The sequence below is a fragment of the Myotis nattereri genome (assembly GCF_964212035.1).
Source record: "Myotis nattereri genome assembly, chromosome: 1".
NCBI classification, from domain to species: Eukaryota; Metazoa; Chordata; class Mammalia; order Chiroptera; family Vespertilionidae; genus Myotis; species Myotis nattereri.
Window position 1 is genome coordinate 156328168 of NC_138075.1, and position 118164 is coordinate 156446331.

General features: G+C 40.7%; 3 protein-coding genes and 1 pseudogene across 10 annotated transcripts; 3 read left to right on the forward strand and 1 right to left on the reverse strand.

Moving 5' to 3' along the window:
- Nucleotides 1-16375: 16375 nt before the first annotated feature.
- Nucleotides 16376-55348, forward strand: ITIH2 (inter-alpha-trypsin inhibitor heavy chain 2; the record flags this gene model as incomplete). Its single annotated transcript, XM_081109125.1, has 22 exons — nt 16376-16459; nt 17749-17823; nt 19509-19541; nt 20900-21069; nt 25154-25180; nt 25295-25399; nt 28725-28887; nt 30672-30779; nt 31763-31891; nt 33754-33870; nt 35345-35513; nt 36126-36251; nt 38284-38465; nt 39333-39518; nt 39901-40040; nt 41874-42043; nt 44863-45000; nt 51688-51801; nt 52215-52413; nt 52969-53141; nt 54357-54468; nt 55157-55348. The coding sequence occupies 22 exons, from the start codon at nt 16376-16378 to the stop codon at nt 55302-55304; spliced, it is 2868 nt and encodes a 955-aa protein (XP_080965251.1). The 3' UTR covers nt 55305-55348.
- On the forward strand, nt 47631-48919 carry LOC308529723 (large ribosomal subunit protein uL4-like; annotated as a pseudogene). Its single transcript has one exon. The product of its transcript is annotated as a large ribosomal subunit protein uL4-like (transcript).
- Nucleotides 55349-59479: 4131 nt separating the features above from the next.
- On the reverse strand, nt 59480-95308 carry KIN (Kin17 DNA and RNA binding protein). The gene is made up of 13 exons (XM_081110290.1): nt 95141-95308; nt 91483-91577; nt 88446-88489; nt 88241-88363; nt 86537-86718; nt 85716-85764; nt 84721-84778; nt 81103-81232; nt 74223-74273; nt 70866-70934; nt 69970-70069; nt 65423-65523; nt 59480-61619 (listed from the first exon to the last, which is right to left on the reverse strand). Exons 1-13 carry the CDS (start codon nt 95252-95254, stop codon nt 61557-61559), a joined length of 1179 nt encoding a protein of 392 aa, XP_080966416.1. The 5' UTR covers nt 95255-95308; the 3' UTR covers nt 59480-61556.
- Nucleotides 95309-95438: 130 nt separating this feature from the next.
- On the forward strand, nt 95439-117436 carry ATP5F1C (ATP synthase F1 subunit gamma; the record flags this gene model as incomplete). 7 transcript variants are annotated; one of them, XM_081110305.1, is made up of 10 exons in its annotated part: nt 95439-95583; nt 104061-104095; nt 104835-104966; nt 108489-108693; nt 109679-109822; nt 111438-111502; nt 112690-112845; nt 113317-113413; nt 116185-116221; nt 117280-117436. In XM_081110305.1, exons 1-9 carry the CDS (start codon nt 95528-95530, stop codon nt 116189-116191), a joined length of 897 nt encoding a protein of 298 aa, XP_080966431.1. In that variant the 5' UTR covers nt 95439-95527. The 7 variants fall into 7 exon arrangements, with proteins under 7 accessions (XP_080966431.1, XP_080966433.1, XP_080966432.1 ...); XM_081110302.1 differs by having other exon boundaries at nt 95509-95598; XM_081110308.1 differs by lacking the exon at nt 95439-95583 and adding an exon at nt 95828-95967.
- Nucleotides 117437-118164: the final 728 nt, after the last annotated feature.

The window sequence follows — 118164 nt, forward strand, 5'->3', positions numbered from 1 at the left end:
ATGGAAACGTGAGAAATGTTTGTAATATAAAATAAAGGACAGGGGGTGAGGGCATGAGTGGGGGAGATGGGGGCTAATGTGGGGATAAGGGTACATATGTAATAACTTAATCAATAAAAAAATAAAATAAAATAAATAAAATGAAGGATAAAATCAAATTATATAATAGTATCAACAGATGGTTGTAATTAGGCAAAAATACATATGCATGGACATACAAACTAGGGGAAAACTAGAAAAATGAAAATAGTGGGTGTGCTAGTTTGTGGTGATACCTCTTGTTAAAATATTGTATTTACTCTTGTTGTAATGCTTTCTGTTCAACAGAGACATTAGGAGAGGGAAAAACAAATATGTTGCTACTGTTAAATAAGTGAAAGGAAAATCCCTGTAATTAGCAGTTAATCATTTAAAGCTTAACCACAAACTAATTTAAAAAACATGCAGCCAACAAGAAGTGACAGTAGCTGTTCCCACAAGATTTCTACAACAAAACCACAGATAAAGGAGAGCTTTGAACTAAGTCAAAGGATTTTTATTTTTAGAATCTGACCATGAGTTTTGAATGTGTCTCATGCCCCAGGCAGACTGAGGATAGACTCAAATCTTCTGAACTCAGTTTGCCTATTCCCTCCCTTCTCAAAAGAAAAATACCTACTTGTGAACCAAAAGTTGAATTTGGGGAAAGCCAGGTTATTTGAAAGGGAACAACAACAGCTGTCTTATGTCAGTCCTCCAACACAACTGGGAGCACATCTTTGTCCTCCCTTCCTACCACCCCTCTCCCACTCATCTCTATTTTTGGCCTTATATCTGCTCCATGTCCAATTTGTCCCAACTGGTTTCTGCAGAGGTCCAACATTAAGAAAAGTGAATTTTATTTTCATCATCTTGCAGGACTCTCCAATTCTACTCTAGGCTATGGTGTTCCTGCCTTGTTAATGTTTGTTTTAAGGTCAGTTTCTCCCATTGGAACAGAAGTCCCCTGAGGACAAGGAATTCCCACAACTTGTAGCACTGCGCTAAATATAAGGTTATCACTCAATGAAAATTTGATGAACAGCATTAAGCCTTAGAGTGGGAGGATGGAGAAGAGACTGTTCTGTGACTGCTGTATCCCGCATGTTGGACCATGGCCAGAATGGAGGATGCTTTGTGCAAGCCCTCCTTAGAGACCGTCGGATTGTACTTGGTATTCCTTCTGACATAAACCAATACCACTCCCCTGTTTCCTGCTATGTGCTGCTTCTTGAAACAGGTTGTTGACCTGGTCAAGCATTAAAGCAATTTCCTGTAACTGGGAGCATTCATGTATTAGTACTTGTGACTATCCCTTTTGCCCTATATCATTCTTTGGCACCTGCCAAGTGGCACAGGGATTCATTTTATCTTGCAGCTGCCTCATATGTAAGTTCCCTTTAATAAACTTCATTAATTACCAGGTTGGAGTGGCCAGCCTCTTTTTTGGGTCTTTCCCTGCCCTCTGCTTAGGGAGGCGATTTTCAATCTTGGGCTTTTCCCTGAGTATGCATGTATGAACAAGGGGGCCTGGGCTCACTGTGCTGGGGAAGAGGAGGACCAGGCTATTGTATGAACTGGACCACTATCTAGCTACGTAATTTGAGAGGATTTCTGAGCTTTCTAGGACTTGCAAATTGTAAAAGCCTAGTCTTCTATGTGACATCTGAGCATCTGTATGACCAAACAGAAATGATCTTTAGAAACTGGGTAGATGTAATAAAAATAAGACCCAGTAAGAATTTTCCAAGACTGTTGACTAACTTGGGCAATAATTTATATGGCCTTGTAAATAAGGATGAAAAAGTTAACTGTCCCTCGGGAAAGGGGGCTGGAGGTGTCTCCACACACACTGGTCCTTTGATACCATGTTTTTCTCATTTCACCTCCAGGGGGAGCTGATTTTCCAATTTGAAACTTCTGAACTATAACTTAAGGATGGGAAAGACCCTGAAGGACATCTCACCCAATCCTAATTTTTCCAACAAAATACCTCAAAGGGTTTGCCCAGGACCACACATCAGTCGGAGACAAATCACCAGCAAGGGCCCAGGGGTTCATTGACAGAATCTAAGCCCAGGGCTCAGCAGCAAGTGCAAGAATGAAGAGAAACTGCTCTGCCTGGGTCAGAGAGGCCATCTGTGCCAGCTCTTTTAAGGAAACATCTCCTCAAGTAACTGAAAGAGGGCCAACATCCCCAAATTTTAGAACCAGACTCATTAGAGTTACCAGCTGTATCCTGGTCTCTCACTTGAGACTGCCAACTGATGGGCCCGAAGCCATGGCTACTCTAGCCAAGGCAGAGATTGATGAGGAAAAGGTAGCTGTCCAGCTGTTTTCTTTTTCTCCCCCTTAAATTTAAACCCTGACACCCCCTGGTTTCTATATCCAGATGCTCTGAAATTGAAGCCCTCCCCAAGTCCTCTGGGCCCCCTTCAGTCCCACCCTCACCCCAACTCTACCTCCTTTCTGAGTGTCTGTCAGGTCATTGTTCTATTTTGGGCCAGCTCTTTTTCACCTTCTTGGGTCTCATCTTTTTATCTACTTATATGACCTGTGCTTCTCTTGGACTCCTGACAACTTTACATAATTGCTCTAGTTTCTTACAACCATGGGGGGGGGGGATTCTTCCTTCTAAATCAAAGATATTAGGGAGCAAAGGGAATGCATTTGGCTTTGACTCTATGATTTCTCAGGAGCCTACAATATCTTGAGAGTCTAGTTATACCCACTTTTAATCTACTTTATCAACCATTGAGTTTTATCCAGAGACTAGAGGCCCGGTGTACAAATTCGTACACAGATGGGATCCCTCGACCTGGCTGGCGATCAGGGCCAATTGGGGGGTCGGGGGGGGTGGCCTGGGGGAAGGGACCACAGGAGGTTGGTAAGCACAGGAGGTTGGCCACCTGCGAGAGGTTGGCTATGGAAGCACACCGACCACCAGGGGACAGCTCCTGCATTGAGCATCTGCCCCTGGTTGTCAGTGTGCGTCAAAGCAACCTGTTGACCAGTCGTTTGGTCATTTGGTCATTCGGTCTTTTGGTCATTCAGTCACTTAGGCTTTTAAATATATAGACAAGATCTGTGGAAGAGGAAATCCTATATAATAAAAGGCCAATACGCAAATTGACAGAATAGCAGAACAACCAGTCGCTATGACGTGCACTGACCACCAGGAGCAGATGCTCAATGCAGGAGTTGCCCCCTGGTGATCAGTGTGCTCCCACAGGGGGAGCACCACTCAGCCAGAAGCCGGGCTCACAGCTGGCGAGTGCAGCGGTGGTGGCAGGAGCCTCTCCTGCCTCTGCGGCAGCGCTAAGGATGTCCTACTGACAGCTTAGGCCTGCTCCCCTAAGGAGAGTGGGACTAAGCCATCAGTCAGGCATCCTCCAAGGGCTCCCGGACTGCGAGAAGGCTCAGGCCAGGCTGAGGGACCCCCCTCCCATGTTCATGAATGTCATGCACCGGGCCTCTAGTAGAGAATAAAGTTTTCTAAAATCTTCTGACTGGTGATCTGCTGAGTTTATCAGCTCTTCACAAATGGTAGTGCATCATATTTTACTTTAATTATCTGCTGACAGATTTGAAACCCAAATTAGATTTTGATTTCCTTATGGGCAAGGATTATCTCAATTTTTATATCTCATTTTTATATCTCCAGTCTCTGGCACATGACCTGGAATATAGTTGGCATGCAGTATGTTTGATGGATGAATAAGAGAATGTGTGTCTGCCATTATTCTGTCCCATAATTGTATATGATCTAACGCAAGTTGTAGACATGATCTATGACCTAGAAGAATTTACTATTTATATCTGAAGGTGGAACTAACAAACTTGTGAGAGAAGAGGGTGAGATTGTAACTGTGGACTAGAATAGTTAGGGAAATCTTTCTGAAGGAAGCGGACATTATTCTTTGCATGAATCAGATTTTGAAAGCTTGATGGAGAAGAAAGAACATTAAGGAGACAAGGGAAGGACAGGGCACAATATCAGAAAAGGCTTTGACATTGGCAAAATGACAACACAAAATACTGGGGAAAGGTTCAAATTTGGGGAGTTACCTGTAGAATTATCTTGAGCTAAAAGGTGGGAAAGGAGCGTGTAGAGGCCCCCAATTGCCAAGCTGCCATCCAGTATTGCTTCATGACAGTGTTTTCCCCAACTTCTTGCAAAAGGAGAAAAATGAAGTCATTGCGGTATATTTTTTCATAAAGCTTTTTTATTTTTTTATTTTTTTATTTTTTTATTTTTTTACTTTGAAGAACTCTTCTTTGCTCTAAAGTTTTTATCACTCCCATTAATGACAGTGTCTCACTGTGAGCCTTTGGGTGGAAGAGTGAAAGGGGGTTTTGTCCCCAGGGGAAAGTGTATGTTGGGGGTGAAGGGAGGAAGTCACTGGGAGTGACACATATCATTTGAAAAACCTCGCAGATGATTTAGAAATCCTGCCCACACACCCTACAAACATTGTGCCATACATCTGGAAATGATAGAAAGTATTACTATTTCTGTTACCCATGCTTGTTCCCCTTATCAATACTGTAAAGTGAATAGATGAATGCAAGTGCTTTTTAAAATATATATTTTGTATTGATTTCAGAGATGAAGGGAGAGAAACATCAATTATGAGAGATAATCATTGATTGGCTGCCTCCTGCACACCCCACAATGAGGATAGAGCCTGCCATCCGGTCATGTGCCCCCACCAGGAATTGAACCATGACCTCCTGGTTCATGGGTCTACGCTCAACCACTGAGCCATGCCAGTTGGGCACAAGTACTTTTTAATGACATCAGTGCCATGGACTATGCACCCAGGATTCATCTGGGCTGAGTGACTGTCTATAATTGTATATGTAGGAAACTCTACAGATTAATGTGATGTTCCTAATAAGCAACGTAAACCTCTGGTGGCAATCTTTATCAAATCTGCACATACATCTGCCCTTTGGCCCATCAAATCCATTTGGGGAAATTTATCATACAAATAAACCTGCTCACATACAAAATGATGTAGGTAACACTTATTCATTACAGCATTGTTTCTAGTGCCCAGAGATTAAAAACAATCCAAAAGTTCATTAACAAGAGTCTGATCAAATATAATGTGACATCATGATACTGGAAGAAATAATGAGGAAACTGTCTATGGATTGGTAGAAAGCATCCAAAATACTACATTATTAAGAAAAAAAAGAGCAAGTGTAGAACATAATTCAGGCTGTCTTTAATGTAAGAAAGGAAGAATATTTTTTAAAGTATATTCATAATTATATGTATTTGCATGAAGAAATCCCAGGAAACATAAACAATGAAGGAAATAGGGAAGGTGGAGTGATGAGAGGATGAGTACAGGCACCACCCAGCAGAGGAAGGGAGGGATAGCTGGATTTTGAGTACTGTGAATGTGCTACTTGCTCAGGATTAATCTCTTTGCTTACCTGTCTGTCTTCCTCACCAAACCAAGACCCAGTGGAGGACAGGTGCCATGTCTTATTTATCTTTGCACATTTTGTCAGCATCCGGCCCATCAGCCGAGCTTGAGAAATGTTTCTTGAATAAGTAAGGAAGACTCAGATGGTTAGCTTTCCATGTTGTGCTTTTCATTGGGAATTCCTAGAACACCAGTTGGCATGGCCACTGAGTGATGCGAGACCTTAGACATAAAAAGGTTTTACCTCTCTGGAGGTTTTGCCTCTTTTTAATCTCTGGGCACTAGAAACAATGCTGTAATGAATAAGTGTTACCTACATCATTTTGTATGTGAGCAGGTTTATTTGTATGATAAATTTCCCAAAATGGATTTGATGGGCCAAAGGGCATATTTTCAAAGAAAAACAAAATATTGACTCCGCAACTGCCAAAGCATTTTAACCCACAATTATCCCTCTTTATTATTTATTCATCTTTGTAAAAGTTATAAAAACTGGGGAAAGACCACTGAATTTTAGACCCTCAATACAGGGTGTCCCAAAAATATGTATACACACTTTAACAGCTGATAGCTCAATTGATATTTCTTTCTTTCTTTTTTAAATTAAATCTTTATTGTTGAAAATATTACATATGTCCCCCTTTTCCCCTCATTGACCTCTTTTATCCCACCCCCATCCCCTGCCCCAGGCCTTCATGATGTTTCTTTCTTTTCAACAAGACTAAGTTTTGAACAAAGGAAATTCATCCTAAAATGCTACTGGAAGTTGGAAAACGCAGTTGAAATACAAACACTGCCTTTATAATTATTCAAAGTGTGTGTATTAACAGCTTAAATTTCACTCCTTTTCAGATTTAACTGATATGAAATAATGGGTGAAGTCAGACTAAGCTTTGAACAAAGAACATTTATCTACCAGACTTTTTTATGGGGATTCATAAAAGGTAAAGTTTACCATACAAAACCGGCAACAGTTGAAAAATTGAGGACGCACAAATACTGAATGAAATGACTCTTGATGCTTGTGATTCCATTGCTCTGTATTATCAGCAGTGCCTGGACCAGGATGATCATCAGTTTGAAAACAGACATTGACAAAACATATATATGTATATAAATTTCTGTAGATTCTATTAAATTTTGAAAATGAACTGTATGTTAATAAACTCTGACTTTAATACCATTCAAAGTGTGCATACATTTTTTGGATACCCTAAATAATACTCCATCTGGCTCTTAATCTTCTCTTAGAGTATTAAATTTTGATAGACTTGAATTCTACATGGTGAGAGATGCAAGTTCTAATCCACCAATTTTCCCACTCCTGCCTCTGTTTATCTATTGCCTCTTTAAGGTACTCCACTCCTACTCCCCCCCCCCCAAATATCTGCACACAGAAACTGCTACGATCATTCTCCAAACACACACCAAGAGCATTTCTCACTCTGAAACATGTTTAAAGTTTATAATATGCAATACTATAATGTTCATATTTCTGTGGTCATCAGACGGTATAATGAGCTTTAATTTCGCCTGATTTCCTAAAGGTGCACACACACAAAATCACAGCCAGTCCTTCACTCTCTCTCAGCATAAGCTGTGGACAGCTGTCTTTCTCATCTGCATCTGCATTGGTGTGTAATGCAAAGCCAGGTAAATAGTGCTGGAGACATATTTGCCAGTGAATGGTGGTTTGTCCCTACAGAAATGCTCATTAAACACCAAACCGTCTCAGTGCAAAGTTAAGAATCAGTTTTCTTTTCTCCTTTTTTTAACTTTTGTAAATTAACTTTTTTTATTTTTAGTCATCTTTATTTTCTTTTGGAAGGATGCCTGGACCAACAAGTGGTGTCCTGGTTTTCTGGGTGTTAACCTGGGACCACAGGAAACCTGGCATAGCACAGAGACTTCGCTGATGCTCTGATAGCGAGGGAGGTTCCGTGCAACCTGCTTCATGCCCACATCACTGCCCCACCCTGCTACCTTCTTTGACTCCCAGGCATGAAGGCAGAAGCCAGAAAAGCCTGGAGTTGATCCACAGGGTGTGTTTTGTCCCTGAAGACTTGCCAAATCTTTTCCAGATGTTGAGAGATGGCCAGAGAGCCTTTGCAAAAAGCCACAGGTGTGTCTTTGGAAGGGTTTGACTGAGGCAAAGGTGTTGGTTTTATGGTTGATGCCAAGAGCTATATTGCAGTCCATGAAATCAAGACCTAGCAACAGAGCTGTCATCAGGTTGTTTTTATGGTGCTCAGGGGCTTGTTGCCTGGCTGGCAGGGAGAGAGCCTCTTGCCTGTGTAACAAATAGCAGGCTTGGATCGCACAGGTGCAGACTTGCTGAACAAAAATATGTAATCCTTTTTTTCAGCATCTCAAGGTTATCTCCATACTGAATTCCCGTGTAGAATGAACTTTACTCTTGCCAATTCATGATAAACCACTCATATACTTTTTAACCCAAAGATATGTTCTTATTGATTTTTAGAGAGGGAGGCAGAGGAAGAGAGAGAGAGAGAGAGAGAGAGAGAGAGAGAGAGAGAGAGAGAGAGAGAGAAAGAAAGAGAGAGAGAGAGAGAGAGAGAGAAGAAACATTGATCAGTTGCTTTCCTTCCACACCCTAACCATGGTTTGAGCCCAAAACCTTACAGGATGATGCTCCAACCAACTGAGCCACATGGCCAGGACAACCACCCATATATTTTTTTTAATGAAATAATTGTTTTCAATTTAAGTTCTTTGTCTTTCCATGTATTTGTCAGTTGGTTCTAAGTTCCATAAGCCATGAGGGAATGAGCAAGGAGCCACTGGTCCTTGGACATCACCTGCATTATGGACTAAATGTTTGTGTGACCCCAAAGTTTGTATATTGAAGTTCCTAACTCCCAATGTGATAGTATTTAGGGTCTTTGATATAAAAAAAAAAACCTCTCCTAACCCATCTGGAAATAAACAATCTGATTAGAAAACGAGCAAAAGCCACAGAAAGACATTTCATCAACAGGTTATATGGATGGCAAACAAATGTGAAAAGACAGTCGACATTGTTAGTTATCAGTGAAATGTAAATTAAACTGCAATGAAATATCACTACACACCTATTAGAACCACTAAAATTTTTAAAATGCTGGCAAAAATACAAAAAAAAATAGTTCTCTCAGAATTGAGAGTGGACATGTAAAAATGGTACAGCCACTTTGGGAAACAGTTTGGCAATTGAAAAAAAAACCACTAAACATACACTTACCATATGATCCAGGAATCCCCCTCCTGGGCATTGATCCCAGAGAAATAAAAACTTATGTCTACAAAAAAGTCTGCATGAATATTCATTGCTGCTTTATTTATAAAAACCCAAATTGGAAACACCTCAGCTATTCTTTAAGGGGTAAATTATGAAACATACTATGGTACATTCTGCCTATGGAATATTACTTGGCAATAAACAGGAAGAAAGTGGTGATACATGAAGCAACTTGGATGGATGCCAGGGCTTTATGCTGAGTGAAAGAAAAAAGCCAGTCCCCAAAGGTCACAAACTGTTCATTCACAAAAGAAAAAAATTATAAAAATAGAGAAGAGACTAGTGTTTGCCAGCGTTTGGGGACACGGTGAGAGGCTGAAGGAGGCAGGGACTGGATGTAAAGTACAAAGGATGCAGAGCTGGAGGGACGTCTTTATGGTGGTGGAACAACGACAATTTCCCCGGTTTTGATATTGTGCGGTATTTACATCAGATGTGACCAGTAGGGAAACTGAATGAAGAGTACATGGAACCTGATGTATTATTGTTACAATTTTTGTGAATCTATAATCATTTCAAAGTCAAAAATAAAGTTTATTATATCTTACATCCTTGTGGGAAATAGGACTCCAGGTGGAGGAGGGGGCAAGGAGAGGAAGGAAGGGTATTTTCCTGAAGTTTTCCAGACGTTGTATGTGTCACCTTCTACCTTCTCTATTCCATAGTCATCACCTTTACTTATTATATGCCAAAAAAAAGTAGGGAATAAAGAAAGTCATTCTACCTTGGCTCTTTTTATCAATTAGGCATGACAAAACCCCTAGCCAACTGTTGGCCAATGAAAATCTGCTATATGGGGTCATGTCTCAGTTCTGCCACTGATTACATAACTTGACTTTCTAATGACGTATCTTTTTAAAAAAAATATTGGTTTCACTACCATTTAAAGAGAAATGCCAGTATATGCCTCCTTCTATCGAGAGTCTTGCTAAGACAATTTTATAAATATAAGAGAGTCAGATGACTTGTTTCGCTAAGTGTTTTACATGCCATATCTTATTTTCTCCACAGGTAATCTCCATCACACAGATAAAAATACAACTTCAGAATGATGAAGTAACTACTCCAGGTTTTGAAATGGTGCAGCTGGGATTTATAAATCCATTTCTGAACCTCAAAACAGTGAAAAAGCTTATATTTTCTCATAAGGCTGCTGTGCTTTTATTGAATATTTGGTCTGTGTTATTCTTCATTCTAATTTTTTTAAGTCATTAAATGTGTCGCTGATACCTGGCCAGCATGGCCCAGTGGTTGAATGTCGACTTATGAATCAGGAGGTCACGGTTCAATTCCTGTTCAGGACTTAGGCCCTGGTTGCAAGCTTGGTCCCTAGTAGGGGGTGTGCAGGAGGCAGCCGATCAATGATTCCCTCTCATCATTGATGATTCCATCTCTTTCTCCCTCTCCCTTCCTCTCTCAAATCAATAAAAATATTTTTTAAAAAAAGAAAAAGAAAATGTCAACAAAACAAAACAAAAAACAAAAAAAAGAAATGAAAATGTCACTGACTATGTAATTGAACCTTGTAATGGAGTATCTTTTTTATTCTTTTTTTAAAATTTATTTTATTTTATTTTTTTTAATATATTTTATTGATTTTTTACAGAGAGGAAGGGAGAGAGATAGAGACTTAGAAACATCGATGAGAGAGAAACATCGATCAGCTGCCTCCTGCACATCTCCTACTGGGGATGTGCCCGCAACCCAGGTACATGCCCTTGACCGGAATCGAACCTGGGACCTCTCAGTCCGCAGGCCGACGCTCTATCCACTGAGCCAAACCGGTTTCAGCATCTTTTTTATTTTTACATTGCTATGGTTAAATAGGAATACCAAGAACATCCTCTCTCATATCAAGATAATTTTATGCTCACAACAGGGAAATATTCTCTTCTACACTTATGTCATGCATGCATGATATATTTTTAGTGGCAGATGTCCTAAGAGAACATCTGTATTAGTCTCCTGTGGCTGCTGTAACAAATGACCACAAATGTAGTGGTTTATAACAACCCACCTGTATTCGCTTACAGCTCTTTCCTCCTGAAGGCTAAAGATGGGTTCACAGGGCCCTGTTGCTTCTGGAGGCTCTAGGAAGGAATCATTTACTTGTCTTTTCCAGTTTCTGGAGGCCAACTATGTTGGCTCATGACCCGCATCATTCCAACCTCTGCCTCCATCATCACATCTCCTCTCTGTCTCTGACCTTCCTGTCACCCTCTTTCTTTTACAGGGATCCTCGTGATTACATTGGGCCCACCCACATAATCCAGAATAGTTTCTTCACCTTAAAAATCCTTAATCGCATGTGCAAAATCCCCTTTGCCTTGTAAAGTAGCATATTCACAGGTTATGGGGACCAGGACGTAGAAATCTTGGGGGGCTGTTATTCAGCCTACCACACCCTCTGAATATTTACTTGGTGCCCTTCCCTAAAGCCTGCACCTTGCACATCTGAGGAGAGAGGAAAGAGAAATATATTATACAGGGACTCTTTCAACGATTATGCCACATTGCAAAATGAGTGCTACCCTCACTCTCCATGCAGGTCTTGAACAGATGTGTCCCCAAGCCAGTTTTGTGCCCCTTCACCCATCACCTTCCTCAAAAGCTGATGCTGGAAGGACTGAGGTAAGGGACCCCTTTGGAAAAGGTTGTCTGGCGCACTCTGGTGTCTCCCCTCCCTACGAGGCTGGCTGAGCCATCTGTGAGGGGGAAAGGCAATCTGAGGAGTGAACTGCACATTGCCCGCAGTGTGTGAGGGAGATGCAATTGGGTCACCTGGTTTCCGCGCATGAGGACTGCAAGGAGACACTCAACATGACACCAGCAGAGGGGAGTAGATAACAAGAAGCCAGCGGCTGAGGGAGACACTCTGAGCAACTGCAGAACAGACATGGCCACTGCTGAGGGATTTGCCGTTGGAGATTCCTCCACCGGAGAATGTGTCCCAGCAGTCTGTTCAGGAGAGAGAAAAAATCAGCCCCACTCACAGGACACCTGTCTTAGTCAGGGTTCTCCAGAGAAAGAGGAGTTGTGCACATAAGAGAGAGACTTATTTTAAGGAATTGGCTCACGTGCTTGTGGAGGCTTCGTGAGTCCAAAATCTGCAAGGTGAGACTCCGGGAACAGTTGCAGTTTGAGTCCAGAACTCTCTCTTGGTTGGAGGGAGGGTGAGTCTTTTGTTTTATTTAGGCCTCAATTGATTGGATGAGGCCCACCCACATTAGGGAGGGCAATTTGCTTTACTCAAAGTCCGCCAATTTACCGGTACATGTTAATCTCATCCAAAACAGCCTCACAGAATAATGATTTTACTGGATAGAATGTGTCCGTCTGCATACAACAAAATACCCAATGAACAGTGGCCAACTTCTGTATTTATTTTTCAATTAGTGAGAATTCCAAACAGGTTGAGTAGCTTTTCAAGGTCATAGCTAATAAGTGGTAGAAACTAAAGTACAAACTCAGAGTCCCAGAGATCTGCTCTTCACCACTCCCCTAGATGGCTGCCAGGAAGAGTCTCAAGGCAGGCTTTGCATATAGTATTCAGGTATATTGGTAGCTTGAGTGAAAGATTAGTTTACTATAAATAAATAGCCACATCTCCTGTTTTATAAGTACAGGTAACCCATGATACTTATACATGATTCGCTCATGTATTCATTATGTGTTATGTGTCAGAATCAATCAATATTTTTAATATGTGATTATTTAAATGTGTTTTTAGAGAGAAAACCCACATAATCAAGCTCTAGAAATACTAGGTTATGCTCATTTAATGCACTATAATAAGGCTTCTTATTATAGAAGTTCATACCCCCAATTGTGTGATTAATATTTTGCTTTGAAGTTCTTCACCCCTACTTTGCACGGGTCCTTGAGATCAGTTCAAAATTGGTGAGCACCTTTCGCCATCTAGTGGGGACACGTTTTGAAAAACATCTCAAGTGAATTTTATATTCATCTCATGCAAATGCCACTTCGAATAGACTTATACAAAATAAAAGCAGAAACGTGGAATGAAACTGGGCTCTTTCTCCCCCATAAACTGTGGCTCTAAAAACCTTCTTTCAGCTTCTCCCAGATGGTTTTGTTCACACAGCTTCTCCCAGATTGTTGTCCCCTTTTCCTGATTCCACATAGCAGCTTCCTACTGAAAACACTCCCAGTGTTTCCGCGAAGAGATCAGTCTCCTAATCAGTTGATCCCAAAGGTCTATTTCTTTCACAATATGTTGAAGGGGCTCCTGGCTAAGTCAGTATTGCTCAGGAAGAGGGAGTGCGAGGTCTTATGGAAAGTGAAAATTTGTGATTGCAGCAACCCTTTGTCAGTTATTCACCGTTGCTGTTTAGGTAAAGGTTGTTTGAATGTGCTATTCTCTGCTTGGTGGGAAGTTCAAGGGCCTCCCTGATATTTTCAAAAATTCTAGCCCAGTTGGTGTTGGTCAGTGGTTGAGCATCCACCCATGAACCAGGAGGTCATGGTTCAATTCCAGGTAAGGGCACATGCCTGGGTTATGACCTCAATTCCCAGTAGGGGGTGTGCAGGAGGCAGCCGATCAATGATTTTCTCTCATTGATGTTTTCATCTCTCTCTCCCTTTCCCTTCCTCTCTGAAATCAATAAATATATATATTCTGAAATAAATAAATATATATAATTCTGGAGCTAATTCTTGTTAACATTCATTTCTCAGTTCCAGCTTTCCATCAGTGGTAGACATTACTCTATACCAAAATCCAAATTCCCTATCCTATCCAGCATAGGAAAAGATTGCAATTTCTTTTCCCCCACCTCCTGCCCTTGAAATTAAGCATAGCCATGTGCCTTAGTCTGACCGTAGACCTATGAATGGAAATGACACGTGTCACTTCCAGGTAGAAGCAATGTATTCCTCTCCATTTTTTCTCTTGCTTCTCTGAGCCTGGACCTCTGAGTGAGGACAATAGGTCGTATGTCCAAGAATCAGGCAAAATGTCTGTTGTTTTAAACCCACACTTTCTAATTTTGTATTTTTGGCTTGTAGTACATCTATCCAATTTTTAACATTTTTCTTTTGAAATTTCTTTATGTCTGGCCCCAAATTACATTAACCCCCACCTGTGCCTAAGAGGGAAGAAAAAGGATTTAGCAGAATAATAGAATATCCTCTTGAAAAATTAAAACAAATAATCCTTTAAAAATATAAAGCAAAATGTCTTAACTTCACTATGAGAGGAAGCCATCAGAATTCAAATGTGTTGAAAACTGACATTCTCCAGATTATGTCTCATCTGAACTAATGAACAAGAAGTAGAGGATCAGATACAGTTATTTGTAAATTAGTTCACCTTTGACATTGGACTTTTAAAACTATACTTGCACAATGATTGAACTAGAACTGAATTTTATAAGTCTCTGATGGCTATTGCCACACTGTTAGTTAGGCCACAGTGACATACTCAGAGTCATGAACCTCAAGTTTATTGATATTCCTTAGAATTCTCATTGAGTGTGAGTTACTGTTTTGCTTAAACATTATGAAATATAGTAAAAAAAAAAATTATCTTAAATTTCTTACCGATTTTCTAACACATGAAAGTGGATATTATTATGACATTTGCAGTAATGATTGCCATCCTATAAATAAGGAGAGTTTAAGTAACAGTGAATACTTTTAATTCATTGGATTACAGTTGCCCAGGCTGAGGTGGGGTGGAAGATTCCCACATTCTGGACCCAGTGACCTGAATACACACCTACACTGGTAGGGAGCCAGAAGTTTCTAAACCAGTGGGCCGCAACCCCTTTGGGGGTCAAAAGACCCTTTCACAGGGGTCGCCTAAGACCATCAGAAAACACATATATAATTACATATTGTTTCTGTGATTAATCACTATGCTTTAATTATGTTCAATTTATAACAATGAAAATCTATCCTGCATATCAGATATTTACATTATGATTCATAACAGTAGCAAAATTACAGTTATGAAGTAGCAACGAAAATAATTTTATGGTTGGGGGTCACCACAACATGAGGAACTGTGTTAAAGGGTCGCGGCATTAGGAAGGTTGAGAACCACTGTTCTAAACATTAAGAGATCAAACATGGTATTCTGTCCAAGACCTTGGAATTTGGAGATAGGCTATCGGCATGAAAAGAGAAGACTGATCCAGGCTGCCCTCAGTTTGGTTGTTCTGAGGTCATTCAAAATATCCTATCTAATTAAAGGCTAATATGCAAATAGACCAAACGGCAGAAAGACTGGTCACTATGACACACACTGACCACCAGGGGGCAGACGCTCAATGCAGGAGCCGCCCCCTGGTGGTCAGTGCTCTCCAACAGGGGGAGTGCTGCTCAGCCAGAAGCTGGGCTCACAGCTGGTGAATACAGCAGCAGTGGCAGGAGCCTCTCCCAACTCTGGGGTGCACAGCACGGGCCTTGTTGAAGCAGATGTCTGCAGGAGAGGCTCAAGAAACGGGCTCGTCAAGGAGACTATGCTGGGGACTACAGGTAAATTCTAGTCTAAATTCATACCTGGGACATTGGATCCCAATGATGGGTGGCAGGTTGCTTCCCTTGGACTCAGTCCTGAAGAGCAAAGGCTTTGGGGTCAGGCCGACCTTGATCCTTGTCTCTACTTACCAACTGTGAGATGTGGAATAAATTATTTAACCTTATTTTCCTCAATTGTAAATGAGGATAAATACAGCACACACATCACATGACTCTTTTATAGATTTAAAAAAAAAAAATCTAAAGATCATGAAAGTAAAAGTGCCTGGCACCAGACAGGGCTCAATAGATCCTACTTGACTTTATTATTCTATCCAGACTATGAATGGGAAGGAATAATACACGCTGCTTCAAGGCTGGGCTTCCCCGGATTCTGGGACTGGGGAGGACTGACTTGCCTCGGACTTGAGCAAAGGCTGATCAGCGGGAAGGACCCCGCTCTCTTCATCACACTCCCATGAAGCGTCCTCACTGAAGAGCGGCCTTTGTATCCGGCACCGCTGCCCGCCCAGTTCTCCGCGTGTGATAGGTACTCAGTTACCAAAGAGAGGGAAAACACTGGCCAGGAATGCGTTGCTCAGAAAAGCATTCAGTTTTGTCTCCCATTTTTGCTAAATTCCTCCTTCTTTCACTTAAATCAAAGGATTTTGTTTCCAGAAACTTCACTTAGCTTTTTTTCTCTCTCTCTCTCTGCCTCTGTTTCTCACTACAGTTCCTCTCTTGGTCCTTCAAGGAGGATGGCACTTATCTTTAGGCCTCTCTGATTTTAAGAGGAACAAACATCCGCAGAGGCGAAAAAAGAAGAAGCAGAAGAAGCAGAAATGGAGGCAGCATGTCATCGAGCCTGAAGGGTTCTCACAGCCCAGGGACTGCCTCTGGCCTTGCTGTTTGAATAACCTCTGGGTGTCCAACCCACCCCCTCAGCTCGAGTTTGAACTCCATAACAAATATTTGTCCCGTGTTTGAACAAAGTTTGAGAGCTTTCTTCCTCTTTTTTCTACTTTTTAAAATCGAACTGCACTCACTCCTCTGCTGTTCCTTTGAACTCCGTTGGGTGAGAGGGGAATTCTCCCCAGACCCTGCACTGGAGCCCTTGGCCAAGCTGCCCAGCAAGATGCAATGGCTCACGAGCTTTCTCATCTGGTTCTTTCTTTCCCGGGCACAAGCCTTCGAAATCCCCACCAATGGACTCCCAGAAGTAAGTACTTGCAGAAGCCTCCTTGCTCTTGCCTATACAGATGCTCAGGAACTAGTCTGTTGCTGTTGCTCTTCAAGGACTGTCTTCGGGGTGGAAAGGAAATTTATGATAAACTCATCTGAGTAGAAGTATTCACTGTTATAATTACTGGACTGTGTATTTACTTTTTAAGCCATTAACAATTTCAAATGAGATGAATGAAGTCAAGCTCAATGTGCTGGCCCCATCATGTAACATTTATGGAGTACAGCTGCCGGCTTCTTATCTAAAAAAATGGGAATAATAATTGACCCACCTCAAAGGATGTTTGAGAATTAAATGACATATGTAAATTATCTAGCCCAGGGCAAACACCAGAAAGCACCTAATAATTATTAGCTATGATGATGATGTTGATGATGACATGTCGTTATCACTCATACAGAGAATAAAAGTCATTATCAAAGCACTATTGTTTTTCATACCTAAGTGGACAATGATTTCTGTGATAAGAGCATGTTAAATATTCCTGTTAAAGGGGAAGGTGGCAAGTGGGCTGGTGGAGTGCAGGAATTATTCCCAGAGCTCAAGGTCTTCACTTTGGTCCTTTGGCCATCCCTACATAAGAAAAACCTTGGACTGAATCATTTTGAAAGTCATACAAAAGCTATTTTGATTCCAGAAAGCAGCATGTACTATGGGAATATCCTGGGAGATGCCGCAGATTGTAATACTTGCAGAGTGGATTGTCTACAAAAAATGCCAAAAAACAGGATAGCCTATTTGCGGGGAGAGGAAGGATCACTCTGTCTGCTTAGAAACTTCCATATTTCCCAACACTTTAAAAAACACTGGAGTGTACTGAAAACCACCGGAATTAAAGCCAACACATCCACATTTGTTTGTGTTTTTTCTATCACATCTTACTGGTATTACTTTTATATCAGCATTCTTAATCCAGTGGATAATGGTTCACATTTATCCAGGCAGACACTGTTGATGCCAAGATCTACCCACTACTTCCCCCAGACACACACTTGAACCGTGGGTTACTTTTACTCCTACCTTATGTCACATCATCTTTAGGCAAACTCATAAATGAATTTCTTCCACTTAATAACTAGCAAACATAAATATATTAAAGAAATATTCTTGCAAAAATGTGAGACTGCCCAGAGGTATAGGAAATAAGATAAAATAATATAATGAATACTTTCATGTCTGTCACCACCTGCTTATTTTGCTCTATTAATAAAAAATTAATAATTGTTTTCATTAATATAAATAAACATCTTAAACTTTTTTTTAAGTTTGCAGAATACGAAGATCTTGTGGAACTGGCTCCAGGCAGATTTCAATTTGTGCCTGAGAACCGGAGGCATCAGGTACAGTAAGCCTTAAGTTCCAAAAGGGGAAAATAAGTAAAAGAGACCATGATTGAAGAAGTAGGAGAAGGATTAAGATACTTTTTGCTAGATGTTCTTGAGAGCTCATGGGTTTTTTAAGCAGAAAGGAGCCCGGTGGTTTTACAGGCAAGTGGAAGCATTTTCAAGGTAAAAATCAACAGAGACTTCTATGCAGCTGTCCCTGAGCCCCCAAGGGACTAATGGCCACCTTAGTCCCTTGAAGGATATACAGCTATGTGTTTTCTTTAAACTTGAAGATTATGGGATGATTTTACTGCCTGATAAGGAAGAACTTCTTCATAGGGGGGTATTTCCCATCCCAGTAGTGGCAGGTATGTCCCACTTGCAGCCACACATTCTCTTTCCTCTGGTCACTGCTCTCTTGGGTGTAGCTCAGGGAGCATGGGAGTGGCTCAGAGAACTGGCCACACTGCGGGCTGCACTCTAGAGGCAGCTTAGACAAGATGTTCTCATTCGTGGGGGTGAGTTCTCCAGGAGCCAGGAAGGGTTTGGCTTCTTCCCCAAAGAGCCTACATGCTGAGAAAGGTATTTATGGAAACAACGCTAAGCTGACTGGTGACTTATTTTGTTTGGGTATGAATTTTTGACTTTCCAGAAGTCCAGGTTTTTTGTAGACCAATAACATTAAAACCCAATAGGCAAGCCCTCATGTCAGGGTCTTCATCTACCCACAAGAGAGAAAACGTAGTCATTGAAAATTTCACTTGAAAAGTCTAAAAGGAGGCAACTGTTGACTCATTATGTCATGTAATAGCACTTAAAACCTCAGTTCACCCCAAATCAGGCAACAAGCTAAGCTTATATCCAACACCTGGATTATTATTTTAAACTTCACCAGACATGAAATATTCATCCATCACTCTAAAGGCACTCAGCTTTCCATGCCCACAGGACATTTCCTGTGGATAATTCCCTAGCAGAACAGTTAGGGTACAGAGATTCCACACGCCAGTCACCAGGCTTAGCTCCACCAAGGAGAAAACACATCAAAATCCCAACTCCCATGGAGCTTAGTCTAATGGAGGAGACAGACACATATTCCCACTATCTTCCTTTGAAGAAGGGCTATGCTGCTATGAAATGCTTAGTAAAGGAAGCTTACCTGGTCTGGGGATGAGAGAGGGTCAGAGAGAACTTCACTGAGAAACTTCTGCCTGAGCTGAGATCTGAAGGAGGAATAGGAGTTGTGACATGGAGGGAGGGGACAGAGGTGACCAGGAAGGGGGAGTATTGCAGACAATGGGATGGCATGTCCAGAGCCCCATGGTAGAAAAAAAAGCACCCAACAACCATCCAATTGAATAAAAACTCAATCATGCAAAAGGTTGAAGGTGAAATATGCTACTCAGCATGAGTTTGGTTGGATATTTTCATTTAGAAACATTCGTTTTAGCATTATATAAACAGTGATGGGCATGCAACCCAAAGGGGGCTGAGAAATTTGTTCAGAGAAACACGCCAGTGTGAAATAGTATCCCAGAATGTTTGATATTTATGTCTTGGCTCCAATGAATAGATTATAGCTCAGGACTGCAGGGGCGAGGGGGGAACACTTTTTTTTTTAACTGAGAGAAAGCAGTTTTTGCCCTCAAGGTAATAAGTAACACACTTTTGAAGAATGATTATCTAACTTCCTTTCACAGAGAAGTGTTTCTGGAGAATCTGGAGAAGCCATGGTAAGTTTACTTTGATTTTGTTAAATATTGATACCTGAATGATTTTTCTGTTACCTATTATCTAGAAATCAGCACGGTTACCTCCTTTGTCTCCATCACCGAGAGCATTTACCTGACTTTCGAAATACCCTCTTGCCCAATTCTGTTTGGAAGTGTGTCTAAAACTCAGCATGAAAGAGAACCGTGTACAAGCAACCAGAGGAGGTGTTACCAAGAGTTGAAAATGCCCTTTCTCTTTATTTTCTTAAGTTTTGCCAACATAGATTTCATCCAAGCATATATATTTATTCCAGCTTAACAGTTTTGATTTCAAATATGACATCTCACAGCTCTGGAGGTAAAAGAGTGTGGGAAAGGAACTCTTAAAAATTAAATGACTCGATTCCCTGAGATGTTCAAGGTCGTGTTTCCCGTGGCAAGAAAGTATCAAAAGAAAGTGGTTTGTGTTGGCTTCCTGCTCTGAACTGACAGAAATTGTGAAAAGCACAGGTTTAAGGAGTAGCAAGGACAAATAACAGCCTGGGTTTTATCTTAGCTGGATGTTGAGTTGAAAGGTTTCATCTTGAATGAGAAAGCTTGAGGGATGACACCTAGTATTGAAATAAGCAAATCCTTTTGAAGAAAAAAAGCAAAATCTAATGGGGCTACATTGCCATAGTCCTGAAGCAGCTTGCAATTCTTAGGCACCTCCAAAAAACGATGTGTTTGTAATCCCTTGCCTTGAGCATGCTCATAAACTATAGCCTTTTACACTGGGGCTGCCTTAATTGAGGAGAGAAGGACTGGCAAAGGGGGTCCAGAGTGCTTATCAGTGTTCTCACCTATCAGTGTCTTTCTTTGGGGACGGAGAAGAAGACTGGGAGAAGATTAAATTGTAATACATAAAATCAAAGACGATAGACAGCAGTATGGAGACCGTGTGTGTCTTCCACTTCACCATAACCCTGGCTGCACCCCACTCTGGAGGTGCAGCCAAGGTCCCCTTCCAACCCTGCAATGCTGTATCCTTTCTCTCACTATGGCCCTGCATTTGAAGTTATTTCTAGGGCTTTTCCAATCCAATCTTGCTTCCCACAACCATTTTCTACTTGTGTTCTACTTTTAAAAAATCATTATTAATAGACATATAAACCTGAAAGGCATGTCAAGATATCTCAAAATAAAGGCAAACTTCTGCCTGGGGTGGGGGTGGGGTGGGTATTTCAAGTTAGGAGAATGCTTGATAATACCCACCTGAGATATACACTTAATAATGCCTTAGACTTGTTCATAATAAGATGTACTACTCTTAGCATCAAATACGTAGTGAGGTTCTGTGTAATCATTTTCTGAGTATAGCTATGCTTTCTTGTCAACAGGAAGATGTTGATCAAGTAACTCTTTATAGCTACAAAGTCCAATCCACTATTACTTCTCGTATGGCCAACACCATGATTCAGACCAAAGTGGTGAACAACTCCCCACAGCCTCAGGATGTTGTGTTTGATGTTCAGATTCCCAAAGGAGCCTTCATTTCCAACTTCTCCATGTGAGTAACTCCTATGTGAGCAGAAACTGGATATGCTCTACTCACAGAATCGTAGTTACAATGGGCCTTAACGGTCAGCTGCTCCAGTGGTTCTCACTCTCAGAGCTTTGGACCCACTGGATGTCAAGGGTCATTGTGGAGTGGGTCCCAATAATTTGTTTCTGTTAAAAATATCAGAATTTGTGAAGGATTTGATTTTCATTTCTAACAAATTAAAACAAATTTAAGCTATCTCTATAGTAACAACCTCTCACTTTACTTGCATTTTAATGTACTCTCTTGGTGGCAGGGTGGGGGAGATAAATATAAGCAATTGCTCTGGCTTCCAGGAAACCATATATGAGTGTGTGCAGAGCAGTTCAGTGTCATCTGTCTTATGTTTCTCTATGGAAAAAAAATATGAGAACCATCAAGTCCAATCATCAGTCCAGTGATTAAATTCCACTATTATACCCCTGAAAAGTAGATTATCCAGGCTTGACTTAAATATCTATATTATAAAAGGCCAGTGGCTGTAACGCCGTAACACAGTAATGATCAAACGACCGGTCACCAGGAGGTCCATGGAACACCTCTCCGTCCTTCCCCTGAGCCCACTTGCTGCTCGTGGAAGTGGGGTGGGGCTCACAGCTAAAGCAGCACAGCAGGGTGGGGCTCATGGCTCATGCAGTGAGGTGGGGCTCACAGTGTGTGGGGTGCGGAGGGGTTCACAGCTCGCACAGCAAGGCAGAGCTTGCGGTGATGAGCTACTCACACATGGTGGGTCTGGGGTCCCATGACCTGTCAGTGCAGTGGATCTGGGACTCGTGCAATTTCATGCTCTGGGCCTCGAGTCTCTTTAATAATAAACTTGCCAGCAACACCAATCAGAAAGGATATATGCATCCCTATGTTTGTAGCAGCACAATTTACCATAGCAAAGATCTGGAAAGAGCCTAAGAGCCCATCAGCAGATGAATGGATTAGAAAACTGTGGTACATCTACACAATGGAATACTACGCTGCTGTAAAAAATAAGGAATTCTTACCATTTGCAACAGCATGGGTGGAACTAGAGAGCATTATGCTAAGTGAAATAAGCCAGTCAATGAAGGAAAAATACCACATGATCTCACTCATTTATGGATAATAAAGACCATTATAAACTGATGAACAAAAATAGATACAGAGGCAGAGCAGCATGGAACAGACTATCAAACTACAGCGGGAAGGCCGGGGAGGATTGGGGGGCGGGAGGGGGGGTAAAAGATCAACCAAAGGATTTGTATGCATGCATATAAACATAACCAATGGACATAAGACACTGGGGGATAGGGGAAGCCGGGGGAATGTCAAGAAGGGGGGAAAAAGGAGACATATATAATACTCTTTGTAATATTTTAAGCAATAAAACAAAATTTTAAAAAAACTTGCTACTTCCCAGGGCAATCCACTCTATAGTTGATATGTCTGTTAGAATTATTTCTTATACTTAATTGAAATCTGTTCTATTTTCTACCCAGTAATTAGAGTTCTACTACAATTTTTTATAAATTCTCTACAAAATACATAATGAAGAGTTCTAGAAGGAAATGACATACTGTCTGAGATTGGCTTCAGAATAATCAAGATGAAGAGAGTGGGGGTTCAGAAAATTGAAATTAGCTGAAATATTGCTAATAGTGTACTTCAGTGATGGATCCGTGGAGTTGCTTATATTATTCTTTTTATTCTTTGTATGTTTGAAGATTTCTACAACAACAAAAATGTTCAACCACTGCAATACCTTTCAAACAGTGAAGGCCAGTTACTTTGTCCCACTTGGCAGCTTCATTTATCAAGGCTAAATGTTTCCTGTTCCTTCAAGTGACTGGGTGGCTTTCTATCCCTTGACCATTTGGGTGGCCATCCCCAGTGTGTGCTCCACTTGGCCAATGTCCTTTTCCAGTTGCCTAGAAGAGAGACAATGCTCCGCATACATTCTGGCTGGTTTTTTATTAAGACATTAGATTGAGTTACTTCTCGTCTGCTTTTGTCTTCTTTATACCAATATAATCAATATAACTGTGAATAATAAATGATTAAAATACCATGCATGTTAACTTCTAAAAACTGTAGAGCCAATTACTATATTTTCTAAACAAAACAAAGTATGTAGAAAAATGCGTTATATGACTTTGAATAGGTATCCTTTGAATTGGCTTAGAAAATTATTTTTAAAACATTTTTAGTAAGCTTTTTCTAGAAAGCAAATGTAGAATGAAAAGCTTTTATGTAGGGATGTTATGTAATATTGTGTCTGAAAATTTATATTTAAAACTATTTTAATATATTTTTATTTTTAAACCACAAAACCAGAACTCATTCTAAGTATATCTTCTTTCTATTTTTCTCTCCACTTTTCATATCTCATTTCATAGAAGATTTGAGGTGATGAAAGCCAGAGTTATGTATATACATTTATTTGGTCTCCTTCTACACAGGGCTGAATTTATAAGACCAGAAGAAATAGTTGCTTATATCACTACAATTTAATAGGAGTTGTGCAGACCGCCATATGCAAAATACTTCTTCTGCCTTTTCTATCAAGGTTCCAAATATTCTACCAATAGAGATGATTTACTTTTGTCCTTAAAACTTTTTGGTCTTTGAACCTTAGAATAATTGGTAGAAATAGTGCTAACCTGGCACGTGGGGTGCAGTTCTAGTTCAGTCTCTGACCAACTGTGTGACCTTGAACAAGTCACTTGTCTTCTTGGTTCTGATTTCTCTCATCTAAAGAGGCAAACACAGAGGTGTGCCTCAACAAGTATGCTATTGGTGCTTGGGGCAGGACAATTTTTAGCAAAACTACCCTTCACATTACAGAATATCTAGCATTCTTGGTGCCCTCTTATCATGCCCTCTTTCAGTGATCAGAACAACCAAAAACATTTTCACACATTTCGAAGTTCCTTCTTGAGGAGAGATACTACCCATTTGAGTTCCATAAGCTCCCTTTCATTTCTAAAATTCTATAATTCAACTGCTGTAACCTATCATTTCTTGGTATGGATTATATAACAGCCAGCTAAAATTCAGGTAGATAGAGATGGAGATGTAAAGAGAGGATAGAGGTCCCCAAGGGAGATGTTAGAGGGGTAAACACAAACTTTGCAAAAGGGTTCATTCACCAGCACCCTTCTCCAGCTTTCTTTATTCTCTGTCACCCTTGCAGGAGAGCAAAATGCCTGCAAGCTATGGCAGACCCTTAACTCAGAGAAGATTGATCTTATGAACCAAATATAAGCCAGATTAACTCGTGACTTATCAGTTACCTCTTCTAAGCACGTTTGTGATTCAGAAGGGACACCCAAAGCAACCTAAGTGCGAATCAATAGATGAGTGGATAAAGAAAATGTAGTACATGTAAATGATGGAATATTACTCAGCCATAAAAAAGAATGAAATCTTACATTTTGCAACAACATAGATGAACCTAGAGAGTATTATGCTAAGTGAAATAAGACAGAGAAAAACAAATATGATTTTACTTACATGTGGAATCTAAAGAGCAAAATAAATGAACAAACAAAATTGTAACAGACTTATAGATGTAGAGAGCAGACTGATGATTGCTAGAGGGAAGGGAACTTAGGAGGCTGGGCGAAAAGGTGAAGGAATTGAGAAGTACAAACTGGTAGTTATAAAAGAGTCATGGAATGTAAAGTACAGCATAGGGAATATAGTCAATGATATAGTAATATCTATATATGGCGCCAGGTGGGTACTAGACTTATAGGAGGATCACTTCATAAATTATATAAATGTTTCATCACTAAAAATTATATAAATGATATAAATGTATACCTGAAACTATTATAAAATAATATTGAATGTCAACTATTAAAAAAAGTTTTAATTTTTTTTAAAAGGTTACCCAATAAGAACAATACCTTATCTGCAGGGTAAATTTTGAAAATAAGGAACATTTTTAACACAAGCAACAGTAGTGAGGAAAAGCTTTTAGGACAAGGGGAGACTACATGGCCCTCTTAAATCACACTGTCAGATGAAGAGACTCCTGTGTTTGAAATATGTAAATGTCTCTCTTCTTTTTTTCCAGGTACAAAATGATCATTGCCCCCATTCAGTAAATCCACCTTGTTGGCATGTTTGCTTGTTGTTTTTTTTTTGTTGTTGTTAGTTTTGCTATTTTTGTTTGTTTTATATTCAGACCAACTGGTGGCTTTCTGTCATTTTCTAGGAGTGTAGACGGCACTACATTCACTAGTTCCATTAAGGAGAAAACCGTGGGTAGAGCACTCTACTCACAGGCAAGAGCAAAAGATAAAAGCACCGGATTGGTGAGGTAAGGCCCGCGCCCCCATCCCACTGCTGTCCCCCCAGTCCCTTCTTCAAGAGCACACAGCCTTGTGGTCAGATGGTAGAGTTAGGTGCTCCAGTTTCTATTCCCTAAGGCCTCTCTGCAGCAAATGAGCTATCCTTACATAACTTGCAGTTGGATGTTCTGTAGCTAATGTTGATTTGCTAAAAGAGTATGTAGAGGAAACGTCAAACTCAAAGGCTAACATGGGCCAAATAAATAAGTTTAAGTTTATGTGGGCCACAAAAAAACAAAAGTTTCAGTTTTCATAGAAATGTATGTTTATTTCGATAGAGACATGCTGAATACAAAGAGCTGAAATAAATGAGTAATCATTAACACAAAATAGACCATTTTATTAAAAATTAATATATTTTTGAACATTAACTTACCAGACAATGAATAACTGCACAAATTATAAGTGTAACACAAGTAAACCTAATTTTCTTGTTCTCAAAAAGCAAAATATTTCCTGTTGCACACACCAAACAAGTCAGTCCAAGACTAATGACGTGGCAATTGCCTGCTAACATATTTGCTGCTAGTATTAGTGGAGAGAAATGGTGCGCCTGTGCGTAAGGCATGTAAGGCACTTAAGGAAAATGAATGCAACAAGATTATAATAATCAGTCATTAGCAAGCATTGTAGTTTGTTATTAATAATTATGTATAACAGGATATTGTAAAAATTAAGATACGAAATTTCAGGAAACCATAAAAATTCTAGAAGAATCCAAAGGCAACAAAATCTCAGACATATGCCGAAACAATTTCTTCACTGATACAGCTCCTAGGGCACTTGAAACTAAAGAGAAAATGAACAAATGGGACTACATCAAAACGTTTCTTACATACCGTTATATTGGTTGGGCCGCAAAAATATTTGTTGTGGACCTCATGCGGCCCAAAGGCCGAGTTTGACATGCTTGGTGTAGAGAAACTACAGAAGTACTGGTGATCTGGTGACAACACTTACCATGTAGAATCGACCCTTGAACAACACAATTTAAACTGCTTGGGTGCAATTACACCAGGATTTAAAAAAAAAAAAAATAGATATAGCCTGCCCTTTGCATTCACGGATTCAACCAACCTAGAGTAGAAACAATATTTTTGCATTCCCAACTGAGGATTCCCAAAAATACTGTTTTCCATGCACAGTTGGTTGAATCTGTGCTTGCAAAACCCATGAATAGGAAGGGTTGACTATAGAGTCAAAAGTCACATGCTGATTTTCTACTTCTAAACCCCTGCATTGTTCAAGGGTCAATTGTATTCAGAAATAAAGGTTTGGAATGTGTTTTAATTATTTATTCTGCCTTATTTTTATGGAGTAAGGCTTTCACCCTCAAAAGGGGAGCCTCTCAAGCCAGAAACTTCAAAGGACTTTTCAACCAGTCACTTCTCACACTGCCTATCTAATCTGCCAGATCCTGCCACCCACTTTTCCTTCATCTCCTCCACCTCTTCTACATCCCCAAATTTACCTTTATTTAAAATTATTTTCATTTAATTCATTCCTTTATTCATTCAATGAAAGTTCATTGAGCTCTGTACCCTGTTCTGTCAAAGGCGACAACTCCACAGCAAACACTGCAGCTAGCTGAGGAGACAGCCAAGGAACCTATAGTATAGAGGTGGCTTTCATATACATAATATATATCATGTTAAGGGGCTATTACATATCCTACATAATAAAAGGCTAATATGCAAATTGTCACCTTAACTGGGAGTTCTACCAGGAGTTTGACCAGGGGGTGGGGCCAGCTGGCAAACCACCATGGCCCCTACCTGCAGCCAGCCTGGTCCAATTGGCCCCAATCAGGATGGGCCAGCCGGACCCCACCTGTACACAAATTTGTGCACTGGGCTTCTAGTAATATATGATGGAGTAAGTGCTCATGTAGAGAGGGTACAAAACCTTATGGGAGCTCAAGTGTACAATTCTGTCTGGGAGTCCAGAAAAATCATCACAGAGGACCTGATGTTTGAACTGAGCACAGTTAGATTGTAAAAATTTATCCAAATAGAGAAAGGAGAGAAGAAATCCCAAACAGAGGAAACATCTCCAGTGCTGATCCAGGTTGATAGGGTTCTTTTATCTTTAGGATATCATTTTGTCATCTTTACCATCACTTTGACCACATCGTTCACTCATTTGTTATTATTCGCTCTACAAATATTTATTAGCAACAGAAATTCTCCTAGGTACTGCAGGTATAACAGACCATAGTGCTCACGTTCTAGTTCACTCCCCAGATAATAAGGCTTATGGTCACATGCTGATAGGCGTGCACCAGGCCATGCTCATCTTTTTCTTCAGCCACCTGGTATACCATGCTGACTTCCCACAGTACTTCCCTGATCCCCAATGGGCTCATTATCACAATCTCACCTTGCTTAGTTAGTTAAGTTAACTTTTTAAAAATCTTAATTTTGTATCTTAATGCTCATATTACCCTCATTTGATAATTTCTCTTTAAAACCATAAACATTTCAAGATCAATGATGGCACTGGGCTTGATATGTACATGACTAAGTAAGGCCTTATGCTAGAAATACATATTCAATTTGAAGAAATAATAGATGTCTTCTTTTTGAAGACTTTCAGAATTAAAGAATTTCTGAAATGAGACTACAGTGCAGCAGAGGAAATGGGTGCTCTCTTTGGAGTTATCTAAACTTTAGTGTGAGGCTCGGCCCTACAACTGACTACCTGTGTGGTCTTCAGCAGGTTACCAGTTCTCTATTAGTCTCATGTGTTATTGTCTGATAAATAAGGGTACTGATACCCATCTTGCAGAGCTGCTTTGCAAGCTATGATGACATGTGTCAAGTTTCTGGCACACAATAGGAATCAGTAACTGGGAGCTTTTTGCAAATGACCCTCAAATCTGTAAGAAGCTCTAGAACAGTGGTTCTCAACCTGTGGGTCGCGACCCCTTTGGCAGTCAAACGACCCTTTCACAGGGGTCGCCTAAGACCATCCTGCATATCACATATTTGCATTATGATTCATAACAGTAGTAACATTACAGTTATGAAGTAGCATCGAAAATAATTTTATGGTTGGGCCGCAACATGAGGAACTGTATTTAAAGGGCCAGAAGGTTGAGAACCACTGCTCTAGAAGAAATGATCAGGTAAGAGAGGAGACTGAAAGTGTTAATGGAAATGAATTTGTGCGGAGGTTTTAATATACTATTAGTTTTCATGAACAATTGAGCCATTCAACTACCCTCTGCCTAGATTCTGGGTCTTGCGCTCGGTCATGCATGTGATAACTTACATCAGGGGCTCACATCTTCAGGAGCAGGGTTCTTGATATGGAGAACTTTAAAACCGAAGTGAACATCCGACCTGGAGCAAAGGTGCAGTTTGAACTTCATTACCAGGAAGTGAAGTGGAGGAAGCTGGGGTCCTATGAACACAGACTTCATCTGAATCCAGGACGACTGGCCAAACACTTGGAGGTAAGTGTGGATTTGCAGGGTGTGCAGTGACGTCATCCTCCTATGGTTCTATTGTTCGCCACCCTTTATGGTGTTTGATGCCACTCAACTCTTCAAGACAGTTTGGTGTACTGAAAAGGTTATGAGTTTGGAGTTCACCAGGCCACTTCCTTACTGATTTCAATGTCAGCTTGATTTCTTATTTGCTATGTCAGTTTCCTAGCACTGCTGTAACAAATTACCACAACCTGGGGGCTTAAAACCACAGAAATTTATTCTCTCACAGTTCTGGAGAACAGAAGTCTGAAATCAAGCTGTTGGCAGGGCAGCATTCCCACAGACTCTAGGAGAGAGTCTATTCTTTGCTTTTTCCCCCATGTCTGGCAGCTGCTGGCATTGTTTGACATCTGGCCTTGTGGCCACATCACTCCAATCATCACCTCCTCTGCATGTCCCCAATCTCACTCTGCCTTTTCTCTTATAAGAAGAGTTGTCATTGGATTTAAGAACCACTGCATAGTACAGGATGATTTCATCTCAAGATTCTAGCTCCAGCTGGGTGCTCAGTGGTTAGAGTATCAGCCTGTGACTGAAGGGTGACAGGTTCGCTTCCAGTCAAGAACACATACCTCGGTTTCAGGCTCAATCCTTGGCCCCAGAGACAACCAGTTGATGGATCTTTTTTTTTTTTCTTTTTTTTTTTTTCAGTTGATGGACCTTTGATGTTTCCCTCTCTGTGTCTCTCCCCCTTCCTTCCATCCTCTCAAAAAAAAAATCAACGGAAAAAATATCCTTGGGAAGGATTAACAACAACAATAACAACAAAAGATTTTTAGCTGCATCTATTACCTTTTTCCAAATGAAATAACATCCACAAGTTCCAGGGACTTGATATAAACATATCTTTTGGGGGACTGTCATTCAACCCACTATACTGGCCTTCTGACATGGGACAAGTTATCCTGAGTGCCCATGTTTTCACATGTGAAAAGGGTACTATCACATATTTTGTCATCAGGCTAAAGGACAGTATGACAATGTCGACTGAAAAGCGGGAGCTGACAGAAACTATTCAAAGTCAAGAAGCAGTGAACAAAGCCTGAGGAACTCGGCCCTGGGTTTGAAGTGTGGCTCAGCCACTTACTAGCTAGGTCACTCTGCATCTCTTTTTCTTCATTTGTAAAATGAGAAATAAAAAGTAAGAACAATAACAGGTAATAATAACATTGGTGAGAGTTAAATGAGCTTATACGTGTGAATTGCTTAGCAAAGCACTTACAGTATACATAGAAAAATGGCAGCTATGACTATGGTTTTGCCAAGGATCACCAAGAGGGATTCTTCCCTACTATTATCTCTGCTCAAAACAAGAAGATAGAAAAGGAATAAAAAATTCCAGGATGTGGGGGAAATTATCTATTACTGACAGATCTACAGAGTAAATGCAGAATCATTTAACAATGGCTTCCCCTTCATTTTTTTCTTGTCTTAACAACATGAATTCTCTTATAAATAGAATAGAATAGAATAGAATAGAATAGAATAGAATGAATTAATCCCAAAGAAATGAAGCAATAGAAGGTGAGCACTCAGTTGCCTGAAGGGGTTTCAGCCTCTATGGTAAAATGCATTACATCCCAGAGAATTTAAAGAACATGCAGAAGTGATCATGGGACTACGTCGGGTCATCTTTGGGAAAACTTGAAGAAGAGAAAACCAGCAGAGGACTTAGCAATTGCACTTCTAGCACAAAAAACCTTGAAAGATGTTTTCATGCATTGAGTAATTTTCTTTGCCACCTCTAGGTAGATGTGTGGATTATTGAACCTCAGGGGTTGAAATTTCTTCATGTTCCTGACACATCCGATGGCCATTTCGATGGTGTGCCAGTCATATCTAAAAGAGACCAGAAGGTAATCACAAGCACTGCATGTTTTAGAGAGTCCAAGTGGCCTCCAGACATGAGTTCTGCCCTCCTCATGTGCCCTGGGGAATAGAAAAGTAGTCAGGTATTGAGCTGAGGTGTGGAGCAGTAATCCAGAGCAAAGTCTAGGGTCTTCCACAGGATGTTAAAAAAACAACTTCCAATGGTTTCATTGCATTTTGACCAGTAACTTTCTTTTTGGAGTCTCATTTCCCCCAAGTCATCTTGACTGGAAACTAAAAGACAGCTTTCACATAACATATGGTGTATTTACATTAATCCCAGCAAGAGATATTCAGCTTAATGGCCAATAATAACCAACTATGGAGGAGTTAAATTCCTCTAAGAACCTTTCAGAACTAGAGCTGGTAGCTATTTCTTTCATGGGGGAATGGATGGATTCTTCGAATCTCTTCAAGAAGGCCAGAGGGGAAGGGGTCTGGGGTGGGGTGGAGCAGAAAGAGATTAACCAAAGAACATATATGCATAGCCCATAAATGAAGACAATAGTGTGGTGAAGGCCTGGGGTGAAGTAGGGGCTGAGTGGAGGATGGGGAGAGGAGGAGAATGGGGGACATCTTCAATACTGTCAACAATTTTAAAAATTAATTACATTTTTAAAAAAACCCTGAAAATTAAGGATTACCATTGCATTACAGGTGTGCTGACCCCTGCCATTTTCCCAAATGTGGGAAACCTGACTGCATAATTTGTGCTAATGGGGGACTGCGTTTGCACTCTCCCTAACCTAAAAAAAAAAAAAAAAAGGCCTGAAAACCTGGTCAACAGGCTGCCAGACTCCCCTCACATGCCTTGGCACTGTCCCTTCCATCAGTAGCAGTACTACTGATGCTGCTGGGGTACAGAACGTCCATTGGGCCTCTTGTGGGCACAAGAAGATGCAGCTGTCAACCTCTGGCCTGCAGAGGGATGGGGATTGAGACCTGGCTCTGACATTACTGTTCTTTCTAGGCCCATGTGTCCTTCAAGCCCACAGTAGCACAACAAAGAAAATGCTCTAACTGCTCTGAGACTGCGGTGGACGGAGAGCTGGTGGTGGTGTATGATGTGAAGAGAGAGGAGAGTGCCGGGGAACTTGAGGTGAGTGAACACAGGCTCTAGGAGAGGCACCTCACCGAGGCCAAAAAGGAATCTCTTGCTGAGCAAACCCCCTGGCCTCTGGGTAGTGCTAGCTGCCAAGGCAATGCCAGAGCTGCAGAGAAGGGACTAAAATCGTATCTAAGCATTATCTCTTCACATCAAGAACCTGAATAAAGGGTCACTGGGTCTCATGTCCTTGTCCCAGAAAGGTGCTTTTAGGCCTCATATGAAGAATAATAGAAAATAACGAAATGGGAATTTTGCATAAACTTTCAAGGCTCTTTGCAACTAGACTATCAAAGAAAGCACGAAGTTCATGGGCTGGGAGGAAGGCACAACCAAAGCCTAGAGAAAGATCAGGGCCAGTGGTGAAGTCCGGGATCAATGAAAATTTTCCTTTTCCTTTTGTCATGTCTTAGATGTGTGTTTGTACTTCCCTTGTGCTAAAGTATAGCCCTTGGAGAGTATCCAAAACTTGTGCTTCTCCAGGAACAGGGAAGTAGGAAGTATCCACAGCTACACACCCTGCAGGGGAACCTGTAAGATTCTGGTAGAAGCAACCAGAGGGCAGTAGAAAGAGAATGAGGGGAACCAATCTTTACGACCTGCAGCCGAAGACTAAGAGGTAATCAGGCATCCAGCCAGAGTGGCCTCCCATTCACCTCAAGAACAATCCAAACTCCCTAGAGTGCCCATAAAGGTCCTTTCAGATCTGCCCTGCTGACTATCCACCCTAACTCCTTAGATCAGTGGTTGGCAAACCGAGGCTCGCGAGCCACATGCGGCTCTTTGGCCTCTTGAGTGTGGCTCTTCCACAAAATACCACGTGCGGGTGCACACGTACAGTGCGAAGTTGACTTAAAACTTTAAGTAAAGTTTATTAAGTTAATTTTAGGGAACGTTGTGGAGTGAAAGAAGATGTAGTGTCGAGTATTGAGAAAGGTATGTTGAGATGGTTTGGACATATAGAGAGGATGAATGAAAGGAGATAGATGAAACAAGTATACAAGACGAGTGTGGATGGGAGAGTTGGAAGCAGTCGACCTCAGCGAACGTACCTCAATCAGATTGAGGACGTTTTTAGCAAAGGCCAGCTTAGGAGTACCCTAATTCAGTTAATAACAATGTGCCTACCTATACAGTTTGTTTAAAAAATTTGGCTCTCAAAAGAAATTTCAATCGTTGTACTGTTGATATTTGGCTCTGTTGACTAATGAGTTTTCCGACCACTGCCCTAGATGCTTGAATTCTGTGGTCTCATTTTGCTGAACCGTTTACAGAGCCCAAAGGTGCCTATTCACTCAGTCACTGAACTGTCTGGAACTCTCCACTACACCCCTACCCACCCCTATGCTGGCAGGCTAACTCCAAACTCACACTCAAGTCCAGTGTAGATGCCATGTCCTTGGGAAAGACCCCCCTTTCTGAATTAGATGCTTCTGCACTGGGCATTCTTGGAACCTTCATTTTCCTGATGGTAGCACTTAACACCCTGAGCTGCCTCTTCACTTGTCTGGTTCCTCCACTGGCCTGTGAGCTCAGGAGGAGGGTGGCTCTGTCATTCGCTGTTGGCTAGCAGGGTGCCTGGAGCAGAGGCTATCAACAAAGACTGGGTGGAGTAGAGAGAGAAGTGAAACACCCTGGGGAGGTAACCTGCTAAGAGGGCTTGGGCCTTCACAGGAAAGGAAGGAGGGAACAAGAAGAAGGGAGAGACGGATGGACACCAAGCTGCCAACTCTGTTCTCTTCTTTACAACTGTCATGCGCCCTGCTCACCATGACTCACCTCTCCTTTCGTCCCCAGATCCCCATCCTCCTATATTCCAAACATTGGTAATGGTTTAGTAATGTTCTGTTTTTCAGGTATTTAATGGATATTTTGTCCACTTTTTTGCTCCTGAAAACATGGACCCAATTCCCAAAAACATCCTCTTTGTCATTGATGTCAGCGGTTCAATGTGGGGAGTAAAAATGAAACAAGTAAGTACCCCTTGTTGGCTTGGTACCTAGATTCTCTACCTTCTTTGAACCCCCCACCCCCACCCCTCAACAACACAATCATTCAATGCACCTTACCCCCAGGGTTTGTCTTAGATGGCTTGGGCTGCCCTAACAAAGTGCCACAGACTGGATGCCTTGTGAATAACAGAAATTTATCTCGGAACTCACCTTTTTGAAATATTTTATCTCAGTATAACCTCTTCTCCCTGATAACACTTCTGCTTCATAGTCTTCTGGTTCTCTGCATAACATTTTACTTTAATATCTTGCCATTGTTCATGAATTACTTTGAAATCATTCTGTACTTATCTTCTCTAATTACACTGCCATGCTTTGAGGGAAGCCACCTGTCTCATATCTTCCTGTTTGGAGCTCAACATAGTCTTATTTAGCATTAAATGGGGTAGATGTAATTCTAAAGAACAAACAAGGAAGTTTCTTATTTTACTCATCAATCCATTCATCTAACCAAGTTGAACAACTTACCGTCTATTCATTAATTAATTAATTCATTCAATAACCATTTCTGACCATCTTCTGGCACCCAAAAGAAGGGAAATTCATGCCCCGCCCCACTTCCCTTGCTCATACTCCAACACCAGGTTTCTCATCAATGGCATTATTGACACTTTGGATTGGATAATTCTTTGCTGGTATGGCCACCCTGTACATTGCAGGATGTTTAGCATCCAGGGCCTCTGCCCACTAATTGCCAGTAGCACCAACCCCTCAGCTATGACAATCAGCATGTCTTCAGACATTGCCAAGTGTCCCCTGGTGGGGAAATTCCCCTCAGTTGAGAACTACTGCCCTAACATAGCAGTTTATTCATTGCTTCCTTCCTTCCTCCATTCATTTAACAAATATTAATTAAGCATCCAATACATGACAGGCACTTAGTTCACCAGTAACAGAATCAACCAAAAACATTTTTAAGAAATCACCCCTACTGTCCTGGAGCTTACAGAACTTACGTTCTGGAGGAAGGGGGATAGAGAATAAGCAATAAACATAATAAGTACATTTAAAAGTATTTTCAATGGTGTTGTTGTGGGGGGAAAAAGTTTCTTTTTTTAAAAAAAGAGTGTATTAGGAATCAGAAGTGTCATTTTCAGGGAGGTTTGGTGGTTTGAAGAGAAAGATGAGAAGCAGTAGTTTAAGAGAGTGGGTGAGTCGGTGGACTTGTGAAATACATTTGATTTTCAGGCACCATTAAGGCGGAACCTGAAGTTTGTGATCCTTCGAAACAAAATAAGTCAGTAAAAGTTTAAGGGTCAAAATGCAGATGACCCATGCTCAGCATAAGTGTTGAGGTGGATGTAAGAGGCTTCCTATAAGAATTATAGCTTGCGTCAGTACTTGAAAGATGACTAGGAGGGATTCTTGGTCTTCCCTCTCTTCTCAGGCTCAGAGCTTATTTAATGTGACCCTTCTCCTCTCTCTCTTGAAATAGACAGTGGAAGCAATGAAAACCATATTGGATGACCTGAGAACTGATGACCAGTTCTCTGTGGTTGATTTCAACCACAATGTGCGAACCTGGAGAAATGATTTAGTCTCAGCTACTACGACACAAGTTGCAGATGCCAAGAAGTATATTGAGAAAATCCAGCCTAATGGAGGTAAGTGGGTTTAGCCTGAAGCCCAGTGAGAAACATCTATAGGATTTGAATCTTGACTCACTGAAGAAATATTATTTCCTACCAGTGTTCTTTGCCCCATCTGCAATGGTCTGTCTTAAATAATGCATTTATTATTAAATGATGAATACTAAGTTCATTGCAAAAGTACAACACATAACCCATCCCACACAAGTTTTTAATTATTCTAACCTTCCTCAGAAAAGAGTGTCAGTAAATGACATTTGCCTTCTCTTTACTTGCAAAGCATAAAATGTAACTGCCTTCGGAGAAGTGTTCAAGTCTACCAACAAGGCTGAGTTAGGTACCTTCAATTTTATGTTTAACAAAATGACAGAATGCTTTGAAAGGGCCAACTCATCTCTAAGGAAGTAGTTTACACTACAAAGGGAATAATTTACTCCACAGGGGGGCCTTTACCGGCCTGGGCAAAATTGGTGTCACTTGGAAAGCAATCAAATGATTTGGGTACTGAATAAATTATTCTTGAGTAGTTACCAGACAAATGAACCTGAACCCAAGATGTGATTGTTTCTGTGCAAAGAAAGAGTATATAACAGAACATTGTTATATTACTTTATATTACTTTACCAGGCACAAATATCAATGAGGCGCTCCTGCGGGCCATCTTTATTTTGAATGAAGCCAATAACATGGGACTGCTGGACCCTAACTCAGTCTCTCTGATCATTTTGGTTTCTGACGGCGATCCAACAGTAGGCAAGTAGCACTTCCATTTTCTAGTACAAATATTTCTGCTGCCATTTCTTGGGAATGTGACTCATTTACAGTGGGAAATCTAATTGCATTTAGATATTAAACTGACTTTTTAAATGATTTTAAACCCGTGCTCCTATGAAAAAAGACTTCTTTTGACCCTGAAACATTCATCCTGTTTAGACCAGTGCCCGGACATTTTTCAGTGATGTCCTTGAATGCCTCGGTGTCACCTCTGTAATGTGGGGAAACTTTAATTTTTATTGTAAATGTGTGCTATGACGATTGCTAATACAGAACATACTAGTGAAATGCATTTATTTCCTCAACTTAAGGTATGGGAGATGGTGAATGGGCATATGTGTGGTGAGGATTGATCCAGGTCTCCAATTGTACCTCTGGAGTCCTCAGTGATGTATTTTTTATTGTTCTCCACACTTCCCTCAGCCCCTCACTGCAACCAGAGAAATTACTTCTGTCCAATACATTCTGTATGTTGACCATTTTTCTTATTCACAAAATAGCTCAACATCTCCCTGCTTCTATCATGTATTATTATTTGTTTTGTCTCTTTACACTGACAAATATAAGGAAGAGTGACTGCTTAATTGTGTTTCTGTCTGTTATATGGACAAGGACTGTATCTAACCTGTTCCTGACAGCTCAGTGGGAGGAAAACTGGTGACATGATCATGATGATGGTATCCTGAGCTTTAGAAAGACAAAGAGCAGCCGTTTTATTAATGGTGAAACTAGAATGGCAGTTGTTATATATTTGTTGCAGATTCATTGTTTTTTTCCCCACCTTGGATCAGGTTACTTGAAAATTGAACTTTAGAATAAAATCATAAGGAAGAAAAAGCAATAAAGTAAAAAATTAAGTTGGTTTCTTACTCCTGTCCCTCATCCTTCCAGTTCCTGTCCCCAGAGGCAGCCACTCATTACCAATTTCTTGTGTATCTTTCCAGAGCTATCCTATGCATGCCTGCATTCTACATATACATACATATAGATATATATTTGAATACATGCACACATATACATACACACATGCATGCATCTATACAAATACATCCTACATATATCAATTATTTTTGTTTTTCCCTTTAAAATGTGTCTTTAAGATTATTCCAAGTAAATATATAGTTGCCTGGTTCTTTTTAATAACTATACAGTATTTCACAATTTGAATATACCATCATTTTTAAAAAGTATATTTGTATTGATTTTGAAAGAGAGAGGAAGAGAGAGGGACAGGGAGATAGAAACATTGATCGGCTGCCTCCTGCATGCCTCCTACTGGAGATCAAGCCCACAACCTGGGTATGTGCCCTGACCTGGATTCAAACCAGTGACCTCTTGTTTCATGGGTTGATACTCAACCACTGAGCCACACAGACCAGGCGAATATACTATAATTTAACTAATCTCCCTTTTGGTGTACATTTGTTTCTAATGTGTGGCTATTCCCAATTACATTACTACTAGATGCCTGGTGCATGAAATTAGTGCACTGGGGGTAGGGGGGTCCCTCAGGCAGGCCTGCACCCTCTCTCAGTCTGGGAGCCCTCAGGGGATGTCCGAGTGGGCCTAAGCTGGCAGTCGGGCATCCTTAGCGCTGCCCTGAGGTGGGAGAGGCTCCTGCCACCACCACTGTTCTCACCAGCCATGAGCCTGGCTCAGGGCTTCTGGCTGAGCAGTGCTCCCCTTGTGGGAGTGCACTGACTACCAGGGGGAAGCTCCTGCATTGAGTGTCTGCTCCCTGGTGGTCAGTGCACATCATAGCAACTGGTCATTCTGCCATTCAGTCAATTTGCATATTAGCCTTTTATTATAGAGGATGTACCATTGCCCATAACTTCATTTCAACATGTATGAACACATCTGTTAGAAAAATTCCTAGTAATTGAGTCACTAGATCAAAGAGTGAGTTTTTAATTTTGACAAATTTTGTTAAACTGTTCTCCATGGATTTTTCAAAAACTGTATAACATTGCCTCCTCATTTCTTTTCTTTCTTTTATCATCAACTTTAGGTGAACTAAAGTTGTCAAAAATTCAGAAAAATGTAAAGCAGAACATACGAGACAACATATCCTTGTTCAGTTTGGGGATAGGGTTTGATGTTGATTATGATTTTCTGAAGAGACTATCCATTGACAACCGAGGAATTGCTCAAAGGATTTATGGAAACCAGGACACATCTTTACAGCTCAAGGTAACATTTTTTTTCTGTTCCTTTCTTTTCTCTTCACTCAAAAATCATTCAGTTAGTAATATCTGATACCTAAAAGAAATGGCCAAACTTAAGTTAAAATTGTCATTTCAGCTATACTTGGTTGCAAGAATAAAGTGTTCATGCCTTTCTCAGGCACTCCATTCTACTGTACACCTGCATTAACAGCAAGATGAGAGGCAGTAATGCGATGGTCACTTCCCTACCTTCTGAACAAGTTTTCCGAGGCACCAGCAGAGCTTCTTATGGCTTTACAGTCCCACCAAGCAGTTTGTCCTTTTTATCAGCTTGACCATGCCTTTCCTTTAAAGTACCTTGGCATCTTAGATATCAACTTTTTATAATGCAACGCAGATCAAGCTGTAGCCTATAAATTTCCTTAAATATAAAGAATATGAATTACTTGTTTACTTTGACTAAATGGAAAAGAAAAAGATGTACGAGAACATATTTTACCCCCCTCTCTGTCAATACCAGTTATCACCTATCAATGGTGGGCACCGTATTTAAACTTGGGAACAGATAGGGATAACTTCTAATTTGGGGAATATCAACCTAGCTGGCTTTTCTGATTCTGAGTGTTCATTAGCTATTCATGCTGGTCATGATGAAAAAAAATTCTGGGCTCTTATTAAGTCAATTAAAATATTCTTAACAGTCTTTATCTTCTCTATGTCTCAGTTCGTCTGATAATTATGAGAATTTTTCTTGTCCCATAGCTTTCCACAGAGATCCTATGAAAATAAGAGATATCTGTTAAGCATTTGAAGAATCTCAGAGGAAAATGCTTTAGACCTATAAAGTGGCATGAAAAGAATAATTTCTCTCTCTTTTTTTTATGAATTATAGAAATTCTACAACCAGGTCTCTACTCCAATGCTCCGGAATGTTCAGTTCAACTATCCCCATACGTCAGTCACGGACGTCACTCAAAACAGTTTCCATAACTATTTCGGAGGCTCAGAGATTGTGGTGGCAGGAAAATTTGACCCTGCAAAATCAGAGCAATTACAGAGTATTATCACGGCAACTTCGGTACTTCGGCTTATCTGCTTATTCTAAAAATACTAACTGGTCCCTTGGATACAATCCATCTAGTGGATTAATAGGCTAACACTGCATCCCAAGAACCATGTATGTAGACTGAAAGCAATAGTAAAAGGAAAGACATGAGATTATCTATGCCATCTTCCCAACTATTGTGTGAATTCTTACCTTTTTCACCCCAGACCAATTGGAAACTCCGGAAGTACGTACTTAACTTCCTCCTTTTGTATCCTTTTTAATTATTTTACATTTCCCATAGAGTTGTAGAGTACCCTGGTTCACTCACAGTAGGTAGGTATGAAACACTGTGAATTGATTAACTATAATTCTGCTCCCCTGGTGTCTTTGAACTGAACCTTGCATTGTCCAGGCCAGCACAGAGTTAGTCTTGGAGACCCTGGCCCAAATGGATGAGTTGGAGGATTTTCTATCAAAAGACAAGCATGCAGATCCTGATTTCACCAGGAAATTGTGGGCCTATCTGACCATCAACCAACTCCTAGCTGAGCGGTAAGAAGTACATACACCACAGGGATTTGCAAAACTGGATGATTTGCCTTGAGATTCGGAGGTAATACACAAAAAGATTAGAACCAAAAAATGCAGCAAATTAGTGCAGGGTTTAGATGATTAATTTCCTCAGGTTACAAGCACTTCAACTAAAGCTGAATCACCCTTATTTTCTTTTGTTTTGAGGTTTAGCACGAGTAGAGTAAAGTGTGTAAAGTGCATTGACCTTAAGAGAACAGTTTAATGAATTTTTATATTCATTATCCATGTAATCAGCACCCAGTTCTAGGAATAGAAGACTTTTTTCATCTCTGAAGTTTCCCTTATTCTTTTTCCAACTCAACCCCCACCACCACCTCCAGCAGAAATCACTGTTCAACCCTGGCCAGGTGATTCAGTTAGTTGGAGTGTCATCCTGTACACCAAAAAGTTGCAGCTTCATTTCCCAGTCAGGGAACATACCAAGGTTGTGGGTTCAATCCCCAGTTGGGGCATATAGGAGGCCACTAATCAATGTTTCTCTCTCACATTTCTATCTACCTATCATCTATCTATCATCTATCATCTCTTCTCTCTCTCTAAAATCAATAAGCATATCCTTGGGTGAGGATTTAAAGACAAAAAAAATAAATTACAGTCCAGATTGTGTCACCATCAATTACTTTTGTCTGTGACTGAATGGGTTATTGTCCAAAGAGAAATCAACTATTATGTGATTACTAGAGGCCCAGTGTATGAATTCGTGCACAGATGGAGTCCCTCAGCCTGGCCAGCAATGGGGGATCGGCAGGAGCTCACTAACCACCATGGGGCAGCTCCTGCATTCAGCGTCTGCCCCCTGGTGATTGGTGCATTCATAGCGACCAGTTGGTTGACCAGTCATACAGTCACTTAGGCTTTTATATATATAGATGATCTCATATAAGGAAGGGCTCCATAATAGTCATCTGTTTCATCCCTGGCTTCTTTGCTGACCTGCACTGAAACTCTCCAATATAGAAACTATATTTCTATGGGTGGTTCTTTGACCACCTGCTTCAGAGTTACATACAGGTGTTGGCTAAAATTATCATTCCTGAGACCACTCCGCCTGCTCTATCAGATTCTCAGGGAAATGGAACAGATCATCTGAACTGGGTTGGAGAAAATGAATATAACTAACTACTCACAGAGAAAATCCATGATGTCAATAAGATTATAAAACAGACACATGGCTGTAAGCTGTGGCTTTGAAGTGAGCAAGAAATATTTCTGTCCCTTTACAGAAGCACACTGAATGCATTTAAAGGTAGCTAGTAAATTGCTGCAAAAGTTAAATATTGATTTTCAAAAAACAATCCCTGTAAAACAGACCAGTGCTTGCTGGAGGGTGGGTGGGAATGAATAGGTAAAGCACAGAGATTTTTAGGCCAGTGAAGCTACTCTGTATGATCCTATCCTGTTGGATACATGTCATGCATTGTCCAAATCCATAGAAGGTGCAACTCAAGGATACACCCTAATGTCAACTGTGGACCTGCGTGATAATGATGTGTCAATGTAGGTTTATTGATTATAACACATGTGCTTACGTTGGGGATGTTAATAATGGTGGTAAATCTCTGTAATTTCCACTCAGTTTTGCTGTGAACCTAAAATTGCTCGTTAAAAAATCATGTCTATTAAAAAAAAAAATCCTTAGGACTGCATGACTAGATAAAACACTAAGTTAGTTCTCTTTTTCCTTGTGGTCCCCAGGGTCCTGGTTGGACACTGGACGTGATGGAGCTGTGGGAGTTTACCTCGGCCTTAAATAAAGTGACGCTGTGTAACATCTCTATTTCTTGAATACAGAAGCCTGGCTCCTACCGCTGCTGTCAAAAGGAAAATTACAAAAACAATCCTGCAGATGTCACTGGAACATCACGTAGTGACGCCACTCACTGCCATGGTGATTGAGAATGAAGATGGGGACGAGCGCATGCTGGCCGACGCCCCTCCACAAGACCATTCTTGCTGCTCAGGTCAGTGTTTCAGCCTGGTGGGGAAACACGAAGGGTCAGCTTAATAAAGGTCCTCGGGCCTCTGCCCCTCTCCCACTCCCAGTCCACCTCTAGCTCCCAGGCCTATGTGTGTATCTCCTCCCTCCTCCCCCTGCTGAGCTCCTCCTGCCAATTTACTTCAAGGATAATTTATTGCCTTGATTTTCAAACATTTTTGCTCACATGTTTTCCAAAGGAATTTTAAAAACTTATGTACCCCTTCATAAGTTTTAAAAAATCAACATTAAAATTTATTTCACCTTATTTAAGTGCCTGCAATGAATTCAATGCCTGGCATATTGTAAAGGTTGAACTTTTAAAATGAAACTGTGGTATAACTCTTTTAAGTGTGGCCAATGAAATTGAATACCTGGTTTGAGACTTACCATCATCCACAAAAAAATACGTGAACAAATTCTATTCTCATTATTATAAATGTTATAGTGTTCTTTTTTTCTAGTCAAACTTATATTTCCATTCCACTTCTCTGGCAGAATCATATCCTAACATATTTTTATGCTTGAAAGTCTTTTGTTGATAATCCTTTTCTTCTGCAAGGGAAATATGTATACGAATTTAAATCTTTTCAATTTCTTGTGATCATAAGATTCTGAGTGTTCAAATTTTTCTTCTGGGTTGAATTTTATGAAAATTACTATGAGTAGACAATTTGTCAAAATAATATACTTTAAATTTTTATATACATAGAATGTCCTATTTTCTTGAAAATCATCTTTTAATGTGGCTGACTGTATTTTTCATGTATATATGGTAAATGTTATTCATTAGTAGATTGAAAAGAGACAAAATTCAGCATCAACTCTACTTTTTAAAAAATTTATTGGGGTGACATTGGTCAACATGATCATGTAGATTTCAGGTGTGGGTTTCTATGTTACAAGATCTGTATATTGCATGTGTGTACCTCTACTTTTTTTAAAAAGTGTTCTATGGGTGTAAGTCCTAATAAACATTAGAGATTTTGATAAGTAGATAGGAATAGAAAGCACTGGCTATGGCAATGTCATTCATTTACCTGAACTTCTTTGAAGTTACATGACAAACTCACATATGGATCTATATTGAAATATTATTTTTTAACTTATTTTTATTGTTCACAGTATTACAGATGTCCCTCATTTTGTCCCCTCCCCCCAGCCCCTATCCCACCTCAGGCCTTCACTATTCATTACCTGTGTCCATGGGCTATTCATATAAATTCTTTGGTTAATCTCTTCCCATCTGTTCCATGCATCTATGCCTCTGGACCCATTTTGTTTATCAATTTATTTTGTTCATTAGATTCCACATATAAGTGAGATCATGTGATATTTGTCTTTCTCTGGCTTATTTCGCTTAGCATAATAATCTTTAGGTCTATCCATGCTGTTGAAATGGTCAGAGATCCTTCTTTTTTACGGCCTAATAGTATTCCATTATGTAAATATACCACAGCTTTTATTTTTAATGATATATCAGATGACAGCTTGGGCCCTACTCCAATTCTGTTGAAAGTAAGAATTGGAACTATCTGACTTTCGAATGAATTTGTTTCCCAGTCATTGGAGTAATTGTTTTTTTGGCACTACACCAATTTTCAATTGGACACTTTGGTTTCCAGAAGGCTTTTGGTGAGGGAAAGCAGGAGAGAGTATGCCTTCTGCTTGTAAACTAGGAGAAAAGGGTGTTCTTAGGAAAAAGTGTATGTGAAAGCTGAGAACCTAGAAATTGCCTGAAAAATTATCCCTGATCTCTGTGCCTTGGGGAAAGTCCCAAGGCATATCTAAGGGGGCTGTCCCCAAGTTTAAAAGACTTTGGTTTTTCTTCTGCTTCCTTCCTCTCTTACTTGAGGACTCCTAAAACATAGTCTTGAAAATGACCTACATATACTACCGGGGACATTTTCTGAATTTTTAATTTTGTCCAATTTAGATGCCAACTACACCAGGGTGGCCTGGGATTCAAAGAACTCTGACTTCTGGGCTCCTGTTACATTAGTCTGGGGCCTCACAGCTAAATTTCTCTAGATCAGTGGTTCTCACCTTCCTAATGCCGCGACCCTTTAATACAGTTCCTCATGTTGTGGTGACCCCCAATTTCATTGTTACAAATTGAACATAATTAAAGCATAGTGATTAATCACAAAAACAATATGTAATTATATATGTGTTTTCCGATGGTCTTAGGCGACCCCTGTGAAAGGGTCGTTCAACCCCCAAAGGGGTCGCGACCCAGAGGTTGAGAACCGCTGCTCTAGATAAACTGGCATATCTAGGTGACATTGTATCACCTAAATAAAATGCCTTGGTGAACTGGTATTTGTTTCTCAAAGACGGGAGACTGACTGGATATCAGAAAGCAAAATGAAATTTTGTAACCAGTAGGATAACCTCTTTGGGAAACTACGTTGCTCAGATTGTTTTTTGGTAGGTGAATAGGAATGTATCAGGATGATGTTGACCATAATCCGGGACTTCTCCAGCAGCTAGACTGGACATTATCCCTGCAGCCTGTGCTGAAGACATGAGGTCCTTCCCCAGCTCCAAGGGGCAGTTCCTCTGCTGCAACCCAAGCCCAGGTTCCAGACTCTGGGGAAAAACCCCACAGTAGGCCCACAGCATAATGACAGAGGAAGCCCTACAAGAGAGAACTCAGGAATGAAAAGGATGGGAGGAGACCTTAACTGAGAAAGACCTTAGCTGAGAACCTCTGGGGTCTGAATGAATAATTGTTGAAATTATAAGAGACTTACATGGAAAAGTAAGCCTGGAAACTAATGGATACAGGTTTTTTCTACCCAGGTGCCCTCTATTATGGCAGCAAAGTTGCTCCAAGTCCACTCCCATCTTGGGTCCACCCGTCACCAACGCCAAGGATCCCAATGCCTGTGAAAGGAGCTTCTGTACTTGAGAGCACTCCTCCTCCACATGTGATGAGAGGTGAGAGAACTTCAACATGGCTTTCACATCCTTGGTCTCAATCAGATCATAATCTGTGGGGCACATATATTTATCTATATATATAAAAGGCTAATATGCTAAGTGTCCAACCGTTCCGCCGTTCCACTGTTCAACCAGTAGCTATGACATGCACTGACCACCAGGGGACAGATGCTCAATGCACAGGCATGGAAACATGGAACAGACTGATGAATCTCAGAGGGAAGAGGGGAGGAGGAAGGATGGGAAGAGATTAACCAAAAATCTTACATGCACACTAGAGGCCCAGTGCATGGATTTGTGCACTGGTGGGGTCCCTTGGCCTGGCCTGCAGGGATTGGGCTGAAACCGTCAGTCCAACATCACCCGAAGGGTCCCAGATTGTGAGAGGGTGCAGGCCAGGCCGAGGGACCCACCGATGCATGAATCTCTGTACCAGGCCACTAGTCCTATCTAATAAAAGAGAAACATGGTAATTAGTGTATGACCGCTACCCTTCTCATTGGCTAATCAGGGCAATATGCAAATTAACTGCCAGCCAAGATGGCAGTCGGCAGTCAGGCAGCTGGAAGCGAACATGAGGCTTGCTTGCTTCAGTGATGGAGAACTCCAACGTTCCCCGCCTGCCGCTGCTGGCCTCTGAGCTGCAACTCTAAGCAACTATGTTACAAATATAGAAGCTAAACAAAACCCCAGAAACCTGCTTTAGTCGCGGGGCTTCAGCCAGCAGGATTGCAACATTGTTTCAAATACAGAAGGTAAACAAAGACCAGAAACCTGCTCTCAGCAGCGGAGGCCTAAGAGCTGGAGCCAAGCCTCAAAGCTAAAGCTGGCCCAGAATAAAAAAAAAAAAGAAAAAAAGGAGCGGTTGGGAGCTTCAGTCACCCACCAGCCTGAAAACAGTCCTCAGTCCCTCACCCAGACTGGCCAGGCACCCCAGTGGGGATCTCCACCCTGAAGGGTGTGTGACCAGCTGCAAACAGCCATCATCCCCTCATCCAGGCTGGCCAGGCACCCAAGCGGGATCCCCACCCTGATCCAGGACACCCTTCAGGGCAAACCGGCCAGCCTCCACCCATGCACCAGGCTTCTATCCTATATAGTAAAAGAGTAATATGCCTCCCAGCACCAGGATCAGCGGAGCCGCGAGGCCTCCCGGCACTAGGATCAGCGTGACAGGGGGCAGCGCCCAAACCCCCTGATCTCCCTGTGGCTCTGTGTGTGACAGGGGCCGGGGCCACAACCTCCCTATCCACCCTGCCCTGTTTGTGACAGGGGAAGGCGCCCCAACCCCCTGATCGGCCCTGCTCTGTGCCTGATGAGGGGAGCTCCCCAACCCCCTGATCGCCCTGCAGCTCTGTGTGTGACAGGGCGCAGCGCCCCATCCGCCCCCCCCCCCCCCACACACACACACACACACAGGCCCTGCTCTGTGTGTGACTGGGTAGAGCCATAACCTCCCCATCGGCCCTCCCCTGAGTGTGACAGTGGCGGCGCCCCAACCCCCGATCGGCCCTGCTCTGTGTGTGACAGGGGGCGGTGCCCCAACTCCCCTACCGGCCCTACTCTGTGAGTGACAGGGGGGAGCTCCTCAATCCCCTGATGGGCCCTGCTCTGTGCGTGACAGGGGGGAGCTCCCCAACCCCCTTATGGGCCCTGCTCTGTATGTGACAGGGGGGAGCTTCCCAACCCCCCTGATGGGCCCTGCCTTGAGTGTGACAGGGGGTGGCGCCCCAACTCCCCAATCAGCCCTGCTCTGAGCCCGACCAGGGGCTGCACCTAGGGATTGGTGCCCTCTGCCACCCGGGAGCAGGCCTAAGCCAACAGGGTGTTATCTCCTGAGGGGTCCCAGACTGCGAGAGGGCACAGGCCGTACTGAGGGACCTCCCCTTCCCCCCCACCCCCTGAGTGCACAAATTTTTGTGCACCGGGCCTCTAATATATTATAAAAGCCTAAGCAACTGTTACAACTGGACAACCAGATGACCGGCCAGTAGCTATGATGCACACTGACCACCAGGGGCAGACGCTCAATGAAGGAGCTGCCCCCTGGTGGTCAGTGAGTTCCCACAGCCAACCTCCCACAGTCCCTCCCCCCGAATCCCCCAGCCAGCCAGACCCAGTCAGGACTAGGCAAGATGGCCCCAGTCGGCCCCGATCGCCAGCCAGGCCGAGGGACCCTATCTATGCACGAAAGTGTTTACTGGGCCTCTAGTATGTTAATAAAACCACTGTGCCTTGGTAAACTAGGTGACTTTTATAGGTATCACTGCCTTCCATTGAAAGAGGAAAACTCCATGTTAGTCAGCTTGGCCACCATAATTAAATACCATAGACTGGGTGGTTAAAACAACAGAAATTTATTTTTCACAGTTCTAAAGGCTGAAGTCCAAGACTACACTGCCGGCAAGGTTGATTTCATTTGTTTTGGCTTGTAGGTGGCCACCATCTTCCTGTGAGTTTACATGATCTCTGGAGAGAGAGATGGCAGGCAAGCTCACTGGTGTCTCTTCTAATAAGGACACTGACCCCATCATGGAGCCCCACTCTCATGATGTCACCTAAATTGCCTCCCAAAGCTTTTCCTGTGCCGCCGGGCAGAGAGGAGTGTGGCCTTCTCCTCTCCCCGCCATGGTGTGTGTTTCTACACTGACACCTGTGTGCTCTGAAAAGGGAGAAACATCTGGCAAAAATGTCATTTTGCCTGCTGTGTTCAAGACTCCCATTCAACCAGATATTGTGAACTTTGTTCACATCAACTTGCGCAAAAACAATAAATAGCCTTATGCTGTCAGTGAATTGTCAGGTCATCAAACCAGTGCAGAATCCTGGGGTATGGCAGAGCTGTGGCTCGAATTCCCAGAGCCTGAGGTGGTGGAACTCATTGTTCTGGCCAGGGTGCTTTTGGAAATACGTGTCATGGGAGCCGCATGTTTGCACCAACCAAAACCTGGTGCTGTTGGCACCTCAGAGTAAACACAACACAGAAATGATATGCCCTCGCTGCCTCAGCCTTACCAGCACTGGTCATGTCTAAAGGTCACCGTATTGAGGAAATTCCTGAGGTTCCTTTGGTGGTTGAAGATAAAGTTGAAGGCTACAAGAAAACCAAGGAGGCTGTTTTGCTTCTTAAGAAACTTAAGGCCTGGAATGATATAAAAAAGGTCTATGCCTCTCAGCAAATGAGAGCTGGAAAGGGCAAAATGAGAAACCGTCCTCCTATCCAGTGCAGAGGACCTTGCATCATCTATAATGAGGACAATGGTATCATCAAAGCCTTCAGAAACATCCCTGGAATTACTCTGCTTAATGTGAGCAAACTGAGCATTTTGAAACTTGCACCTGGAGGGCATGAGGGCCATTTCTGAATTGGGACTAAAAGTGCTTTCCGCAAGTTAGATAAGCTGTATGGCACTTGGCGTAGAGCTGCCTCCCTCAAGAGTAACTACAACCTTCCCATGCACACGATGCTCAATGCACACCGAAGCAGAATCTTGAAAAGCCCAGAGATCCAAAGAGCCCTCCAAGCACCACTCAAGAAGATTCACTGCAGAGTCCCGAAGAAGAATCCACTGAAAAACCTGAGAATCATGTTGAAGCTAAACCCATGTGCAAAGACCATTCTTCGCCAGGCCAAGAACCACAAGCTTCAGGTGGATAAAGCAGCAGCAGCACTAGAAGCCAAATCAGGTGAGAAGGGGGTTCCAGGCAAGAAGTCTGTGGTTGGGAAGAAAGGAAAGAAGGCTGTGGGCCTTAAGAAGCAGAATCCGCCTTTGGTAGGATAAAGGCTGTAGCTACCAAGAAACCAGCCGCTGAGAAGAAGCCCGCAGAAAAGAAACCCACCGCAGAAGGAAAGAAGCCTGTGGCAGAAACTTACATTTGTTTATTCCACAACGGTCAAATCACGTTGGACAGCTAATTTTGAATAGAAATATGATCAAAGGCAATGAGAAGAGAAAAAAAGTTACCTCCCAAAGGTATCCCACCTATAAAATGGGGATGATAATACCTCCCCTACAAGGTGGTTATAAGGTAAGTTCCCGGTTCCCAGTAGAAGCTCAATAGACACTGGTTACTCTTTGGTCCATAGACCCCAGGCCCTAGGAATCTATAAAATCAGTCATGGGAGCCCTCAATCTACTTTCACTCTAATTAAGATTTAGGATGCATAGACCAATTTACAGATGATGTTTCATTCCTGTTGCCTAGAAGCCTAGAACTATGTCAACTCCATGTGACAGCACTGAAACATTTGCTTAAGAGAAGGTTTGATTGGTGGGCTCTGGGTTAATTAAAATGACAAAAACAAGCATTACCTTTAACAAAAACAGTTTCCTTCAAACAAAATGTTTCAAAAGTCCATATTTGTGTAGAAGAAGGAAGAAGAAAGCATAACTACGTGATTTCTATTTTTTATTTTTAAGGCGTTAAGAACCTTTTGTTCTCTTTTTAAATGATGCCCTCTAGTGCCCAGCTCCAACACAAAATCAATTACGCCAAGTACTTACTGAAAACATAGCATGAGCTTGGTGGTGTCAGGGACACAAAGAAATACAAGGTTTTGTGTCTGCTCGGATAAGATTATTCTCGATTCTGAGTTTCAAAACGCACACTTGAAAATGAAGGAGCATATCAGAGTGGCTGGGAGAATAGGCTTGTCGTCAGACAGCTTGGCTGTGAGTCATAGCTCTGGCACTTACTAACTCCATGGTGTGCCCTTGGGCAGGTCACCTGTCCTCTGCAAGGAGAACGAGGTGAATTAATGTTTGTAAGGAGCTTTGCGATGGTATCTGGGAAACAGCAGCCTGTAAATGGAATGCAGCCAACTCTTCCAATTTTATTCTGGAAAACACAGCCACTGCAGTGTTCAACTCAAACCTTCCTCTTCAATCCCTTCAATTACCGACGCTAGAAGCCTGGCAGAGCTAAATTGCTCTTCCCACTGGTTACCAGATATGATGGATTTTACCAGATGTCTCCAGAATTTTTGCTCCTTTGCCAATCCCATTCACCATCCTAGTTTCTTGATTTTAACATTTCTTGCCTGGGTTACTGCCATTTTAGCCGCTAAATGACCTTTCTATGTCAACTTAATTTATACTGTAACCACATTTTTCCTAAAGTGAGAGTCAAATCATTTATTCTCAAAAACATTTAATAGTTATCCAACAGAATAAAGGTCCGTTCTTTTGCACAGTGTTCTCTGGTCTCCATCACCCACATTTTTAGTCTAATTTTTTTCTATATTCGTCAACAACCCATCCTTAGTAAGTCACATTGAGTCACTTTCTAAACAAATCATCAACTTTTCTACCTCCCTCCCATTCCTCATTCTGTCCACTCAATAAAATACCTGTCTTTCCTGTGTCTTAGTCTTCCCCTCTTCTCCTCCTATCTTTAAGACTTAGTTCAAAAGCCAAGTTCTTCATAAGGCCTTTCTCAGCTTTGTCAGGTTGAGTCAATCATCCTTACGTCTTCATTCTCAGAGCATTGTGCTTGGGCCATTATTGTATCATTTACCTATTCTAGCTTACATTCATGGTTCTATCTGCTTCCTTAGAAGAAAAAAATAATGTTCTAACTGTTAAAGAACAAAATTAATTCACGACATTTGCTAAGCATGGTGAGGAAGATTTTATGCAATGGGGTTTGGCGGTGGGGGAAAGAGATTTCACTCAACTGCAAATACAGCATGGGAAAGTGGGACTTTATAGACAAGGAGTAGGGTGGGGGTCAGTGGATGGAAGATTTCTAAGAGGAAACAAGCATGGGAAGGGGGCTTAGGCTAACACCCCCAACAGGATTCTTGCTGAAGGCAGGCTGGTGTGATCAGACATCACTTGAGGGGCAGGGGAGATAGTGAGGGAGATCAGATATGGAGGATGGGGTTTCTGGTTAAACTGACTTGGCAGGATCCTTACTAAAATAAACAATGCAGAGATCAACATGGGAGTCCAAAAATTAAGGCCTAGTTGACAAGTTCAGGATAGCCTGAGTAGAGTTTGGTCAAGGAGAGAATCTTTGTCACTCCTTCATTACATCCTTACTTTCCTGAAGGCCATGACTTAGCTATGGCTGCAGCAAACATGGCCAGATTTAGTGTTTTGCACATAGTGCCCCACCCCCACTAAATATTTGTTGAATGAGCAAACAAATAAGATCAGCCAAAATAATGATGTCTAGTAACAAAGGAGTACTTCCTTGGGAGCAGCTTGATCCTTCATTGCTCTGGATTAACACTCATCTGTATGCCAACAAATAATATTGTCTTCTTTATTTTTATGTACTGTGTATGCTTGATCAATAAAATACATATCTTATTATCTATCTATATACTCACTGTATATATATTTACACATATGTAGTATACATGTGTAATATATATATGTATATATAGAGTATGTATGTGTATGTTTTATTCATTTTATCTCTAGCCTAACGCATATGTGATAGTTACAGGCTAAGTATCCACTATATTCTTAACATAACTTAAACTTCCGATGGAGACTGTATGAGAAAAGGACAGTGGGTATGGACCACTGGGCCCCCAGTGTCTAGAACAGTACCTGGAATATAGTAGAAGCAAAATATGTACTTGTTCTTGTTAAAGATGTTTAGGAATAAAAAACTTTTCAAAACTCTTCCCTTCTATGATTTTTTAAAATATTTTCTTTGTGTATTTTCCAGTTGAAAATGACCCACACTTCATCATTTACCTACCAAAAAGCCAAAATAACATTTGCTTCAACATTGACTCAGAACCTGGAAAAATCCTCAACCTTGTTTCTGATCCAGAATCAGGTAAAAAAAAAAAGGTATTATGTTTAAATTAGAGAATTTGATCTTTGCCACCCTACACTATCACTGCTTAGAATTTCTTTCTCACCTTAATATAAGTCCTATATTTTCCAAACTTGGATAATTAGAGAGAAATAAATTATAAATATATTCCTAAGTGTTTCAACTATTACCGATAAAATACACTCCCTCAGTATGAACTAATGTTTTGTAATATAATTAAACTATAATAAAGCATAGTTACATAGTGAGAGCTACAAAGAAGTGTTATGTAAGTCCTAAAGCAAAGTAACAATAATTTCCCATATTGTCAAGTTATATAAATTTGTATTATGGTACCCACATGAAAAAAAAAAAATGGCACACAAGAGAAAGAAAAAAAGGTGTTTTTATTGTTTTGGTTTTTTTTACTGTAGGAATTTTGGTCAATGGACAACTCATTGGTGCTAAGAAGCCCAAGAATAAAAAACTAAGCACCTATTTTGGAAAACTGGGATTTTATTTTCAACGTGAAGATGTGAAAATAGAAGTGAGCACTGAGACCATCACCTTGAGCCAGGGCACCCGTACGTCATTCTTATCCTGGTCTGACACAGCTCAGGTCATGAATCAGAGGCAAGTATTCTCATGTGTGGATTCGGGCCTGTCCTTGACACCTTACATAAATAAATCCCAACATCCACGACATAAACATAGACCTTAAAATCATCATTTTAAATATGAAGAAGTTAGTGTTCAGAAACATTTTTTTTGCCCACTCCCCTGCTCCTGGCAGCAGGAATCCTGTGTTTTGGTCACCAAGTATCTCAGTGCTAGCCTCGTGCCTAGTATATAGTAAGTTCTCAATAAACACATGTTGGGTAAGTGAGTGAGTCCGTCAACTGAAATCCACAGCTGACTCTGTGTTGGTTATGCTCAGAAACGCTATGATTGTGTCCTAGGAGTAATATTTTCCCACAAGTATCTGTTTAAGCAAATATATATTGACAGAACTTCAGAGCTGGGCGTTAAAACAGGATTTTGTGGGGGGGGGGGGGGAAACACGGAAAAGGTTTTAGAAAACTAGTGGGATCATACTGGGAGGAATGACAGTTCATATTAGGGGTGAGAATGATGACTTTCTAAGAAGAGTCTGTTCTGGAATTAATTCCATTTCAACTTTCCCACTAGGGTGCTGGTCTCAGTGAAGAAAGAGAAAACTGTGACGATTACCCTGGATAAGGAAATGTCATTCTCTGTGTTACTTCATCGTGTTTGGAAGAAGCATCCAATCAACGTAGACTTTTTGGGGATCTACATTCCCTCCACAAACAAGTTTTCACCTAAAGCACATGGACTAATAGGTAAAGTGTTGATCAACCATCTGACAAGTGTGGAACCACGCTAGGGCTTGATTATCTTTGGAAAACGGTGACTAGAACTTGGGGAAGTGACAGGTGTGGACTGAAAAGCACAGTATGTATGTTCTATGCCCAGGTCCTAATTTATAACAGTGTCTGAGTGATGGCACAAAGAGGCCGTTGCCATTGGAAGAAACGTTAACTGTGACTCCCAGTTTCTCCTAGAAACGAGGCACAGCTGGCCATGCAGGGCCACAGGAGGAAGGACAGGTTTGGTCAGGGAAGCAGGAGCAAGTGATAATTTCACACAAAAGCCTTCATAGGGGTTTCCATGGAAAGACAAGACAGAGCAGAGTAGATTAGAGTTGGCTATTGTGAACAATTCCTGTGGGCTTTTGGGGCTATAGAATGGTCTCTAGTTCTGGGGCATCTGGCCCTGGAATGATTTCTTCTGGGTTGTACAGGCCCGGTAGCAGAGATGTGGCTCTGGGTTGGTTAGTTGTATACCCAAAGGATGCTCCTGGTGGAGCCCTTTGCTGCCTTTCAGAATTGGCTAGCCCTGGGGTGGCAGTTTCTCCCCAGCCAGACACGATTTTTAAGATGTCAAACATCCTAATGTATAGAAAAGAAAAAAACATGATCAAATCATCCCAACATAGAGGTGCAGAGTGACTCAGTAATGTTATCACCAGGACATTTGTCCTTCCAAACAAGGTTTTCCCAGAACCAGGATTTCATCATCATGAACTGGGCAAAATAAGAGATGGGGCAAATAAATCTTAAGTTTTATGCTGAAAAAATTTTCTAATTAAAGAGGAACAAACTGGCTTAGGACGTCTGTGATGACAAGCAGGGTATCTAGGCCAACTTTCCCTACTTTTAAAAGAATGGTTCCAAAATAAGCACATGACACCACAAACCTGTGTCTGTGACATAAGCTCTGCTCTCAGGTGCCGACCTTCACCCCCTACCCCAATCAGGGCATTTGATTTTATTTCTGATCCGATAGATCAGCCTCATATGTACAGTGACCATGAGGTGAGCAGCATGGTCACTGTACATCTCTCCCAACGCTGTGCCCTTTTCTCTGAGTATGTCTTTCTACGCCAGAAATTCTGGAGGGAGGAGCAACTTCGTAGCTTGGATCAAATGACCAGCCTTTCGTTTTATTTATTCTTGGGTTACACGTGAATCACTGTCTGGACTTCATTTCACTAGGCCAGTTCATGCATGAGCCAAAGATACACATCTTCAATGAACGACCTGGGAAGAACCCTGAGAAGCCAGAGGCGAACATGGAGGTGAAAGGACATAAGCTGGTTGTCACAAGGTAAGCCTCAGATGCATATGACAGTGACAAATAGGGCTCCCACTAGGATTGGACTCACACAGCATTACCTGTCACACCAAACAACTCATCAGGAATAGGCACATACATAACATTTGCAGAAGGACACTGCCACTCCACCATCTGAAATGAAAATGATGACTACATATATAAATATGTACATGAAATGCCAAAATTAATTAATCTGTTGTTCTCACCTTCCTACATTAGAAGCCCCAAGCTCACTAGTTGGATAATTGAAAAAGCTGACCAAAAGTGGAAATTGTATAAATACCCACATGCCACTGTGCTAGAGAATGTATATTTTTATATTCAAGCAAAGAGCCTTCTTCTTGAGTGTGTGAGGTGAAGCCCACACTTCAGAGTTGTGTTCCCGCCTCCTTTCCGTTTCTAAGTTAATCTGTACTCTTTACCTTGCTGGAAAAGTCCATATTGGTCAGTTTCAGTAAGGGATATTTGAATTATCTAATATCTGGACTCTCTGTTTCTGTCCTTCCAAAACTCAGCCCAGACTCAGATGACTTGGGGAATGGGGAAGGGTGAGGGCAGGCAGATATGGAGGTGGAAGGGGCACAAAGAACAGCAAGGGGGAGAGCGGGTCTCCTTTGGAGATACGCAAACTGGCATGCTTTGGTCTGTGCCCTAACCAATCGCACCATTTTCCTTGCAGAGGCCTGCAGAAAGATTACCGAACAGATAGAGTATTTGGAACAGATGTTCCCTGCTGGTTTGTACACAACAGTGGAAAGGGTTTCATCGATGGACACTACAAGGATTACTTTGTGCCTCAGCTCTATAGCTTCCTTCAATGGCCTTAAAGGTTTTTAGTTTTGGAAATTAAATGTATATACATTTTCCTCTGCCCTTTGCATTCATTCTTCAGTTTGAATAATATTAAGACCTAACCAGATATTAACACATCTGAAGAAAATAAATGCTTTGCAAAGAAGCTTTAGGATTTTGTTGTGTCTTCAGATGCTAAGGTGAGTTCATCAAAGCGATGCAAGGAAAGCTGCTTTGGCAAGTCAAGCTGGCATCCAGGCAGAGCCCTAGATTTGGTATTTACTGGGATTTCATTGTTCTTAAATGTCAGATCCTCAACTTTGCAGGTTGAGTACATTTTTATGTTGTCAGTGAAGTGAAAAATTCAGCTATGAGGTTATATGGTGAATGTGGAATAAGAACAGGGGAAGTGACATATATTATAAGGAATTGGTTCACATAATTATGAAGACAGTCCAGAATCTTCAAGATAGGCCAGCGGAGCAGGAGACCCAGGGAAAGCTGATATTCTGGTTCAGAGGACAATAAATGTTGTAGATGAAGTTCAAAGGCAGTCAGTGGGGGGAGAGTCAGTTTTTGTTACACTGATTGGATGAGGCCACCCGCATTAAAGAGGGCGATCTGTTTTAATCAGTCTACCTTTTATTTATTTTTATTTTTTTAAATCCTCACCTAAGGATATTTTTTCCATCGATTTTTTTTTCTATTTTTATTGATTTCAGAGAGGAAGGGAGAGGGAGAGATAGAAACATCAATGAGAGAATCATTGATTGGCTGCCTCTTGCATCCCCCGCACTGAGGACCAAGCCCGCAACCCAGGCATGTGCCCTTGACCAGAATCAAACCCAGGACCCTTCATTCCGTAGGCGGACACTCTATCAACTGAGCCAAATCGACTAGGGCTGTGGTCAGCAAACCGCGGCTTGCAAGCCACATGCGGCTCTTTGGCCCCTTCAGTGTGGCTCTTCCACAAAATACCACGTGCGGGCGCGCACGTACAGTGCGATTGAAACTTTGTGGCCCATGCGCAGAAGTCGGTATTTTGTGGAATAGCTGGTATTTTGTGGAAGAGCCACACTGAAGGGGCCAAAGAGCCGCATGTGGCTCGCGAGCCGCGGTTCGCCGAGCCGCAGTTTGCTGACCACTGGACTAGGGTGTTCCCACTGATTTTTTTTTTTTAAAGCCAGAGTGGAAGGGAAGGAGGGAGAGAGAGAAACATTGATGTGAAAGAGACATCAAGTTGTTGCCTCTCACACACACCATCAACCAAGGCTGGGGATCAAACCCACAATCCAGGTACATGCGCTTGACTAGGAATGGAACCCATGACCCTTTGATGCACAGGCTGATGCTCAAATGACTGAGCCACACTGACCAGGGCTGTCTACATTTTTAAATGTAAATTTCATCCAAAACATGCTCATAGACACACCCAGTAAAATGTTTGACCAACCCTCTGGGCTCCCCCTGGCCCACCTAAGTTGACACATAAAATAAGCCATAACAAGGCCTTAGTTGACCAGCTTCATTCTGTTAAACCAGCCCTTCTCCAAATAAGACAAAATAGGATTGGGTAGGTGTCTTCTGATTAAATTAAATCCTATAACAGTCCTGCCTCCCTAACGTTATTCTGAGATTACCTTGGAGACTTCATTGATCTCAAATTCTTCATTCATTTAAAATTGCTCAGGACAAGGGCGGGGGAGGGAGGGGAAACGGAGACATATGTAATACTCTTTGTAATACTTTAAGCAATAAAACAAAATTTAAAAAAAATTGTTCAGGACATTATCTCAGATGGCTAATTGTACACAGTATTATTACTATGACTTCTGTGAGAATCACCGTTCCAAATGCTCTGAAAGCTCCTCTGTCAGTGAAGCAACAAGTTCCACACAAATGTAATAGATTCTTGACACTGAACCTTCCTTAGCAGTGCTCCTTGCAGACCTTGATTTTATTTGTACTTAAGCAATTCCTAAGAATAATGTCATTTAATTTTAAACCTTATACGGTTAGGTTTATTTCAAAATAAATTAACTAGCAAATTATGTCCTAACAAAAGGCTAATGGCATTTATAAGGCAAAATAAACAAATTTAAAGTGAAATCAGGTGACTGCATTGGTATAGCAGATTTTGGTGACACAGTCCAAGTATTACCCATTGTAATTTTGTGCTTTCCTTTGCTTATAACTTTCTTTTAAAAATCAATTCCTAAAATGCACACATTTTCAGAGTACAAACTGATAAAAAACATTAAAAATTTTTAAAAGTATTTTTATGAAATTTTCTCTCCATAATTTGATATCATTTTTCATTGTAGAATGTCGACAAAACTACAATACCCAACCTATATTTGAAAAAGCAATTATCTTTTGACATAACTGTAAAGTATTAAACAAATATGATTATTTCTATAATCTAATCTCAGTACTAAGGAGATAAATGGCATTGCCTTAATTTTATTCTATAAAAATTGGTCACCTATGAAATGCTTTTAAAAAAAATCTACATCTTTTCCATTTCCTATTTGAAAATGCTAATATTAAAATGATAGTATTCAATGCAGACTTCAAAAGTGGGTTCTTATAATTGTTACTTGGTAAAAATTTTTACTTTAAAACTTTTACCTTTAGATAACTTTGATTCCTAGTATCTTAAATATGCTGTTGTTTTTAAAATAATGATGAAAATGTTGGGGTGTATATTTATATGCAGATATTGAACAAGAATGCTATCAAAAGCAACTAGATTTAAAATCAAATCCATATTATTCAAATGATCAAAACTATTAGTAGCTGGTGTTTTGAAATTCAGTGCCTGTAAAAATAACTTTATTAATATGGTTCATGTGTTTCCCTTGAGACCAGAAATCTGCCTTCTCTATATAATTAATTTTGAATTACAAATGAATAATCAATTTTGAATTCCAAAGAAACCAAATTAATGGGAATCATTGGAAAGAAAGGAACTATTAAATTGTCTGTCTCTCTCTTTTAAAAAAAATACATTTTATTGATTTTTTACAGAGAGGAAGGGAGAGGGATAGAGAGTTAGAAACATCGATTAGCTGCCTCCTGCACACCTCCTACTGGGGATGTGCCCGCAACTAAGGTACATGCCCTTGACCGGAATTGAACCTGGAACCTTTGAGTCCGCAGGCTGACGCTCTATCCACTGAGCCAAAGTGGGGGGGGGGGGGAGGTTGGGGGTTAATGGGGGGATGAGGACACATTTGTAATACCTTAACCAATAAAGAAATTTTAAAAAAATTGTCTATCTCTTGATTAATTTCTGAAAGTATGCTTTCGGTGATGAAGGAAAACTTGACAATTGCCTATATTATGTTTATTTTGTGGAACACCTTGCAATCCACTGATAATCAATATTGAATTCTGTATAGACCTGGGGTATAACAGGGCTCATATTTGTCAGATATATTAATCATCTTTATCATTTATGCAGTCTGTCTTCAAAGCTTCTCCTAAATATCAATCTAAACAGTTTCCATTAAACCAATTAAATATATATGCCTTATTGTTAGGAAAATGAAAGTCTGTGTTCCAGGAAAACCAGACTCTTGGCTCAGATCATTCCTGTCATAAATTTGTTTGTGTTTTTAATATACTGAAATTTAAACAAGATTTCTGAGAGTTGGGAACCTGGCTATCCAAAGCAACAAATCAAAAAGGGAAATTAAAGAGTGCCTCAATGTATGGTAAAAGTGAATTACGAGCCCTAACCGGTCTGGCTCAGTGTATAGAGCATCGGCCGGCAGACTGAAGGGTCCCAGGTTCAATTCCAGTCAAGAGCATGTACCTTGGTTGCGGGCACATCCCCAGTAGGAGGTGTGCAGGAGGCAGCTGATCAGTGTTTCTCTCTCATTGATGTTTCTAACTCTCTTTCCCTCCCCTTTCCTCTCTGTAAAAAATCAATAAAATATATATATATAAAAAAGTGAACTATGAATCAGGAGTTATTTTAGTACTTACTGGTCTTATTCAAATCATTCTACATGCTTCAAAGAATCAGTTACTATCATAAAAAGTGGCATCCTCTCTTTAGCCTTATCCCAATCAGAAGTGAGTCCAAAGACCCAGTGGGACCCAGTCCTTACAAGGCTGCTCAGACTGAGTCCCCGCTGCACGTGAAGCTAGGGTCTATTCCTTTCAGTTGTGTGAACTATAAATTTCCCTTTTTTTTGTACATAAGAAAGTGTGAGGTGGGTTTTCAGTCTTTTGCATCCCTACATAACATACTGTTCTACTTATTTAAAAATGTATTTAACATTGTCAGTGGGATTGTAAAATGGTACAGCCATTTTAGAACCCAGTGTGGCAGTTCCATAAAATGTCAAACATGGGCCATAACCGGTTTGGCTCAGTGGATAGAGCATCGGCCTGTGGACTGAAAGGTCCCAGGATCAATTCCGGTCAAGGGCATGTACCTTGGTTACGGGCACATCCCCAGTGGGGGGTGTGCAGGAGGCAGCTGATCGATGTTTCTCTCTCATCAATGTTTCTGACTCTCTATCTCTCTCCCTTCCTCTCCATAAAAAATCAATAAAATATATTTTTTTAAAAAAGTCAAAAATGGTATCTCGAGTTACAATGTTACTCAGCAACTCTGTTCCTAGGAACTGAAATATTCACATGGCATCTTATACACAAATATAGAAGCATTATTCAAAATAGCCCCAAAGTAGAAACAACTGAAATGTCCACCAACTGGTAATGTATTTAAAAAGTGTGGTATATCCATACATGGAATACTGAAACACGCCATAATATCAAATAAGTTTGTAAACGTTATGCTATGTGAAAGAAGCCAGTCATAAAATACTACATATTGTGTGATTCTATTTATATGAAACTAGAGGCCCAGTGCACAAAACTCGTGTATGGGGGTGGGGGTTACCTCAGCCCGGCCTACACCCTCTCCAATTTGAGACCTCTCAGGGATGTCCGACTGCCTCTTGCAATCCAGGACTGCTGGCTACTAACTGCTTTCCTGCCTGCCTGATTGCCCCTAACCACCTCTGCCTTGCCCCGCACCCGGGACCCAGGATTCCCTCCTCCTGATGTTCACAGGCACCTGGGACCCGGGCTTCCCTCCCTCTGGCCGGCCACAGGCACCCAGGACCCAGGCTGGCTTTGCCCGTGCCGGCTGCAACCGCAGGGGACCGTGGGGTGGGTGGCTTCACCCAGGCCGCAGGCACAGGCGCAGCCATTGGTGCCAGGGACCGCGGGGCGGGCGGCTTGTCCCTCTCCCAGGCCGGGCTGCAGGCATAGCCCCAGCCACTGGTGCCTGGGACCGCGGGGCATGTGGCTTGTCCCTCTCCCAGGCCACAGGCACAGGCGCAGCCGCTGGCACCCAGGGCCAAGAGGTGGGCAGCTTGGCCCTCTCCCGGGCCTCAGCCCCAGCTGCTGGCACCTGGGACCGCGGGCAGGTGGCTTGCCCTCTCCTGGGCCGCAGCCTGGCTGGTCCCCATTTCTCTCTTGCGAGATCATTTGTGCCTGGCTGGTCCCCATTTCTCTCTTGCGAGATCATTTGTGCCTGGCTGGTCCCCATCCCTCTCTCCCCAGTGTTGAGTGTCTGAGCCATTATGGCATGAGGGCGTGATGACCATTTACATATTAGCTCTTTATTATATAGGATGTCTAGAATAGGCACATCCTTAGAAACAGAAAGTAGACTAGTGGCTGCCAGGTGCTGGAAAAAGAGGGAGAATAGGGAATAACAATGGGTACAGGATTTCTTTTGGGGGTGATGAAAATGTTCTAAAATTATATAGTGGTGATGGTTGTACAACTCTATAAATATATTAAATACCAATGAAATTGTACACTTTAAATGGGTGATATCGTATGGTGTATGAATATCTCAATAAAGCTATTATATTTAGTTTGACTTTTTAAAATGTAATTATATTTATAGTTCAATGTTACTACTAAAAATATAAGTTTAAAGTATATGAAGAATTTCCTCTAATTATGATTTTAAATTGCCTTATATAAAACATTTTACAATAATATTCTTTTAATGCAAATTTTAAAAATCAGGGAAATATAAAGAAAACAAAAATAAGAACAAATTTACATAGTTTGATATTTCATAAGACATAATTAGATTTCCTACAAGTTTAGCTAAACAACTATACAATAATATTTACAGAAATCCTTTGTTGCATATAAAAGAAATACCCTAACACAGTAGAGTCTCATAATGCCTTGGCGAACACCAATTTGATGCTTTAGTATTTTAATATGTTCACAAATTTTCAAACTCAGGCAAGTTTAGAAATGTCTTCATATTGAATTCCTTCAACTCTGCGTCCTTTTAAAGGGCCCTATAAATGAAAATTGAAGAAAAGGTTAAAAACACACATGTACTTAAAAGACATGAAAATGACACTACACTAAGGAATACAAATTTGCCTTTTCCATTTCCCTAAAATACAATTAAAGTAGCTAAGATTTCTGTATGTCTATGAACTTTTAAAACATTCTATGGCATGCTCATTAAGAAATTACCGTAATTTTCTTCAAAGATATTTGAAACATGTTATTACTAGATACTGTGGCAGCATCTGCTAGCTGTTCCGTATCTGCCTCCTGGATAGGGAGATGTCCTAGCTCCCCGTATGGTTAGGTGTGGCCATAAGGTGGCGCTCCAGCCCACGCAAGTGAACAGAAGTGATGCCTGCCATTTCCAGGCCCAGGCCAGGCTACCTTCCACCTGCAATCCAATGCTCTCCTTGGTCTGCCTGAAGCAAACTCAACTATAAAATCCAATTACTGAAGACGGTAAAATCACAAGTTAGAAGGGTTGTGGCTCATAAATCACCCTTCAGAAAAGAGCTGTTCCATGATCAAGAAAACCTATTTTGGACTTTTAGAATGAAAAGTAAAACTTTTATAATATTGGTTCCATTATCAATTTGAAGGTGGTTTATTTTATAGCAGATATCACTATTTTTAAGCAATACAGATACTCAAACAGGTTTGTATATTTTCATCTTCTCTTCATATCCAACTACTAGTAAAAAGGGAAGGGGAAAACTAGATAATGAAAGTACCAGTCATAAAAACTGTCAACCTGGGAGCTAAGAATATGGACTCTGGACCCAGACTGCTCAAGTTCAAATCCCATCCTCAGCAAGTGACTAAACCATTTTGTGCCTTTTATCTAGGGAAGTAATAATAGGCCTATTATAGTGGTTTTCCTCTTCCAAAAGTAAGTGCTGCTTTGCAATTAACTAGAAAGGCTTTTTATTATATGGATTTCCTCACAGGTTTTATCTCAGTACAGCTCTGTAAGCAATTAAAGCATGAGAAAGGAAGGTGAAACTGTGGGGTTTAAAGTGAGGGAGGGAAGAAAGTACTTCTTAAAAATCAAACAAACTATAAACCAAAGGTATTCAGATGGAACCTAGAATATCCTCCATGGTAATTAGATGTTTTGTGTTTCCCTCAGATGAAAACATGAAGCAGGACCTAAATTGGGTAGTATTATGAAATTAAAAAGTAGAAGAGGATTAAACTGCCATGGAAATATAAGATTTCCCATAACCTTATACTTGATTGAACCAGAGAGAAAAACTTACTCTTAAAAAGATTGATAAAGTCCTCAGTGGAAGATCATACTCCCTTTTCCTCCCGCACCTCTCTAGTTTAACATAGTGACAGGTTCTAGGTTAGTACTGTCAGGAACAAGAAAAAAAACGCTTAAACTACTTAAAATGTGATTTCGCTCAAATAAGGAGATGCTTTATCCAGAAAACATTCCTGAGACAAATATTCTCTGGCCAGTCAATAATGGGGTAGGAGCCTATGAATTCCTTCAGACAACAAACATAAAATTTGGCAGTTATATGCAATTGTTGATGGAGTTCAGAACTTTTATCAGATAATAGACCCGGGGTTTATTATCCCCCTAAAATATTAACACTTGCTGTACTAGAGAAAAAAAGGAGATAAAGATATATAATACATAGATCAGATTTTAAAAAGAATTAGCCAGTTAGGACAAAGCATGTTTGAGATCTTTCCTCCTTCAGACAACTTAAGTCTCCCTTTGTCTCATGCACAGACCTATCACTAAACTATCAATTCTAAATCAATAAGGAATTTTTGTATGTCAGATTTCTTTAAATTAATTATTGTATTGATTTTTGATACCTTAAATCCTTTATAAAAAGACATTTTAAAAAACTTATCTCTGTGACTTTTCCCCCATTAATTATGACTACACATTCCCCAATAATTATACCATGCCAAATTGAATTTTATATTAGACTAGAGTGCACAAAAATTTGTGCACTCGGAGGGGTTCCTCAGCCCAGCCTGTGCCCTCTCGTAGTCTGGGACCCCTCAGGGGATGACCACCTGCTGGCATAGGCCCGCTCCCGGGGGGGGGGGGGGGGGGGAGCAGGCCTAAGCTGTAGTCGGACATCCTTAGCGCTGCTGAGGAGGTGGAGAGGCTCCCACCACCACCGCTGTACTGGCAGCTGTCAGCCTAGCTTGTGGCTGAGCAGAGCTCCCCCTGTGGGAGCGCACTGACCACCAGGGGGCAGCTCCTGAATTGAGCATCTGGCCCCTGGCGGTCAGTGTGTGTCATAGTGACTAGTCATTCCCAGTCGTTCTGCTGTTAGGATCATTTTGCATATTATCCTTTTATTATATAGGATAGAGGCCTTGTGCATGGGTGGGGGCCGGATGGTTTTCCCTGAAGGGTGTCCCGCTGGAGTGCCTGGCCAGCCTGGGTGAGGGGCTGATGGCTGTTTGCAGGCTGGTCAAGCCCCCACCCCGACCCCCCCAATAGGGACCCTCATCCCATGGAGGTTTGGCCAGCCAGGGTGAGGGACTGATGGCTGTTTTCAGACTGGCCACACCCCCTTTAGGGTGTGGGGCCCCCACTGGGGTGCCTGGCCAGTCTGGGTGAGAGGCTGAGAACCATTTTCAGGCTGGCCAAGCCCCTCCGCAACAGAAGCTCCCAGCCTCTCCTTTCTTTCTTTTTTTTTTTTAATCTGGCATTTATTTACCTTCTATAATTGAAACTTTGTAGCCTGGAGTAGAGCTCAGAGCTGGCCAGGGCGGTCCGGAGGGAAGCTTGGCTTCCTCCATCGCCGGGGGCAACCCAAGGCTCCAGCTCCGTGGCCACGGCCCGCTGAAAGCAGGTATCTGGGGTTTACTTATCTTCTATAATTGAAACTTTGTTGTTTTGAGTGGAGCTCAGAATTGGCAGCGGCAGGCGGGAAGCTTGGCTTCCTCCATCACTGGAGAAACCAAGCCTACTGCTCGCTTCAGCTCCGTGGCTGCTGGCTGCCATCTTGGTTGGGCTAATTTGCATATAGTCGCTCTGATTAGCTGCTGGGCGTGGCTTAAGGCGTAGCGAAGGCATGGTCAATTTGCATGTTTGTCTTTTATTAGTGTAGATGTGAGAGAAAAAAGTCAGATTATGAAATTATACATATTATGTAGACAGTTTTATAAAATATAAAGACTGGAAAGGAACAGATTAAAATATTAATGGGAATTATCATTTGGTTGGGTGATTATGAGTAATTTAAAATTTTATTTATATTAAATTGTATTTTTCAGGTTTTATATGAGTATTACTATTGACTGAATGTGTCCCACCCAAACTTCCTATGTTGCAACCTGATACCCAATGTAATGATGTTTGGAGATGGGGCCTTTGAGATCACGGGGGCAAAGTCCCCATGAATGGATTAGTACCCCTATAAAGGGACTCCAGAGAGTTCTCTTATTCCTTCCAACATGTAAAGACATGAAAAGGAAGCAGGCCCTCACCAGACACAAAATTGGCCAGTGCCTTGGTCTTGGACTTCTAGCCCTTAGACTTGTGAGAAACACATATTTGTTGTTTATAATTCACCCAGTCAGTGGTATTTGTTACAGTAGCCAGAATGGACTAAGACACATAGGCATTTCTTTGGGAATCAGAAAATGAAATGCTTTAGCAATGGTACAGTCAATAGAGAAAATAAGCTTACAGATTTCTAAACAGAAGAGAAGGCGAACAAAAAACCCAAACTCTAAAATGAAACAAAGACCAATCCAATGAGAAAGAACTACGACACATTTTTAAAGCATTTTGAAATTTCTGTCTTTGCGTAAACATACTTACAGTTTCAATGACTATAGTAGCTGAAAATGTCTTCTCATTGATGGATTCTAAGGTACCTTCATTTCCTCTGTAGCCTCCATTTAAAACAAGAATTCTTTTTCCTACAACATAAATGAATATAACACTGAATGTAAAAAGAATGTCCACTTCTTTCTTCTACTTTTGTCACAGCAAAATGCAATTACACTGAATGAGCATAACAAAAAATAAAACCATTCTCTTAGAAGTTCTTAAACATTTAAGAATTCTGTAATATTCTAAAGTATAGTTTTTAGATACTTTAATTACTATCACATTATGACTCCTCATTTTTTTCACTTATTTGTTGAAGGAATATGTTTTGATTTTAGATTGCATGGTGTATACGGTGTTTGGAGGAAATGCTCAGAGTCCATAAGTAATCACAAAAAAATTTGTTTCCTTTAATTCATCTTTTTAAAGATGGCTTAGCAGTTACATTAAAGTTAAAATATATGCCTGATGTGACTAAGCCAAAGCAATCACATGTCCATACAAAGACTTGTATGTGAACGTTCACAGCATTTTATTTGTAATAACCAAAAATTATAAATAACCCAAATGTCTATCAACAGATGAATGCGTACATAAACAGCAGTAACAGCAGATTGATGGTTGCTTGGGGGGGGGGGGGGGGGGGTGGGGGGGGATGGGAGACAAGAGGAGTGGGAGGGAATGAGAAGATTATAAAGGAAAAAGAAAAATTGGGGAGTGGGGGGGGAGTGATAAAACATTCATTATCTGGATTATAGGGATGGTTTCATGAGAGTATTCATGTTAAGAGTTATCAAACTGTATACTTTCTAAAGGTTCAGTTTATTAGAAAAAAACATTTAATCCATTAAATGAGTTTTTATTTTAGAGGGAAAGTTAAATAAAGGATCTGATCAGTGAAGTTTTAGAGACTAACATGATCACTGCGCCAGCAATGATATCATTATGAAGAAAGTGGATCAGAGGCAAACAACCTGACCAAACGGCATCAACACTGGACACTGTGTTAGTACCCAAATGATCAAGATCATTAAAGAAAAGGACTTGTATGCATGCATATTAGCATAACCAATGGACACAGACACTGGGGTGGTGGGGGCTTAACCGGGGTGGGAATGGCAGGGAAGGGGGTGCCAATTGGGGAAGAAGGAGACATATGTAAAACTTTAGACAATAAAAAAAAAAAAAAGATCACTAAAGAAAACAGAAAGCAAAATCATACTAACTTTTACTTTACTATTTCAGGTAGCTAAATATATCTATACTAATAAAAGCCTAGGTGGACTTGGCACCGCCATGGACTTGGGAAACGGTGGGGAAGGCCGGGCGGGCTGAGGGGCCAAGGGGGGAGGAGGGGCATATGTAATACCTTTGACAATAAAGGTGGAAACCCTTAAAAAAAAAAAAAAAAGCCTAGGTGGCCCTCATGCACGATATCGTCACAGGATGGTTGTCAAAAGATGGCCCCGTGCACAGTGGAGGTGGGGCCCAGTGGCCACTCCGTGCGGAGAGACCTGGGGTCCCGCGGCTCTGCGGTGCGGAGGAGGCCAGTCCTGGAGTCTCCGCCGCCTCATGCAGAGGAGGCAGGTCGTGGCAGGGAAGGGCAGTTGTGGGCGATCAGGGCGGCAGGGGCAGGCAGTTGGGGGGCAATCAGGACAGCAGGGGAAGGCAGTTGTGGGCGATCAGGCCAGCAGGGGAGCAGCTAGGTGAGAATCAGGCTGGCAGGGGAGCAGTTAGGGGGTGATCAGGCTGGCAGGCAGGTGAGCAGTTAGGAGCCAGTGGTCCTGGACTGTGAGAGGGATGTCTGACTGCTGATTTAGGCCTGATCCTGCTAAACCGGAAGCTGGACATCCCCCGAGGGGTCCCAGATTGGAGAGGGTGCAGGAGAGGCTGAGGGACACCAAGCCCCCCCGTGCACAAATTTCGTGCACCAGGCCACTAGTATATTAATAACCAAGAGGCCTGATGCATGGATTTGTGCACTGGTGGGGTTCCCCCCCAGTCCCCCGCTCATACCGGCCCTGCTGCACCTGCCACAGGCTCATGCCCAGTAAGTCTGGATCTAAAGAGGCTTGCAGCAGTGCTTACCAGCTGTGAACCCTACATCTGGTGCCCAATGGTCAGCTGAGCGGCGCTCCCGCTGTGTGAGCACACTGACCACCAGGGGGGCAGCTCCTGCATTGAGCATCTGCCCCTGGTGGTCAGAGCATACTACAGCAACTGGTCGTTTAGTCATTCAGTTATTTGGTCACTTAGGCTTTTATATATATAGACTAGAGGCCCAGTGCATGAAATTCATGCACTGGGGAGGGGGGGGGTGGGGGTGTCCCTCTGCCCAGCCTGCACCCTCTCCAATCTGGAATCTCTCTCACAATCCAGGACTGCTGGCTCCCAACCACTCACCTGCCTACCTACCTCATTGCCCCTAACTACATCTGCCTGCCAGCCTGATCGCCCCCTAACTGTTCCCCTGCCAGCCTGATCGACGCCTAATTGTTCCCCTGCAGGCCTGGTCCCCTCCCCAACTGCCCTCCAATGTAGGCCTGGCCACCCCCAACTGCCCTCACCTGCAGGCCTTGTCCCCTACAATGGCCCTCCCCTGCAGGCCTAGTTCCCCCCAACTTCCCTCCCCTGCAGGCCTGGTCACCCCTAAACTGCCCTCCCCTGCCAGCCATCTTGTGTGTTGCAGTGATGGTCAATTTCCATACTGGTCATGACTAATTAGCATATCAGGGCTAATTAGCATATCCCTCTTTTATTATATAGGACTAGAGGCCCGGTGCACAAAAATTTGTGCACTCGGGGGGGAGGGGGGTCCCTCAGCCTGGCCTGTGCCCTCTTGCAGTCTGGGACCCCTTGGGAGATAACGACCTGCTGGCTTAGGCCCACTCCCGGGTGGCAGAGAGCAGGCCCAATCCCTAGGTGCAGCCCCTGGTCGGGCTCAGAGCAGGGCCGATTGGGGAGTTGGGGCGCCGCCTCCTGTCATGCACAGAGCAGGGCGATCGGGAGGTTGTGATGCCACCCTCAGTCACGCTCAGGGTAGGGCCGATTGGGGGATTGGGGCACTGTCCCGTCACACTCAAGGCAGGGTCGATGGGCAGGTTGCGGCGCCACCCCATCAAGCACAGAGCAGGGCCAATCAGGGGGTTGGGGCACTTCCCCCTGTCACTCACAGAGCAGGGCCCATCAGGAGGGTTGGGGCTCTGTACCCTGTCACGCACAGAGCAGGGCCAATCAGCGGGTTGGGGCACTGCCCCTTGTCACTCACAGAGCAGGGTCCATCAGGGGGTTGGGGCGCCGCCCTCTATCACCCACAGAGCAGGGCCGATCAGGGGGTCGGGGCGCCGCCACTGTCACACTCAGGGCAGGGCCGATGGGGAGGTTATGGCTCTACCCCGTCACACACAGAGCAGGGCCCGTGGGGGGAGGAGGGGTTGAGGCGCCGCGCCCTGTCACACACAGAGCCGCAGGGCTGATCAGGGTGTTGGGGCGCCTTCTCATGTCACGAACAGAGCAGGGTGGATAGGGAGGTTGTGGCCCCGCCCCCTGTCACACACAGAGCCGGAGGGTGATCAGGGGGTTTGGGTGCTGCCCCCTGTCACGCTGATCCTGGTGCCAGGAGGCCTCGCGGCTCTGCTGATCCCGGTGCTGGGAGGCATATTACCCTTTTACTGTATAGGGTAGAGGCCTGGTGCACGGGTGGGTGCTGGCTGGTTTGCCCTGAAGGGTGTCCTGGATCAGGGTGGGGGTCCCCACTGGGGTGCCTGGCCAGTCTGGGTGAGGGGCTGAGGGCTGTTTTCAGGCTGGTGGGTGACTGAAGCTCCCAACCCCTCCTTTTTTCTTTTTTTTTTTTTTTATTCTGGGCCAGCTTTAGCTTTGAGGCTTGGCTCCAGCTCTTAGGCCTCCGCTGCTGAAAGTAGGTTTCCGGCCTTTGTTTACAATGTTGCGATCCTGCTGGTTGATGCCCGGGGACTAAAGCAGGTTTCTGGGGTTTTGTTTAGCTTCTATATTTGTTACATAGTTGCTTAGAGTTGCAGCTCAGAGGCCTGGAGTGGCAGGCGGGGAACATTGGAGTCCTCCATCATTGAAGCAAGCAAGCCTCATGTTAGTTTCAAGCTGCCTGGCTGCCGGCTGCCTTCTTGGCTGGCAGTTAATTTGCATATTGCCCTCATTAGTCAATGGGAAGGGTAGCGGTCGTACGCCAATTACCATGTTTCTCTTTTATTAGAGAGGATAACTCTAATATGATTGAATTTCTCTAGATATGTCTGTGTTTTGCTTCTGGGGGGAAAAAAATCCAGGAAGGGAAAACTTGTTCATGATACAAAAAGATTTCTCAAAAAACTGGAAAACTAACCATATCACCAAGTCAAACAGAATCAGTTATATAGTTATATATGTTAGCAGTTATACAGTATTTCTAAAACTATCAAGTAATATAAAAAAACTATCAAGTAATATAAAAAAACTGGTTTAATGAACAGAATCACTCGTGTTGATGGCATATGCATTAAACAGTCTGCAAAAAGATTTACCTGGTGCTGGAATTACTGTTTCTAAATGAGTCTGGTCAAGTTTCAGCTTGTCTCCAGAGTCAATCATCTTTACAACAGCTGTATATTTGTCAATTACTTCCTGTCATGTAAAATCAACACTTTTATAATAGAAGAGATATGTGGAACACAAATTAAAAAAAAAACACCACAGAAATAAAATAAAAAATGAAATTCCAATCGAAAGAGTAATTCCTTCTATAAACAACACTATTTTCTAGAAACCATTTACTATTTCTTAGTCTATGGTTCTTAATAAAGAATTCAATTCAAAGCTTAGGTTAAGGTTTTCATCTGGAAAGAATAAAAGCTGGTGGTCTCAGAATAAGATTTTAAGAAATATAGTGAGAGGGATAATTTCACCTAGCTTCAAGGACAGTGGAAAGGCAATTTATGCATGCACAGGCTGGGTGCTGAAATGAGCTATATTTAGGAAAAACAAAAGGGAAGAAAGGACTGGAATGTTGATTATTAAGTTTTAAAATCCTAGAGCAGTCAAAAGATAGTCTCTTAGGGCAAAATACACAAGAGGACTCCTTGGAACTCTGGGGGCACAATTATATTGCCCATCATCAACAAAGAGAATGCATTTTACTGACTAGCAAGGTGTGCACACTGAGTCTAAGAGGTGCCAATGGGATCTGATACATACTATTTGCTCCAGTAAGAAAGCAAACAGAGATTAAGTATAAACAATGGTTGAAAATGAATTATTTCTCCAATGATTATGAATTCATCTTTCCTTTTATAGAACCGTCAAGTACCTTAGACATTTGCTTTCTGCTAGTAGGAATTGATTTTTAAGGAGTATCAAAATGGATTTACTCAGTCACCCACAGCTCCTTTCACAAATTTCATTTTTAACTTCATGTTCTTACCTTAACAATGCCTTTTTTCTTGTGATATTTCTCTCCAAGTCTTTTGGTTATAATTTTCACAATTATTTCCTAAAAATAACAAAAAAGGAAAGACAAATTATTTTCCTGTTTTACTCCTTCATTTTAAACTGTGTTCACCAAAAATCATCATAAAATGTGACTGCTCTGCTAAATAATAAAATTTGGAGTTGTAAGCCTTACCAACAATGGCACTTCCTTAGTAATCTTTCATTCCTTCTTTCTCTTTTTATTAAATACAGCTACCAAGAGGAAAAATATATATCTAATGGCTGATTTCCATAGTAAAGATTTCTTGAAATCTAGGACTTTTATCTATAAACCTCAACTCTATTAACTCATGTCCTTCATAAACAGCTTCTTTCTCTCTATCCACTTAAGGAAGTGAAAAGTGTTAAGGATGTTATACTGTGGTATTCACTACTGAGAAAAATGCAGATGGCAAGAGTCTCACTGGGAATCCTCAGGACATGACACTGTTTTCAGTGTTCTTTTCTCATTATGTTGCTTTCAATTTTTGATACAGATGAGATTCCTCCAACATTAGCTCCAGCTAAAAGTACTGGTCTAATTCTCAAATGTGAGAGAAATCTGGGTTTATTTAATATTAATGCATTCAGAGTTTGCTTCTTCATTGTTGTTTCCTGATGTGGATTAGCTGTGTAATGGCTGATAATGGAAATTAAACCATCTAACTTATTGCTATATTCATTACAGTGATTCTACATTTGCTACTTCAATTAACAATAACAGAGGTACTAGATCAGGGATGGGGAACCTTTTTTCTGGGAAGGGCCACTGGATATTTATAACATCATTCGAGGGCTATACAAAATTATCAACTTAAAAATTAGCCTGCTATATTTGGTCAAACATTTAATTAGCTCACTTGTAATGCCTTGGCCTTACTTAATTTCTCAGGACTTATATGGCCTGCAGGCCAGACGTTCCCCACCCCTGTAGATGGTCATGAGTACTTCACTAAACCATACTAAAAACTGTATGAACAAAAATTCAGTAAGGACCTTGGGGGATGATATTTAATAGTGGGAAGACATGTTTAAGAGAAGACTTGAAAAAAGAAGAAAAAGAGAGAAGACTTCAGAGGAAAAAAAAAAGAAAAACAGAGAAGACTCTTAAGCTTTTGTTTTACTAAGACATTCTAAATGAAACCCATCAAAACAGCTTCTCTGATTCAGCCAGAGGACTTCTGGGCTAAATCAAAATCTCTCTAAGGCCTTCATTTAAAGGCAGTTCATTACATCATTGGACTTAATGACATTTGCTCGCAATAGATCGGTCCAAACCCTTCTTTTCTGAGTTCAAAAAATGAAGTTCTCCAATCTATCTCTGTGGACTGCTAGCTATTTTAATAAACATAATGCCCTTTTCAAAATAAGAAACACACTGAGTGATTCTCATTTTTAATGTAACACTCTGTCAAAGGAACTATGCAGAAAAGCTCAATAATTTACAATATGAGAAAATTAACAACAGAAAATAAAATTTAATTTTAAGTTTTGTCAATAGGAAGAGAATTTTTAGACTAAGTAAAATTTGGAATGTTTTGCCTTTTTTCTTTTAGTTTGTATTCTTTTTCCTTTAAAACAATGGTTCTTAGCCAAGGGTACATATAAGATTCATCTGGGAGGTTAGTGAAAATGTGCATTTCACACCAGGACACTGGATGGTGGGAGTACTGAATCCGGTGTATTTTGAAATCCCATGGCTTACTGTAGCCTAAGCTTCTGTGTCCAGAGGACAAGTGCATGTAATAAACTGTTCTATGATGTTTGCTATTATAGAGACGGAGGTACTGTAAGCATAGGATAAAAATTTTCTTAATCACTCATAGTTAAGAATTAACTACTGCTTTATCACAATTCTTTTAAAAAAACCCATTTTTATTGATTTCAGAGAGGAAGGGAGAGGGATAGAAAGATAGAATCAATGATGAGAGAGAATCATTGATTGGCTGTCTCCTGCATGTCCCCCGCTGGGGATTGAGCCCACAACCCAGGCATGTGCCCTTAACTGGAATTGGACCTGGGACCTTCAGTCCACAGACTGATGTTCTATCTACTGAGCCAAATCAGCAAGGGCATTTAATCACAATTCTTGATTACATTTTCATAAATGTTCAAATCCTAGCTACTTTAACAGGGGAAACTAATATAATTTATGGATGGTCTCTTCCCTACAGGTCCTTCCTTTACTAATAATCTTGACCCAAATTCTACTCAGAGACAAAGTCAGGGTGACTAAAGTTTTCCAGGAAACAGTACTATTTACTAGTTGAGAATACAACCCACTGAATCAGATTGCCAGGAAAATCCTGGCTCACTACTTCCTAAATGACCCTGAGGAAATTACTCAAATACTTTATGCCTCAGTTTCCTCACCTACAAAATTAGAATAACAATAATTACCTTATAAGGCTTATATGAGAATTAACTAAAATAATTTATCTAAAATAAGTATTTTATATTTAACAGTATTTTTGTATTAAATAACTTATTTCATCATCTGTCATGTGATCCTAAGGTAGAAATGTTTCCCATTACATACAAATATAAAGTAAATCATGGCAGCTAAATTATTTCCAAGCCATGAAGATCTGAATCAGAACTTTGAATTTCTTGACCTCTGAGGTTATTACTACTCTTATTTTTCAAATCAAAAATTCTCTAAATAGCACAGTACTTTTCACTCTCCTGTTATTGACCAAACCAACTTCTTTAAGAATAACGAAGGCACTCTGAAGGTTTTATGGGAACTCCACCTCTCAGTAAGTTCAAAACAGAGCATCAATCAATAATAATTTAAAAATTATTCAAATGTTTATAAATTGTTATAAAATTATCTTAAAATAATAAGCAATAATAAGTAAGCAACAAAATACAAGTCTTTCCTTGTAAAATTAAAACCTTTTTATTTTTGTATAAAGTATGTAAATGGGTATCCTAAGTTCAATAAGATGTAAGTTGAAAACAAGTACTTTTGCATTTACAATTCTATTTCATTCCATTTCTGAAACTACAATCTTTTGTCTTACGGCAAAAATGGAAAATAATTCCAGGCTTAAGTTCAAGGTGCCATACACAAGTTTGGCATTAAACTCAAGGAATATTACCAGCCTAATAAACAATGAAGTAACCCTCCAATACAGGTGCAACCAATAATTAAAGATCAAATATGTAGAAATAAAACTTACTGAAGTTATATCTATCTATGTAGTTTATACACAGTTGAGAAATTTAGTCATTTATACCAAATACTATTTAAATCATTCACTTGAAATTACATTTAGAACTTAAGACACTCCAACTGAATACGTACAGGCTGTAGCCAGTAGTCTGTTCGGGCAGCTCTTTTCTTTTCCTCTTCAATCTACAGAACACACAAGACAATTACAAAAAAAAATCTCTTTAAAATCCTCAATTTGTAGGAATAACATTCTATTTAGCAAAGGAACAACAGAAAACACACACTTCTCAAAAGATCAATAATGTAATTTGCATGTAACATGTTTTTACAATTAGTTTTGATCTTTCTTAAAAACTTGGTTTAGCCCTGGGCAGTTTGGCTCGGTGGATGGAGCATCGGCCTGCGGACTGAGGGATCCCAGGATTGATTCCAGTCAGGGGCACGTGCCCGGGTTGTGGGCTCGATCCCCAGTGTGGGGCGTGCAGGAAGCAGCCAATCGATGATTCTCTCTCATCATTGATGTTTCTATCTCTCTCTCCCTCTTCCTTCCTCTCTGAAATCAATAAAAATATAAAAACAAAAAAACAAAAACAAAAAAACCCCTTGGTTTAAAAATAATATGTCATAAAGCTCCCAACTGACCAAGAAAATAAATACAAGCAACCTCTGCTCAGGCAATATTGCAAGGCAATCTGACAGCGCTACAGTACTGCCCACTAGGCTCTGCATCTAGGCTCCTTTTTCCTAACCTAGCATGTGCACATTTTTTAACTTTATAGTGCCCTGCTTCCTCCCATGTGACTGTCATGAACTAGAAAACAGGCAATGTTTTCATGTGGCAAAAACAACACTTATAGACCAATTTAACACAGCACAGTTAGGTACACAGTCTTATGGTAAAAAGGAGCTTCTCTGTTTGATAAGGATAATAAAGCTTGTAAATGGAGGGGAAGAAACATACAATCAAGAGAGATGTACATAAAAGGGTGATGGAAAGAACAAAAGGCCTACTTCATAATACTTAAGGGACTGATACAACAAGAGGGTATGACTCTGGTAAATACATATGCACCCAATGCAGGAGCACCCAAATCCATAAAAAACTTCTGGAAGGTAACAAGGGAGAGATCGACAGCGATACAATCATAGTAGGGGACTTTAATACCCCACTGAAATCACTAGATAAATCCTCTAGACAAAAAAATCAGTAAAGAAACAGCAATCCTACGTGACTCACTAGATTAGATGGACTTGACATCTTCAGAACATTTCACCCAAAGCTACAGAATATACATGCTTCTTAAGTGTACATGGGACATTTTCAAAGATAGACCACATATTGGATAACAGGCAAAGTCTCTCCACATTCAAGAAGATTGAAATCATATCAAGCATCTTCTCAGGCCCTAACCGGTTTGGCTCAGTGGATAGAGCATCGGCCTGTGGACTGAAGGGTCCCAGGTTTGATTCCGGTCAAGGGCATGTACTTTGGTTGCGAGCACATCCTGAGTAGGGGCTGTGCAGGAGGCAGTTGATCGATGTTTCTCTCTCATCGATGTTTCTAACGCTCTATCTCTCTCCCTTCCTCTCTGTAAAAAATCAATAAAATATATATTAAAAAAAAAGCATCTTCTCAGACCACAATGGCATAATATTAGAAATCAACTACAAAAAAAACCCAAAAAACAAAAAACCACACACAAAAAAATTCAAACACTTGTAGGCTGAATAGCATGCTATTACACAATGATTGGGTTACCAAATAGATCAAAGAAGAAATTAAAAATATCCTGGAAACGAATGACAATGAAAACACAACAATCCAAAACCTATGGGACACAGTGAAAGCAGTCCTGATAGGGAAGTTCATAGCATTACAGGCCTACCTCAAAAAACAAGAAAAACTGGTAATAAATTATCTAACTTTACAACTTAAAGAATTAGAAAGAGAGCAACAAGAGAAGCTCAGAGTGAGCAGAAGGAAGGAGATAATAAAGATCAGAGCAGAGATGAATGACATAGAGACCAAAAAAACCCACACAAAACAACAACAACAAAAAACACACAAACACAATACAAGATCAACGAAACCAAGAGTTGAAAGGATAAACAAAACAGACGAACCTCTAGCCAGGCTCACCAAGAAACAAAGAGAGAGGACCCAAATAAACAAAATTCGAAATGAAAGAGGTGAAATAACAACAGACGCTACAGAAATACAAAGGATTGTAAAAAAAATACTATGAACTACTCTATTCCAACAAACTAAACAACCTAGAGTAAATGGACATATTCCTAGAAAAATACAACCTTCCAAAACTCAATCAAGAAGAATAAAAAATCTCAACAGGCTAATAACTAAGGAGGAAATTGAAGTAGTCATCAAAAAACTCCCAGCAAACAAAAGCCCAGGGCCAGGCAGCTTCACAGGGGAGTTTTACCAAATATTCAAAGAACTAAAACCTATTCTACTCAGACTATACCAAAAAATTCAAGAGGAAGGCACACTTTCTAGTTCTTTCTATGAAGCCAGCATCACCCGAATTCCAAAACCAGATAAAGACACTACAGAGAAAGAGAATTACAGGCCAATATCCCTGATGAAGATAGATGCTAAAATCCTCAACAAAATTTTAGCAAATCAGATCCAGCATTACTGGTACATTAGAAAGATCATACACCATGACCAAGTGGGATTTATTCCAGGGATGCAAGGCTGGTACAATATCCACAAATCAATGAAAGTGATACATCACATAAATAAATTGAGAGACAAAAATCACATAACCATATCAATTGATGCAGAAAAGGCACTTGACAAAATCCAGCACCCTTTCCTGATAAAAACTCTCAGCAAAGTGAGAATAAAGGGATCATACCTCAATATAACAAAAGTCTCATATGACAAACCCACAGCCAACATCATACTCAATGGGCGAAAACTAAAACCATTTCCCCTAAGAACAGGAACAAGACAGGGATGCCTGCTTTCACCACTCCTGTTCGACATAGTACTGGAAGTATTAGCCATTGCGATCAGACAAGAAGAAATAAAAGGCATCCAAATTGGAAAAGAAGTAAAATTGTCATTATTCGCAGATGACATGATATTGTACATAGGAAACTCCAAAGGCTCCATCAAAAAACTACTACACTTAACAAATGAATTCGGCAATGTAGCAGGATACAAATTAACACCCAGAAATCTATGGCTTTTTTTATACACCAATAATGAACTCACAGGAAGAGAAACTAAAAAAAAAAAAAAAAAATCCCATTTACCATTGCAACAAAAAAATTAAGATACCTAGGAATAAATTTAACAAAGGAGGTAAAGGACCTGTACTCAGAAAATTACAGGATGCCAAAAAAAAGAGATAGAGGAAGACATGAACAAATGGAAGAATATATCATGTTCATGGATTGGTAGAGTCAGCATCATTAAAATGTCCATACTACCCAAAGCAATCTATAGATTCGATGCAAGCCCCATTAAAATACCAACGGCATGTTTCAAAGACCTAAAACAAAATCTCCAAAAATTCATATGGAGTTAAAAAAGACCCCGAATAGTGCAGTAATCTTGAGAAAGAAGAACAAAGTTGGAGGGATCATAATACCAGATATCAAGCTATACTGCAAAGCCACTGTCCTCAAAACTGCCTGGTACTGGCACAAGAACAGATATATAGATCAATAGAACAGAACAGAGAACCCAGAAATCGACCCAAGCCACTATGCTCAATTAATATTTGACAAAGGAGGCAAGAGCATACAATGGAGTCAAGACAGTCTCTTTAATAAATGGTGTTGGGAAAATTGGACAGATATATGCAAAAAAATGAAACTAGACCACCAACTTACACCATACACAAAAATAAACTCAAAATGGGTAAAGGACTTAAATGTAAGATGGGAAACCATAAAAATCTTAGAAGAAGCCATGGGTAGCAAAATAGCAAACATATGTTGTAGCAATATCTTTACTGACACAGCTCCTAGGGCAATGGAAATTAAGGAGAAAATAAACAAATGGGACTACATCAAAATAAAAGGCCTCTGCACAGCAAAAGAAACCATCAACAAAACAACAAGAAAGCTCACTGCATGGGAGAACACATTTGCCAATGTTATCTCATATAAGGGTTTAATCTCCAAAATTTATAGGAACTCCTACAACTTAACACAAGGAAGATAAACAATCCAATCAATAAATGGGCAAAGGGCCTAAATAGACACTTTTCAAACGAGGACAATACAGAAGGACAAGAGACATATGAAAACATGCTCAAAGTCACTAATCATCCGAGAGATGCAAATCAAACCGAGGTACCATCTCACACCAGTCAGAATGGCTATCATCAACAAATTACCAAACAACAAGTGCTGGAGAGGATGTGGAGGAAAAGGAACCCTCTTAAACTGCTGGTGGGAACGCAGACTGGTGCAGCCACTGTGGAGAACAGTATGGCATTTCCTCAAAAAATTAAAAATGGAACTTCCATTTGACCCAGTGATCCCACTTCTAGGAATATATCCCAAGAAAACAGAAACACCAATCAGAATGGATATATGCACCCCTATGTTCATAGCAGCACAATTCCATAGCTAAGATTTGGAAACAGCCTAAGTGCCCATAAGCAAATGAGTGGATTAGAAAACTGTGGTACATCTACACAATGGAATACTACGCTGCTATAAAAAAGAATGAGTTCTTACCATTTGCGACACCATGGATGAAACTGGAAAACATTATGCTAAGTGAAATAAGTCAGTCAAAGAAAGATAAATATCATATGATCCCACTCAGTAGTGGAATATAATGAACAACATAAACTGATGAGCAAAAACAGAACCAGAGTCATTGAAACATAGAACAGACTGTCCAACCTATGAGGAAAGGTGGGGGTTGAGGGGCTAAGAGATCAACCAAAGGACTTGTATGCATGCAGATGAGCATAGCCAATGGACACAGACCATGGGGGGGGGGGGGGAGCGCAGGGGGAGAGGGCACGTACTGGGGGGGTGGGGGCGGCTGGGAAAAGGTCAATGGGGGAAAAAGGAGACTTATATAATACTTTAAACAATAAAGAGTTAAAAAAAAAAGAAAGAACAAAAGGCCTACTGGCCATTATGGCTTTACTAGTAGATCATGCCCTTTTCTTTCTCAACTGCTTAAAGTTAGAATCCTAAGTACCAACTTTCAGTGGACTGAATAATGTTTTCTTTGGTTGATTATGAACCTCATTTCAATTCCTCCAAGTTTCCAATTTAAACAAAAAATATCCTAAATTTAGCATTATTATATTCAAAGCAGGTAGACCTGGCTTTCTATTTTCCTTTGAATTAAATTTAAAAATTCTCTGTCATAGCCTATACTTCTCTGGTGTTCCCACTACTTCTCTCTCTAACCTCAAAGACTACTACTCTTGTGTTCACAAGCTGCAGCCATGTGGGACGTTTCTTCCCATGACTGACTTAGAGCTCTTTCCTGCCATAGCACAAGCTCTCTCCCTACTCCTGCCGCTCAGACCACCTCAGGACTTAGTATTTTGTACGTAATTACTTATTTATTGCTCACTTGTTCATGGAATATCTCCCTCACTAGAATGAAAGCTCCATGACACATAGATAGTGGGTTTTTATCCCTATTCTACAGACCCATGACTTCACATAATGCCTAGCTAGTGAACAGCAACTCAAGTATTTGTTGAATGATGGAATGATGACATCTCAGAGTGTACACATCTTATGCTATACTTTAAGCTTTTCAGACTGCTCCTCATTGTGTGAGGACTCAGTAACAGGGAAGACCCAAGAGTAACCTCCTAGACCTTCATAAATGAAGAAAAGGGATGGACAGCCTAGAGGAAATGATATTAAAGGGAGGAAAAAACCTGCTTCTTGTATCTATTTATTCTTTTTCTTCCCCTTCTTTTTCCACTTATTTCATACATTTATTGAAAAGGTAAGGTTATGTGTTAGAAGGGAAAAAGGAATATTTAGGAGTATATTAGGAACTTTCTGCAGAATTGCTCTAGAATCCAGGTAAAAAGTATGGCCCTAGATCAGCCGTGGGCAAACTACGGCCCGCGGGTCAGATCCGGCCCGTTTGAAATGAATAAAACTAAAAAAAAAAAAGACCGTACCCTTTTATGTAATGATGTTTACTTTGAATTTATATTAGTTCACACAAACACTCTATCCATGCTTTTGTTCCAGCCCTCCGGTCCAGTTTAAGAACCCATTGTGGCGCTCGAGTCAAAAAGTTTGCCCACCCCTGCCCTAGATCCAGACAGTATTAAGTTTTCAATGGCTCATCACATAAACTTAGCCATCAGTTTAAATCAAATTAAAAGTAGGTATGTCACAGCTTTTTCCTTGCTAATAGGCAACAAGTGGAAGTTAAGACAACAGGAGAGCAAAGGTTGGTGGGGGAATCCTTGGAGGATGCCAATTTCACAGCCACAGAAGGGAAACAGGGCTTTCCCGTCTAGCTTCCATTACCACTGAAGTCCTTCTCTTTGAATTCCACAGACCATAGTTGCATGGAGAGTTCTGAAGACAACACTTGCAACAAGAAACTAAACCTTGTGGGGAGTTCTAATTCTATTCCAGTGAAACTGCATCTAGGCTCCTTTTTCCTAACCTAGCATGTGCACATTTTTTAACTTTATAGTAATCTAACAATGGTGGAACTATTTAATTTTCCTTGGTTTAACCTGCATCATTCCTCTAATGATAAAGAGTGAATGGGCTCTAACCGGTTTGGCTCAGTGGACTCTATCCGATAGAGCATCGGCCTGCAGGCTGAAGGGTCCCAGGTTCGATTCCGGTCAAGGGCATGTACCTTGGTTGCGGGCACATCCCCAGTGGGGGGTGTGCAGGAGGCAGCTGATCAATGTTTCTCTCTCAACGATGTTTCTAACTCTCTATCCCTCTCCCTTCCTCTCTGTAAAAAATCAATAAAATATATATTTTAGAGAGTGAACGGGCAGTTCATCAACTGTACCTCCATGATTTCATCCAGTGCAGACTTCTTTTTCTTCTTTTCTTTTGATTGAGCTGAGCTATGGGAAGGTTCTTTCCGTTTCACTGATGCTGTGGCCTCTATTACCTTCAATGCACTTGGTCCCAAAGAACTGACAAGAAGAACCATGCTTGTTAACAAAATCTATACAGAGATAGACTTTACAATGTGCAGAATAAATAACAGAAGAAATCTGTTACATAATCTATATATATAAAGAGCCAGGGGCCGTCACATCCAAAACAACCGAACGGACACCCGAACAGGCTGAGTGGGGGGACAAGGCCGGCAGGGGGGTTAGTGAGGGACAAACAATGACTGAACAGCAGGCTGTGAGGGGCGATCAGGCCGGCAAGGTGGGCAGTGAGGGGCGACCAAATGACCGAACAGCAGGCTGCGTGGGGCGACCAGGCCGGCAGGGGGGGCAGTTGCGGGGCAACCAGGCCAGCGGGGGGGGAGGGGGGGGGGCAGTTAGGGGCAATCAGGTTGGCAGGCAGAGGAGGTTAAGGGTGGCAGGGGTGCCAGTTACGGGCGATTAGGCAGGCAGGCAGGTGAGCAGTTAGGAGCCAGCAGTCCTGGATTGTAAGAGGGATCCCTGAGAGGGTGCAGGCTGGGCTGAGGGGGGGGAGCCCCCCCCCCCTGCCCCCGCACAGATTTCATGCACGGGGCCTCCAGTTCATTTATAACAGATCAGTGGAAGCAATGAAGGAGTCATCTGCATCCCTTACAGGACTCGGCACCAGGAGAACATGTAACCCTTTCCTGTCTTTATCTCCTGCTACCTTTTCCTCACCCCTTCAGCAATTGTCAATATAACCAGAATAGCAGAGTGACGACAGCACTGGCTTCAGTGTTAGGCAGATCAGGGTTTGAGGCTATTACTCCTAGAACTTTGAGTAATGAACTTTTCTAAGCCTGTTCCTCATCTATAAATGGGGATAATAATGTGACCCAACTCTGAGCTCAATTGCAAGGATTAAATGTTTGTAAAATGATTGCTAGAAGTCTAACACATTATTGTCAGCTCTATTTTTTAAAGCAAAGGCCTTAACACGTCACTTAAATATTTTTTTTATTGCCTGACCTCATAGTTGACAGTGTAAATTCTAATTTTTTTTAATGCCGATATAAAATTGTCATCACTGACTCCAGAGTACTAGCTCTGATTTTCATGCCCATTGGCCATTGTAAACAATTTGCTATCAACTGAGCCATGCATGCCTTTGCAAATTTTCACATGCCTCTTTTATACCAACAATAAACTCTTCATTTTTCTCTATTTGTTAAAATTCTTTGAGATCCCTTATTCATGAGGTTTCTTGAATTGTCATTTTTTGAAATGCCATAGCACTTTATGGTATACATCCCACTCCACCATGTATTATAATCATTTGTACATATGACCCCTCATTCATAGGGAGGGACCATATGTATAAATTTTCCCCCCTGTAATGTAGCAGTAACTATGATGTGATTCATATAAGATAGGTGCTCAATTAAGTTTTGCTGACTAAATGAATCTTACCAGTCTAATTCTTTAATATGTCATACTGACAAAAGATGAAACAGATAAATATTTGCACAAAGCTATGGTGGAGATAATAAGTGTGATGACTAAAAAATACAATAGAATTATTTCCCATCATTTGTTTTATTTTTAAAAAATTTAAAGCATTTAAAGACAGCATTAGAGCATTCTTTTAAGAGAGAAACAGGGAGATCTCTCACACACCCAGAAGATGACATGAAGATAAAGCAAAGAGAAATTTAAAGACTCTGGTCATGAAGACAAGAGGGATGCAGCCACAAGCCAAAGAACACAAGTAGCCACCAGAAGCTGATTCCCCTCCAGGGCCTCTGGGGGAGCACAGCCTGCAGACACCTTGATTTCAGAATTCTGACCTTCAGAGAAAAGAGATTTCCACTGTTTCAAGCCACCTAGTTTGTGGTAATTTATTACCACAGTCATAGAAAACTAATACAAGGGTGATGAATTTGGGCACCACTGGGACCAACCTTTACCTTCATCTACACTTAGGTATAACAAATAATAAACGAGAATGGAGAAAAATACAGAAGGGTCCAAAACCATGTGACATGTATGTTATGATATATTCAAGTCTTTCTTCCAGGTCATATCAATATTTTAAAAAGGATTTTCAGATGTATCATATACAGAACTCAACCAACTTCTTCATGATACCTAATGTAGGTGTTAATTCTGAAACATTTTGATTAAAGCTAAGACATTTGGCAAGCCATTCTGAAGCAGTTATACATTGCTGACTCAGCCAGTCCATTTCCTTCAATTCTCCTAGCCACTTTAGTCATGCCAAGTAGGCACTAGCCTATAAATTAACGCCACTCTTCCCCCAAAAGACTGAGAGCCTTAAAAACACAACATGTAAAATTCGGTTTAAAACTAACTCCACATATATCCTGGTACCTTCCTGAACATCTTCTCTTATATTTAGCTTATTAACCTCTTTAACCAAACTAAATGCATTGCATATCACAAATAGTGGATATTTGGTGAAAGAATATATAACTAGAAAAGAACATGAAAAGTGAGAAGGCCCTAACTGGTTTGGCTCAGTGGATAGAATGTCGGCCTGCGGACTCAAGGGTCCCAGGTTCGATTCCGGTCAAGGGCATGTACATTGGTTGCGGGCACATCCCCAGTAGGGGGTGTGCAGGAGGCAGCTGATCGATGTTTCTCTCTCATTGATGTTTCTAACTCTCTATCCCTCTCCCTTCCTCTCTGTAAAAAAATCAATAAAATATATATATTTTTTAAAAAAGTGAGAAGTACCTGACTATATGCTATATCAGAGTTTGGCAAACTACAGCCTGAGGACCAAATCCAGCCTGCAGCCTATTTTTACAAATACGATGTTACTGGAACACAGCATTCTCAATCGTTTACATACTGCCTATGTTTGACAGCAGTTAAATGGTTGTGGCAAAGACATACATGACTGACAGTGACTACAGTGTTCACTGTGTGGCCCTGTGCAGAAAGTGTGTGGACTCCTGCCTGTACTACGCCATTTAGAAGAGAAGGCAACTCTTACTGAGTGACCACTAGGGCAGTTACACAGTTCTGGGTGGTGGTACCAAGGAGATGGCTCAATAACTTAGCCTCTATTTTCAGAAAATTGTAATGTAGCAGGTAAAGCAAAAAATGTATTCCCTCGCAAACATTTAAACTTGCTAAGTGGACTATGAGAGAAAAATAAACAATACTGCAGTAGCAGAGGAACCATTAAGTGGGGGAGGATGCATGGAGAAGTAATAGTTTATCCATGCGAAGCCTTTAATCAAAAGAACCCTTTCCTCAAAAGACAGTCATCTTATGACAGGCAAGTAAGAAAAAAAAACAAAAAAACAGCTGCTAATCCCCCCAACACACACACACACACACACACACACACACACACACACACCAGCCATCAAACAAAAAACAAAAAGTACAACCAGACAAAAATAATTCACAATACTGCAGTTTTTCTTTCTTTTAAATACTGCAGCTTTTAAAATGTAGTCATCAATATTTCACAGAAATTCTCAATTTATAAGATACCTGTTCATGCAGCTCACCTTGACTTGGAAGATGTTGCTGTCGAACTACTTGCTCCTTTATTCAAATTAAATGCCACTAGGAGAGAAAAATTGGTATTCCATATTTCAGGAAAATGATAATACAAATTATCAGATAAGATGCCACATATATCCACATATAAATTCACGGGCATTTTGTTTTTGTTGTTTTCCATGGGCATTTTGAATAAATGAGAGCTGGGATGCTCCCATCCAGAGGTCATAAATTCCTGTATAACATGCTGGATGGATGCTCACAGGGCTGGGAAAGACCTTCGTGATCGAGCGCTGTAGCAGACAGCCTGCACTGCCTTTCTACTCCTCTGCCCCCACACCCCTCACTAATAGAAATTCAATTTTGTTTAGGCGCCCATACCTCTCAAACATGGCTCAAAGGATGCAATGATCTGAATGTTTGTATCTCCCAAAATTCACACCTCGATTAGCTGAAAACATAATGCCCAAGGCATCAGGATTACAAGGTAGGACCCTTGGGGGGTGATTAGTAAGGTTCTTTTGTTCTAAATAAATCAAAACAATCCCATTCCCTTCCCCGTGACTGTTCTTAAGGAGGACATGTGACCAATGACATCAAAAAGGAGTCCACTGGCGGGAGGAGTATCTGCTCATAAGGAACTCCTGGAGAGATGCTCTGTCTGTCATCCTCGGGACAACGCTGAGTCTGCACATGACGGCTGAAAGTGCCAGCAGCCACCTCGTGTCCAGCTGCTGGTAGTTCAGCATCCTGAACTACCCACCTTTGGAACTCTTGGCATGGCAAAATAGTTCCTTATTGTTTAGGGTAATTTGTTATTTGCCAGTTTTGTTTTTATTTGTAGCTGAGGGCATCCCACCCAATTCATCAGCAATTCCTTTTTATTTTATCGAGAACAAAGCAATCCCGACAGATTGCATCTTGCTTCCAAACATGCCAACTTTTAGCAGAACCAATACAAAAGCATCCACATTAATAAAAGAAAAAGAAGTAAAATTACCTTTCTCTTCATCATTTTCTCTGCTTAATTCTGTAAAAACAGGGGCTTCCTTGTGGAGAAAAAAAATTTGAAGGTTGGTTTACAGAGCATTTACTATCAATATTCAATACTCTTGTATTAGTACTTGCTACCTACGTTGCAATGTAGCTATAAGATACAACTCTAACATGATTAAGATCCTAATTAAGAAATTATATGTACTGTAAATATTCTCCAGCTGAGAATTATTTTATAGGATTTTTTTTATCTTTTGTTCTCTGTTGTATACCCCATGCCTAGAAGAGTGCCTGGCACATAGGAGGTACCCAATAAATATTTTTGAAATCAATGCCTTGATCTACTTATTCTAACCCCTGAACCATCACCATGCCTGCCCTCCCTCCCCCATTTACTCGGGTGTTGCCCATTACTTCTTTAAGACTTCTCAACCCAGGAATTGTGTCTACCCTCAAATATTTTATGCCCTCCCCAGGCTGGAGCAAGCTCTGGCCCCCTACTCTCCCAGTTTATCTTCAGCCCTGCATTAATTACAACCAGGAGAAATTACCTGCTTATTTCTTTCTCATTAACTGTTGCCTCTCTTGAGAGCCACAAACACTGAGGTGTAGAAGATTATACAATTAAGATTGTTAAGTCAGTAAGTCAGGAATTGATCCAGGTTTGTCTCAACTCCGAAACCTGGGCTTTTACACTCAGCCATGCTCTACCTCTTCCTAGGGAAGGCACAATACCTACAAACCTCAATTCAATACTTAACAAAACAAGCAATTTTGCATCTCTGGCTGTCTTTCTATTGCCTCTCCCAATAATATTGTGCCCACCTGTTCTTTCCCTTCCAGACCTCTTCTCACTTGTTCTTCAATAAATTTAGCAGTTTTTTCTTCATCATCAAGGTCTTGCTTCTTCTTTTTCTCTAGTTCCAGTTGCCGGCGGATAGTTTCCGGGTCCCTGTCTATATACTGAATATACCAGCCTTTAGGTGTCTCATCCACTTTGCACAAGCCTTAAAAAAAAACACAGACATCATAAATTTGTACATAATCAAAGCTGAAGGTAAATATAAATGTTCTATCTTTGCATTCTTTACACTTCATTCAAATATAGAAATTCATGCAGTACATGAATTTTCCATATTTATAGTTCATGAGACTAATATATTTCAAGTGGAATAGTCTCTGTCTTTGAACATAAAAATAACTATTCTGATTTTTAGCCACCTAGGTTGAGGAAACGTATTTAAACAAGGAAAACACATGAAAGAAGTATTATCTTGCTTGGTAATTAACCAACTGTGTGTGTCTAACAACCAATGAGTACATGATATATACATATTTTAAAACAGAATATGATTATACTTAATGCACAAGTTTGATACGACCAAAAAGTAAAACAGCAGAGTAAAACAGTAACAAAAAACATGGTATATCATTCGCAATGCATGAGAAATGGTTAACATCTTTAGTTATAAACAAGCTCTTAAAATCCAGTGACACTATAATAATGCAAGGAAGCTGGAAAAATGAAATGAAAAGTACAAGTGATGATTAAGCAGTAAGCATATATGGAGTATTTTGCTAATGTAACATGATATTTTGCTAATGTAACTAAGTAGAAATTATTCCCCTAAAATGGAATAAAATAGCACACTGAATAAGTAGTACATTGACACAAAAATTTCCTTCTCTCTTCTTCTCCCCAACTTTTCATCCTATAAGATTAAAAATGAATAAAGCAATACATTTAAAAATCTCCTTAAGAGGGGTAAGAAGTTTCCTAAAGTGAAATGAATATGGGGGCAAAAATGGAAGAGGATTGATAATGATCCTTAATCTAAAGGAGAAGTTGCTTCAGCGATAAACTTGGCACTGTCAAAAGAGTGATTCCAGACATTTATATTTAATTGTACTACACAAAATCAATCCTGGAATATTATGCTCCTCTCCCCATTTTGTTTTTTAATCCTCACCCAAGGATATGAGGAAAGGAGAGGAAAAGAGAAAGAGAAACATCGATGTGAGAGAGAAATATTAGTTGCCTCTATTACTTGCCCTGACCTGAATTGAACCCTCAACCTGGGATTGAACCCTGGAACTGGAATTGAACCCTCAACCCTTAACTGTATGGGATGATGCTCTAACCAACTGAGCTACATCAGCTAGGACTCCATAGTTTTTTTGTTTTGTTTTTATTTGTTTTAAATTTTCTTGTATGTTTTTATTGATTTGAGAGAGAGAGGAAGGGAGAAGGAGAGAGAGAAACATCAACGTGAGAGAGAAACATCATATGCACACTGACTGGGGATCGAACCCGCACTCTGGGAATGTGCCCTGACCGGGAATCGAACCCACGACCTTTTGGTGAATGGGATGAGATTCCAGCCGAGCCACACCAGCTAGGGTCCACAGTTTTTAAAATCCCTTACTCATCCTCTTTCCAATAAATTTACATAGAAACTATGACACACACACTCTCTCTCCCTGAAATGGAGCCACATAACTGCTATTATTCAAATGTCTCATTCTTACCTTCTCTGCCCAGCCACTTGGTAAAGTCCGTCAGAGTTTCCCACTGAGTGGCATTCATGTGGATGTGCTCTCGGTGGCTGATATACTCATTATAAACAATGTTGTTGTGAACTCTCTTAGTGCCTAAGAACAAAATGTGAAACTGTTGATCCTGAGCAGGTTATAGACCAGAAAGTTTTCTGTGCACAATACATAAAATGCTTACCAAAGCGTCTCCTGAGAAGTTCTAGAAAGTCATTTCGGAATTCCCTAATTAAGAAAGAAAGGAAAGCAATAAGGTAATTTCTATAAACATATAGCATTCTCTTCCTGAAATTTAAGCCATTGTACAGTTTGATTCTCAAATGATGTATGAAACATTTGTTGAATATTTGTTATGAATCTTTCAAAACTGAACAAGGAAAGAATCCCCAAAGATTACAGCTTTCAAGAATTAAAGTTAAAAATCAGTTTGGAGTTAAAACTTTTTGTTTTGGCAAAACAGTCGTAGCACAAGTGACTACACATTTTTGGGGAGGGTCCTTCATGAAGTTTCTTAGCACTATTGACTATGGCATAACAACCCTTTCCTATTGATGGTAACAAAACTGCCCTTATTTCTCAAGAAACTGGCACTCAGGGTGTCCCTCTGAACTGAGCGCACTGTGTTAAGTGCTAGATAAACATAGGTGAATAAAACATGAATCTTCACCAAGATTATAATCTAGCAGACCCAATCATAACAAAAGTCAAATTGAAAAAGAGATGTAAGAAAATGTCATAGGAAGAATGAAGGGAGATGCCCAGAGGTGACTTGTAATATGGGTGGTGAAGTGTAAATAGGACTTTTACAGGTGGAGAAGAGAAGGCCATGCACAGCTGGCACAGAGACATGAAAGATGAAAGAGTCACATGTTTGAGAAATGACGATCAAATTTGGCTAACATTGAAGACAGATAAAAATGGGCGTGAGAGTCAGGGTAGAATAGAATAACAAGGAGAAGATGTACCTAGTAGCTGGACTATAATGTTAGGGCTAATTTTTCAAGTACCTTGATGGTCATGCTAAAGAGGTTGGGTTTATGCAGACAATAGAAAAGCATAAAATAATTTACTTAGCTAATTTGTGACAATCTGTGGTTTAGAAAGATAATGCTGTTGGAGTGCACACAATAATAGTTCTCACAGTGTGGTTCCTAGACCCGTGGTCCGCAAACCGAGGCTCACGAGCCACATGCAGCTCTTTGGCCCCTTGAGTGTGGCTCTTCTGCAGTTTTTAACCAGCAAAGGATAACCAGGTGTGGTGGGGAGAATCCTATGTTCAGCTTTAGAAATGTTGACTCTGAGATGGCCCTCAGAAATATAGATTAGAATTGCCCACGTACAGTGTGATTGAAACTTCGTGGCCCATGCGCAGAAGTCGGTATTTTGTGGAAGAGTCACACTCAAGGGGCCAAAGAGCCGCATGTGGCTTGCGAGCCGCGGTTTGCCGACCACTGCCCTAGACAAACAGCATCAACGTCACCTGGGCACCTGGGCATGTTATAGAAATGCAATGTCTACAGCCCCATCCCAGATCTACTGAGTCGGAAAGTGGGTGTGGGTCTGCCATTCTGTCTTCACAAGCCCTCAAGGTGATTCTGATCAGGCACTGGCTTGTGAACCACAGGCAGAGAACAGGTACTAGTGCAAGAGGAACAGAAGCTGCAGGTTGGGAAACCAGTGAGGAAGTCACTGAAATCTTCTAGGTGGAGACACTGAGGATGATTACTGTGACTGTGAGAATAGAAAGACATAGGTTTAAAGGACATTGTAGGGGAGAATCCACATGAAGGTATTTCCAGAGGATGCTGAGGTTTGCAGCTTGGCAGTCTGCCTAGCCAGGGGTGGGCAAACTTTTTGACTCGAGGGCCACAATGGGTTCTTAAACTGGACCAGAGGGCCAGAACAAAAGCATGGATGGAGTGCTTGTGTGAACTAATATAAATTCAAAGTAAACATCATTACATAAAAGGGTATGGTCTTTTTTTTTTTTAGTTTTATTCATTTCAAACGGGCCAGATCCGGCCCGCGGGCCGTAGTTTGCCCACGGCTGGCATAGGCAGTTTTTAGCCAGCAAAGGATAACCAGCAGGTGTGGTGGGAAGAATCCTATGTTCAGCTTTAGAAATGTTGACTCTGAGATGGCCCTCAAAAATATAGATTAGGATTGCCCAGAAAAAAAAACAAAGGAACTATAACTCAAGACAGATGTTATGAATGAACATCCAGACTTAGGAATTTATGTTTATCCAATCATAAAGGTAACAGAAGAGTAATGTAACTCAGGGAGACTGTAGAGTGGGGTGAAAAGAAGCCAAGCAGGACCTGAAGGACTTTCTACATTTGAGGAGCTGGGAGAGGAAGAGGAGTTAATGAAGAAAGTGAGCAGAGGGAGTGGTAGGAGGAAAACCAGGAAAGAAGGTAAATCAGACAGGTGTTTCAATTGAGAGTTAAGATTTAATCCATTGAAGAAAGATCACGGAAAAGGAAGATGGAGAAAGGCACGAGTGACTCTCTAGGAGTCTGACAGCGGTGGGAGGCAGCACATGGATGGAGGGAATGGGAAGGGGGCGGCCAGGGAAGCACTGAGTGTAGGCGGCTCCTGCCAGATGGTATTTCCCAAAGGGCACCACAAGTGCCCTGGAGGCATTCAAGGTGGTCCTACAAGCAAAAGGCCTGGAACTTGAGAAAAAAAGAAATGGAGAGAAGCAAGACTAAATATTATTAATAATTAATAGCTAATATTATTGAGTACTGGTACTCTTCTAAGTAGTTTATAAATATTACTCATATAGCTTCATATCAACCCTATGAAGAAGAGACAATACCTGGAAGAGGGTACTATTTTTAGTCCCATTTTAGAGATAAGATTAAAGCCCAGAAAAACTTAAGTAATTTATCCAGTCACATAGCTCATTAGTGGATTTAAAGGCAATCTGACTCCAGAGCTGTGCTCTTAGCCACACTTGTTTTAAAAGAAAAGATAGTTTTGTTTGTTTGAAGTGAAAAGAAGGAAAAACTGAATTGTGAGGAACATTTTTTAAAATAATTTCATACTATGACAAATTACACAAGGAAGACAGAAACTGAGTACAAATATAATATAGCTATCATGTTAATATGTAAGGATAAACAGAGCCTCCCGTACATAAAATATTAAGCATCTATGAAATGTCCAACTGAATGAGGCTTATGAGATAAGAATGTCTTTGAGTTACTTACTCTGAAAAATAATCCATAAACTGTTGAGGATTTTCTGAAGCCAGCAATAGTTGTCTCTGATGAGATTCGGACATACAATGACACTTAAAGCCATTCTACAAAAATGCAAAGGGAGTAATTAAATTCTGATTTAGGTCATCATAATGGGGCCTGAGTAGAAGTATTTAATTAAACTCTAAAAAGTTGCTCTTTGATGATAAACTGTAAAAAGTACTAAAATCACTAGCCAAATTACCAAGCTGAGTTTTGCAACCCTGCTAATCAAAGAATAATTCCAAATACTAAAGAGACAAAAAAATAGTGCTTTAGAAAACATTAGTAAGAAACACTTCTACGTACAGTAACATAGGAATGATTTCATTTTGTGTGTGTGTCAATTTAACAAATTACTGTTGAGTACCTATTGCACACAGAGTGGTATACAAGTGCTTTGAGGAATATAATGAAATAAAATGGGTCATTAATTTCCAGTAAGGACACTATTTTTCACTCTCTTTTCTGTACTTTGGCTATTGCCCAAAATACATTGTTGCATATTACATAAACCTTATGTTAAGCATACTAATCTATATCTGTTCAAATGGTTATAAAAACACTAGAGGCCCAGTGCATGGATTCGTGCACACTGTAAGGAAATTAATTAGAAGGTGGCCGGCAGGACTGGGCCAGACAGGCCAGACACCCCCTGGAGCCAACCTCCCATGGTCCCTTCCCTGCTGGCTGCACCTGGGGCAACGCTGGGGCTTGTAGGGCATCTGCAGTGTGAGTGGGGTCTCTCTGGCAGGTGGGGTCCCTTGGCCTGGCCTGCGGGGATTGAGCCGAAACCGGCAGTCCGACATCCCCAAGGGGTCCCAGAGTGCGAGAGGGCATTCTACAAAGTTGCTATCACTTGGCAGCTCCTGCGTTGAGCGTCTGCCCCCTGGTGGTCAGTGCGTGTCATAACTACCGGTAGGATGGTTGGACTGTCACTTAGGCTTTTACATATATAGATACATTTTGACTTTGTATCTGTACTACTTAGCATTTGAACCTGATTCTTCACTAGAAATAGAAATGAAAAATGTGCCTCTCCTCCTGTAACCCCCACCTCAGTGAATAGGACGTATTACACCCAAGTCAAGACCAAGGCCAGCATTCTAGTGTCCTTCTCTTTCATCCTACATTCCATAAATCACTGAGCCTAGTCAGCTTTCTTAATAACTCTCATCCAGTTCCTCTGCTCAATCCCATTGCCATTGTCCTGATTTCAACACTAAAACTTGATTAGGGTAGTTTCAAGAAAACCCAAGGGAGTGGATGGGCAGGAATGGAATACTCTGGGCCTGACCGTTCTCCCACTCAATCTTCCAATACTGAAAGACAGAAGACAGAGGCGGAAACTTATTAGGGTCAACTTCTCCTCCCCCAGGCTGTCCTCCCACATAGGGAAGGGAAATAAACAGATCTGGGGGCAAACTGGCCAGAACCACCACAAATGCCTTCAGAACGTACTAAGCATTTACTTTCCTTTTCCCATTGGAACTATATTTTAGGATAACATTTGAAGATAACTGAATGGCCATGGCTGATGAGAAAGGTCATTTTTACAAATGAGTAGCAGCCAATAACAAATGTAGAAAGAATTAGACAAATAACCACTCTGCAACTCCTAATGAAATAATTAACTCAGGCAAAGATGCTAAAACACACAGGTGAAAGGAAAAATAGATATATGGTCATGATTCCAAAGTATCACCCTACTAGTTACATGTTCCTGCAAGAGGGAAAATATTACTTTCTAACATTACTTTACAGGCTGTCATCTTTACATACTCATCTTAGCACTACTAGACATATGGGCTTCCTTATGTGATGCAATATGAAATACTCTGAATCACCTATCAAGTATTTGTCCCAAAATGTTTCAGCTGAACCTAATCAATTCTTTAGATATCAACAATTACAAGAATCAGAGAAAGAAGGTAAAGACAATTAAAGGAAACAATTTAACATATCCAGAAAGTGTCAATGTTCTGATAACTGACTGACCTAGTATCTTCAAGTCAATGGTAAGAAAAAAAGTAGGGGAGTGGAAGGAAAGGGTGGAGGAAGTGTGTTCTACTGTAATTTGAGAATTTAGGGAGAATTGAAAGTCCTAATAACCTGGAGCATAGAGATTTTTAGGGCAGTGAAAGCACTCAGTGTGATATCACACTGGTGGATACGTATTATTAGACATTTGTCCAAACCCATAGGATGTCCAATACCAAGAGTGAACACTAATGTAAACTATGGACTTTGGTGATGACATGTCAATGTAAAATGGCTTGAAAAATAAAGTTTATTTTTTAAGCCCTAATAACCAAATCCAATTCATAGCTTTTAATTTGATCTCGTTGTTTTTTAAATTGCTTTAAAAGCAATTGGGGGAACTGAGAAAATGTGAGTTTGTAGTGTGTATCAGATGACATGAAAGAATTTCTATTAATTTTGTTATGTGTGATGACATACATGGTGGCTCTGTGGAAAAATATCCTAATATTTTAGAAATGCATTTTAAGTATTTAGCAGTGAAATATCCTGAAGTTTGTACATTACTTTAAAACATTTCAGAAAAAAGTAAATATGACAAAATACTAAAAATGTTAAATGTGAGTAATGGATATATGGATGTTCAATGTACTAGTTAGTCTCTAGTTTTCTGTGTGAGAATTTCACCTTGACTCAATTAGAAAGAACTAAAGAGAAATGAAAACAAATAGCAGTATCAATGCTATCTAATATGAGTCCCACTAAAATATCTCACCCCTCACACAGAATTGCCTAGCGTTCTTCCCATCCTTACCCAATTAAATCTCTAGAGAAAAATATGATCACATCACTAGCCTGTTCTCAGTTCTTCAAGGCGATTCATTCATCACCCATCTCATGGGAAAAAGTGTAAACTCCATTGCACAGCACACAAAGCTTTTCAAGATCTGACCAAAGATGACCCCTCCGCCCCCAGAGTCACTTTAAACATATTCCACTCATTTAAAATTCACAACAATCTTACAAGTAGGTATAGCTATTGTTCCCATTTTACAGATAAGTAAACAGGCAGAGAGAATGTAAGTTACTTGCCCAAGGCCACACAGCAATTAAGTGGTGCAGCAAGGCTTCATAATTCTGACAGTCTGACCCCGGTCCACATCTCAACCACAATAATCTCCCTGCCTGAGCACATGGTAGCTGCTCAATAAATTATTGTTGGATGAGTAGTGTGCAAGAACTTATTTCTTTTTCATCTGATCCTGAAAAAAAGTGTGAATCCTAACAATTCTGTTTCTCTTAAGAGCCAGGGCAAGTCAGAGATGACTGTTATTGTTATTACCTAGGCGCCTGGCATTTAATTATTCAAGCCTTGAGTGGGATCACTTCTACCAGAGCTGCAAAATCTTTTCTTATTTCTCATTTCTTTTGGGGGCAGATTGGGAAGAAAGAGGCTTCCAGACTATTGGTTCCCACCAGGACGGGGGCTGCAGGGAAAGGTCCGTACTGTGTTGACTAGCTGACTCGCCCCGTACAGACCGAGGGACCTGAGATCCACGCCTTCACCTTCAGCATCCGGGGCTTGAGCCCGGGTTTCCAGCTGGACAAGGGAGAGGACGGCGCATGGGGCCATCCCGGGGCCGCTTACCTCGTCCCGGCACTGCTTCTGGCACATCTGGCAATACCAGCGCAGCTTCTGAAGACCCTTGGATTTGATCCTGTTGGCAATAGCCTTCGGGGTAAGAAAATCTGACTTCCCCATCGCGACCACCGAAGCAACCTCTCTCCGGAACCCAGCGCCCAGACAACCGGAAGCGGAATCGAGCTGATAGGAGTGGGCGGGACAAATACCAGCTCCGAGCCGGAGGAAGGCGGGGCCTCGGAAGGCTGGGCCCTAAAGCTCGCGAGGTTTACCTCGGTTTGGCGTCAGGAAGCGAGACTGGAGCAGGAAGTGGGGCGGGAGGGGGCGTGGGGAAGCTCCTGCACATGCGCGGGGAGGCCCGTCTGACCGACCTTCACCAGGGCCAGTACCACCATGTTTTCTCGGGCGGGCGTCGTGGGGGTCTCGGCCTGGGCCGTGCAGCCGCAATGGTATGGCAGCTTGCGGTAGGAACGGGAGGGTTGCAAGGGTTGGAAGGACTCAATAAGGGGGAAGCGGGTGGAGGCGTGTGGGACGGAACAGGGGTCGCAGGCCGGCCGGGCCCCCGGTCTCTGGAGGCCCCGGTCCCCGGAGGCCCTGGGTGGCCCGGGGTGCAGGAAGCGCCTCGAATCCGGGAAGGGCACGTGAAGAGGCCGGAGGGACCGCAAGGTTACGCCACGTCTCCTGAGGCGGAGCGGGGCGGGGGGAGGGCCACGAGGAGTTGTCATCTGGGACCTCGGGACTGAGACCTTGGGCCGAGTTCATTTCAGGGCGGTCTTGTGTTCATTCCACTAACACAAGTGCTTGCGCTCGGAGCCCCTGCTCTGTGCCAGGCCGTGAGTATCGTGCAGGCTTGACCTGGGCCCACAGAGTGAGGGGGAAGGGAGGATCCGAGACAAGGTCTAGGGAAGGTTAAGTTGTGCTTTCCGTCCTTGACGCCTTTTGAAACTTCGCGGGGTTGGACAGAGTTTGCATGGCCAGTGTAGAGCGGAGTGACCCTTCAGGAGCTGTTCGATTCAGCCAGAACGTTTATTGAGCACCGACCTTGCAGCGGGCGCTTTCCTGGGCACCGGGCAATCAAATGAGTGCCCTGCGTGGGCCGGGGGTAGTTTGGGTGCAAAAGGGACCTCAAAAACCTGTCTGTGGGCGAGGAAGAGAAAGACACCTTACAGTATCTCGAAACCATTATGCTGAAGCAGTAACCCCGCAAGGTCATGAAATTGTCCCAAGGTCCTGAGAGGAGGAGGAGTTTGGATTAAGTAACTGTCTTGCAATTTTTAAGGATTTTAAACATTGGTTTCCAAAAACAATTGCGTAGTAAAAGACCTAGGGATAGGCACATAAACGTTGGCTTGTGGTGGGACCATATAATAGGACGAAATATCTATGTTAGAGTCGGAAAATTTCAGACAGTGCTAAGGAGATCTTAGTTATTGTCTGTGAAGCAATTCCCTGGGTTTACAGTAAGGGGGAATTCTAAGGCGCTATAGCACTAAACTAGATTTTGGTATCCTTGTTTATGTGAAGGGACTATAAAGCATTAATTGAAATAGGTATGTTTTCCATTAAGAAAAGAATTTAAAACAATAGGGTAAGGAAGTAATTTAATATGCTGTGAAATGCCTACAGGGGAGCAATGGGCAGTGGCAGCTCATCCCGGGCTAACTCCCTGAACCTGTCTCCAAAGCACCCCTTTTTTCTGACTTCCCAGTGAGCTAAAGCAGCCCAGCCTAGACTCTCCTGTTGCTTCTTCTATGCCCTTTCTTGTTTCATTGTCCTAAATATGTTTTTGCTATGGTCAATGAATTCTTCCTTGCTTTTCTACAATAAATAAATAACTGTAGAAATAACTAAAAAACCTATAAGACAATTTGAAGATCTTTTAATAAAGAATTATTTTAAATGAAAGCTCTCAGTCTGAGACAACTAATTTAGGGACCTAAATTGGAACCTCAATCATCAAATAAAGGTTATAGTCCTGACCTTAATCCCCTTGGAATGATGGTTTTAAATTGGTAGGTTATAAATATTCATCAAACATTGGTGTTCCACGTGGAAAGCATATTTTACCCTCTTCACATTTTCCATCATTCTGGGGGCCTGATGTCTTTCCTACCTATTCTGCCCTTTTCTTTCCCATTCATTATAATTGCCTTGTAAATTCAGAAATGAAAACCATCTTAATGTTTCATACTCCACAGAAGTAATTTGAGGGGCAGAAAAATACCTTTGCTTGAACCATGAAGGGGCATTTCCTTGGTTCTGTTTTGGTTATTGAAAATTTTTAAATGTGGATTTGTTACAGTTTTTGCTTCAGGGAAGTTTGCATTCTAACATTAAACATGAGGCTTAATTAAAATCATGATGAAATTATTTTAATTGTTTAGGGAATCAGCAAGTACCCTAAACTTCAGAAATTAACTTTTTTTTTTTTAAAGTAGCATTTAAGAAAATGGAAATAAGAAATTTGTGGAAAAGTCCCCACTTTTTCCATCTCAAATTAGGGGAAAATACATCTCTATTTCCCACCTAGTGTTCCACATTCTCTAAAATGGAACTATTTTATAACTAGAGGCCTGATGTGGGGGCGGGCCGGGGGTGTGACCAGCTGCCCCCCCCCCCAATTGGGGTGGCGGGGGCGCTGATTGGGGGCAGGGCCGGTTGGGGGGAGGGTCCAGTCTGGGCTCCGATCAGGCCAGTTGGCCTCCCCAGTGCATGTCATAGTGACTGGCTGTTCTGGTCTTTCTGCCGTTCTGGTCACTTGGCTTTTATATCTATAACTAGAGGCCCAATGCACGAAATGCGTGCAAGGAGCTCGGTCCCACCTTGCCTCGGCCCTCGCAGCCCCAGCTTTATTATTACAGATAATAAAAGTGGAATATGCTAATTAGACCAGACAGCCGAATGACCTTCCGGATGAAGCTGGGGCTGTGAGGGCCGAGTTCCTTGCACGAATTTTGTACATCGACCTCTAGTATATAGATAGGAGACCAGTGGCCATAAATTGAACTAATACATTGAAAGGAAAAGACATGGTATTTCAGGAAAGAAAAGGAAGATTGTCATCTTAAACTAAAAAAAGCAGAGATTTACTTGTAAATGTAAAAAATGTGAGGCAGCAGAGTGTAATATAAGATGGACTGGAGCCACACTGTTGGGGTTTGAATCCTGACTGCCACTCCCCTGGCTGTGTACAAGTGTCTCTGTTTCTCTGCCATTTTCGTAACTGTTAAATGGAGCTAATGATACTACACAATGGGTTAGTGCAGGGGTCCTCAAACTACAGCCCCCGGGCCACATGCAAATGTTTCCGTTTTGTTTTTTTACTTCAAAATAAGATATGTGCAGTGTGCATAGGAATTTGTTCATAGTTTTTTTTAAAACTATAGTCCAGCCCTCCAACGGTCTGAGGGACAGTGAACTGGCCCCCTGTTTAAAAAGTTTGAGGACCCCTGGGTTAGTGTGAGAATTTGTAAAGAGCTGAGAGCAGTGGGAGACATGCTGATGTGGACTCAGATGTATCAGTTGAAAACGAGTTTATAACTAGTTTCTATGTAACACATAATGTAAGAAGGTTTATTATACTTATCAAAGAAGACGATCATGCGCCACAGTTGGTAAAGAAGTGCGAGGGAGTCATTTTTTGTTCAAGGGGCAAGTGGACTTTCACACAGACATTCAATATTAGAATTACACATACTTAATAATTTTCCTTAATAATTAGTGTAGGGGGTGGAAGGTGAAAGGGGACCTAGTATATAGTAATGGGAGAAGATTTAACTTTGGGTGGTTAGGCACACAGTGCAATATACAAATCTTATAACATGGAAACTCACACCTGCAACCTGTATTATCATGTTAACCAGTGTCACCCCCACTAAATTTAATTGTAAAAAGGAAAAAAAATTATGAATGCTGCTTCCTTAATTTTTATATTACACAGCATTTATATGCTCCTTAAAATTCTTTGATAAATCATTCATCTAGTGACCTCTCTAACTCCCTCCACACTGCCTTCTTCAGCTTTCCTAACAATACTGTATAATCATAGTAAATAATGGTAATCCACAATATGTGTAATTTTTCCATCCACTGTATTTGATAATGTTTCTAGTTTTCCAAATAATCTAAATGTTTCTCAGGACATAATGCAGTTCTCTAGAACATACAACTGATTCAGAACTTTATATTTTCATTTGCAAATATTGTATATTCAGTAGATAGAGCAAGCTATCCCTAAAGAGAGTTCAGATCAACTCATGGTTATTCTGTACTCAAATTGTATTTAAAAGATAAAGTTGTAGCATAGATTGACATCTTTAGAACTAAATGAAGGCTAAGCATGAGAGTTCTTCAAAACAGGGAATTAGACCATGAGCACAGCACGAAGAATCACAAAAGATCCTACCTCTTCATACCTCATTTGGGATAGTATGGAAACCCAAAGAACTCTTTAAAACTCAATAACTCTTTTGAGTTTTAAAGAGTTCTGTGTTCATACAAATATGGCATGCAATTAACATTTGTTTCATATCATATTCTCTGATTAGAAACTTGTGTCAATCAAGTTGGAGTGTCTGCCTAAAACTATAATGTCCAAATGTCACTTCTTAGCCTATATAATAAAAGCCTAATATGGTAAGTGTCCGACATACCTTGTATGTTTTAGCTAAAAACTCAGACAAAGCACCTAGATTTTCTCCTGTGGTATCCTGTAGAAGTTGTTTTGTTGTTGTTAATTTTCACTGGAGGATATTTTTCCATTAATCTTTGGAGAGGGGGAGAGACAGAGAAACATCAATGTGAGAGAGAGACATCGATTGATTGCCTCCTGCACACCCCCAAACCAGCTGGGGATTGAGCCTGCAACCAAGGTACATGCCCTTGACTGAAATCGAGCCCAGGACCCTTCAGTCCACCAGCCAGTGCTCTATCACTAAGCTAAATTGGTAGGGCACCAAAACCATTTGTAGAAAAGGGTATCCTTTCTCCATATAATGACTTTTGCTCCTTTGTCAAACTTAAGTTAATGTATTTGTGTGAGTGTGGGCTCTATTCTGTTCCATTGATCTACTTGTCCATTCCTTCACCAATGCCACACTGTCTTGTTTTCTGGAATTTGATAGTAAGTCTTGAAATCTAGTAGCGTCACTTCTCTGGCTTTGTTCTTCTTCACTGAAGTGTTGGCTATTCTGGGTGTTTTGCCTTTCCATATAGACATTAAAATCAGTTTATTGATAGTCATAAAGTGACTTGCTGAGATTTTTATTGGAATTGTAATAATTTCAGATCAAGTGGGAAGAATTAACTTGTTAGCAACATTGAATTTTCCTATCTATGAATATGGAATTTCTCTCCATTTATTTGAGTCTTTGATTTCTTTCATCAGTTTTGCAGTTTTCCTCATGTATGTTTCACACACATTTTGTTAGGTTTATATATGCCTTTGTATGTTTTAACAATTGTGGTAAAATATACATAAAATTTGTCATCATAACCATTTTTTAAGTCTTCAGTTTATGGTATTGTTATTTTGTTGTTTTTTTAACTCGAAACCCTAATTGTTCATACCTGGTATAAAGAGAAGAATTGACTTTTGTATATATTAACCTTGTATCCTGTAATAATCTTACTATAATTGGTTATTAGTTCCAGAAGTTTTTTTGCTACTTCTTTGGGATATTCTACCTAGACAATCATATCACCTATGAACAAAGACAGCTTTATTTCTTCGCTTCCAGTCTATATACCTTTTATTTCATTTTCGTGTCTTATATTAGCTGGGACATCCAGTATGATGTTGAATAGGAGTGGTAAGAGAGGACGTCCTTTGTCTTGTTCCCAATCTTAGGGAGAAAATTTCTAGTTTCTCACCATTAAACCATGGGGTTCTTGGTAGATATTCTTTACTGGATAAAGGAAGTTTTTTTCTTCTATTTTTAATTTGCTAAAAGGTTTGTCATGAAAAGGTATTAAATTATGTCAAATGATTTTTCTGCATCTATTGATCATATGATTTTTCTTCTTTAACTGTTGATGTGATGGATATTACTATTTGATTTTTGAATGATGAACCAGCCTTGCATACTTAGAATAAATTCCACTTGGTCACAGTGTATAATTCATTTTAATATATTGTTGGATTCATTTTGCTAATATTTTGTTGAGAATTTTTGGATCTTTGTTCATGAGAGATATTCTCTGTCATTTTTAATGTATTTATGTGATTTCAGTATTAAGATAATGCTAACCTCATAAAATTAGGAATGTTCCCCCTGCTTCCATTCCCATTATTTTCCTTTGGAAAACATGGCATCAACTACTATATTTACTGATAGTTACAAATTTATATCACAAATCTCAAAATCTAAAACCTACTGGAGCCCTGGCTGGTTTGGCTCAGTGGATAGAGCATCGGCCTGTGGACTGAAGGATCCCAGGTTCGATACTGGTCAAGGGCACATGCCCAGGTTGTGGGCTCCGTCCCCAGTTGGGGGCATGCACAAGGCAGCCAATCAATGATTCTCTCTCATCATTGATGTTTCTCTCTCTCTCTCTCTCCCTCTCCCTTCCTCTCTGAAATCAATAAAAATATATATATATATATATTATAAAAAAAATAAAAAAACCCACTGGACAGTTCCACCTGGTTCCATGGTCTTTTAACTATATCATATTCAAAAATCATTTTCTCCAGGGAGATCACCTGCACCCACTTGATCTATCTTGGTTAATGATAACACCATCCAGTGAGGTCATTAAATTAGAAAACTCTGGGTCATTCTTATTGTTTTCCTTTTCACTCTTTTTTTAAAAAAAATACATTTTACTAGTGGCCTGGTGCACGAAATTCGTTCACATTAAAAGGGAATTAACTAGAGGAAATATTTTAATATTGCTATTTGCCCTTTCTCTATAATAGAAGTCTCAGAGATGAAAGGAAATTAGTAAAATGTGTATGAAAACCCCCACCTGTCAGAGTCTGGGGCGCGCCACAGAACCCAGAGTCAAATCCCCGCCCACCTGCACGTGCCTCGAAATCGGGCGAGACCCAGACCTAGCCGGCCCCACCCGTCAAGCCCCACAGGGCAGGGGGCGCAGCCTCAGGTCCCCCAGCCCTGGCGCAAGGGTGTGACGACCATTTGCATATTAGCTCTTTGTTATATAGGATAGGATTGATTTTGGAGAGGAAGGTAGAGCGAGAGAGAGAGAAACATCAGTGATGAGAGAGAATCATCGATCAGCTGTCTCCTGCATGCCCCACAGGGGATCGAGCCTGCAACCTGGGCATATTCCCTGACCAGGAATCAAACCCTGACCTCCTGGTTCATAGTCCAATGCTCAACCACTGAGCCACGCTGAGCTCCTTTTGACTCTCAAGAATTTGATCTCAAACTTCATCTTGTTGGCTTTGCTAACATCTTAGTACAGGTTCTTGCTTTTGTTTGGAAGTTGCAGCAGTCCCTATATAGTTTCCATGTCATCAGTATTCCAACATTATGTTGGGCTTTTCACTGCCATCCAAGATACTTCACTGAAAAACTAAACTGATTTGTTGGCTTATGGATATTCATTTTCTTATTCCCTATAAAATAATATTTAAACTTATTAAACCAACCCATGTCTCCAACTTCAAAACGATTTCCCGTTCCTAGGACTATCCTCCTTAGTCCTTTTCTATGCACAAATTTACTGAATCTTCAAGTCTTCCATGGACCTTTCTGGGCCAACACAAGTACTTTGTATGGATTTAAGGCTGGAAGATAATTTATATTTGGTAATATGTTGCCTCCCTCCATAGGGCAGGGATCCTTTCATATTTATCGTTCACTAACATTACATTTAAGTCATTTTGACTTTTATGCATTATACTTTAAAGATTATAGAAAATTTTCCATGTAAATTTTATGTAAATCTAAATTTTCATGAATCTTGTTTATGAGATAATGGTATCCTTCTTGTGATCAGAGACCATATCCTGAAGAACAGTAGCTATTTAGTAAATGTTTATTGAATTGAATTGGAAAAGTTAAGAATTAGTTGGAATAAAACTTTCACACATTTTGTTATGTTAGAACAGGGGTGGGCAAACTTTTTGACTCGAGGGCCACAATGGGTGCTTAAACTGGACCGGAGGGCCGGAACAAAAGCATGGATGGAGTGTTTGTGTGAACTAATATAAATTCAAAGTAAACATCATTACATAAAAGGGTACGGTCTTTTTTTTTTTTTTTTTTTTTTTTTAGTTCTATTCATTTCAAACATGCCGGATTCGGCCCGCGGGCCATAGTTTGCCCACGGCTGTGTTAGAATGTATAAGTGTTATTGAAAAGATTTTGGTGAACTGAAGAAGTCAATGAATGCTTTTTATAAAATATATTTTTATTTATTTTCAGAGAGGAAGGGAGAGGGAGAGAGAGATAAAAACATCAATAATGAGAGGGAATCATTGATCTGGTGCCTCCTGCACACCCCTACTGGGGATCAAGCCACAGCCTAGGCATGTTCTCCAACCTGGAACCGAACCATGATCTCCTGCTTCATAGAATGAGGCTCAACCATGGTGCCACACTGCTGGGCAAGGAATGCTATTTTTAGAGGTGGTTGACCTAGAAAGTTGGGTAACCTAACAAAGGAAAGAACTTTTTTGGCGAAACAACATAGGCAAAGACATGAAGGTGGGAGAGCATGTCTGAATGCCAATGTGAGTTCAGTGAAAGGTTTGTGTTAGTTAAATAAAATCAGGCCTTTGATACAGGATTAGGTATCAGTTTTGAGAGATTTAAAAATTAACATATATATTTAGAGTCCTATATTTAAGTAATTCTTTATGGGGTATTCTTTAAATAAACATATTAACTTTGAAAGTTTTTATTATGTAATGGAGCTATTTCTCAAACTAAAATATTTTTAAAACTTTTCTTCTCAGGATCCAAGTTCGAAATATGGCAACTTTGAAAGACAGTAAGTACTTTATCTCAGTATGTGAATCAAGAAAAACTAAATTTTGGCAATTAATGCTTTCAAAGATATGCTACCTTTTTAAGCCCATTATATATTATGTCAAAATTGACAAAATAAATCTATGTCATATGTGTGGGGCATTGAACTTGTTTTAGACACTCAAACACTGAGGTGACACATGGTTGTTGGAGTCTATTGTCTGAAGAATGATAATGTTATAATTGAGAAAAAGTATACTATTTGTAGATATATAAAAAATGTTATGGAACATGTAGTTAAAGGCCATTTTCAATACCATTTAATATTTTCAGTGTTTAACTTACTGATCTCTTATGTTGTCAGCTAAATTTGACCTTTTATTAGTACTCATTTTAACATTAACCCTCGTTTAGCATCATGCTGTTAATTAACGGTGTAAATGGGGGCTTACAGTTTAGAAAAATTCACAAATGAAATTATAACTATTTTATCTTAAAACATTGCACACCAGTAGTTTTATTGCTGGCATTACCCAGTGGCCAGATAAGTTTCTAGTAAATGAGTACAAAAAACGTTTTACAAAGTATCATACTTTAAAAGGATATTATCTTGTAAGTATATATAATAAATAACTTCAAAATGCAATGGGTTTTTAATTTTAAGGTGTGCCTTTAGTGTTTATGTAAAACATGTAATATGAAAACACAAGAATGCTTGTGTTCCACTTGCAATGTATTAACACAATACTTTTATTTTTCAGTTACCAGGCGACTGAAGTCAATCAAAAACATCCAGAAAATTACCAAGTCTATGAAAATGGTAGCAGCAGCAAAATATGCCCGAGCTGAGAGGGAGCTGAAACCAGCTCGAGTGTATGGAACAGGATCTTTGGGTAAGAGAAGAATGTAATTCAAAAACTATGAAGAACTATCTATATATACATATATATAGATATATAGATATATATATATGAAAGGGAAATATGCAAAGTGTCCCCTGGAAAGTTTGACTGGGAGACCAGGAGTTCTGTCGCTTGCTATGATGTGCACTGACCACCAGGGGGTGGCGTGGAACGAAGGAAGGCCCTGGCCGGCAGCCGAAAGGCGCCAATGGGCCTTGATCGCCGGCCAGGCCTAGGGATCCTACTTTTTCACTAATTTTGTGCACTGGGCCTCTAGTTAAACATGAAGGTAACTACTAATGACTTACTTGGTGTCAGTGGGCCTATTCTGACTATTTTACATGTACTCATTTTTCACAGCAGCCCTATTGGGGTAGGAACTGTTTGAGCCTCTGCTTTGCTGATGAGAAAAACTGAAGCACAGTGACATCAAGTAACTTGCCTGAGATTGCATACCTATTATGTTAATTTCTTAAAGATTCTGAAAAGTTTCCTAGATTATTAAATATACCATTGAAAGAACTTAGGTATATAGTGCATCAAATTCCAATGCTTGAGTTCACCCTATTCAGTTGTGATGTGATATTTTAGAAGTGCAGGGTGGGGAGGTGGTACTCTACAGTGGAGAGTTGGCCAAGTAGTCATGGACATGGTTCATGAATACATGAGTGCAATGTTTAAACATCAACTGTAAAGAAAACAAAATTTGTTTATTTCCAAATTAGAGAAGATAGAGGGTGTCCAACAAAATGTCTACTCACACTTCGAATAAAGTCAGTGTTTATTAAGGTACATTTTATTTTCAAAACTGAGCTTTTAGCTATTAAAGTGTATATACATTTTTTGATATACTCTGTATATCAATAGGTCTATGTATTAGATGTAAATTGTCCTGTGCAGTAGTTTTCTTGTGCTCTTCCATATTTTTTAAACATGCATTTATACTGCTAAAGAAATTTTTACATAAGGAAATTATAGAGCACTAGGCATCAGTGGAAATTGCTCCTTACTTTACATACCATACTTGTTTCACCTAGAGTTGCTAGGTTAGGTTTCAGCAATACCTATCAGCTCCAGCCATTTGCTTTCATGTCTCCTTCCCTCCTTAGCACAATACTAAGCATCTAGTTGGTGGCTCGGTAAATGTTCGTTGGTTAAATTACTCTCTAGCTATTTATATGAAAAAGAAAAGTCACTTTACTATTTATTTTTCTTGCTGATATGAACATCCTATCTAATAAAGTGGTAATATGCAAATTGACCATCACTCCAACACATAAGATGGCTGCCCCCATGTGGTCAAAGATGGCCACCCCCATGTGGACACAAGATGGTCTGCAGGGGATGGCAGTTGTGGGCTATCAGGCCAACAGGGGAGGGCAGTTAGGAGCAACCAGGCCTGCAGGGGAGGGCAGTTGGGGGTGACCCAGGCCTGCAGGGGAGGGCAGTTAGCGGTGACCAGGCCTTCGGGGAAGGACATTTGCGGGGGGGGGGGGGGGGGGGAGGACCCAGGCCTGCAGGGGAGGGAAGTTGGGGGAAACCAGGCTGGCAGGGGAGGGCAGTTGGGGGCAACCAGGCCTGCAGGGGAGGGCAGTTAGGGGTGACCACGCCGGCAGGGGAGGGCAGTTAGGGGCAATTGGGCCAGCAAGGGAGCAGTTAGGCGTTGATCAGGCTGGCAGGGGAGTGGTTCGGGGGCGATCAGGCTGGCAGGCAGAAGCTGTTATGGGTAATCAGGCAGGCAGGTGAGCAGTTGGGAACCAGCAGTCCTGGATTGTGAGAGGGATCCCAGATTGGAGAAGGTGCAGGTTAAGCTGAGGGACATCCCCCACCCCCACCCCCCACCAATTTTGTGCACCGGGCCTCTAGTGTATATTAAATTTGTTACCCTCCAAATGTCTATAACCACAAAATTATCTAATAAAGAAGAAATTGGCTTAGATATCTGATTGAGTATTGTAGAAAAATACTAAAAATCCAAGTTAAGGCTGCCATTCATCCTAAAGTCCTTCAACTAAAGAAAAATAACAAACAACCCCCCAAAATAACCTAACTGGTAAATATTAAATAGCTAATTATTTTAAATATTTAAAAATATAAAGTAGGTATTTTACACTATACAATATTAAAAAGAGACTTAAAAGAAATATTCTCTCCACTCTCCTGAACTTTGGAGTTGAGTACTCACTGCTTTTTTTTATTTATTTTATTAATTTGAGAAAGAGAGAGAAACATTGATTTGTTACACTTACATATGCATTCCTTGGTTGATTTGTGGGGCTTTTTTAGTATTTTTTAAAATTGATTTCGGAGAGGAAGGGAGAGGGAGAGAGAGAGATATAAATATCAATGATGAGAGAGAATCACTGATCGACCTCCTGCACACCACCTACTGGGGATCAAACTCAAAACCCGGGCATGTGCCCTGATGGGAAATGGAATCATGAACCGTAACCTTCTGGTTCATAGGTCCACCTAAACCACAGAGCCACCTAGCCAGTCCATTGGTTGATTCTTGTATGTGCCCTGACTAGGACAGCGCTCTAACCAGCTGACCTACCTGGCCAGGGCACTTCTCTTTGCTTTTTGTGGAGTGTCTCAGGTATTGAAATTTGAAAATCAATACTGAAAAAGATAGTAGTAACAAGAATTTTTTGAAATGGGTAAATGTGTCAGCCATAAAGTTGCACCTTGTAATTACAGTGAGCACCAGCTGTGGAAATCCATCCTCCATTTGCATCCAGCCATGCTTTCAATGGCCTGCTCCTAGCCAGCACCTGAGCACAGACTGGATACAGGCAGGCATGTTCTTGGGAGACTTGAGGTTCCCAGCAGCCTTGTTAAGCTTCCCTTAAATTGCATTGGGAGGTTGCCACCCAACCTTTCTTCCCAAGGCTCAGACCTGCATCATGCATGGTATGATGACTCTTCTGACTTCCTGTTTTCTCTCATAGGCATATCTCCTAGTAAAGTCCATGTATACTTCATCCCACTGAATCCTCTCTTGGTCTCTGCTTCTTGGAAAATTAGACCAACAAAGTGAGGTTGTTAAAAGTAATCCCGAAAATGAAGTGACAATATTACTTTAACATCAGCAGTTTTTATAAGAGCTTGATATGCAGCTTATATAAGCAGCTTAGTAAATATTTGCCTTTTTTGGTTGTATACTGAGGATTTGCATTATTTAGAAGTCTGATAACTAAATAAGTTGTTACCTCTGTAATTCTAGTCACTTTGTACCAGAGATTTCTTTTAGTCAGTATTTAAGATAAAGTGGCCATTAATGCACCCTTAGGAACCTTTGTCATACTGTATAGAGATTTAAACCTTTGTGGTTTTCATCTTGATTATAAATGGAATAAATACACAGGCTGTTTTGGTTATATTAATCAAATACCACCTAAATTTAAATTCATCATTTTTAAAACAGCCAGCTCTTTTGTAAATTTGGGATTATTGTATTTAGTATGAATTACATATATAAATTCTTGGGTTTTTTTGTCGTTTGTTTTTAAGCTCTGTATGAAAAGGCTGATATTAAGGTGCCTGAAGACAAGAAGAAACACCTCCTTATCGGTGTGTCCTCAGATAGAGGGCTTTGTGGTGCTATCCATTCCTCGGTTGCTAAACAGATGAAAAATGAGGTGGCTACGCTCACAGCAGCCGGGAAAGAAGTTAAGATTGTTGGAGTTGGTGATAAACTTAGGGGTATACTTCATAGGTAATTTAAATATACATTATTTATCTTTAAAAAGGAGCGTGCATGAGTAAATGGAAATTTCTCTGCTAGTTTTTGTACTCAGGCTTATGTTTTGTTTTTATTTTTTCCAGCATATGTTAGAATACATAGACTTCCCTCCTTTTCTACTTGTGTTTAGCTTTTTTATCCAAACCATAAATGGAATGCAATGGGAATATCAAAAGCTGTTGACCTTTTTATTTCTTTTTTTTTTTTTAATATATTTCATTGTGGTTTTTTTACAGAGAGGAAGGGAGAGGGACAGAGAGTTAGAAAAAACAATGAGAGAGAAACATTGATCAGCTGCCCTCCTGCACACTCCTCACCGGGGATGTGCCCGCAACCAAGGTACATGCCCTTGACTGGAATTGAACCTGGGATCCTTGAGTCCGCAGGCCGATGCTCTATCCACTGAGCCAAACTGGTTAGGGCGCTGTTGACCTTTTTAAACATCAGGACTGAATCTAAGGAGCTATCACAGTCTGGAAATGTCAGACTGAATAATAGTTAATTAGGATTGGAAGGAGAAAAACAGGTGTAGAGCATTGGTCAGCAAACTCATTAGTCAACAAAGCCAAATATTAACAGTACAATGATTGAAATTTCTTTTGAGAGCCCAATTTTTTAAACTTAATAGGTAGGTACATTGTTATTAACTTAATTAGGATACTCCTAAAGCTTAGGAAGAGCCACACTCAAGGGGCCAAAAAGCCGCATGCGGCTCGCGAGGCGCAGTTTGCTGACCACGGGTGTAGAGCAATAAAACAAGAAAGGCCTGATTATTAGTCTCTTTGTAGATGCTGAGAGAAAGGAATAATCATGATAGTGTATGGGACAACGTGATTCAGTGAATACCCCCAGACCCTCCAAAAATCTGATCCGTAGGGATTTCTTCTTTTTTCCCTATGTTCTTTTAGAAGAATAATTCCATTAAAATATCTTATGTGCTCTCTTGATTTTCTTGTAGGACTCATTCTGACCAGTTTCTGGTGACATTCAAAGAAGTGGGAAGAAAACCCCCTACTTTTGGAGATGCATCAGTCATTGCCCTGGAACTACTAAATTCTGGATATGATTTTGATGAAGGATCTATCATCTTTAATCGATTCAGGCAAGAAATCAAAGCTTATTTATGAAATTTTAGAAATCAAGGTTATTTATGTTAATATTTTAAAATTAGTGGCCTGGTGCACAAAATTCATACACGGGGGTTGGGTGGGGTTCCCTCAGCCCAGCCTGCACCCACTCCAAATGGGGACCCCTTGGAAGATGTCCAACCAGTGGTCGGACATCCCTCTCGCAATCTGGGACCGCTGGCTCCTAACCGCTCACCTGCCTGCCTACCTGATTGCCCCTAACTGCCTCTGCCTGCCTGCCTGATTGCCCCTAACTGCCCTCCCTTGCTGGCCTGATCTTGCCCCCAACTGCCTTCCCCTGCCGGCCTGATCTCGCCCCCTACAGTCCTCCTCTGCCTGCCTGATCTTGCCTCTAACTGCCCTCCCCTGCCGGCCTGCTTGCACCCAACTGCCCTACTTTGCTGGCCTGATCTCGCCCCCAGCAGCCCTCCCCTGCTGGCCTGATCGCCCCTAACGGCCTCTGCCTTGGACCCCACCACCATGGCTTTGTCTGGAAGGAAGTTGGACGTCCAGAAGATGGCCGGTTGACCCTGTCTAATTAGCATATTACCCTTTTAGTAGTATAAATAGATTATATAGGATAGGATTGCTTAAATGGGGGGTTGGGGGGGTTGGGGAGCCTTTTTCATCAGGAGGAGATGCTCTTGGCAGACAAAAATACTGTCTATATCCAGAATGATAGCCAGCCATATGCACTATACTGCCAAATCGGTCATTAAAAAATTGAACCACTTTCTTACACCTTACACCAAACAGCTGTTGCCCTTAAAACCCCTCCTCAGCCCCCACCTTAGGTTCTGCCTTCGCAGTTCACCCAGATTAGGTTATGGTCGGTTTGTGTGCCAGTCAGTATCAAAAGCTCTGCCTCCTAGGAAGCCATTGGTTCCTCTCACTTCACCCAGATTTGGTTCTGATTGGTCATTTTCTATGCCAGTCAGCGTCTCCAGGCCTATCAGTGGACCTGATCAGAGTGGCAGGGCTGATCAGCTGCCCCAGCGGAGGCCCGAGAGAAAGAGGCGCAGCTGCTGGCCAGGGCCCAAGAGAAAGAGAGAGGCAAGGGCTGATCAGCAGCTGTCACAGAGGCTACGGATCAGACCCTGCTTCTCCCTCCAGGCCTCTCTTCAGGCCTGATCCGCAGCCTCCTCAGCAGTCAAGTGTTGGATTGCAGCACCCGCAGCGTGGCAGTTAGTGCTAGGTTCCCACAACAACCCAGGACTGGCTTCCAGTCGTTTGAGCCTTCGGTCGTTCTGGATGTTATGGACCCTGGGTTTTGTTTTTTAAAATATATTTTTTTGATTTTTTACCGAGAGGAAGGGAGAGGGAGAGAGAAAGAGAAAGAGAGCTAGAAACATTGATAAGAGAGAAACATCGATCAGCTGCCTCCTGCACAACTCCCTACTGGGGATGTGCCCGCAACCAAGGTACATGCCCTTGACCGGAATCGAACCTTTGACCGTTCTGTCGCAGGCCGACGTTCTATCCACTGAGCCTAACCAGTTAGGGCCCCTAGGTTTTTATATATTAGGATAAGTAAATATTTAACAGTTTAAAAGTTATTTTGAAATTTACATTTGTTTTTGTCCTTTTTAGGTCTGTCATCTCGTACAAGACAGAAGAAAAACCCATCTTTTCTCTTAATACCATTGCAACTGCTGGTAAGTAGTTTTCGTATGACAAGTATTTTACCACATAAAAGGAGAGATTTGTTCATTTAGGAAAATAGTATCTGTCAGAATGGCCTGTTTCAGCAGTAGCAAAATGATGTTGGGTTGTTTCTATCACCATCTATTAATGGGTTCCATGATGCATTAATCCGTGCATTGACAACTCTTACTCCGTTCCTTCATTAATTCAACAAATGGCTATTGAGGGCAGTCATTTGATATGTTTTCTGTCCTCAGGGCATAGAAATTGGCTTTGCAGTCTATGTATGCAAACTATCAAACTCCAGTACAATATGAAAGTCTAGAATAGAGATTTGAACAGTGTTCACAACTTATATTGTCCCAGTAAATTCTCATTTTATTGTTTGAATAAAGTCTCCACTGTTCAATGGAGCATTGTAGAAACAATATTCTGGAACTGTTCTTATTTTCCTAAGGCATTTTCACCTTTTGTGTATCATGTTTCATCTATTCTAAGATGTACACTTTTTTGCATTTTAATATTTCTGAAATTGGGATGCTTCTCCCAGTCAGTGGCATGTCAGTTTTAATTGGCTATGCTGTTTTCTTAATGGTTTCTTAATGGTTACATCAAATATGGGTTATAATCTGTAATATCTTAAGTTTGATAAAACAGCACTATTTTACCACTTCCCCCTAATGGATGAATTTTGAAGTGTGCTGCTAAATTTCTGCAACATGATTACTAAAATTTCTATAAGCCTCTTATTTCTCCCACTGTTCCATATTCTTGGAAACATTTGCCTGGTCTAATTTTCCTTACTGACACTCGCTGATTTCTCCAATAATCACAAGGTTGAATTGAGATTTTTGTATTATATAGTTTCTGTTCTTAATTTCTTTATTGGAAAAGAAAAAAAAAAAACCCAAATCATTTATTGTGTGCTGGCTTTGTGCACAGTCAGATGCTATCATAACAACTTCATGACCATGAAATGTAGTAAAATTTTTTTAAAATATGCAGTGCTTTGTTTACACACTTTGCTGAAAATCTTCAGTGTGGAAATAGATGAAACTATTAGAACTGAGTATTTTGACCTGTCCTACACTTATTTCCTCTCTGTAATTATAGAGGATTTTTATAATAGTAAACTACTGTGATTAAATTAGTCTTTGTGCTGTATTGCTTCAGAGATATTGATCACTTGTTTTAACAGAGAGCATGAGTATCTATGATGACATTGATGCTGACGTGCTGCAGAATTATCAGGAATACACTCTGGCCAACATCATCTACTATTCTCTGAAGGAGTCTACCACGAGTGAGCAAAGTGCCAGGATGACGGCCATGGACAATGCAAGCAAGAATGCTTGTAAGCACACAGTAGTTTTCTGAGAAAATTTTGCTGCAGAGTAGCATGAAGACCCTAATATCAAAAACATGACCATTCTTTAAATAAATCAGGAAACAAGAGAGCTAGGACCTAGTCCTGGGCTCTACTACTGGTTTTGTGAAGTTTTTGACCAAATATTTATCTCTTTCTCATCTGAAAAGATAGAATACTCTTTGCCTTGAAGGAAGTATATCTTACTTGGTAGGCATTAAGTTTGCAAATACTTGGAAAAGGGATCCCATGAAAGATTTAAAAACACCTTGAAATTTTGGGGGGGCCAATTTTGGTCCAGACCCACCCCTCCCCCCAAAAAAACAAAAACCAAAAACCAAAAAACCCTCCCAAAATCTTATGGATAAATTAAACAACATATATCTATGAATAAATTAATGCAGTTATTCCTTTCTAGTTTTTAGATTTTGTTGTCTAATCTTTTTGTTTTGCGTGTAGCTGAAATGATTGACAAATTGACTTTGACCTTCAACCGCACCCGCCAAGCTGTCATCACAAAGGAGTTGATTGAAATCATCTCTGGTGCTGCAGCTCTGTAAGTACTTGTAGATTGCCTTCAGAGAGTTTTTGTTCTCATATTTGTATATCTGCTAGCTTAAAGTTTTCTGGTTTGGTTTGGCTGTTAAAGATGAAATGACCCATTGCTTAATCTTGTATCCTTATTTGTGAAAATGGAATCTCTAGTTTATTCTGATTGTTTTAGACTTAGTTTTTTCTTTTAGAAATCAACATATTGCTAACTTTCACTTTCTAAATAAAGCATTAGGAATAAGGATGTGGACAATTTAGTATCATTTATAAAATTTGTCTTTGGAACTTAAAACATTACAAACCAAGCTTTCTGAATTACAGAACTGGTTTTGGGTTTGGTTTTACGTATAAATCATTGGATGGTAGTAGGGTTTGGGACTTTTCAAATTATTAAGATTTCTGTATCAATACCATAAAATAGTATACCACTTTCCTTGAGAAAATATTAATGTGAAACCAGGGTTAAGATAATGGGAATTCTATTCAAAACATTATCAAATTGCACCCTCACTATATGGAAAGTACAGTTGTTAAAAGATGTGATCCTTCTTTTCAAGGCATTTATTTTCTAATAGGATAAAAATATGCAGATAATTGTGATGAAGGATAAAATGTGTAATAAGTTGTCCTTGAATTATTCTTTATCCCTTCCTACTAATTGGTCAGCAAGTTCTCTAAATTTTACTTTCTAAATAGCCCATGACTCTTTCCCCTGTATGCCCACTTAATGCAGATTCTTATGATTTCTCTCCTGAATTGAAAAGAAATTTTTTTTGAGAGCCTCTTCAGTACCAGCCCCTATGCTAGGCACTGAGGATGTAGTAGTGTTTGCCATTAAAGAGCTCACCGTCTTAACAGGGAAGACAGATATTATATTTGAAATTGCAGTAGAATGGAAGTTAGCAAACAGGTCTAGTGCTAAGAATGGTTTTCATATTTTTAAAGGATTATAAAAAGAGACTGTGACCCACAAAGCCTAAAATATTTACTGTTTAGCCCCTTATAGAAAAGATTTGACAAAGTAGTATGACGAAGTTAATAGAGCCATTCTCGCAGTGTCATCCTACAGAAACAGCTTAGTTTGATAAGTGTGAACCTGTAGTTTCTGGACACCAACACTCTCTTAGTCTAGTCTCTTACCACTACCATTTCTCACTTTCCTGGAACTTTAGCCACATCGATGTACTTGTAGTTCTGCAAACATATCATGCTCTTTTACCTTTACAGTGGCATGCGCCTTTGCCTCAAGTGCCACTCTTTTCTTCCCCTTGCCCGTTTGGTTCTTCATCTGACGGAGTCCTGTTTATCCTTCCTAACTGAGCTGGGGGAATCCTTTCCTCCAGGGAACTCTCTTGCATAGTTTGGGTGCGGTACCCTTCTTCAGCATCTTGTGCTTCCCTTTATCATTATTAGGAATTACCTTTTTATTTGTGTGCTCTTGTGGCTTGGGAAGGACTATCTTACTTACTTTTGTAGCCCCATCACCTGGCATGTACTTCCTCAATAAATGGTGGTTGAGTGAATGATTGACATGCCATAAGTATATTAAGAACTGGAAGTTCAGAAGAGGGAGAAATAACGTTTTGTTGAGTACGTGAAAACATTTAGGAATTGAGGAAATGTTCATCACTAAGGTGAAATTTAAATTGGTCTTTAAGTATTGTCTCAAGGCTAGAAACTGCGCAGAATGCCAGAGACACAAGTAAAACTAATTGAGACCATTAGTTGGATCCATCAGCTTTGCTATCTTAAGACTCACCTATCACTCAGCCTGCTCACTAATGTTCTATTACCATCGTAGATTACAGTGCAATAATGAGTGGCCCTGCTACTTACTGTCTTGATAAACTTGGTTAAGATACTCTCTGCAACTCAATTTTGTCATCTAGAACATGGGGACTAATCCAAGGATTAAATAATTTTATTACTCATTGTCCTCCTTGTTATATGTCTTAGCTAATGTTAAGTTGATTGCTTCTTGAATGGCAAATTTGGGAAGCCCTGGAAGAAAGACTGCATTCTGAAGATGCAGGGGGCTGTGAGAGCTAGAGAACCAAGGTTCTTTTTTTGCTCTTGAAAAAGGAAAACCAGGAATAAAGTGGGAGATTGTAACTTCTACCGAATTGTGGATTAGGGTCTTTCTGGATTAGAAATGTGGTAAACCTGACTACACAGTAGCAAATCAAGGAAAATGAGGAGGAGATTGGGACATAAAACAGATTTTAAAAAAGAATTCTAAAAACTGGAAGTTACTAAATTTTCGCTTTCTAGAGGTTGCCCACATCTTTATAAAAAGTTAGCTCTGTGGTCTCAGGGTTGAATTGTTTATGGATTTGCATGCTTTCTAACCTATTGGTTATTCTAGTTGAAGACTTTAATATTTAACACAAACACTTATAGCTCTGTAGTACTAAAATATAAAGCATGAATAAACCACAGTATTTGAGGTGTCAAGTATTAGTTGTCAGCCTAAAATTTATAATATATTGCATTTTATTTTTTATAGAAAAATTGTGATTTTAATTATACTTTCACAGTCTTGCCTACTTGCATGAATATGGTTTTATTGCTTATAACCAGATTGAGATCTATAACATTTTTATAGTAATCATTGACTCTGTTTTAAAGGAATATTTTGGTAAGTATGTGATATCCTCAAGGTAGCAAATGAGGAAATAGACATTTTTAGTTGGCAAGTGTACATGATTAACTAGCATGGACTGCTTGTTGACCAGCTTGTTTGTGTTTGTCTTTTTTTTCTAATATAATAACCAGGGATTAATGAAAATCAAGTTTCGTCCTCAGACAAGAGGTAAAGTGGTAATATTTCACACATTCTCCCCATACCCTTTCAGAAAAGAAACCAAGGCAGTTAGAACTGAAGGTAATTTAGCAACGGTGACACTGTTGAGGTTTAGGTTGCTAGGCCTGTTTACTGTAGCAGCCAACTTATGGAAGCATATGTATAATGCTGGGGGGCTTTTTCCTAGCTTTGTTAAGTAAACTTTAAGGAAAGAGAATTAGCATTATTTTGAGATATTAAATATAGATTGATGAAGAGTGGTGGTTCTCAAACTTTATGATCTCAGGACCCCTAAATGTCTGACAACAAAAATATAGCAAGATTCCCATCTATTTCTGTATTCATTCCATTTGGATATCACACACTGGAAAACCCTACCATGTACTCGTGAGAATGAAACTAAAACAGGCAAATAACATTATGAAAATGGTCTTGCCCTCATGAACCCCATGAAAGGGCCCCCAGACCAAAATTTGAGAACCAAATTTTGTAGAGGAACATTTTATTATGTAAAAATTCTTTAAATCTTTTGGTAGGTTGGTATTATAACACTTATTAAATGATGACATGGGTTAATAGAAACTACAAAGAACCAAAAACTTAAAATGCAAGCAACATAAAATTTCAACTAAAACCAAAAATTATCTAACGTATTCATTCATAAGTTAACTAAAAAACAAAAAAAAAACAAAACGACAAGACACCTGATATAATAAAATACTGCAAAACAATTGGCAATTTATAGTTATCAAAATTGTAGATTTTGTATCTTTTCAATCAAGAAATTCTTTTTGAATGTTACATAACATACATATAAAACAAGATAGAAAAATAACATAACCTTGTAACAGTGGCTGTGCATACATTGTCCTACATGTTTCTCATAGGCAGTAGGTTGGTTATGGAACATACATAGCATGAAACTACTAAGCTAATAAAGAATAGACAAAAACACATGTCATTTGAACAGTAACATACAAGTGACAGTCCCTGTATTATCTTTTGATACCATTATTTTTTCCAAAAATATTGCTTGGTTTTTATTTGTTCTGTACTTTGTTTTTCAGGTAAAGAAGGAAAATTCGGCCAGCTGATTTTGTTTTTAGCTTACTGCTGTCCTGGTCAGAAGAAATTATTGGTCTATTGTTTAAATTACTAAGACAGCAAGATATTTGTAAATTATCTTACAATAAACAACTTACAATAAAGTTCGATTTCACTGTCTTTACTTAGTATATAAGAATAATATAGTTTTCAAAATGACATGTTAAAATATTTAAAACTTAATATGCTATTAAATTTTTTTGAAAATTGTAAAGGCTTTCTGAAACAATCTTAAAACATCTGGCCTCTCTGGGGTCAGGGTGGAAGGAAGAGGCCACAGACCACACCTCAGCCCGGCTTCCATCCTTTTGCACTGTCAAAGAGCAGCCAACACAATGAAGTCAAAATGTGATTGCAGTCATCCGCTGTCTCTCATATATGGGATATAGAATTCTAGGCATACATTTAGCCTAATAAATTTTTAAATATATTTTGTAAGCACTGAGAAACGTTCCCATATGATATTAATTCCATAGTCACATTTAGATAACCATTAAGATTGGATGGCACCCTCGCTGGTTTGGCTCAGATGATAAGAGCATTGACCTGTAGACTGAAGGGTCCTGGGTTTGATTCCAGTCAAGGGCACATGCCCAGGTTGCAGGCTTAATCTCCAATAGGGGGCAGCCGATCAATGATTCTCTCTCATCATTAATGTTTCTATCTCTCCCTCTCCCTTCCTCTCTGAAATCAATAATACATATTAAAAAAAAAAAGATTGGATGCCTAGCTGATTACATGCAGTGAGATGGCCATGCCAGAATCTCCAGGTTTCCCCCCCTATTTGTTTAAAATAGGGAACTTAGTGTGTGATTATTTTCTTACAACAGTAATATATAGAGTGGTTG

Coding starts and splice junctions, on each gene's coding strand:
- KIN (XM_081110290.1), bottom strand. CDS start 95,254: ATGGGGAAGTCAGATTTTCTTACCCCGAAGGCTATTGCCAACAGGATC. Junction 88,490..91,482: donor TTTATGGATTATTTTTCAGA/GTAAGTAACTCA, acceptor TTTCTTAATTAG/GGAATTCCGAAATGACTTTC. Junction 65,524..69,969: donor AACAGTAATTCCAGCACCAG/GTAAATCTTTTT, acceptor TTTATGTTGTAG/GAAAAAGAATTCTTGTTTTA.